Source organism: Neopsephotus bourkii, unplaced genomic scaffold (genome assembly GCF_033783945.1).
Source record: "Neopsephotus bourkii isolate Nb327-2 ecotype Australia unplaced genomic scaffold, CSIRO-AGI_Nbou_v1 NB_330, whole genome shotgun sequence".
NCBI lineage: Eukaryota > Metazoa > Chordata > Aves > Psittaciformes > Psittacidae > Neopsephotus > Neopsephotus bourkii.
In genome coordinates this window covers 1,756,835-1,878,730 of record NW_026900838.1, presented here as the reverse complement: position 1 = coordinate 1,878,730, position 121,896 = coordinate 1,756,835, and the positions used below count along the sequence as shown (strand labels likewise).

The following is a 121,896-nucleotide window of genomic DNA, read 5'->3' as shown; positions in this document are numbered from 1 at the left end:
AGCCCGCCGCGGGAACCGCCATGCTGGCTGTGGACACTCCTCCCGCATGGTGCTGCCGCGAGCCAATTGCAGCTCAGGAGGCGTGGTCGGGCGGGCCCGGAGGGCGGAAGTGGGCGGGGCCTGCCGTGCGCGGGAAGTCGCGGCGCTAGGACTGTGCGCTGCTGCAGGTGGGGGTTCTGCGTTACCGCGGCGTGGGGGGTGGTTGCCGTGGGGACGCGGGGGTCTGTCACTGCGGGCGGGGGCCAGAGGCAGAACCCCGGGGCACGCGGTGGCGGGCGGGCTTTGGGCGAACCCGGGGCCGGTGGCGGCTGCCTTCCGTTCTGTACGCGCTTCCGCCCGGTGCTGCCTTCGGTTGAGCGCCCGTGTCGCCCCCAGGCCCGCCGGCGGGTCAGATGGAGTTCTCCAGCAGTCGAGCGAGGCTGAGGCAGGCGCGGCTGGCCGGGGACCGGCGGGAGCTGTACCCTCACAGCCTGCAGTTCTACCTGGAGCCCCCCACGGAAAGCATCTCTCTGGTGGAGTTTGAGAGCTTTGCCATCGACCGCCTGAAGCGTGAGTAGCATGCTGGGCCCTCCTCCATCCCCACGTCCCTCCCTCGGAGTTCTGATTCTTCCTGTCGTGGCTGTATGCATTTTTAGCGGGTTTAGATGCTCTCGTTGCCTGTTATTAATGTGAACTGTCTGCCTGCTCATGCTGAAATGAACTGCCTTTAGAGGTAAATGTGCAGCTTTAGGTGTTTCAGAGAGCTATGATTGATTTCATGAGTGTTTGGCATATAGCAGTCAGGACTGTATGGTTGTGGTTTACAGTGGTGGGTTTTATAAGCATGTTTCCCTTTCTAGGTGTTGTGACATATTGATGTCTCAGCACAATGATTCATGCTGTAGCTTGGGGCAAGGGTTACCCTGACCTCCTGGAAACCACTGAATCCAAGGTTTCCATCATTACGGTGGAAAGCAACATTCTGAGACTGATCTGTCAGAGTAGGCTGTCTCCCTTTCCTTGTTGGCTGTCTTCCTTTCCTTGGTGACTGTATGGATCCCAGAATTGGGTGAGCTGTTCAGCACTTGTGGGTGACACGTTATCTTCTGTATTTCTTACCCCTTTACTCCCCATACCTCTAAAAGCAATTCCTGTGGCCTTACTCCAGTTATTGCATTTCTCAGGGGATGATGCAGTTAGATTCCTTTTCAATATGTTGTCTCTAATATGAACCGTTTTTCCCAGTGCTCAAAGTAGTTGAAAACCTTGGTGTGAGCTACGTAAGAGGTAATGAAGTATACAAAACTAAGCTGCAGGCTGAGCTCCGGAAACTAAAGTTTCCCTACAAAGTAAGTAAAAATCAAAATAGGGAACTCACATTGCACTTTATTTTCTCTACACTGTTCAAGAATTCTGAATAAAAGTAGAAGTGATGAAATATGATCCCTAAAACTTAAATTCTGCGATTTTGTCAGAAGTGTAGTTTTTCTTTGAGAGTATGTATTTCTTCAGGATAGCCCCTTTTGTTAACAGTCTTGCATTTATTGTCTTAAAGATGAGTATTAAGCAGTTTTATTGAATATCAGTGATAAATTGTGTATTTGATCTGGAAGAGATTAACTGAAATAATAATAGCAATATGTGCTTTAGGCTTTGGCTGAGGATGATTATGAAGCAAGAAGAAAAGACCATATATCTCATTTCATACTGCGCCTTGCTTACTGTCAGTCGTAAGTACTTTCTGGATTATGTCGTACTTTTACTATTAAAGTCTACACAGATACTACATTTCTTTGTTACAGACATTATGGTTATTTTAGAGTTGCCTACTAAATAGAAAGGTAGGTTCAAAGAGAGCAGGTTTTTCTTCCTAGGAACCTGATTACAGCTGTGCCAAAAGGGATACGTGAGATCAAAATTAATACCCAGATTTTGTAATACTTAAAAATAAAAGCATAGTTTTGTGTCTTGTGCATAGAACATTGATTTGGGTTTCTTCCTTTTGACATCTGTTGTAAGACTAAAGCACACCAGTATTAAGTTTTTGTTAGGCTTTCACAGTGATTGAGAATTTAATTTAGATTTAACTGCTGCATATACTTAAACTGTTGATTACTGACCAAAGAGCTGGTTCGATTGATACGCTGGAGGGAAGGAATGCCATCCAGAGGGACCTTGACACGCTTGTGAGGTGGGATGATGCCAACCTCATGAAGTTCAACCATGCCAAGTGCAAGGTCCTACAGCTGGGTCGGAGCAATCCCAGGCACAGCTACAGGCTGGGCAGAGAAGAGATTCAGAGCAGCCCTGTGGAGAAGGACTTGGGGGTGCTGGTTGATGAGAAAATGAACATGAGCCGGCTTCAGTGTGTGCTTGCAGCCCAGAAAGCCAACTGTATCCTGGGCTGCATCAAAAGGAGAGTGACCAGCAGGTCGAAGGAGGTGATCCTGCCCCTCTGCTCTTGGGAGACCTCACTTGGAGTATTGTGTGCAGTTCTGGTGTCCTCAACATAAAAAGGGCATGGATCTGTTGGAACAAGTCCAGAGGAGGGCCACGAGAATGATCAGGGGACTGGAGCACCTCCTGTGTGAAGATCGGCTGAGAAAGTTGGGGCTGTTCAGCCTGGAGAAGAGGAGGCTGCGTGGAGACCTCATAGCAGCCTTCCAGTATCTGAAAGGGGCCTATAGGGATGCTGGGGATGCACTCTTCATTAGAGACTGTAGTGATAGGAGAAGGGGTAATGGGTTAAAAGTTAAACAGGGGAAGTTTAGATTGGATATAAGGAGTAAATTCTTTCCTGTTAGGGTGGTGAGGCACTGGAATAGGTTGCTCAGGGAGGTTGTGAATGCTCCATCCCTGGCAGTGTTCAAGGCCAGGTTGGATGAGGCCTTGGGTAATACGGTGTAGTGTGAGGTGTCCCTGCCCATGGCAGGGGGGTTGGAGCTTGATGATCTTGAGGTCCTTTCCAACCCTAACTATTCTATGATTCTATGATTCTATGTAAATAGGCTTTATATTATTGTCTCAAGAGAGAGCCTTGCTTCTGGCAAGCTGAAAATACCATCTGAGTTGGAGGCTTCCTCTACTGATTTTTGCAGATTCATTGCTGTGGATGGTTGCACTGCAGTTTTTTGTCATGTGAAGTCTCAAGGACAAAGTTGGTCCTGTCGAGTGCATTTCTTTTGCTTCAGCTGTAGGTTTTGGATGAAATTATACAGGTTGTCAGTGTCTTATGTCTGTTAGCGTCTTTGTTTTGCATTAATGTGAAGTCCTGACTCCTTGCCCTTGCAGTCCTTCTTTGGAATTAAGACTGGCAAATTCGAAGTTTACACTGTTTTGAACTGTTAATTCAACTGCATTTCAATTTATAATATAGTTTAAATTAGGTGAGTGTGGTAGATTACATGTTATGATACTGTGGTAGCTGACAGTGCTGCTATGGATAGAAAAAAATTTATAAGCAAAAACACACAGGGAAGGTGAGGAGGGACTGTGCTATAAGCCAAGATATGGAGCTGAAATGGATGGGGCTTTTACTTGAAATAGGTGATGAGACAGTTGAATGTTTTGGGGCAAGTGTTAGAGAAGAGACCAAGGTGGCTAACAATATGGTAGGTGTAAGCTACAGACCATCTGATCAGAACAGGAGGTAGCAGAGGCCTCAAAAGCCTCCAGATGGAGGAAACCTCACCATGGCAGGCCCTGGGTGACGTTAAACACCCTGACATTTCCTGGATTATGCACATCCCATTGTATTGCCCTTTCAGAAAACATCTGGGCTTTGCCCATCTATCCCCACCATGTGTTGTATCACTATATTGCTGTGGAATCTCCTGATTCCAGATAACAAATGCAGATAATTGGACTATTTTCTTTTTCTCTGCAAGCTATATTTTTATAAAAGGATCCTTATTATTTGTATAAGCACTTACTTGATTTACTGAGTGCTTGATTAGGAAATAAATGGGAGACTTGGTTCAAACCCTGTGTTTCAGGGAAGTATCGTAATAATTAGGCAGGTCAGAGGTGGGCAGCTCATTGAAGGTGAACCACTTTGCAGAAATAAATAAAAGCTATTTTTGGCCACAGAATCAGAAGAGCCTGGCTTTATTGTCTAGAAGGAAAGGAAAGACCCCTTCTTAGGGAGGAGGGGCCTTGGTTGGAGCTCCAGGGCACTCTGAAAACTACTTGCAAATGTATTTTTGTGTTCCTGTTTCTATACAGATAGTTTGATGCAGTGTTTTCAACAAAGCAGCTTGATAGTCAGTTTCTACTTAAACTAGCTTTTTTTTTTTTTTTTTTTCTTTTCTTTCTTTGAGATGGTGGACTTACTGCTTACTCATAAAATGGAAAATAGTAACGTAAGCACTGTGAGGTGATCCTGTGCCTACCATTCTTCATTCTTTCTTGAGAAGCAGTTATTTCAGGGATATTTCTGTGCTCTAAAACTGGCATGTTCCCCAAAAGATAAAATTGGGAGGCAAAGAGAATGTACTGTTCTCTAAGCTTTTATCGTATTGGGTCAGAAAAATAAGCTTCACAAAATCATTAGGTTAATTGATGAGAGCAATTAAGGTAGGTATAAATAGAGCTGCAAACAGGGTTGAATTGAGTTCCCTGTGGCAGTTGTATTTACAGGCTTGTTTTCCTGCGGCACGGCCTTTTTTAAGTTTCCAGTTGGCCAACAGTGCCACCCAGGGGCATGAGTTTACATCAGCTGTTTTTCTAGTGTATATTGTATTGTTTTGGTTTTTTACATGGTCTGAAGCGTCCAGCTGCACCGTTCTTGTCAGTTAAATTTGTAATGTAATCTTGTCTGTCCTTCTGCCTTCTGATATCCAAGAATTTAAAGCTTATTCCCATGTAATCTTGCTAAGATACAGTATGTAGTCTTGAGTGAATACTCTCATCCATACTGTTCTTTCACATCTCTTTTCACATCTTGCAATGTCATTTGCATCTGTCAAGACCAGGAGATAGAATAATCTTGTTTCACTCACTTTCATGGCAAACACAGCTCTACCTTTGTTAGTGCAAAACATCTGCAGTCATGCTTCTTAGTGTGCGGGTTCTTCAGAAGCCTTTTTGGATCAAATGCTCCTTCCTGAAGGTTTCCTGCCTTTTCTTCCAAGCTCCTCCATTTGTGGGTCCCATGCCAAAGCCAGCATTATATTAAATGTTGTGTTCACTATGTTTGACATCTAGTTTATAGAGAAAAAGAGAATGCATAACCAGAAAATGTTATTTTTATTTTTTTATTATTTCCTTGCAGTGAGGATCTCAGGCGTTGGTTTCTTCAACAAGAAATGGATCTCTTGCGGTACCGCTTCAATGAACTAACTGACAGTTTAAGACAGAAATTCCTGGAACACGTTAACTTATCATTTGAAGCTGTAAGTATGTTACTTCCTGCATTTGTGTCATGTTGAGTGTGCCTGTTGTGTTTTAAAATTCTCATTAAGATAGTTCTAGTACTTCCGTTTGGAAAATAAAATTTGAGGTTATGGCTTTAAAAATCCAACCACACATAACTTCTGAACCTGGAGAATCATGTGCATGCCACAGAAATGAGGATTAAGTGATGTAATTATGTGCTGCAACAAGAGAAGATGAGTCTGCTTACAAAGGTAAGTTAACAGTGTTTGCAAAAGCTGATAGGTATTTTTGAATCAGGATTCTGAAAAGGTTAGAGCTAGTCTGTGTTCTTCAGATGTGGCATTTGTATGTCCATCAGGGCAAATGACACTCAGGTCACAATTACTCTGCCTTCTTTTAGGTGTAAATGATGAATTATTTGGTAATTCGCCTTTTAAGGGTTTCTGTAATAAGAAAGCAATAGCTGTGTTTGATTCCAACCTAAAGTATATGTACAGTCCACTCTCATCAGTTTACTGACTTAGTTGGAAATTAGTTTTGGTCAACGTATGTCTTTATTCATAAACTTCACTCTAGAAGCTTTGCAATCTACTAACTGCTTTTAAGATGCTGGCTTCTTGCTAAAGTAACCAAGGCAGTGGGTCCCCACAGTGAGCTGGGGACTGGGCACATTGTACCATTCCATAAAACTGACATATGGAAAACTATGTGAAGATTAAAATTCATCTTAGCTGTTGAGGGCATAATTAGAATATAATAAGATATGAAAATCATGTATGGCTTGCACAAGAACATAACTTACTGTGTAGTTGTCACTGTGGGTTAAAACCAGTAGGTTGCTACTTTGCAAGTATGTTTTTGACACATGGTTGTATGTTTGTGCACGCTAAAAATAATTTCAATTCTGCTTTTTTGTGCATCTTATGTGAGTTATTGCAGCTATAGATGTGTAACCAAGAAAGTGATTTAGCTTAAAAAAACCCTAAACCAAGCTGGTATTAGATATGGTAGTTAAAAATTGCCTACTGTGTTGAAGGATTTATGGATAATTTAAAAATAAATAATATACAATTAAATAACAGGTTTATTGGTACATGTGTGTGTATGAAGTCTACGTAAGTTTTGTTATTTTCATTCACTAGACTATTTGATTTTGGCCCATTAAATACGTGCTAAAGAGAATGCAGAATAAAAGTTGGGTCCAAAATTCTGTAAATGCCCTTACTCCACAGGTGTTGCTTTCTCATTAGAACTTAGATTCAAAGCTTTTTCCCCTTGTAACTTAAACTCATTCTAGTTCTTTACCAGCTTATGAAAACCCTTGAAAATACCAAAGCTGTGTAGTCAAACTACTGTGGGTTTTGAGATGCTTTAGGGACATTACAAATGAGTTCCTGCTGTTATATACTGCTTCTTTTGTCTTGAGTGGATTAATTGAAAATGTCTATTGCAGTTTCTGTGTTAATGACTTCAATAAAATTTTGCACTATAGCTATGAACTCTTTTTTTTTAGAAAGCTCCAGCTTTGCCTGTAGCTCTCAAAGCAAACTTAATAAAAACTAATGTACCATCATCACTACTGAAAAAAAACTTTCTCTTAAAATACTGTTTAATTAGAAGAACTGAAGTATTCTAAAATACGTGACTGACATGCATGATATGTTCCTGAATTAAAATATCTGACACCGGCGCGTGTTGATGGCTAAAGGTAATTGTGCAGTGTTGAAAATGAATTTGTCTAGCTACACAGTAACACACAGGCTTTCCTGGGTCTTCGACAGACTATTAGAAATGTCATTCTTTGGTTCAACAGACCTGTCAGCCAGCGGTGTGTTTGTGGAGCTAGATTTCCGTTGCTTATTCCCCAGTCTCATATTGTCCTGTCACAGTTCCAGCATTCAGCCTTGTGAGAATAAATTAATGTTTGCAGGTTGCTGGCAATAGCTAGGAGTATGGATTGGTTCTGTGCTGTTGAATGTGCCTCCAATATGTCAAAATGATTAAGAAGATATTGCTTTCCTACGCCTGTTGAGGCGACAAAGCATCATTTCATTGAAAATACACTTCCCTGCTTCTACTTCCCTCCCCGCCTTCCAATTCCAGCGGGAATTTAAGCAAAAGTAATCCCTCCTTGCAAGATCATGTATAAAACATTTGAATATTACTAAGGATTCAGTACATGTCTGAAACAGATGTAAACTCTATGGTGCTGTAAAGGGGCCACTAAAACTAAGGCCACTGTAAAAGCAGTATTCTTTTTCTCAATGTTGTTTTTGTAAAAGGCTTTATAAAGGAAGTGAAGACCAACTATACTCTTCATACTTCTCTGTTAGAAGTTACAAGTTTTTATGCCTTATTGTGGATGCATGAAAATCAGACTTTGTGCAACACCTGTCAGAAAGGGGAATGGTCTTCAGGAAAATGAATTAGTTCTGATATTACAGTTCAGTTTCTATATTGGTAAACAGGTAGAAATTCTACTGTGGGATTTTAATTGCTGAAGATATCCTAAGAAAGTCAGTGAAATTTCCTTAAAGAGAAGACAGGTGCCTTACATTTTCTAGATAACAGTTCTGCGTTTCAGAATTGTAATCTGAGATAGGCTGGAGCTGCTGAAGTTTAGACTACAGTGTAGACTGGCATAGCTGTGTCCAGTTAACAATCCTGTGAAACAGTGTAAGAAGCAATTCTCCCCATTTAATAAAAGAACTGTGTTTTTTTTTTGTGGGGAGGAGGTGTAAGTAGATCACTTTGTACAGTTCTGTCACAGTTATCTTCATTTACAGCACCAGCAAAGTAACCCAAACAGTGACATATCTGTCACTTCTCTCCCTTTCATGTTTGCTTACATGCGTGAGAAAGTGAGATGTATTTATATAATTTTTGCAGGGGTTTTGCAGAGTAGTTCTTGAGATTTTATGAATCATGGCTTGAAAGTTATTGCTTTATAGAATCAAGAAGTCTTCAATCCCACTTGGGGATAATATTTAAGCAGCTGTTAATATATTTATTTCTTTGAAGACTTTAGCACTCAAGGTCTTACTTAGAAACTTTTTGTGAAGATTGAAGTTGTTAGCAAGTAGAAGAAAAAAATACTGGACTTTCTGAATTTTTTATATGACAGCCAGCTGAGGAGAGCTTGAAGTGATAGTAGGTCTGATCTCATGATTAAAGAGAATTTTAATCAAAGAGCAAGAGCTTTCTGAAACTAAAAATAGAAATTAAATTCAATGAAAATGAGTTTTAATTTTTACAATAGGATTTCTTCTGTCCTGTGACTAACATGTATATTGCTGATGGAGCGAAATACATGGCAAAGTTTTATTAAAATAACTAAATACTTGCTTTTGCTGATAGGATGTATTCAGCAACTCTGACAGTAGCTTGCTTCAGCTTTTGCATTTTGGCCAGTGTTTGGGGCAGTACTGCAACTATTTTCTTTTGGTTAAAGTATTCTGTGTAGTGTAATGGGTGCCAGACTCTTTATCAGAACACCAAACCTCACTTTTCTGGGGGGGCGGGAGGGAAGGGGCACATATTGCTTTAATGAAATGCTGTTTTGCCTGCAAATAATACAGAAAATAATACTAACTGGTGTACTTTGTTGTATCTGAAGCTAATTGTCTTAACTAATTAATTTCTGTAATTTCTTATTTATTTTCTAAACAGCTTTAAAGCTTTTAGTATTTCGTTAGAAAACGAATATTTAAGATTTGTGCTGCTCAGACACTCTTAAACATTTTTAGATATCTTAAAAAATTAAAACATTCAGTTTTGACGATTATTTCTATCCTAACAGTTATTTGTACACCTTGCATTGCTTTCCCCTCAAAATTATTGTATTGAAAATTTAAACAATTCAGTATTTAGCCTGTGTTTTTTTCTGAAAGAAGTTGTGTTTGAACCATGGTGTCAAAAGTGATGTTTACAATATAGCCTCCTTTCCAGCAGCATGAAAAGCACCGAAGAAATGTAACTTTTGAACTTTCACAGGAGTTACAAGTTTTGAGGGCAAACAAATTATTTTACATACATACTCACTCATTCATTCTGTGATACATTATTTCATACAATTCCCTTCCATGTATTTTCCTGGGAGTGGTTAGGCTTGATTTGGGAGGTTTTAGGCTTGGCCTGGGAGCAGCATTTGTTACATGACATTTTTACGATACTCTTAGGAAATAATATTTTGATAGCTATTTACTAGCTTATTTAAAACACAGTTTTCTTAGAGCAGTGTCGCCTAATTGGTAGCCAGTTGTGGGGTATTTCTCTTGATGCTAGCTGTTGCCTGAGAAAACAGGTATTTGAATGGTGCTTGCTTCATGTTAGTTAAAATCCTGCTGTCTTGTAAAAAGCATCTAGTTCAGCTTAGAGCAGTGGACTTACAGGAAGTTTAGAAAGCATTATCTTCAGTAATTCTGCAGTTGCCTTGTTCAGTAAAGCTTATTTAACACTTAAATTTGTGGACCTCAGTCCATAATACTGTCTTCAGTAATACTTCAGAGGTGGCTTGCTGTCAGGTGTCCACCAAATTTTGGGGAACTGCTTAAGGGAGAAGAGACCAGATAACAGTCTTGCCTTAAAACTAAGCTGTGATGTGAGAGTTCCATGCTTTTGATGTGTCTTTGTCCTGAAAGAAGTGCTACATTGCCTTTCTTGACACTTTAGTATAGAACATTCAATATAAGATGATTCTGATGTATAATTGTTTCCATTTTTTTTTCTTTTAAATAAGCAAGAAACACTTAGTAATCTGTTCCCCATTTCTAAAGTTTGCTAATTTTTTATCTATACTTTGAGAGTATTTCCTTTGGTATGTTCAGTGGCTTTCTATCATAGTAACAGAAGAATTGTGGAATGGTTCTGAAGGTCTTTCAGAATATTTACAGTCTATATTTGGGGGGGAAAAAAGAAGAGTTTTAAGGGATGGTGCTATCATAATCCAGATAAATAGTGAAGCTTTTTATGTATGGCATGTAGTTTTCAGCTCTCAGGGCACATTAAATAGTCTGTGTGCAGTCAGCACATAGGGAGCACAGGAAATCCTTAAGCAGCACTTAAGTGAATGCTGACATTTAAGGTGACAGAGCCCATCAAAGAGAATATGCAAACACAGGTGTGCCACTGAGATTTACATCAATTTAGGAAATTAAAGCATTAAAATCTTACTATAAATGAGTAATTACAGCAATGATGCCTGACAGTTTCTGGCAGTAAAAGCCACTAATACAGATTTTTAAGATATTTAAAGGGAAATCTAATTAATATTTTAAATACTATAGTTATTAGTTATTAGAGAAAGTATTTTAATCTCTTCAGTAAGTTTAGTATATGAAAGAATTGTGCGAAGTAAATGGCTTTACAGATAGGTGACACTTGGCTTTAACTAGAAAGTTGTTTTCTTTCTTGCCATGAGCTGTGGGCATCTGATATTTTCCTTTAAGTTAGGAGTGCCTGATTTTTTTCTACCAGATTGTGTTACAAGACCTGATTGTAGTCAGCTAACATTATGCCCAAGCCCTATTTTTTCAGGTAATTTTGTCAGTGAGATTGTCTGTCTATGTGGTTTTCCACATGCCCTGCTATGTATGTGCCACCTGTTTATCCCCCTGTTCCTACCCAACCTTTTCACTTCTCTTTTTCCCTTTTTTCTTCTAGTTGGTTATGCATGCCCATATCAGAAGCCCTTGAGTGATTACACATTATTTGTTAAAATAGTGCTGTTAGACCTTCAAGGTATGAGATAAATCTTGGTTTATTGATATGATGTTCTGATAGCATTTTGATGTAATGAGAATATTTATGGCAACTGCCACAAGTTATTATTAAAAAGCTTTCAATGTGTCTAGGTTTGAATAAAACTGCAAGATACCTGGATCACTGATGTTCCTAGGAATTCCTGAATTAAGGTGTTGAGCTTCCTATTGTTCACATATTTGGGCTTATACCTGACACTGTGGAAATAATCACGATGCTATAAAAATAGAGTAAATCTGTTCTTTCCTTCACTCTGTATGCAGCTTATCTTTTTCTTGCCCTTCAAGGCTGTGTCTGTCATATTGCATAGTAACTCCTAGATCTTAATCTGGGTATTTCCATTCTTCTGAAATATAAATAGGCATCTAATATATTCTGCTTCTTTCAGTAATTGCTTTAAGATATTTAGGAAAATTGGTGACAGTGTTCTCTTTAGAGTTTTATTTACACTTTCTTTTTCTTCTAATACATGTCAGCTTGTGCTTTGTAGCATTAAAGGAGAAATTTGGGTCAAAAGTTGCCTAGTCATACTGGTATCTTGCTCAATAGTTAGGAGTCCCCTGAATTGGCAACTAACTTGCCAGTTACTATAAATTATCTGGAATAATGTTTCCTTAAAAGGAAACTCTTTATTAGCACAAGTCTAAATTATCTTTCTTTTCATTCCTTGTGACTTTAACTTACATGTTAATTTCTGTAATTATTAACACTTCTTTCATTCAGTGAACTTGGCTTTTTCCTCAGCTGTTGCTCAATCCTTCTGTTCCCTAAAATGACAATGAACAAAACTTCTTTATTCATTGCCTTTTTGTAGAACTTTTCTTATAGGAACTGTCACTTATCTAATTCATTTTTAGATAACTGCCACGTATTCTAGGACCTTTAACTTCTAACTCCTGGAATAGGTCTGGCATGCTCATTTTGCTGTTCTCTCCTGTTTCTCAAATCAGACTAGGCTGCCTTTTCCTATCACAAGGTAACCTCTAATTTACACATCTCAGCATCTTGCATTCCTATTTCCTGTGTACCGATCTCAGCAGAACCAGACCCTAGTTTTGCCCTTAAATTCTGGGAATTTCTGCCATGCTGTAGTCTGCTTCATTGAAACTGATGATGCACTTAGGCTGTTCATAATCTTTCTTTTGAAAACATTTGAGTTTTGAAGAAAATTTAACAATTCACTGTTTTCTTCCAACTTACCCTTATCTGTGTTCTGTTTCTGTGGTGAGGGCAGTAGGATTCAGTTCTTCAAACTGTCTTCTTTTTCATGGATGTTTGGTATGGCCTTAACCCTTACCTGATAGCTAAAAACTTTTGCTACTAGCTCTGTTTTCTGTTTTGTCTTTCCCATTTTCCTTTTTGGATGTTCTCCTAGCTTATGTTTAGTATTGCAAACATATACGTTTCCTTAGAACACCATTTACTTTTTGGTACTGTCAGAAATATCTAATCTGAAGCCCCCAACCTTGAGATTCAGCCTTTTGTCTGTTTCGATTTGCGTAATTTTAACTGTTCAAGACATACCACTTGTTCTTAGACATCAAATTAAAGATCTGTCCTTTCAGTAGCTGCAGCTGAAGGTTTCTGTATGTCAGTGATACATCTGATGTCGATTTGGAAGGTCCAGTGAATTACTGGTTCCTTTCTACTTGGTTCTTGTGAAAACCTGCTGTTGAATTTCTTCATCTTAACCAGTCAGACTCTGTCTCTCTCTGGGGAGTGTTCAAGGGTCTCCTTTTCACGTGGACCAAAATGTTCCGTTGTTGCTTTCAAAATTCTATGTATTTCTTCTTGTTCCATCCACTAAAGGGTGTTTTTTGTGGTTGTGTTTTTGGTGGGTTTTTTTTTATTGTTTGTTTGGTTTTTTGTTTCTTTTGTCTTTTTTCTTCCTCTTTACATTTGCCTTCTACTTACAAGGCAGACATCATGCTTTCTTGATTCTTCTTTTTAGCCTTTATTTGTGTGTGGTGATTTGTCATTTCTCTGGGTGTCCTTTGTCATCTTTTAGTGGGGCAGCATCTTTTTTTTTTTTTTTTTTTTTACTTATTTTTTAAGTGCAGTGTCAGCTACCCAGAATATTACCAATTCTAAGATAACACTCAGATTAAATGAATGTATTCTTTGCATCTTCTCTCCCTCTTCTTTCCCCCTCCCTCAGTATCATATAGTGACTTCCAAGCCAGAGATGGGCAGGTCGCACAACTGCTTTTTTAGCATTCCTGGTTAGTCAGCTTTTGCTTTGTACAGAACTGGCTCAGATTTAAAACCTTGAAGTGTCTCTGCTGAAATGCAGTCTTCACTTTTAGACCAGATTCTCTTATCTGATCCCATTCTCTAGAGCCTTTCCAGTGTCCCCAGCCTCATAGCATTTAAATATGGAGACCTCATAGCAGCCTTCCAATATCTGAAGGGGGCCTATAGGGATGCTGGGGAGGGACTCTTCAGTAGTGGTAGGGCAAGGGGTAATGGGTTAAAACTTAAACAGGGGAAGTTTAGATTGGATATAAGGAGGAAATTCTTTCCTGTTAGGGTGGTGAGGCACTGGAATAGGTTGTCCAAGGAGGTTGTGAATGCTCCACCCCTGGCAATGTTCAAGGCCAGGTTGGATGAGGCCTTGGGTGATATGGTTTAGAGTGAGGTGTCCCTGCCCATGGCAGGGGGGGTTGGAACTTGATGATCTTAAGGTCCTTTCCAACCCTAACTATTCTATGATTCTATAAATATGTAACCAGCACCTATTTTAATATGCAGGTTAGGAACTAAAATATTAAATATTAATTTAAAATTAAATAATTGGACCTTGGCTTAGTATGTCCTTCTATTTTTGAATTAAATACTTCCATTCATGGCTTTTCCAATTGGTTTTGCATCCAGGTTGCAGGATATTCAGTGGAACTATTTGGTTGTTTGCCTGTGAAAGTGTCTTATGAGAGTGGCTTTAAGGGCTTCTGATACAATATGACACCTAATTTTTCCTTATCCCTGAGGTCTGTTGCACTATCATAAAGGCAGTGAGAGTGACTGAACACAATTTGTTTTTTGACAGATCTGTGTGGGCTGTTAGTTGTCTCCTGTGTTTTTCTTAAGTGCTATCAGATGCATTGATTTCTTGCTGTACCTCTCCAGGAATTTAACCCGATACTCTGGAATGTGGAGTGGAATAGAATGTAAAGTTTTATCCTAATCTGTTTTTCAGTGATGTTCTGGTCATCATCTTGACTGTGCAGATATCCTGTGAGCTCTGTTTCATCTTCAGACTGTTCATTCCTTAAACACATTTCCTCTTTGCTGCTTCCACACAAAATTAAAATTAGTACTTATTATCATGTCTTAATCTGTGGTATAAAGATGATGTAAAATTAAATTTAGATTCCCTGCAATGCTTCTGTTCTTTTATCTTCCTGCAGTGTGCACAAGAAATAAACTTCAAAGTGCAGTATATTTCCTGAATACATCTTTCTGTGTTGCTGTTTTCTCTCCACAGAGCATAAAAAAAATCCTGTTTAAATTAGCTTAGAACTTCTTCACCTCTGAAAACTCTCTTGAGATCTAAAAAAATGAGTTCTTTATACCTTCTAGGTTAGATCTTGTTTTAGGGTAGCTGCCAGTTGTTGCAAAATTAACTATCTTAATTTTTTTAATGCTGTTATAAAGCACATTGTCTTAATAATATGCTTTGGACCGTAGTAATGGGGAAAAAACAGCAGATGAGAATAGTCAGCTGGGGGAGCTAATGCTCTGTAGTGCATCTATCAGCATCTGAGATGAAAGACCAAGAGCAAAATGCATTAGTGATATTTTTTTTTCCACAGAAGCTCTTTGATGTTGCAGTTGAAGTGCTTTTCTAGCAGCTTTAAGCAGTAGAAATTAAACTTCTTTAATTTCCATTTTTATGATCAGAGCACTCCTATGAGAGACTTTCTGATATCACTGTTACGCTTTCTTCGAAAGCATTTATCTCAGTAGTGGGGCAGTTGTATAAATATTTGTAGGTTAGCTTCTTGGGGAACAGAAATGTTTTATGGCTGCCTTTATTAGGTGTGGGAGATTCTAAAATCAGATTTGGATTAATGAGAATGGGACTAGTTTGTGTTTTTAGTAAGGACAGATATGGGTGAAAAAAACCCTCTTAATAATGTGTCTGGCCACTAAAAGGCTGTGACTTTAATTATACATTTTGGTGCCAGGGGTATAAACCAAAATGTCGTTCTCATTGGGTTTATGGGATTTCGTTTTGTAAGCATGAAATACTATTTTTTTTCCCCTTCCCAAACAGGATGGGGAAAAATGCTTGAAAGTGGAAACAGTCTGCAGCCTAATTTTATTGTGTTTAAAATTAAACCAAGCCAAAGCAGTAACTATACCCAAATAGGCTGCTGTTTACATTTGTTAAGGCTGCTCATAGCAGCATTCCAGTATCTGAAGGGGGCCTATAGGAATGCTGGAGAGGGACTCTTCATTAGGGACTGTAGTGATAGGAGAAGTGGTAATGGGTTAAAACTTAAACAGGGGAAGTTTAGATTGGATGTAAGGAGGAAACTCTTTTCTGTTAGGGTGGTGAGGCACTGGAATAGGTTGCCCAGGGAGGTTGTGAATGCTTCATCCCTGGCAGTGTTCAAGGCCAGGTTGGACGAGGCCTTGGGTGATATGGTTTAGAGCGAGGTGTCCCTGCCCATGGCAGGGCGGTTGGAACTTGATGATTTTAAGGTCCTTTCCAACCCTAACTATTCTATGATTCTATGAAATGGTTCTGAATTTTATCTTTGTTTCTGGCTGCTTGAATCTTCTGTTTGTCCCTTTCCTTGAAAACCAGTGATGCGTGTCTTAAAGGTGACAGCAAAAGCCAGAAGTGATGCATAGCTAAGTGGGAAATGGTGCCTAACTGCCAAAGTAGAAATACATATTCTACCACATAGCTCTGTGCTTGAAGTCATAATAGAAACAATATTGTATGTGGAATGACTTAGAAGCAGTTTATTTTTTTTCCTTGTTTGTGGTTGTGTTTAGTTTTTGTTTTTGTTTTGGTTTTTTTTTTCATGCTAGATTTTGTTCAGTAAGACAGCAAAACGTGTACCATTACTGCTTTTACAAATGTAACAGGTTACTCTTGTCCTAGAGAGCTTGAAGGAAGTAATACATTTCTCACTTAAGTTTCAGGAAATGCATTTAAGTGAAACCAAGCAGGGGCTTTGTCACAGAATTGACTGTTCCTTTTTTATAATTGGTTTTTGTTCCATATAAATTAAAAAAACCCTTAACTGATACCTAGGTTTGTGGCTACCTCTTGTAGCTGACTGTAGTTATGTATTAGGGGAAGAAAATCTAGGGAGACCTCTTTCATCAGAACTATTAGCAGTGTGGGAATTCAGTTCAACCAGTATGTCAAACTCTTCAGGTCATTGTACTGCAGTCTCGGGATTTGGTAGGCCAGCTGGCAGGTCTGTTTGCAAAGTAATGTCTTCTGCAAAGCAGTGTTGCTAACTGGCTGCAGTCCAGAATAATTGTTGATTTCAAAGCAACCTGAGTATTCTAGTGAGTGAACATTGTGAGCAATGGGTAGATACGGAGTGAGGTTTGATTAAAGCATCTAAGCTTAAAATGAATTGTAATATCTTCTTACAGACGTTCAAAATAAAGCTCAATTCACAGGACAGTATAAACACATCTTGTAAATCTAAGAGGGAGAAGTTTGCTGGAAGGAGTGGAAAACATACGCTTGCCATTTTTTTTGGTGCACTGTTAGGGTGGAATGAGAAAATGGCTCTATTTATCCTTCTCTAATGGATCTTTGAACTGTAAACATGGCATTGTTATTAGTAATGGAGAAAACTAACATTTTGCTGCAGTAATTCTAGTTGCATGTATTTATTTGCACATATGGTGTTGGTGATGTTCTATAAAATTGTGAAATTAAGCAATAGATGTGATTGAAGAATATATAGCTACTGGGGATGTTCCTTTTCACCTTCATAAACATAATGAACAAGTTTGTAAATGATGCAAAATACTAATTAAAAGTTTTAATATGGTAATCATCTCATTTTGATTCTCTGTAGAAATCTGAATGGACCTCTAGAAGATAGCTCTTACTGCTTAAAGTTGACTTGTGAATCTAAACTAAAACACAAACTGTACAGTTAATTATGCCCCCTGTAGCACACTAGAGCACTATGATTCTTGCTAAGTATCTTTGTGTGGTTCAGCATTTGAGTTACAGTGGACTCTAAAGGTCCTGTTTAAGGTTGAATCTTTCTGTGCTGGGGCTATACGCAGTCTTTGTGGTTTAAAGTATATCCTCTTCCTGCTTTGGAAAAGTGAATGTGCTTTGAAATAAAAATTGCAAAAAAGACTGCAATAAAAATGAGATGATGAATAAAACCATGTCGAAAACAGCCAGACAATATTTGGAATACAGACTGAATCCTGACGTAAATGTTCTGCTGTAACCCTGGATTTCTAAAGTAATATGAAGTGGCAGCCTGTACCAGAAATGCGGTGGATAATGGGTATCTTCAACACCACGTTCTTCAGCTTATGACAGAAGAGGTGGGATGGGCACCCACACTCCTTGTGTGATGATGTGCTCTAGCACTTAGTAGTTGACCAGGTCACATGTGCTACTTTTTTGTCTAGTGGCTTGGAAATGATAAAAGAAGAGCAACTCCTAACATGGTCCTTGTAGATCCTTAATTCGTAGCAATCAGTAATTTTGGATTCCTGCAAGAAACATCGTAAAGACAAGGAGAATGGCGTCATCAAGTGTTTTCTTTTTCTATAAATATTTCAGATGTTCTTTTTGGGCATAAAGAAAGAGAAGGCTGGGAAATCAATAGTGCTTTTTGTAAAATGATGTCCATTTGTTGTTCAAGAAGAAAATAAATTCTTGGACAATGAACACATTATTTTGTAGTGGTTAAGGTTAAAATTGTTTCTAATACGAATTTATACCTCACATAGCAGTGAGTGCAGACAGTAACTTCAGAAATGTTTGCATTGTTCCTTAGTAAAGCAGCATAAAAGCTTGTAGGATAGTTTGTAGAAGATATAAATACACTGCAAGTAGAATTTGCTAGGTGCTGTTTTGGATGTGAGTTTTATAAAATGGTGTGCAAACACTGAAATACTCTTCCCTGCTAATTCTGTGATTGAACCTAGAGAAACATCTGTTAATAAGTCTCTGCAAAATTGAGTCTGATGTTAGCATCCTTATTTGTGAACAGAAGAAAGCTTGTTGGCATATTTCTCATAAGCTCCTCAGTAGTGTCTGACTTTAATATGTATGTAATGTAACATTTATTACTACATACATACATACATACATACATACATGTTTTGCTTAGCTTCCCTTTTCATGGATGTAGGGCAATGTTTTTCAGGAATGTAGGAAACTGGACCTGTGTCTCTGAGTTTTCTCTGTGATTATAGTAAGCATGAATTAGCTGCATTCTTGAGGAAGATTCATAAAATGTCCTTTCCATGCCCACTCCTGACTTTAAAAAAAAACCCAAACATTGTTTCAGTCGCTGGATAAGAATACATAATATTCCAAGTACAGCCCTTTATGTTTTAAGGGATGCCAGCAACCCGAACAAGAACTAAAATAGTAAGTTGTAGTACAATCAGAAATAGAATTTTCTTTTTAATTCATTGTGCCTGGCTAAAATGGAATTGATATCCCTTAAGAAGAGTCGTCAGATTTTTGAACTTCTGAAATGTTTTAAAGTCCATGCCTGCTTTAACTGGTAGCATGGCTGGGAATGATGTTCTTTCCTCATCAAGCTAGTATACGTTAAGTGGTTGAATACACTTTAAAGTTATATTCTTAAATTTAATGATATCTAAGTTAATATTTTTGTATTGTAGTTCTAGTCTAATTTGTACTGTGATGTGTGGCAATGGAGAAGATTGACTAGGAAATGATTGTTCTGTCTTTTTCATACTTAAAATTGAAATACAGTGTAGTATTGAGATCCTGATGCCATCCCTTTTTGAGAAGGCTGTTGTGTCACTTGAGTACCAGCTGCTCAAGCAAGTTGTAAGAAGTTCACTCTGTAAGGACACCAGCAATGTGTGCCTGTAAACCCCTGAAGCTGAGCCTTGGAAAAGCAAAGGACTTGTGCATTGAGTTCTTGTTCCTTACTGGGAGACCTAGAAACAGCCAAAGTAAGCAGTTGTGCATATATAGTAGTACAATGTGTGCATGCATCTTCAACTCTTCATTAAAATGGAGCAGGGTTATAAAATGTATTCTGAGGTTTTTGGACGGGCTCACTGCCAGTGTTTGTTTAACTAAGGCTTACATATTAAATTATTCATATTTTAATCTAAATTTATGTGTCTTTGTGTTTCCAGGACAATTCTGTGATTAAAAGTCCATGAATAATCTGCATGTATAAAGCAAGAAAACTAGAAATAATGCAAGTTGTCCCAAATCGGCTTCCTTCCTTTCCTCTCATGCCTTCCCTTTTCATGTTGTGATTTTTTCCTAATTTTTTTAAGTCTTAAAAACTTAAGATGAAGTATTAAAACTGTTTCAAGCTACAATGACCCACTGTCACTGAAAAGGGAATATCCTTTTCCTGCTGTTACTTTTTGCTTGTGCAAAGTAAAGAATGACTTGGTGATAAGCAGTTTTCGTTAACTAAACTGGCAACAAATGAGGCAAAACTAGGGAGTTACTGGCTGTGGAGTGAGTTGAATCAGTTCAGTGAGAAGGGTCAGACGAGCACCAGGTGACATCCTCAGAAGAATTCTGTTTATTTATTTTTAGAATCTCCTGTATTTTATCTTGAAAGCATCATTGAGCTCTGTCAGAAGTTACGCAGTCTGTTTATCTTTCTGATCCTGATTAGAATCTTAAAAGCTGTATTTAATTGTGTCTAATTTTTTAATGATTACCGGAAAGTGTTCTTGCAGGTGCCATTTTAGAAATGAGGTTATTAAATGTACAAACTTTAGTGTTCTTACTAAAATTAAAAAAAAAAATAAAAGGAAGGGAAAAAATCCCTTTCCAGCTTCCATGAACTAAGTAAAAATGGGGTGCATGTTTCATGATGTTCTGTATGAAGAGGTACAGGCATGACCCAGCTGAAAGCTTCAGTCTGACTCTGGATTATAAGGAGCTTATTTTCATTGCACTGTGTCTTCAGTCAGTTTTATGCAGTTTTTCATGAAAATAGTGAAATCATTAATGCCAATACCAATTATTTTTAATTTTCTAGTCTTTAGAAAAGCAAGTTTTATAGTTAAACACATTCTGGCGTCATATCCCAGCTTTACTTAGGGGCTAGGAATATCCTTGTTTCTTCTTCTTTTCTCTCCATTAGATAAAAACATAAAGGCAGTGTGAATTTGGTGAAAAGGCAAGGAGCAAAATGTTGGTAGGGTTTGCCTGAAGTTTTGGCTGTGCATGAGGCTGTAAGATGTAAATTATTTAGCAGCTTTATAATAATATTTATTTATATGATAAATACGGCTTTGCAAGAACATCTGTTTGCTTAGAAAATACACTCAACACAGGTCATAATCTTATCTGTAGTTGTGGTCCATTAACCTGTTTTACTGGAGGTTTCACCAGGATCACTTTTACCCCAACAGTATTTTTTTGCTAGTGAGATGCAAGAAAATCTCAAATCAGTGTGACTTTACATCTGTACAAGATTGGTATGGTCAAATGACTAATAAGATTCTAGGCAGCTTGTGAAGTTTGGAGCCAGTATTATTATTTTACATGTATATTAAGAAGTAAAGACACCTTGAAATTAAATGTAATACTGAATTAAATGATTTTGTGGATGAAAATGAGCTAATTGGTTTTAGAAAAACAAAGGAATCCTTGCTTTTCCTCCTTTTCATTCTCCCCCAGTATTGCAAGCTTTATCTGTAAAGTAGTGACTGGATTGTTTTAATGCCTGTCTGTAAAAAAAACCAAAAAGAATCCTTGGCTTGGATTCATGTTTTATTCAGTGAGATATCCTAGAAGAAATAATGCAATTGTAACTACTATAGCTATACAATATGTTTCACTGTTTTCATTTGAAGACAGTTTCATTGATGGTAGGCTGGGCTCTTGTAGGCAATTTCTACTGAGAAAGTATAAACCTGTTCTATTTGAAAAATGGAAGTTGCTATTCTGGAATGAAAATGAAAACTTTGGTCTCTACTAGGTGAAAGGCAAGCTTGCAGGCTCACATGGTGACTTAGATTTATAGTTATTTAAACAAGAAATACATCATCTGGAAGGAGTAGCAGGGTTTTGGTAGTAGCACTGTTAAATTTGTATATAGTTTCTGCGTGTCATGTTTGAAAAGCGGGAATCTTTTGAAGACTAACATGAATGAGATCATTAGTGGGAGTATTTTATAGATAGTGTTTCCTCAAATTACTTGCACAAACACATTTAACTGTTCTGATACAGCTACTTTGCTAAAGAAAAATGTTCTCCACACAGCCTGTTTTTCTCTGAGCGTTAGATTGTCACATCTGGAAATATAATGCTACTGTGTACTTCCTCTGTCTTTAAAGTTACATTCCTGTGCCTTCCTGGCAGCTTTATTATTATTCTTTAAAACTGATTTTCCTGAGAGTACTACAGTTGCATCTAGATCAACATTAAGATGCAGACAGGGTAACCATAAACCTTCTAGACATCCCTGCTTTGGCCGTTTCATATGCATCCATCAAATCACTTTCATAGAGTGCATTTGCTGAACTACTCCTCTAGGTCTGAAGTGAAAGAGTCCTTCCTATGACTTCCAAGAAAAGTGGGGTTTTGTTTTGTTTCATTTTCTCAGTCTTTCAACTGAGAAGAAGGGGAAAAATAAATTAAATGTGTATTTAATTGCATAGAAGTGTTGGTCAACAAATTAGGTATTCTGTCCCATTCAGAAAATGAACTGTTCATGCACGTCCCCTTCCATGCAGATGAATGTTACTGAGTGTCTGTTTTATCTTGTGTTTGGAGTCTGGGTGGGTATCTAGTGCATACGATTGCCTTGCCTTCCTGACGAGTCTCTAAAAGCTTGTCTTGGCTGCAGCCTTGTATCACCTCTCCATAGTTATTGGAGCACTGTCACACAGTGTGTTATACTTCAGTGATGTCTGTGTCCATCTGTGTTTTGGGAAGGTATTCTGTGTTTCCTACCATTCAATCCCTTTCAGTCAGGGACTACTTCCATTGTACTTTATCAAGAACATATGTTGTGCAAATATTTAAGACTTAGTTGCGTGCAGTTAAGTTACTAGGTATCACTGCTGGATTACCAGCCTGTATGATCTGTTTTATCAGAGTAGATTACTTAGATTTATTTTTTTTTTATTATTTCTTACTTTTTTCAGGTTTTGAGGACTGAGCTTAATCATTATTTAAGGCAGAACAAATTGATTCTAAATGTTGTTGTTTTTGTTGTTGCTATTTTCCTTCGTATAAAACCCTGAAATGATTTATTGACTAGTAAAATCATTATAATGTCCTAGTCTTGTGTGGCTTTTCTGCATTTGGTGCACTATTAAGTAGCAAAAAAAGCATAACACATATAGTTATGTATATGCATTATTTTAAGTTTTTATATTAGATGAAGTGTAGCATCATCCATGGTTTTTCAAGCTATAAATCTTGGCTTAAATAGTTCAAGTTGTTAAATTACAGCATTGCTGCTTAGTTTGCCTGTTTTAAGACCTCAAGAAAAGCACTCACATTTATAGAAGAAGAAGTATACGATAGATGACATGTTGTGGGGTTTGGGTTTTTTTTTTGGTTTTGTTTTGTTTTGTTTTAAGTCTGGATTTAAAAATGAATCTGAAACTCGTATTTTTGTCAAAAATCTGACAAAGTTGTTTAAGTCGTTACTAACCGCGATTGACTCACCAGGCTTTATTTTAATGCATATAGTAAACCTTGATGTGAGCAGGGTTTATCACAAGTTTTAATTTGTTGGCTTTTAAAAGGTTGACTTTTACAAAATGTGGCTTTGTGTTAATGCTTAAAATTATTGTATTTTAAAATCTGCACTGCGGCTTCAGAAGGAAGATTATTTAACACTATTGACCACTAGTGTTTTGCTGGTTTCTGCTTAATTATTAGTGATTGCTTGCTGAATCACTGAAAGGAATGATATATTCACAGATTAAGTAATCTTTTAGCTTTTGTTAATTAACAGAAAACCAAACCAAACAAACCTTATTCTGAAATATTTCAGCTGTATTAAAACAAGCTCTTAATTTTAGATCAGTGAAGACACGAAAAATGAATTAGCAAATGAGCTGCTTACATCAACCCCTGGCTTCAGTGTGGCTAAAGTAAAAGAACAAATATTCTATAAGGTAAGTAGAAACTGCCAAGTTCCACAGATTTGCACTCATTCTCCTTCACTTAAACTTGGAGTTATTATGTTCACATAACACTATTGCTAACAGTTAATCAAAGTGTCTCAACTGAGACCAATAACAATTTCTCTTCTTTGTGTCAGTATAAGGTACAAGGGAGGGACTGCAAGTGAAGTGAGCTTTTAACTACTATTACTGTCTTCTGTCCTTTTCTGCCATCCTTTGTCTTTCACCACAAAAATGGTCTTAAGTTTTAACATTTCCCAGACAATTGACTTAACTTGCCTGACTGACAGACCGCTCAGTTTGGAGGCATTCTTGAGCACCTGTTGCTGAAGCTGAGGTTGGTCTGAATGTATTAGTCTGAAACTCTTTTTGCTAGAGAGCAAAGGGAGAAGAAATGTGTCTGATGGAAACCCCTGACTTTTTTGGAGTGAAGTTGGTTGGGTTCCAGATCTACTTCCAAGATACGCAGCTTTTCATGAATAAAATATTTCAAGTTGCCTGAAACAGAAGGCTACCAGAAGGCCATTTTCAAATATCAAATCAGTAAGTGATGCCAAGCTACATAATTGGGCTAATAATCATAGATACAAGCTTTAAAATAGCTTATTTTGCCTAGCTGCATGACCTTTTGCAAGTAAACAATTTCTCCACCAAAATAATGATCAGCTACTCCAAAATCAACACTTAATTTCAAACCATTTGCATTTTGCCTGGATAGAGTGCTAAGACAGAGAACGACTTAAAGCTGTACTGATCTTAAGGTTGTAAACATTGTTACTGTGTCATTTTGCTATTCTACAGTGTGGGGTTTTCTTCTTTCTCAGGTTGGACTTGCAGATGCTGTGGATCTGTTTAGAACCAGAAGAGTGTTTATTAAAGATGGCTTTGCATATGTGCCACTTAAGGATATCGATGCAATTGTTTTGAGTAACTATAGAACAAAGTTATCTAAAGCACTGGCGGTAAGTCCGATATTGATTTTGACAACTTTTGTTGCATCGTTTAGTGACACTCTTGGACAAAGACCTTTTTGATTTTTAACTGTGCTTTCATACCAGAAACCCTGTGAAAAATGCTGACAGTACTAAAAATTTTGTTACGAACTGGAGTTTCATTACTTTAAAATGGTATTTAGCATGTGATGTAGATGATAAATAAATGTCTCCTAGAGGATTTTGAAATTGTTTCCTACATAGAGAGTAACATGACTTTTTTCATTCATAATGTGAGCCCCATGCACATGACTGTGGTTTTTTCTCTTTGTATCGGTATTTTCTCACTGAACATTTTGCAACATTTGTTTTGTTGAAACAAGCAAAATACTGATTTGTGGTTTGTTGGTGTTCTTGGTGTTGTTTTTTTTTGTTGTTGTTTTTTGTTTTTTTTTAAACAGAACTAAAATAAGGACAAGTCATAACATGTCAGGGAAAAATGAAGTCTTCATTGTAGGAATGCTTCAGGTACCAGATCTCGTTAGGACGCATAGTAAATACTGTATGTGAATGTTCTCCTGTTAGTAATCTGGTGATGAATTTAGGAAATGCTGATTTTACAATATGAGACTCTTCACAGGGTTTAAAAGTTGGTGATCATGTAGAATGCACAGAGCTTTAGTCCTAAAAAAAATACAGCATTGGGTAACATGAAGGCAGTTCAGATTGCCTTTAAAAAATGTTTTCAAAGCCTTACATTGTCAAGCCGCATTAATATCAAGGTTGACCACAAGCATTTAGTAAAGAAACACTCTGAAGTAAAAAGGCATTCCTTTAAGAAGTTGTGAGTATGCTGATTTTATAGTTTGTCAATTTTGAATATAACTAGAGTCTATAAAATTATTTAACGTTAAGTCAAAAATTGTGATACTCTTATGTGAACATATACATTACTACTCTTTAATACAACTGTAACTAGAGACATTTCAGCTGATGCATAATGTTGTTGCTGAAAGCTGATAATACTTGGATAGGATTTAAAAGCAATGAATATATTCTATAGAAATATGGTGAAGATGTGTAGATGTGACACTTGAGAACACGGTTTAGTGGTGGACTTGGCAGTTCTAGGTGAATGGTTGGACTTGATGATCTTAAAGGCCTTTTCCAACCTAAAAGATTCTATGATTTTTACACAAGGTTATCAGCATCTATTTAAAATACTTTAGGGAAGCTTCTGGAATTTGCCTGTTGTGTGTTTGTTGTGGAGTTCAAGCTGAAAAGTCTGAAAACCAGAAGGAGCTGTAATGAGTTGGCTGGCTGACTCTCAGTTCGAGAAAAAGTGTGCAGCTTTTTTTACAAAGTCATGCTATTTGATAATTTTGTTTAACCCAGATTACTTTGTTAAAGCCAACAGCTGCTTTACAGTGAAGGAGTGCTCTATACTGCCCTCTGTAGTCAGGGGTTAGAAACTGTTAACACTCTTGCAAGTGTGGAAAACTATCTTTTATAGAACTGTTGTGTTTTAAGTTATTGCAGTATTTCTGGTTTGCATTAATTTTTTAGTTTTAATATGTATATTTTGCTAATGAAAGTTTGCCATATTTTCAGAGTAAGTAATAAGAGAAGATTAGTGGTTTCTGTCCTATTCCAAAGCTCCTACTTGAACTTGTGGAGTCTTGATTTACTGATTTACAAATTTAGTTTGAGAAATGACATTTAATAAGCTTTTTCACGTAATTTTAGCCAGCACAGTGAACTGATGAAAGATGCTGGGAATATTATTGAGTCTTTTGAAACAAAGGCTAAAAATCAGAGGTCAATCTAACGTTCTTCTGTTACACCAAATGGGCATAACTGGACCTGAAGGCCTAACATGGTAGCTGGGTAATTGGTGTAGTTTTCAATGAAACTAAACTGGAATCATCAATTGCTATCAACTGAAAATTCTGTGAAACTGTAAGAAAACAGGTTGTTTTTTTTAAAGAAAGGATTGTACATAAGGATTTTTTTTTAAATCTGAAGATGGTAACCGTTGCTGTTCCACAGTATAGAAATCAGGAGGCTGATCTTTAATCTTTTCCTCAGGCTTATCTGAAGGGGCATATTTTTAATGGAAGTTGTAACACAGTGGCACATTTCCAGTATTGTTTGTAAAAAGTAGTTGTTGAAATATTATTTGATCTAGGCCTAAGTTCTGCAAGTACAGCTGGTTTAGGAATGCTTGGTAATGCTTTTGCAGCACGTGGATGTTTGTATGTGTCTGCTGCAAAGGGAAAATCAAGCAAGAGAAATGTGCTGAATTTCAGGCGCTATGGTAGTAATAGAGGTCTTTATGACTTTGCACAGAAGTTGTGCATCATGGCCAGATTTAATTAAGAAGTAATAGACCCTTCTTATTTAATTTGTCTTTTAATTAATGTGTTTGACAACATTACCACTTTGGTAAGCATTATTTATGTGTGCTTTTGGGAACATGTTTTACTATTTTTGCAGCATCTGGCTATTTACAGTTTGTTCTCAGCACTTTCTAATGGCCAATCCTTGTTTTATTAGAATTTGAGAATTAAAGATCTTAAGGGTGTGATAAACCAAATTAGGCTTGAATGGTTTTTCTAAAGAAGGGGTTTGTATTTTCACAGGGACATAAAGTTAGGCTAAATACTTGTATCTTCTGTGGGGTAGTTTGACTTTGGCCAGTACTTCTGGCTTTGGCAGTCTCTTAAAAGCTTCTAAGGGACAAAATACTTTGAATATAGATAGTGGAAAGATGATCTTTCAGGCACGTAGTTCTGGGGCAACTTTTTTTTACAGCTCTCATAGTACAGTAGTACTATGTAGTAGTAGTACAGGTCTCATGAACAGTAGTACAGTAGTGAACTGCTCATGCTCTGCTCTCATGAACAGTAGTTCAATTCTTCAATGTTAAAGCAGTATATTTTTCCATTGTCGGTTATTTATGTGGTGTTATTTGTACTGTGATGCATGTTTTGCCTCTCGGACATTGTTTGGTGCTATTCTAAGCAATCACACACACAGGTTTTTAGAAGGAGTTATCCCTACTCAGGAATGATTTTATGATTAAGGCCTTACATGTATTTTTCAAGGTCTTCTGAAGCTTGATGGGAGCGTGCTAAAGCTACTCTTGTTCTCCAAAGCACAGAAAAATTCAGGTGGTTGCTTCCCCTTATTACATTACTCACTACATTGCAGGCTCACGTTGCCATCATCCTGCATGTTAGAAGGTGATTCTAACCGGATTATAAAGGAGGAATATAATGAGAGTGAATTGATGTGTTGATACTGAGTGTTCAGAGAACAGTAAATAATTCATAGTGCTGACTTCTGCTTAAAAAAAAAGTTTTGTGTTGACAGTGACACAAATTCAGTTTAGTCAGAGTTAAGCTTTAATTGCTTACTAGTCAATGAAGCAGTCATATGTTTTGTTTCATCCCTTAAAAATGGGTTTGACATCTCTACTGGCAATTCCTTGAGGCTCAATAAGAGGGGGAGTTAATACTAGTCAAACCTTCTTGACAATTGCACATGCAACTGAAGAAGTTCATTTTATGTGCAAAATCAATACTACAAGGACCTTCTTGCTGTATTCTCTGATCCATTTGGTAGTAAATAATTTCCTTTGTGCCGTTAATGATGATTAAACTGTAAAAAGCTTAAACATTTTCTGTATTTCATGTAAGTTATAATATTAGCTCTACAATTGTTTTATAACTTAAAGCAAACTTTACTAATTCAAATTGCCATATAATTTTTTTCATGAGGGTTTCGCTGTGTTTACGCTAATACACAAACATTTCTGCAGAAATGCTGTGCTGCATTTTGGTAATTTCAGTTGTAGTCATGTAGTGGATTTAGATTGTGAAATTGTTGGCAGGCCTGGATCACCTTTTTTCTGAGGATAACTTTTAATTTTTCATTTCTTGAAATCAGAAGATTTGGCTTAGTATTGTGATTGAGATGCACAGGCCTGTATCAGAGCTGAGTTATACTCAGTACTGCACAAAGGACTGCTCTGGAGAAATCTCAAGTGGAATAGAAGGGGGAGAACACAGAAGAGGCTGCTGAATTATCGCCTGGGACTGGCCTTTATCAGCAGTGTCCTCAAAATAACTGCGAAAATGACTATTACGTTGGTAGTTGTCTGACTTGTCTGAAGAGGAGTTCTGCCCTGTGTGGGTAGCTGCTAAATACTGAAAAACCTGATGCTGGGCCACCTCCTTTAGTGTTTGAATCAACTAAATTGAATCATTGCATCAGTTTTAACAAAAGTTACAGTTCAGAAAGTGTTTTGTCCTTAAGTTTTAGTGCTTGTTGGACATTACATTTTAAAGCTATAAGCAAATGACACTTGGAGTATTGTGTGCCTCTGGACTTGCTCCAACAGCTCCATGTCTGTCTTATGTTGAGGACACCAGAACTGCACACAGTGCTCCAAGTGGGGTCTCACGAGATGACAGTATATGGCAGAATATTATAGCAGAACATCATACAGGATTTTAACAGTCTGCAAATTAAAATATTAACTGAACAGAACACAGACTGATTGTCCTGGGTTCAGCAGTAGCAGTCATTTTTCTCCTTCTCAGTAGCTGGTGCAGTGCTGTGTTTTTGACTTTTGGTCTGGGAACAGTGCTGATAACACCAATGTTTTTAGTTGTTGCTAAGTAATGTTTACTCTGACCGAGGACTTTGTGCATCTCATGCTCTGCAAGGGAGGAGGGGAAGCCAGGAGGAAGCAGAGCCAGGACATCTGAGCCAAACTAGCCAAAGAGGTGTTCCATACCACAGCATGTCATGCCCACTATATAAACTGGGGGCAGTTACCCAGAAGGGAGAGATCACTGCTCAGTCCGGCTGGGTATTGGTCAGCGGGTGGTGAGCGGTTGTATTCTCTTCCTTTGTTTTTTCTTTTATCATTATTATTATTGGTGGTAGCAGTAGTGATTTATGTTATACCTTAGTTAATAAAATGTTCTTATCTCAACCCGTGGGAGTTACATTCTTTTGATGCCACTCCCCATCCCTTTGGGAGCTGGGGGGGAAGAAACAGGGTGGGGGGGAGTGAGCGAGGGCTGCATGGCCGAATTGCTGACTGGGCTTAAACCACAACACTGATATACCATAAGAAATCAAGATTCCCATGTTAATATGTACAGTTTGGATAGCATGTATTTCTTCTGAATTGAATGTCTACACTTTCTTACTTTGCAGTATGATCTTGTGTAATCTGATAAAATGCCTACAAATCAAATTGTTGGGTTTTGAGGACTTAGTAGAAAAAGAAGACTTCACTGCTATTTTCTAATTTTTGTGGTTTTTTTTGTTTTGTTTTTTGTTTATTCCTTTCCCTATTTGAGATGTAATCTTCATAACTGTTAGACATGTACATCAAGTTGCTTCTAGCTTTACTGATCTTTGTGATGATTTGTCTTTTAAAATTAAATATTAGACAGACTGTGCTATTTCAGTTGATTTATGCTGTATTTTCAAAGAACATGCTAATTTGGGAAAAGTATCAGTATACATAGCACTATCTGCAAAACATTTTCTTCCTAGAACACCTACGTTTTCAAGCAGTGAAGCAGAAAGCTTTATGTAGTGGCATTAATGTTGAGAAAGTATGATTGATTATGGTCTTGTCACTTGAAATTAGTTTCAGGTGTTGTGTTCCCAGTGTTAAAGTAATTCACTGTAACATAAATGGATGATTTTTATAATATGCACATACAAGGTTAGTGAGGTAATAACTTTGGCAGTGCAGGGTAAAGTGATTACAGTGACTGTCCTCTGAGTCTCTCATGAAAGTTTGTTGTGAGAACATTGCCAGAGAAGCAGATGGTGTTCATTTCTGAGTAGTGTTGCATGGTAAGGTCATTGTCTAAGGCACAGGTCTGCTGAAGAAAATGGTGATATTTTGAGTGGGAGAAGTAAAATCAAGGGAAGTGATTTTGCTCCTGTTTGTGCCAAAGGGAATTCAGACCTGTACACAGAATTGTTACCTGTGAGACAGGGAAACTTGATGGACCTTCTTTTTGCCATGGCCTCTGAGTTTTCCTGTTGTTGGCCGTTTTCTGAAATCAGTTCTTCTAGTGTTTTATTCTCTGCTAATTGAAGTTTATGTGTTTCTTTTAGAGACTGCTTAGATTGCTAGCATGAAGCAATTATAAATAATATTAGGAGGTTAAATGAAATTTGACTATATTCAGTATTTTTCTACTTCTTTCTGCTTCTTGCATGTGCTATAAAGTCCAAGATTTTAAGTGCTAAATTTGCAGCTGTCGTGGTTTAACCCCAACCAGACAGTTTTCACTCACTCACCCCCCCTTTCTTGCCCTTCCCCTACTCCTGGAGGGATGGAGAGGAGAATCAGAAAGAATGCAACTCCCATGGGTTGAGATAAGAACAGGTATAACACAAATCACTGCTGCTACCACCAATAATAGTAATGATAAAGGAAATAACAAGGGAAGAGAATACAATACCCCATCACCAGGCGACCAATAACTTGCCCCCCAGCCCGACCAAGCACCAACCGATACCTCCTCCAACCCTGAAGTCCCCCTAGCCCTTCCGGGTAACTCCCAATTACCTCCTGGGCATGAAGTGCTGTGGTATGGAATACCTCTTTGGTCAGTTTGGGTCAGGTGTCCTGTCTCTGCTTCCTCCCGGCCTCCCCTCCTCTCTGGCAGAGCATGAGGCTCACAAAGTCCTTGGCCAAACCAAAACATCATTGTTATCAGCTCTGTTCCCAGCCCGAAAGTCAAAACACAGCACTGCACCAGCTACTATGGAGAAAAATGACTGCTACTGCTGAACCCAGGACAGCAGCATAAACAATTGCTGTGGTCGCTGCATGTTCCTGTTTGGTTTCATTTGCATGGAAATACTTTCACCTTCAAATCAATGTGGGTGCTTCATGATAATAAAACTAATGAAGCAAAATGTGCAGGATTTGAAGCATGTGGAAAGCTTACTTGACTGTTGAGATGTTCCCCAAACTTCAGAAAAACTGTTAGAAATTAAGAGTTTTCTCCTGATTATATTCTTAGAAACTAGTGTTTTCTCCTGATTATACATTCTCATGGCCTTCGGTGACCCATAGGCAGTTGCTGTGTGATAGCTGTAGATATCTGGAGTTGGTTTACACCTGAGTTAATGACAGATTATTTCATCAGCTGTGTTCTGGCTTTTCCTTGGAGAAAGCTAGGTAAGTTTTCTGGAAGCTAGCTGTAGCAATCTAGCTGATGTGTACTTTGGCCACCAGTGGAGCAGGACTGGAGTGACACATGGAGCTATCCAAACTGCCTGTGAAGCTGTATCTAGGGTGTTTCTCAGGCTTCCACTGCTTCAGTGTGAAATGAAACTGATTTGTGTCTCCATTTGTTTCTTGGGGAAAATTGATTCATGTATCTCAATCATGCTAGCTGAATCTGTTTGGTGGTAGTGGGGACTTGGATTTCTCACCCATCTGTATATTAACAGAGGCTCATTACTGAGATCCAAGTTACAACCACTTACTGTTTTTTATTGGTGGTTCAAGAGGCACAATTTATCTACCACTGTGTACAGTAAATCAAAAACTTACCTTGAAATTAATATATTGAATCTTGCCTACAATGTTGTAAGATTCTGTAAAGGAGCATAAATCTTACTGTGCTTTGTCTAAACCACTTCTTTCAAGGGATGTAGTTGCTTTTAGAACACAACAGTTATTTAGTGGGCTTAATAAATGGGTTCTTAAATTCATGATTGAAAAGCAATACTGCTGCCTCACTGACACTTTTGAACAAACGGTCTAATCCTGACAATTACATTTTATAACATTTTAAAGGTGTGTGCCACTTTTGTCCTAACTTTCAAATTGTTTATGGCCTAAACTTTGCATGTATCTATGCTAAATTTTCAATTCCTGTAGAATATAAGTAATATATTCATTCTTGCTCGCCTCATTGTCCAAATTGCTCTGGTAATTCATTTCATCACTGCTGTTAGCCAAATTAAAATTTCTCCTATTTGAAAGCTTTGTGACACAGATGCCCCTGTCCAGTGCTTAAAATGGGACATTTTCTTGCTCCAGCTCATCCTTTCTGCTAATCTCAAGTGTTGTGTGTTGAAAGAAATGTGGGTTCCCCCAGATTTCTTCACTACACTTTATAGAGTGCCAACCGTGTATGTGCTTTGCTTCCTTGCTAAAAGCTGTTTTGGAAGTAAAGGGGAGAGGAACTTTTTGAAAACTTAGCCATGTAATCCTAAGAAGTTGGGTATGATGGAAAAATCACAAACAGTGCAAGAGTAAATGCACCTGCATTTAGCGCAGTGATTTTTCATTATTTCCATTGTCTATAAAACTTGCTTCTCGTGATCTTTGTTTAGATGTTAAATTTTGGCTAACATATTGCACACTTTTATCAGCCTACTGTACAGGTTCCCAGAAAGTTGAACCTTGTTTAGAAATAATATTTTATAGCATACCAAATGCAGATGCTTGTAGGACTTCTTGTTGTGAGTAGTCACAACGGAATCAATAGGTCTTGAAGATGTTGAAAGCAATGTGTACAGCAGCATAAGATTAAGCATTCAAGAATAAAATGGAGTCATGCAAGTTATTTTGAGACCTAAATTAAGCTGTAGTGTCTTAAGTTACAATTACAGTTTGAATTAAGAATTTGGATTAACAACAGAAATGTTTAATGCAAATTTATGTAGCAGGCAAAAATAAATAGTTTGAATCACTAAAAATTGTGATGACCACCTTTCCACTTACATCATATTTTTTTTTCCATTTCTCTGTGAAATCTGGAGAATTGCTGTTTTTCTGAGTCAAGTTTTATGGTATCGCATATGTGATGTTAACATGGTTTTCCCATTCCTGCTAATGATAAAGATCTGTTGGGGAAGGCCTAAGTCTTAAACATTTTTTTTCAGTCAGAAAGAGAAATGGGAAATGACTGTCAGTAGCTCAAAGTCAGATGTGAAATAAACTGGACAACTGATAGTGGTATCAGATGACACCTGGTTAATTAATGTATAGAATCTTTATAGAGGTTGGAACACTTCTTTAAGCAGTATGTATAAGAATAAAGTATGTTCAAGTCTCATCTCGGAAATGCCTTTGCGAAGATATGTTTAAAAGAAATTCTGCTGTAAGATTAGTTAAAAAAAGAACACCCCACATTAATTTTACTGGTTACACAACTAGTTTGAACTCTTTTAAGAAAAACTGTAGCAGTAGGTTGTGGGTTTTTTTCTCCTACTGGATAGTTATTTTTTTAAACTGTTTTAAATATAGATGAATTGAGTATTTTTAGAAATGCTGGTCACTGTTGCTGTTGCAGCAGCTGTTTTCTGGGTGGTCTCATTGTATAGTATTCCATTTTACTGCAATTTCCTAAAGGGAATCTCATCTGTTAATGTATTTCTTCTGCAATTAATTGCTAATCTGCATTTTTATGCTAGAGAGGAAGTGGTAATTTTTTGTGGTTCTTATAAACAAAGATTATTTGTCAGAACATTTTTTCCTGGTAATAGGAGAGCAAGGTATGTGTCAGAGGCAGTAGAGTTGAGCAGAATCTTTATAATAAAACATACTCTGGCATCTTATGAGCAGTCTGCGCAGGCTGTCACTGAAATTGCTAGGGTTCTGTGTTCCTGAAATCTTGAAACGTGATATAATTAGCCTGCAAATACACAGCTAGGATAGTTAAACTTGGCTCTAATAATGTTGGGCCTGTTGGTGTACAACCTGGCCCACTCACTTCCCAGCTGTGGCTTCATTTCATACCTCTGACTTGTGAAGAAGCAGATCCTTACTTGAACAATGACTTGCCTCCAGGAGATCACCAGGTGCCTCTGAAGTGCCTGTATGTTGCTGCCAGGTTCCTACTGGATCTTTACTTCCTTTTCTCCTAGAGGCTAGCAACTTACCTGCCTGAGGAGGGTACTGGTTTGTCCCTGAATATCTTTACTGCAAGGATGCATTTAAAAATTGGATAACTGCTGGGTGTCTTATGCTCAACTGACAGCCCCTTCAGCTCTTTACTTGTTAAGTTTCTCTTGGGTACCGGACATAGACTGTGAAAGATGTGAGTTTTTTGGAGGTGGTTGGTTGGTTGAGGCTCCTTTTGGTTATACTTCTGCTGGATTATATCCTGTTATTTTGTAGTGCACTCCCAAACATTTTTTGCCAAATTCCTGAATTCCTGACCTACAGAGAAATACTGAGCTACCAGTGCAAGCTACCTGTCACTAGGGAGCATATTTTCTGGTTAATTTTCTAATCCTTATTGAGGAGTGTAGCTTTGCATTTCCGCAAGAGGTGTACTGTATTTTATAACTGTATATCCAGTTTTCTCATGACATCTGTTAAGCTTGAAGAAAGGTATGAACTGAAAGTTGGATGCACAAATATTACTGAGTGAGCTTTTCTTAAGAGAGGCCTCGTGCTGCTGTGTTCCACCTTTACATGTTTCCCTTAATCTGTCAGCGTTTCAAGCCTACCTATACTTAGAAGTGGGGGAGTCCCAAAAGATCATAGTAACTTCATGTGGAGCACTTTGACTGGAGGAAAGCAAATGTCACTCCTGTCTTCAAAAGGGCAAGAAGGAGGACCCGGGTAACTATAGACCGGTTAGCCTCACCTCCGTTCCTGGGAAAGTGATGGAACACCTTATCCTTGGTGCCATCTTAAGGCATATCAAGGATAAGAGGGTTATGAGGGGCAGTCAACATGGCTTCACCAAGGGGAAGTCGTGCTTGACCAATCTTGTAGCCTTTTATGAGGAAATAACGCGGTGGATGGATGATGGAGAGCGGTGGATGTGGTCTACCTCGACTTCAGCAAAGCGTTTGACACGGTCTCCCACAGCATCCTTGCGGCTAAATTGAGGAAGTGTGGTCTGGATGATCGGGTAGTGAGGTGGACTGTGAACTGGCTGAAGGAGAGAAGCCAGAGAGTTGTAGTCTATGGGGCGGAGTCTAGTTGGAGGCCTGTATCTAGTGGAGTGCCTCAAGGGTCGGTACTGGGACCAGTATTATTTAATATATTCATTAACGATTTAGATGAGGGAATTGAGTGTACTATCAGCAAGTTTGCTGATGACACTAAGCTGGGAGGGGTGGCCGACACGCCAGAAGGCTGTGCTGCCATCCAGAGGGACCTGGACAGGCTGGAGAGCTGGGCGGGGAATAACTTGATGAAATATAACAAGGGAAAGTGTAGAGTCCTGCATCTGGGCAGGAACAACCCCAGGTTCCAGTATAGGCTGGGGAACGACCTGTTAGAGAGCAGTGTAGGGGAGAGGGACCTGGGGGTCCTGGTGGACGACAGGGTGACCATGAGCCGACACTGTGCCCTTGTGGCCAAGAAGGCCAATGGCATCCTGGGGTGTATTAGAAGGGGGGTGGTTAGTAGGTCGAGAGAGGTCCTCCTTCCCCTCTACTCTGCCCTGGTGAGACCTCATCTGGAATATTGTGTCCAGTTCTGGGGCCCTCAGTTTAAAAAGGACAGGGACCTGCTGGAGAGAGTCCAGCGCAGGGCAACTAAGATGATTAAGGGAGTGGAGCATCTCCCTTATGAGGAAAGACTGAGGGAGCTGGGTCTCTACAGTTTGGAGAGGGAGCTGGGTCTCTACAGTTTGGAGAAGAGGAGATTGAGGGGTGACCTTATTAGTGTATATAAATATATAAAGGGGGAGTGTCACGAGGATGGAGCCAGGCTCTTCTCAGTGGCAAACAATGAAAGGACAAGGGGTAATGGATACAAATTGGAGCACAAGAGGTTCCACTTAAACCTGAGAAGAAACTTCTTCTCAGTGAGGGTGACGGAACACTGGAACGGGCTGCCCAGGGGGGTTGTGGAATCTCCTTCTTTGGAGACATTCAAGACCCGCCTGGACACGTTCCTGTGTAACCTTATCTAGGTGTTCCTGCTCCGGCAGGGGGATTGGACTAGATGATCTTTTGAGGTCCCTTCCAATCTCTAACCTACTGTGATACTGTGACATTGCTGTGACCTGAAATGTCTTTGTCTGAAGTGCTTTCTTTCCTCTTGAGATCTGTAAGGAGGAGGTGGTTTCGTAGCAATAATCTTTACATTAGTAGGTGTGTCTGTGTGACTTCAGCTGGGCTGGATTTTGTTACTCTTTTTGGTTCTTCTATTACTCTGAAATAGAAGACCAGGAGAGGTTTTCCATAGCTTCTGCACAAGTTAGGTATGTTTGGTAATTTGTCAAGGTTAAGTATATATGTAAATGTTTTGTATTGGCTCATCTGCCTGATGATGCCTCATTTGCCTGAGGGAGTGGGCATGAAAGTGTACTGCAGTACAGATGTTTTGTGGTGAAAATGGATTTTGAAAGACAACAGTTTTTCAGCACCCAGAGTCACATGAGAGTCTCCACATATAAGTGAAGTTTTGTAAAAGCTTTTATGTGCTCTGTAGAGGTTGAAAGGATACTGAATTAGCTGTTCAGTGAGTGGTAGAAAGGCAGAAAATGAGATGAAGTATCAGGGAAGACCAGACTGGTGAAGATATATATCTTCAATTTACATGTTGCTTGTGAAAGAGCTTTTTAGCTATATTTTTTTTTCTGTATTTTTGTAAACAAATTCATGTAAATACTAGGATCTTTCTGTTTGTAAGAACTGATGTTTAATTAAAATAATCTGTAGTCTTGAACAAATATCAGAAAGGAAAGGGTTGGATTTTTATCTGTTGTGAGTTAAGCAAAATGACATGGTTTATTAATGAATACAGCCTTTGTTTATATAAGTACATAGGAAAGAAATGGATAAAATTTGGATGTAGTGCTTAGAACTTTTTAAGTAATAGAAAACCCCATGAGTTTACCCTGTTGTTTTCCTACTTACGCTGCCAAAATGAGGTGAAGGTTGCTCTGTTACCAGCTTTGTTAATCCCAAAGGATTTGGGGGTTTGTTGTGTGGTTTGGTTTTTTTTCCCCTCCATCCCTTTGATTTGTAGACAATAAAAATAAAAAATTTGCAAATCCCAACACTCCCCCACCCTTGCTTTAAACTGGAACTGTGAACCAGTAGAATCCTTTTCGGAGTACATGACAAGGTTGAATTACTTATTTAAAAAGTGAAAAAAAAAACACCAGTTATCAAAGTGAATGAATAAAACTATGAATTGATTCTTATTCCAAATGACAAGCTTTTAAGGTAGTTTTTGGGAGAGTTGAGTCTCCAGGCACTATTTTAGAATACCAGCCATAGAATCATAGCACCCTTGTAGGCACTGTTTACATACTGGAAGGCTGCTATGAGGTCTCCACGCAGCCTTCTCTTCTCTAGGCTGAACAGCCCCAACTTTCTCAGCCTGTCTCCATACGGGGGGTGCTCCAGTCCCCTGATCATCCTCGTGGCCCTCCTCTGGACTTGTTCCATGTCCTTTTTATGTTGAGGACACCAGAACTGCACACAATACTCCAAGTGAGGTCTCACGAGAGCAGAGTAGAGGGGCAGGATCACCTCCTTTGACCTGCTGGTCACGCTCCTTTTGCTGCAGCCCAGGATATGGTTGGCTTTCTGGGCTGCGAGCACACACTGAAGCCAGCTCATGTTCATTTTCTCATCAGTCAACACCCCCAAGTCCTTCTCCACAGGGCTGCTCTGAATCTCTTCTCTGCCCAACCTGTAGCTGTGCCTGGGATTCCCCTGATCCGCCAAGCCTTTTTAAGGTCCTCCCCTTTATCCTGGAGGACTGATGAAAAAACTGAGCCCCAGAGCCCCTAACTACCTCTCCCAGGGCTCTGTAGTCCTTCTTAATGTTCTCCAGGCTACTGCTGTCTGTATTGCTAGCATCCAGATGGACCACTAGAAGTGGGTAATAGTGGGACTTACTAGAGCAGGCAGCCTCTCGGCTCCCTTGATGACTCTCGCCGGTCAGAACTGAGGCTCCTGGACGCGGGGTTTCCCCTCTCTCCGGGGTTGCAGGTGTCCTGTTTGGAGCTGCTCACCTCAGGAAATCGCATTCCACCTTCAGTGACAGTGAGCAAATACCAGCTTCTCAGTGAGAGTTGGTGATCTCTCACATTGCATGAACATATAAAGAAATGTAACAAAGGATGTAGGCTAAAGAGTAAGAGCTCATTATGCAGACAGTGATCTGTGACCTTGGGGAATTTATTACAGTTCAGATATAATGGGTAATTCTTGTGAAGTGCAGAGCCTAGTCTACTTGTCTCTTTATAGAGCTGGATTGTTTCATGTGCAGGTGTGGGGATATGTCAATTCTGTTGATGCAAAGAACAATGCATCAGGCAATGCCCGAGTATAAATCTGTGCTTTACTACTGAGGCATTAAAAAGGAGCTGTGGCGTAGTGAATGAAAGTTCCTGACCTGCCCTGTGCAGGGTGCTCTGCCAGCAGTGCTAGCACCTCTGTGCAGAAGCTATGCGGGTGTCATTGTGAGCACTTTTTTCACGTGGAAGGCTTTCCATGCCTCAGGCATGAATGCTATTATGAATAATAGAAGGCTATAAGATATTTGGAAAAAGAAATCCATTTTCTTTTAATATCTTTTTTGCATAACCTTTCTGCCTTTGTGACAGTGTACAGAAGCCACAGAGAAACATCCCAGGAAAAGAAGACACTTTTGCTTGTGTCTGTGTGTTGTGTGTGGTGGTGTGTATGTTTGTTTATTTTTTTAAAAGATCCGGTTCAACATAGAAATTTGCTACTTTATATAGCAGAAGATAGCATGCTCTCCTCTAACAGGTGATTGCTCCAGGGCCAGGATTAGTTCTTCAAGTTTTTTCCTTAGTTTTTTGTTGTTTTGTTTTTTTTTCTGTGAATATTGGGTAGCACCGTTGAAATCTACATCCCAGTCACCAAGAACTTCCCTGGCTGCTTATGTATGTTCCTTTAGCTGCCTAGTGGCATAGAAAAAGCAGCCACAATGGGGTTGTGTATCTGAGTTTAATGATACAACTTGTATTTATGTGATCCTGTTTCTTAACTTTCAGTATAAGCATTACAGTTTGGAGTAAGTGTAGTTCACATCTAAGCAAACGATAGCCTCAGCATGAGCCAGCAGAATGCTCTGGCATCAGAGGTTGACAGTATCTTGGACTGTATCAACATAAGTACAGTATGTAGGTAGAGGGAAGAGACCCCCTTTACTTGGCACTCATTAGACTACATCTAGAAAACTCAGGGGGCTCCTAGTACAACAGAGATGCTGAAAAACTTTGTTAAGTGTAGTAGAATTCTGCCCTCTACATTTACTGCCTGTCTTTCTTGACAAAGTTGAGCCTACTGTTTACCAGATCTTCGGGTCTTCTCCAGAAGAGCTTTTTTTCCAGCCAATTAGCCACCATACAGTGGTGGTGCAAGGTTTTATCATAGGTACAGGACTTCTCAGTTGTGATTGGTGAATTTCATGAGGTTCTGGTTAGCTCAGTCCTCCACCCTGTTTAGATCCCCCTGAATGGCAATTTTCCCTAAACTGTTTTTTATGTGTTTATGAACCTGATCAGGACACATTTTGTCTCCTCTAGGTAATTGGTAAAGATATGAAACAGCATAGCTCTTAGGATAGGCACTTGAGGAACTCCACATATAGCTGGCCTTCAGGTAGTGTATAAAACATCAGTGCTACCCATGGAGCATGATGACTCGTTTTCATCAGCAGCTGCTGGTTTGGTTTTTGTCTCAGTAAGACAGGCCATCAGACTCAGTAAAATGTTGCTTAAAATGCTGGAGATAGTATATGAGAGAGAGGATAGTACTGAAGGCCAAGTTACACATGCAGTATAGCATAGCCCAGGTTTGACCCTACTCAGGTGCACTGTTCAGGGAATCTCTAACTCCATGCTGTGTAATGATCTTTTGATTAGGATCACTACAGTGATCCAACAACTTTTCACCTAGTAGTCAACTTACCTGGACTATAAAGTTGCAGCTTAAATACAGTGATACTGTAGACTGCTGTATCAAAAGCCTTGCTAAAGCCAATGTGGATGGCATCCACTGCTCTTTAGTGACAGAGCTACTCATTTTGTCTCAGAAGGTAGCCAGGTTAGTTAAAAATAAGTTAACAGTAATACAAATTATTTACCTTTGGTAAATCCCTGTGTCTGTTCCTGATGACCTTGTCCATTGTGTGCTCAGAAGTGCATTCCAAGAAGACTTGCTCTGGCATTCCCAGGGTCTGAAGTAAGGCTGACTGGCCTGCTGTTCCCCAGTCATTCCTATTGCTCTGTCAGGAGATGCATGCAAGAGTTGCCTTAACGTCCTCAGGAGCCTGTCTTGATTGCAGTGGCTTTTCAGCTGTGATGGAGAGCAGGCTTATAATGTCAGTTCTCTCAGCACCCTGAGGTATGTCCCATCAGGTTCCATGGACTTGCATGAGAGGAGATTTCTTGGTAGGTCACTTAGTAATGCTGTTTAGTAGTTCTTCACTTCTTTGAATAATCATCATAATGCATAAATGTCTGGAAACCTTTTCAGTAAAGACGAGCAGAAAATGTAGAGGGTAGAATTGCTCTCTAACTTGGATTTGTCTAATTTGTAGCGGTAGTCTTTGAAACTAAAACACTTAAGATCTAATTTATTTCTATTTACTTTTGGAAATTTGGAACGGCAGTATGTAATATCCTTTTTTTTGTTTACTCTGTCCTGTCACAGTAAACATAATTAAACTCTGCACTTCTAGTATCACTTGGAAACGGTGCAGCAATTATACTTCATTGACTGCATAATTGGGCTGCAACAGAAGTTTTCTATATTTGTAGGATTCAAAATGCAGAGAGTGGAAATTGCAGAATATTTGTGGGTAATTCCATCAATTTTTAAGTTAAATTTAAAATTCTTTTTTGTCTGAAGTGTTTATTCAGCTTTTTAAAGTAAGCTCTGTGAAAACAACGATTTGCGTGATGGCCTTGAATTCAAGGAGCCTTTCATTTTGATAAAAGCAACCCCAGACAAAATACTAAAAGATAAATGTTTATGTGTGAGCTTTCTGTCCAGGTCACTGCAGCTCCATATCTTATGTCATGCAGTCTAATTGGACATTTTGCCTGCAGAGTTTTGGAGTTGAGCAACTTGATGAACTTTGTGTTTCATAAGCTGACTCTCTGTAAGCTGTGGTGAGAGTTCTGGTCAGCAGAGAGTTAATGGGGTGAGGTTTGGGAGCAAATTCAGGCTTGCTGTTGCATCTGTTCTCAGGATCAAACTGTCAATGCATTTTTCTTGTGGTTCTGGTCTGACACATGATGGTTACAGTGTTTGTGTCCAGTATCTGAAGGGGGCCTATAAGGATGCTGGGGAGGGGCTCTTCATTAGGGACTGTACTGGTAGGACAAGGGGTAACAGGTTCAAACTTAAACAGGGGAAGTTTAGGTTAGATATAAGGAAGAAGTTCTTTACTATAAGGGTGGTGAGTCACAGGAATGGGTTGCCCAGGGAAGCTGTGAATACTCCATTCCTGGCAGTGTTCAAGGCCAGGTTGGACAGAGCCTTTGGGTGACATGGTTTAGTGTGAGGTGTCCCTCCCCATGGCAGGGGCTTGGAACTTGATGATCTTAAGGTCCTTTCCAACCCTAACTATTCTATAATTCTATGATTTTATGCTTAACCGGGCCGTGAGATTATAGTTGCACTTTCTGGCCTTGGCCGTCAGAGGGTACTGCAAGAGTGTTGACCAGGTAACGCAGGAGACCTGTGCCTGAAATGCAGCTGTTCTGTACAGCAGTGGTATTCCTTTAAGGAGGAGATGAAGACATGGGATTGAGTTCTTAATTCTAAAGAAAAATGCATTGTATTTGGTCTAATGCGGAATGTATGTAAATGAAGTGGATTTTATTCTGTTGGTGTACACCAAATGCAAATAAGCCTTTTGCTAAATGTCATTAATTTTTAGTTCTGTGATTAATTTCCTGTACCTGTCAGGATGAACTGATAAGCAAAAGTTAAGAAATTATCAACATCTAAAAATTCTGATGATGTCTTAGTAGCCTCATGAGTCTGCTTGCATATGTCATTCATAGTTACTAGGCTTTTATGTATTGGTGATGTGTAGATCATTTTGTTTTTTAATCTCATGTAGTGGATATCACCTGGTGCATTGAAAGTTCTCAGTGTCTAGGCTAGTATTATGTTTTGGCCATGATGCTATGGGTATATAGGTTAATCTTGGAGTCATTAGGCTTAATTCCATGAAAGTCAGCATCAACTGAACAGATTATTTGACCATAAATAGCAGTTATGTTTTTCTCTTAATTATTGTTGAGACTGCTTAGCAGTGATTTTTATGGGCAGTTCCTGGTCTTGTTTTCTCTCCTTAGATCTTAGTTAATCTTGTTCCTGATGTCAGTTGTATTCTTCTTAAATGGGCACTTCTTATTCCTTTTTGTAAAATAATCTAAGTTAAAAGCTTTTTATCATCTTCAGAAGATCAGTGGTTCTTTCTCTCAGAATACTTTTTTTTTTTTTTTACCAACTAATGCTGATCCTGGAAAATAATGCTTTTTGGACTTATCCATAAACCAGAAAACTGTTATTAATCAACTAGCTACTCACTCATTTTGAAAACTCTGCTTCTGTTCTCATGTCTTTTCAGCTTTAAGATTATTACTTGGGCATTTTCTTTCAGCATCCTTTCAGGTTCTCTCAAGTCTTCTGTAACCTGGAATACTGCAGATGGATCATTAGTGACTGTAAGAGTCAACCCTGTGTTAAGAGCTTTGTTCTTGGTCTTAACATGGTTGTATTCATCACACCTTATCTTAATCAGAGTATTCTAGACCATCTTCAAATGGTTTAAGATCTCTGTGTATGTGTGAATTTTTTTTTTTTTTTAATGCAAATACTGCTTATTGGGTCTCTGCAGATACCATTTTACTACTTGGATATTTAGAGGGATGCCCTGCATTTGATACTGGATGAAGAGCACAGCCCTTCCTGGTGCTCTGGAGTCACTGTGGTACTGTTTCGTATCTCAGATTTTTTTTATTCTTGTCAGCACAGCTATATGCTGCATGTCAGTTTTCTTATAGAAAAAGGCATATTTCAGGTAATAACAGAATGTTTTCAAGGAGAGCATATAACATTCATACTCACAGACCCCTATCTTCAACCTATCATAGAATCATCAGGAAAGGAAGAAAGGATCGTACATGTAGAGTTTGTAAAAGGTCTTACATTTTAACTGTGTTGTACTAGGTCATGCTGACAACTGGTGGGTTAGCCTCAAGCCCTGCATTTTCATTGAAGGAAGAAAGAAATTTACAAATCTTGCCCCTTATCTAGATCTCTCAAGAGATTCTTTGTTCTTTGGAGATGCTTTACTTGTCACACTGATTTTGTTTTGGTGTTTTGTTGGAGCAGGAGTCCTCATTATCAAGCGCAAATCCATCCATGTCTTTCAGAAACAGCAACTGAGAGGTGTTCATGTATCCTCATCCCTATCAGCTACCTGTTTCCTGACAGATGAGTGTGGGGTGGGGGGGTGTCTTGTACACTCTCATCTTTTAATGTAGAAAAGAGAAAACTTGCCAAGAAGGTCCACAATCATGGAGTCATCTCACCATGTTTCCACAATGGCAACCATATGGTGGCTTTCCTGCTGTGCAGTGACTTCCAGCTCCTTCTGTTTGCTGCCTGTGCTGTGTGCGTTGGTGTAGATGCACTTCAGTTGGGCCCCCACCTTTTTTTTGGGAGGAAGCCCTAATTCATACATGACCAAGATCAGGTGCTTCCATGGTTTCTAACACATCAATAACCCTTGTGTCTTTGCTGCTCCATGTTTCTCCATCCCCTACCTCCACTGAGACAGTGGACTGAATGACTTTACTAGCACACTGTTCCTCAAACACTAGCATGCTGCCTCCAGGCTTATCTCTAGTGAGCCTGGTTTTAGCCCTTGGCCCTTCAAATCTAGTTTAAAGATCTTTCAGTGAGCCCTGCAAACTCCTGTGCAAAGGTAGTTCAATATTCAATGTGGATGTAGTTACTTGTATGCAACTGTAGGTTTCAGCATTCAAAATAATTGCATAATGATAAGGTTGTCATTCCTTGCTCTATATCTGGACACATATGCAAGAATATGATGTAACTATGTGTAGCACTTGATCAATGTTAGAAGTTTTATTTGAATTTGCTTAATTTTAATGTAATTGGCTTTTCCGTTAACTTCCCTTTTCAATCACAATATGTAGCTCCTATGTCTTCTTAGCAGCAGGCATAAATGTAAAGCCAACAAGGCAGATTACTTGTTACAGTGGCCTTCCCCAACCTCAGGTTTTCCAAGTCATTGCTGCAGTCAGTTTGATGAAACTGCATCTAAATGATGAAACTACTGTTCTAAATACTCTTAATCACTTTTTCTAGATCTGTTAGAAAAACAGCAGGTTATTTTCTTTCATTAGGCCTATAGTAAGATTTGGAATCAGCTTACCCAAGGCACTTTACTAATCAAGTGTTAATATTACAAACATATTTCTCAGAGACTTGTATTTTATTTGAATTCTGTTGTCTGATCTATCTTACCTTGCATTGTGTCTTTCCTGCTTGGCAGGAAATCCAGTTCTGCAGCAAACTCAAAAGAAATCCCAAGAGCAACTCTATTATGGAGGTCTACATTAAAAATGAACAAATGAACCACACTGCTTACTCTTGGTGGAGCCACAGCCTTGGAAAAAAAAAAGGTTATGATTAGGTGTTAACTGTGCATCTTATTGCAGAGATAACAGAATTAGCTGCATTTGGCGCTGTTACCTTCAGCTCCGTATCTGTGTTATGTCATGCTGTGACTGATAGCTGAGAAGTGGATGAAAGTAGTAACAGATGTAGTTCTATGCTAATGTAATGATTTTGTCTCTCGGATTTGTATTGGTATCTCTAGTGACGGCTGTGCAGGCCTAGCACACGTGGAGGCTAGTACGTTTGGAACATGATTCTACATTGTATGGCCTTACTGCATGTGAATTTGAATATACTGCAAATGTAGTTCAGATTTGCTTCTAATTCAGCTCAGGTCTACCTTAGTTAAGTGGCATATAATCAGTTTTGCACATCAGGAATGGACTGAAACTGTGTTGCTGTTGGTGTTCCAGCTGGTAAACCAATGAAATAGAGACTTGAGTAACAAAATATATCAGATTGGAAATGTGTTCATCGGTTTCTGCAGGTGTCTGCTCTTGTGGCATGTAAAATACCAGCCTTGAAAAATATTTGACGTGTTTTCTGACATAATTTGTCTGTAAGCAGCACTTGTATAGCTCAGTTTTGCTCTTTTCCTCCTGAAACAAAGTTTCCTTCTGCAGTTTTGCAATAGTCTTTCTCAAAGTAATAAAAAAAATAAGTACTTCCTCAGTAGTACATATCTGACTTTATAAATGCTAACCATAAGATGTTGGTGATACCTCAGTGATAAACGTTGTATTTGTCTTGCAGTTAGCTACTTGTGTATAAACCTTGTTCATGAAGTTTGAGTCAGAATAGCGGTGTGCTGTATATACTTGTGTACTGCATTGAATTGAAAATACAGTTTAATCAACTCTGCTTATGATCAGTTACGCAGCTTTAAATTAGAAGGCCCCACATGAGGCTGCTCTTTAGAAGCAGGCATCAGTTTCTAAAAACAAGGTATCTGAAGATACTTTGAGCACCTGAAAGGCTGTTTTCGTGCCTTTTGCTGGCCCATAAAGCTGCAAGTCTTTATTGTAGAAGGGCAGTGTCAGATATGCTTGCTTAATTATTTGTTATTAGAAAGTTAAATTTATCTGCAAGATGGAGTGAAAGGTCTCTGGCATAGAGAGTGATTCTGAACCAACCCTAGAACTTGCATTTTATGAGTTAAAGCAAAGATATTCTGCGTTTTGCAAGCTAGTCCTAGTAATTCCCCCCCCCCCCCCGCGGAAAAAAAGTTAATTGCTATTTATCGATGTACCTTACGTGCATTTAAATGCTTGTAATCACTAACTAAAAGAGTACTATAAATTATATATATTTAAATGTGTATGTTCAGGCATTTTTTATTATCTGAAACTTGAATCAAAAGAACATTTTAGGAAAATAAAACTGTCAGTGTTTCACTGAATTTACTATTTAATTAAAGTTGAGGATACTCATTGCTGCTGTCATCAGACAGTTGTGGAGAAGGCAGATTCATTTAGTGTTTGAATAATGAAGTTCTGAATGTGTCATTCCTAAAACAAAATGTGCCTCACTAATGAACAAGATGAGTGGTAGAATTGTTTAAATTTCTGTTTGCTTGCCTGTTAGTCCTGAGTACTTTTCTCAAAAGGGAAGTACATACCCAGTCTTCCTTATATCAACTAAGTAATTTAAAATTCTGCGAGGCACATAAGGAACATTAAAACCACAAACTGTATATATGAAACAAATATCATAGGATTTTGATAGAGATTCCAGTTTCTTTTTTTGGGGGGTGGGGTGTTTCTTAGGTGTACTTGGTTAGCCATTAGGGATATGTAAAAAACGGTTGCATTGTTACTGAAAAATAATGTGAGAATTAGCAGATTCTTGTTTCTGAGTATTTGGTAATATGCAAAAGTTAGACATGCTATTTATATTATAAGACATGTTTATGTCTTACCTGAATCTTAAATATGACTAGGTTTTAAAATGCAGTATTTGAGTTAAACAAAGTTTTATGAAGAGTATAAATATAAATGTTGCTGTCTCTAGGGTTTACTAATTAGTTTGTATTACTTGTTTTCTATCACCTCTCTGTTTATACCCAGAAGCCCTGAGGGAGGACCTTGCATGTTCTGTTTCATGGCAGCATACCATTAATATGCCTTTTGAGCACATGTTAAAAACATGGCAATTTCTTAAATACAACACTGCACACTGATTCTGACTTACTCTCTTCATTTTCCATCCACTGTGCACTACTTGGCAGGGCTGGATAAAGAAACTGGGAATACAGGGGTGAAGTTGAGCCTTGGAGAAAGGGGGGTGGGGCATGGAAAGGTGGTGTTTTGAGCTGTCTTTTGTTTCTTACCATTGAGATCAATTTTAATTGTCAATATATTAAATCACATGTCCCCGGATTGAGTCTGTTTTGCCAGTAACAGTAATTGATAAGTGATCCATGAGGTTTTTGATCAATTTTCTGCCACCCTCCTATTGAGGGAGTATGTAAATGACTGGGTGGGAGTTCGCGCTAGCCAGGGTCCACCCACCAAACTGTTTTAGGGTTTCTATTTTATGACCCACTCTCACACTCTGCGAAGAATACAGAATCACATCAAACAAGTCATCTCCTCTTGCCAAGCTGTGACTGGTGCTGTGTGCTCTGAGCAGCATACTCCAGCTGGTCAAGGGGTTCAGGACTTGGCTGGTGGCCTGGCTTCCATGCATACTGCTTCTCCTTTGGGCTCAGCCTTATGCAATGTTGGATGATCCTGGATGTGTCACCCAGGGCTATTAGTTTTCACTTATTTATTGTTTCTGAGTTTTGGCAGATGGTATAAACTGTCAGTGGCCTCACTGGTGATGTTATCTCTTTGACCTTTGTCATATCTAAAATCCACTTGTTATTGTTACCTGAGGTGCTGTTGTTATTTGGCTTTCTGGCCCAAGTGTGTTGTAAGAATGTAAAGATGTTACAAGTTCATCCATGCTTCCTTGTTTTTGTCCTGCGCATAGTGTATACTGTATGCGCTTATAGTGTATACTGGAATCATCTGAAAAGTTAGTGTTGGACAAATGTAGTCAAAGTCTTATTTTCCAGGTGATACTTTCAAACAGACTTGGACAATATACAGTTGTTTTCATCTCTCACTTATTAAAGTCATTTGGCCCATAAAGTTTGAAGTAAATAATCATAAAAAAGAAGTTAGCATTTTGTTGCATGTGCCCTTGTGTTTTGACTTACTGAGTTGAAATTAAAAAGCAGAGATAATATTTTAGACAAATAATTCCACATTAAAACTTGCTTTCTAAAACAGTGTTGTATATGGGCTATGGGATGATTGTGATTTTGCTGGAGCTGTTTTCCATTGTCTCCTAATCTCTTCCATTGTCTCTTGTATATACTGGAAAACAATTTTATTTTCTCAGCCTCAGTAGCCTGATTTTCCTTGTCCCAGATAATTTCTCTTCTGCTTGAATAGTCTGTATAGACTTAGTCTTGATGAGGTCACACGTTAGTGTGGAAAGAAGCTAGTGTTCTTACATAAAATGGAGAGTGGCATTACACGTGATTTTCAGTAACCATTAGAGAAAATGTTGTAAAAAGTGAAATTAAAGTGTCAGAACTGTGACAATTTGGAGTTTGGATTTTATAGTCATAGAGATGATGGAATATGTTGAGTGCTGCCGGAGGTATGCTTAGTAGGATTTCTCATCATCATGTTTCAGAAACTGAGAAAGTATTCAATGGGTATCAGTAAGTTGACTGTCAGTGACAAGTGATTATTTATGATTATTTGCTATTGTTTTGTTGCTGAACTACCCAGAACACGAGTGATCTATATTTGGGTCTAGTCACTTCTAACTTTTAACTGTGAATACACCTGATTTTTTTTTTAATTTATTTTGTTTTTACTATATTTAACAGTGGCTTTGCTGAACTATGTAGAAAGTAGCTTTTTATGTACTTTCTGTAGTCTGCCTCTGCATGGGTTATTTTCTATCATGAGAGTATGCTACAAGTAGTTGTGAGCAGCTTAGGCCCTTCAGGGCTCTAAGTTACTCAGCTGCCATGGCAAAACAGATTTGATGCTAGCAGCAGGAGTTCCTTGGCTAATATAAGTACTTGAGCTAGTAATTAGAGCCTCTGATCCTCTGCCAATAGTAATTACATCCTCTATTCCTCTGCCTCAAGGGTGGTGAACAGCTGTAATTTAGGCAGAACCAAACTTCTGCTGTCTATTGCCATCAGATGCTTGGCCAATACCCATTGGATATTTTCATGGCTCCCAGTGGATCATGGGCTGTAGTTTGAAGAATGCTAGAGTAATACAATGAATATTTACTCACAGGTTTTGCCTAACAATATGTTTCTTGTTCTTGCTTTGGAAAATGGGTACTGTATCTATTCAAACACTAAGGTTTGGGAAATATGTTCTTAAAAGCTTGTTTTTAATGCTCACTTTGAGGGCATCGCTATAAACTAACTTGTCCCCTGAAATGCAGTGGTAATTCCTGGTTTGGCACTTCTTTGGTTTGGGTATTCTTTTTCATGTTAAGCTGGCTTCAAACAGCCACTTACATCTTTCAGTCTTGTACACTTTTTGTTGCTGGACTCCATAGTCTTTTTCCACCCTCGTGCTGCTGTCATAATGTGCATTTATTTGTTCAGTGTCTTAATTATTTTCACTAGTCATTTCACAGTATGTCAGATTACATTAGTTAATGCAGCTTTCAGACTTTCTTCTGAATGACCAGTAGTCATAAAAAAATACAGGCTGGTGGGAATCATAGTCCTAATAGTGTCCTCTGTTGTTTTGCTGGTGTCCTGTTCTGTTCTTGAAATCTGTCCTTGAAAAGTAGTAGATGCACCTCAGTTACTAGTTAATTGTTCTCTATTTGTCTCCTAATCTTTTCAATTACATCGTTATCTGAGCAGGGGGGCTCGTTTCCTGTGATTATTTTGTTGTTTGGATAATTTAGAATTTAACAAACTGAAAACTCTGAAAATTCCCCTGTAATTGACATGCAGTACGTTTTCCTTGTACAGCCTCTGCTGTTGTGCATGGTTTGTGTTTTTTGTTTGTGTTTTGCTTTCTGAGAGATAATAGTGTCTCTCACCTAATATTTTCCCATAAAACTTGTTAGGACTGAGTGTCTTTCAGATTCTTTTCACTATCAAACATGGTGAGATTGGGTAAACCAGGTAAAAGTTATTAGTTCTAACACTTAAAGAGGAGTGTAGATAGCAGGATCACTCTAGCTTCATTTTCTCTGTGGAAAATGTGCAAAATAGTTGTCATGATATCTACTTACCTCTTGATTTTCTAGATCTTTGTTGGTTAAACATGAGTTTATATTTGTCAGTGAAGCTATATTAGTTACTGTGCAGAGGGGGCATAGAGATGGAAAGATTCAGTATCTTGATGTTATTAGAAGTAATGCTTTTTGTAGTATTAATCCTTAGGAAAGGATTGAATTGACTTTACTCTCTAGCTAGGAATGGGTTTGCTAACCTAAGGGAGTTTATTCTGTGTACTTCTTTGTGCAATTCCCCTTTTTCTTGAAAAGTCACTGGCTTTCAAATCTAAGATGTTTTCTGTTAAAATATGTAAATCCAGTAGGAGGCTTATAAAGAAGAGTGTATATAGGATGAGGGTATCGTAATGCACAACTAAAATAGCTGATGTTCATCTTTGTACTTTACTAAAGCTTTGTCTGGGCAAAATTGAATATTAGCAGTGTGTCCTTATGGCAAAGACTAGACTGGGAGGAGTGTTGCTAGCATGGTAAGGAAGTGATCCCTCCCCTCTACTCAGTATTGGTGAGGCCGTACCTGTAGTACAATGCCCAGTTCTAGGCTCTCCAGTCCGAGAGATAGATCAACATACTGGAGAAGGTCTAGCAAAGGACTGCTAAAATGATGAAGAGGTTGGAGCACTTCTCCTGTGGGGAAATGTCTACAAGAAAGACATTGAGGTGCTGGAGCAGGTCCAGAAAAGGGCAACAAAGCTGGTGAAGGGTCCGGGGAATAAGTCTTACAAGGAACGGCTGAAGGAAATGAGGTAGTTTAGTCTGGAGAAGAGAAGGCTCAGGGGTACCTTATCGCTCTGTACAACCACCTGAAAGGAGCTTGTGGTGAGGTTGGGGTCAGTCTCTTCTCCCAAGTAGCAAGTGATAAGAGGTAGTGGCTTCAGGCTGCGCCAGGGGAGGTTTAGATTGGGTATTAGCAAAAATTTCTTCACAGAGGGGGTGCTCAGGCATTGGAACAGGCTGCCCAGGGAAGTGGTGGAATGGCCATCCCTATAAGTGTTCAAAAAACGTACAGATGAGGCCTTTGGTGACATGGTTTAGTGGTGGTCTTGGCAGTCCTGGGGTAACAGTTGGACTTGATGATCTTAAAGGTCTTTTCCAACTTAGCTGATTCTATGATTCTATTCTATTCTATGAAAGGCTGAGTGAGCTGGGTCTGTTCAGCCTGGAGAAGGCGCCGCTCAGAGGGATCTTATCAATGTCTATAAATAACATGAGTCCCTGTTGAACCTTATAAGGTTCTTGTTAGCCCAAGATGTGTCCTAATACTTCAAGAGCTGTAACTGAGGTTTTTTTATCAGTCTGGGCTGAGCTGTGCTCTGGTTTCTTTCTATTGTGTTCTCTGCTTTACCTCATCTGTAAGTGGCTATCTTACTAATTCTGTGAAATATATTGCTGTTGTTGTTGTTAATGTTTAGCATCAAGGGGTAAAACACATCTAACTGTTGAACATGGGAAGTAGTCTTACAATCCACATACCCCTATGCAAGCGTATCTGGTTAATGGCTATTCATCATGAAAAACTGGGACAAAAATCAGGACAAATAATAAGCTAAACACTGACTTTGAAGACTTTGAAGAATGGGAAATAATTAAGAAGATACCAAAGACCTAAACTATCAGACTATTGGTTGATGGACCACTGAAGGAGCCCCTCAAAGCCTTGAGGAAAACAAGATTATCATGTGTCTCATGGAGAAGAGCAGATCTATTATGGGACATTTGAGGGGGCTTGTGGGATTGTGTAAAAGTTGTTACGGATCATCTAGTGGAAGAGCCAAAGGCAGGAAAAGGGAGCGCAAGAAATGTACTGAAAAATCGATTGTGTCCAGTGCCCTATCATTGCAGTAATAACTTAATAAGGAAATCTATCTTACTAAATGCTATTCAGTTATTTTGCCAATTGAGAATTCTTTCTGTTCTCTGTGTTTGGTGCTAGTGAACTTCAATAGCTGCTGGGTAGCTTCAGAGGACTGAGAGGCAGAGCCCATATGTCTTGGTGAAGGATGCTGGAGAGAGCAGAGGGTTTGGGAGTCAGTGGTTGGAGGGGCTGATGTCCATGCCAGCTTCCAAAGGGAGAGTCAGGGCTTTTGAGAGACAGCCTCTTGGACAAGACCACAGTTTGTGGCCGGTTATGAGAGGCTCACATGCATGAGGTAAGTCAGCATGTATGAACAGATTAAACAATTTCTGTAGTTGGTTTGTGCATATGTTGTTTTCGTGTGGTGACTGTTCTTCTGTTTGCGGTGGTGTTCTGGTGACCAGCAGTGTTTGCAGTAGAGTGTTTGTGCATGAGTCAGCCTTGCTCCTGGCTGGGGCAAGGGTCAGGAGCTGGAAGCAGCATGGCTGTGATGGGCCGAGAAGGAAAACATCCCTGGGCCTTGAAGCCCACCAACTTCAGCTTCACTGTAGCAGCTTGTTGTGTGCACTTCTGATCTACTTAAAAGCACCAAACCACAGGACTTAATGGGGGTCAAATGGAGGTCCTGCTTCCATAGTTAAGTTCTAAGGCAACAATACTGTGTTTTATAATGAAGTAGGTTTTTTTTTGAAGGCTTGGATTTTTGTTTCATGAACTTGAGTCCTGGGGGAAGTGTTATAATCTCAGAGTATACTTTATTCAGAAGTAAAATATTTGTAATAATTGCAAATGTAAATAATCAACATTTAAAAAAAGGAAATAAAATAATGCATCTTGTTGGAGTTGCTAGTAGTTTTCATTAATGCACATGCCCTTTTCTGTTTTGAAAAGAAAGTATTTAGACATTTGGGAAAGGTCATTGCTGTTGCTGGCAATTGAGAGTTGAGATTAAGTAAAATACTTGAAAATGATGATAAGTAGGCTCATATTAATGCTGGTATTTAGCAGCACGAAATTTGAGAATCTTAACATGTTTTTAGCTCTATTCAGTAAAGATAAGAATGTAATCACTGGTACTTGAACATGCGGGAAGCTGGGGCTTAAAACTCTTCAAAGGTTGGTAAGATTTCATTTTGCTTTTTAAAAAAAAACCCACCAAACCACCCAAAAATCAATGTTGTGAAATATGTAAAACTGAGCCAAAGTATTGCAAATACCTTTTTACTTTTAGTAGATATTTTCCCAGTCTTAGCAACAAAACAAATATTTCCAAGCACTACAACATGTTGAGAGAATAAACTAGAGATGATCTGTTGTAAATTGGATACTGGGGATATACCTATAGATCCATATGAAGTCAGATGTACATGACCCATGTGGCAGAAATTTACATGAAATGCACCATCGTCATATGCCAGCTCACTGGCAAAAGTGAGCTGAAGGGATGCAGTGGTACCTATAGTGGATGAAGTGAGTTGTCAGCTCTGGGAGTTTGAAGACAGCCTCACCCCTACCATCATTTCAGCTGTGGAAAAACTCCTATCCAAAGAGTTTGAGCAATTGAGAGACGATCTATCCAGCCCCCTACTTGCTAAGACCTGCGTCTCAGCTATTAACAGAAGGTGCTCAAGAGGGAAGATACAGGAGGTACATGCCACAGGCCACTCTATGATTTTACTTTCAGGATCATGTAGAAGACATGAGAAAGTGGAATGGAAAATCTGTCTCAGTTCTGAAGGGACAGGTTCATGAATTGAAAAGGAAAACAGCAGTCACAATGATGATCCTCCCAAGAAAGTTGCTGCTCCAGGTGAGCAGCTTCCCACGTGGAATGGACGAGCTGACTTTATTCCGACTCCTATGAAAATGAATTCTAATCCCTTTGTAGAGCAAGTGGAGAATCTTGTAGTGGCTATTAGAGAGGCCCTGTCTCCAGCCAGGTGGAGGAGAGGGACAATCAGGTTTACTGGACTGTGTGGATCGGATGGCCTGTCACATCAGTCCCACAGGAGTATAAGGCTCTAGTAGATGCTGGTGCACAGTGTACCATGGTGCCATCAAGCTGTCAAGGGGTAGAATCTATTTTGATTTCTGGATTGACAGAAGGATCCCAAGAACTGACTCTACTGGAGGCTGAAATCAGCCTAACTGGGAAGGAGTGGCAAAAGCACCCTTTTTGGACTGGTCCAGAGGCTTCATGCATCCTTGGCATAGACTGTCTCATGAGAGGGTATTTCAAAGACCCAAGAAGATACTGATGGGCATTTGGTATTGCTGCCTTGGAGAGACAGAAGAAATTAAGCAACTGTCCACCTTGCCTGGTCTCTCAGAGGATCCTTCTGCTTTGGAGTTGCTGAAGGTCGAAGAACAAGAAGTGCCAGTTGCGGCCACAACAGTGCACTGATGGCAACATGTCAGCAACTGAAACTCCCTGATTCCCATCCATGAGCTGATCCGTAGACTGGAGAGCCAAGGAGTGATCAGCAGGACCTGCTCACCCTTTTAATAGCCACATATGGCCAGTGCGAAAGTCTGACGGAGAATGGAGACTAACAGTAGACTATCATGGCCTGAATGAAGTCACACCGTCACTGAGTTCTGCCGTACATGCTAGAACTAGCATGTGCTAGAACTAGCCATGCATGCTATAACTTCAGTATGGACTGCAGTCAAAGGCAGCCAAGTGGTATGTCACAATTGATACTGCCAATGCATTTTTCTCAATTCCTTTGGCAGCAGAGTGCAGGCCACAGTTTGCTTTTACTTGGAGTGGCGTACAGTACACTTGGAACTGACTGCCCCAGGGGTGGAAACATAGCCCGGCCATCTGCCATGGACTGATCCAGTCTGCACTGGAACAGGAGCAAGCTCCAGAACACCTGCAATACATTGACGACATTATTGTGTGGGGTGATAGAGCGGAAGGAGTTTTTGAGAAAGGGAGGAAAATAATCCAAATCCTGCTGAAAGCCGGTTTTGTCATAAAAGAGAGTAAGGTCAAGGGACCTGCATAGGAGATTCAATTTTGGGGAATAAAATGGCAAGATGGATGTCACCAGATCCCCACAGATGTGATCAACAAGGTAACAGCAATGTCTCCACCAACTAATACGAAAGAAACACAATTTTCTCGAGTGTTGTGGGGTTAAACCACAACGCCACTGAACTTCAGATGCCACTGTCTGAGGTTTGAAAGTAAGAGGTTGGCATCACACAGACTGTTGTGATAATATTTGTTGCTAATGAGGATCAAGTATAGCATTCTCAAGGATTACTTAAATTTATTTGAAGTTGGATAGTAACTTTCTCAAGGAAAAGGAGTGAGTACATGAAGATTTGAGAAGCTCATTAAACAGAGAAAATGCGTTGCAGTAGGATTCTTTTTCCTTAGATGTTAATGGCTTCACCCTAGTATTTAAAGACTGAATAGGAACACAGCCTTTGGCAGTGTTTATTTTGGTAAATAATTATGGTCCTTAAAAAGAAGTATTATTGAGATTTTTGTGAATTATTTTCTCTGAAAGCAATCTAAGGGTAAAATGATTTCGTTTCTAGAATATCACTTAATTTCGTTCTTATAACTCCTGAAAACGAGTTTAGCAATCCTGTTAGAATTGTTCAAATGCTAATCACTAGTAACTTTGAAAATTGTGGACTTTTGAGGAAGCTTAGGGAATAGAAGTTCTTGTATGGAAAATAAGAATGTTAGTAGTTGTTTAGAATTACTTGGTACTAGAGGTCTGTATTACATATTGTTTTATTTGGTTTTAAACAACCATAATTCTTTTTACCATCTTTAATATTTGGACAGTTGAGAAGACTGGCAGAAGTTGTGTGATCTCCTGTGGTTTTTCACAGAATCACAGAATGACTGAGGTTGGAAGAGACTTGTGCAGATCATCTGGTCCAACCCCACAGATCAAGCAGGGTCATCTGGAGCTGGTTGCTGCAGAGTACTGTCCAGGCAGGTTTTGAATATCTATCCTTGGGAGACTAATACAGCCTCTCTGGGCAACCTGTGCCAGTGCTCAGTCACCCTCACAGAGAAAAGGTGTTTCCTGATGTTCAAATGGAATGTCCAGTGTTTCAGTTTGTGCCCATAGCCTCTGGTCCTTTCTCTGGTGATCTGTGAAGGGAGCCTATCTCTCTCCTCCCTTCAGGTATTTATATGCATTAGTAAGATCCCTGATGAGTCTTCTCCAGGCTGTACAGTGCCAGTTGCCTCAGCCTTTTTTCACAGGAGAGATGCTCCAGTCCCTTAATTGCCTTTGTGGCCCTATGCTGGTCTCTCACCACCACTTCCATCTGTCTCTTCTACTGGGTAGCCTAGAACTGGACTGAATAATTGATTCCTAATAGTAAAGTCCTGTTAAGAAAATTAAATCTCCTCTGAAGTTCTGCAATAGACCTGATTTCTATACCATGACAGACTGTAGCGCCTTCTGGATGGTATAGGGCTTTAGTAATAAGGCTTGCCAAGATTAATAACTACATAATGGCTTTTTAACTCAAGATTTTCATAATGGTCTACATTGTAAAACAATAGATGAAGCCCTGTAGTAGTAATAATGACTATGGAAAATGAGATTTTAATCAAGGTTTTTGAGTGGATATATAGACACTTGTTTCTTTTCTTTTTGACTGCGTATTTTTGTCACTGCAGAAATTTTGCTAGTGTGTTTATGGTCATTATTAAAACAATTTTGGAAGACAGCATTAATAGTAGACTGAAGAAGTTTGTCATGGAGAAAAAACCCACCAAGGTTTCTGAAAGCAGCTTTGAGGGTTCTTAATCAAGAAGTAACGAATTTCATGCTTTCTAGCTGATTGCTTCTTGTGTGGTATTGGCTGGGAACTTCTAACAAATTATGCAAAGATGTTGGTTTTCTCAATTTCCTACTCATGAATGAAGGGAAGAGGGGCAGAATGCTTCAAAATCGTAACATTAAAATGTGTGTAGTTAGTTGAATGGAAGAGCAGATTCCAGGTTACGTTGGAGTAGTGGAATCAAGTCTTAGAAGGCAGATGCAGGGACTGTGAGAATGAAGACCTTGGGCCCACTGTAGGAGACCTGGTTTGAGACCATCTTAAAAACCTGAACGTGCACAAGTCCATGGTCCTGAAGGAGCTGGTGAATGAAGTTGCTAAGCCACTGGCCATCCTATTTGAAAAATCATAGCAATCAGGTGAAGTTCCTGACAACTGGAAAAAAGGAAATATAACGACCATTTTCAAGAAGGGCAAAAAGGATGATCCGGGGAACTACAGACCAGTCAGTCTCACTTCTGTGCCTGGCAAAATCTTTGAGCAGATTCTCCTGGAAGGCATGCTAAGGCACATGAAAATCAACAAGGTGCTTGGTGACACCCAGCATGGCTTCACTAAGGGGAAATCCTGCCTGACCAATTTGGTGGCCTTCTATGATGGGGCTACAGAATTGATGGACAGGGGTAAAGCAGTTGATGTCATCTACCTGGACTTGTGCAAAGTGTTCAACACTGTCCCACACGACATCCTTGTCTCTAAATTGGAGAGAAGAGATTCAGAGCAGCCCTGCGGAGAAGGACTTGGGGTGTTGGTTGATGAGAAAATGAACATGAGCCTGCTTCAGTGTGCACTTGCAGCCCAGAAAGCCAACCGTATCCTGGGCTACATCAAAAGGAGCGTGGCCAGCAGGTCGAAGGAGGTGATCCTGCCTCTCTGCTGTTGTGAGACCTCACTTGCAGTATTGTGTGCAGTTCTGGTGTCCTCAATGTAAAAAGGACATGGAACTGTTGGAACAAGTCCAGAGGAGGGCCACAAGGATAATCAGGGGACTGGAGCACCTCCCATATGAAGATGGGCTGAGAATGTTGGGTTTGTTCATCCTGGAGAAGAGAAGGCTGCGTGGAGACATAGCAGCCTTCCAGTGTCTGAAAGGGGCCTATAGGGATGCTGGGGATGGACTCTTCATTAGGGACTATAGTGACAGGACAAGGGTAATAGGTTTAAACTTAAACAGGGGAAGTTTAGATTGGATATAAGGAGGAAATTCTTTCCTGTTAGGGTGGTGAGGCACTGGAATAGGTTGCCCAGGGAGACTGTGAATGCTCCATCCCTGTTTGTGTTCAAGGCCAGGTTGGAGAAAGCCTTGGGCGAAATGGCCTAGGGTGAGGTGTCCCTGCCCATGGCAGGGGGGTTGGAGCTAGATGATCTTAAGGTCCTTTCCAACTCTAACTGTTGTATGATTCTATGAATCAATATTTAGTCTGTGAACCTGGGAGTAAGACAGCAAAACACAGAATAATGCCTGGAAAAGAAACAAAAGACCTACATGCAGCTAAAAGACAGCAGCATTGCAAAAATTAAGAAATGTTCACATGTATCAGAAGTTGGTAGTGAAATAAAGTAAATTATTTTCCAGGCTTGCTGTGTTCCAGTGCACAATTTACGTAGTTTTAAAATTATTAGGTATCTGGAATTAGATACAAAAAAGACAGAGGACTAAATCAAAAGTTACGAAATCCACTGGTAAAGGGCAAGTTGATATGAAATGGTTGATAAAATCACTGAAGAACTTTCACAGTTATGGGGAGCAGTATTGTTTGATTTGGACTTTGCTGACAAGGTAGCTTTCTAAGTGGCTACTTCAGTCTACGTGCAATTAAAACCTGAAAGATGCTGTACCCTATTGTAAGAAAAATGAAATTAATACTCTGTTTTGGGGGAAAAGTATCTAATGAGCGTTTTGGTAACTGGCAACTTCAGCTTTATGTTAGAGTGCAAGAGATGAGTTCATTTACATACCTACACCCTAACATGCAAGTGAAGTGAGTATATGGACAAGCAGTAATGATACAAACTCCAGCAACATTTCATGTATAAATTAAACAAGGTTTAATTATGAAAAATCTTGCTTGAAGTGCTAAACATTAATCTTCAACCCAGATGTTATTTATACCTCAGTGTGAATATGAAAGCTAGAGATTTCCAAATAGAAAAAGAAGCTTTCAGAAACAAATGCATCAGGAAAACAAATTATTATTCTGCATGTATTTGATGAATGCTGAACTGAACTGAGTGGAGTTCAGTGTCTTCAAAGTTCTTTAAGTACTAGGTAAATAAAGTTCTTCGCAACTGTTAATTTGTTTTTTCTGTCATGGAAGATTTGTCCTTTAGCAGCTTGAATTAACTGACTGTCCTGGGTTCAGCTGTAACATTTTTCTCCTTTCTAGTAGCTGGATAGATCGTCTTTCAGTTGTTTGACCTCCTGGAGCAGTGGCCATAAACTAAATCACAAGAAGTTTCACCTGAACGTGAGGAAGAACTTCTTTACCGAGGGTGGCAGAGCACTGAAAAGGCTGCCCAGGGAGGCTGGGGAGTCTCCCTCTCTGGAGACATTCAAAACCTGCCTGGACACATTTCTGTATGACCTGCTCTGCTTTGACAGTGGGCATGGGCTAGATGATCTCCAGAGGTCCCTTCAAACTCCAGCAACTCTGTGATTATGTTATATTGGCCCATTGAAAAAAAATAATAAATTGATAATGCCCAAAATATTTTTGCTTATTTTGTTAGTTTTGAAATATGTCATCTCCTGTCATATAGATTGTCTGCAAACAATTCATGTGGAATAAGTGTAATATTAATTGTTTGCTTCAGTTTTTATTGAGCATATTTCAGTGTAAGTGCTGCTGAAATAACTTTTAATAGTTGAAAAAGCCTTGGCGAAAATGACTTACTAATTTTGTGCAACACTTGAGATTTGTAATGTGCTGTGAAAGGTTAAAGCCCAACTTTTTTCAAAAGAAGATTGATCAGCACTAAAATGTCAACTGTCTAGGTACAGCAGCACACGGGCATGCAAACACCGTGCTCTTATTACAGGTTCCCCAGCCACATAGCATTTGCATTGTGACATTTTGTTACAACATTAGCAAGATAGCTGATGTTTCAAAATTAATCAGGTTTTGTTGGTATGAGACAGCCGGAAACTTAGTTGGGTGTTGGAAGTTTCTGTGAAATATAATTAAACTGAATTCCTGGGTTCTGATAATAGCTACATCTCATGACTTCGTAGTGGTGGCTGCAAAAGGCCTTATTAGGTTATAATTCTGAGGTATCTTTAAAAAGAAAAAAAAGGCAAAAGGAAGCAATATTAAGACTTTTTCAGAAGTACAAAACTTTCTAGACATTGTGTTTTAAATTTAATTTGAGGCAAGTATTTTGGTGCCTGTGTTTTACCTGGGATATTTATGTTTGAAATAGGATGTCAGTGTGTGGTAGAGGCTCCCTTTTAAAATAAAAGCATGATCTTGATTATGTGCACTGAGAGACACTTTAGTTGGGCTCAGTATAAGTGGAACTGAGACTTAGAGGCCTGTTCTTCAATGTAATGCTGGGTATATGCAGGGTTCATGTTGATCCTAAGTACTATCAATATGTAAAGAGTACTTTGATGTGCATAGTGTATCAGTAACAATACAGAGAATGTTATGACACAGTCCTTAAGTAAGTAGAACTAAGATGTTTCTACGGCATTATTTTTAGCATGTTTTGTATCTTAAAATTGGGGTGAGGGGAAAAAAGCAGATGCTTTTGTAGCATCTCCTGGAGGTTGTTCTTGCTTTTGATCAAGCAGAGACTTCAGAAGGATAGCTGATCTAGATAGACTAGGGATAGGAGAAAAATCCTGAAGTAGGGTGGTAAACTTCCACATCTTGGTGTCATTTCTTATTTCTCAGATACCCTGGTGAGGGGAAGGCTGGGATCTGTATTTCTTAACTCTCAGATATGTTGTGGCTACTGTGCTGTCAGTAAAAGAAGTGTATATCTGGTTTTGGTTAGGTAAAGGCTGATACGTTTTCTTGATCTGGAAGACAAAACGTTACTGGCCAGGCAGATCTTTGGATAAAGCTTGTCTAGTATTAAGGAGTTAGTTGAAACAAGTGTAGTGTCTGGTAATGTTAAATAGGTATCTCTAAATGTAGTCTCTGGAAAAAAAAAAAAAATCAGGAGAAAGATGTAAGTAGTAGCGTTGGATTACTGGACTAAAACATCATTTCATTCCACAACAGGTAATTTCTAGTTGCATATCATTACTTTGGATGTGTTACTGCTGCAGGTGCTACTACAATGTTGTATTTTACTCATATCTTTGTTTCCATTTATCTTTTACCTTATCTCTTTCTTATACTTATGACTGTGCAAGCTCATTCTCAAATAGGCCCCAGTCAGACATGTAAGAAGGAGGATTTTCTAACAGATGTACGGCTTAATGACATTTAATCATTACCTAAGAATTGAATTGAGGAGCAATGCAATTAGTATCATCTCTGTTTCTCTGTTAAAGTTTGTTTGCTAGATAGATTTTAAGTTCCTGAAAACAGGGTTGTTATGTAGTCTTTGATAAATTGTTCATGTCGGGACCTTTGTAATAGCAGGCTTGAAGAATTTCAGGAAAAGCTGGGTTTTGCTTGTGTACCACAAGCAAAAGGAGTTTCCTCTTCCTCTGCCTTACTGGTCACCACGCCAGATCCTGCTTTACCTCTAAGTTAAGTTTGTTTCTGACTGATCACAGAAACATTATTGTAAAAAGTAACTCTTTTATTAAAATTTCCAAAAGCATGTAGTGTTAGGACCTTTTGCTATTAAAATTAGAGTAATCTTGACTTTATAGGAACATGGTGGCATAAGGTCACATTGAGAAGGCTTCTGTAAAGTCTACATCCATAGAACCATGTTTCTCTTATTTTTGTCTAGCTCATGTATTAATTTTCTACTTGTTAACACTGATTAAGCTATGGTATAATTGCTGTTGCCTACAGAAATAAAGTTCTCAAGTTTATGTTAGCGTCAAGGTTTCCACATTATTTTGTTTTGCAGATCTCTCAGGGAAAATCCAGTAGATGTGTAAAGTCACTGGTTTGTTTAAGCCACTGGATAATATTATGTCTTTTTCCCTGTCTGCTTCAATCTTGGTTGAAAATCTTTCATGGGTAACGTAAGCAATAAATCTGTAATACGGGCAATTCAAACTAACCAAAACCAGTTCTAGTAAACAACATAAACTTGCATGTATTTGCTTTCCTTTTAGACAACACACTAGGCCACTGTAACCCTTCAGGTTAAAAACTAATGCTTTTCTGAACCATCAGATATGTATTGGGTCCTTTTCAGAGCAGACAGGAAAGAATCATCTAACTAAATGCTCCAGGGCGATACAGAGGGGAATAGAAAACTTGTAAGTTACAGCTTATTCCTTAGGCAGCAATGAGAGACTTAAATAAATTCACTCTTTAAAATAGTAAAGTCCTAACTGTAGTAATTTAATGTCTGACCTGAGTGGTTTTTTTAGGTTGTTTTTTTTTTCGGTTTTGTGTGGTTTTATTTTTTAAATCCATACAGCATTATTAGGGAAGCATTTTAGTGATATATTCACTCTGAATATGTTGAATTGTTGACATTGCACAGACAATGTTTCTTTCCTCTGTTCATAAAGGTATTTGTTAAATTTTATTAAAACAATTAAGAACTATCTAAGGCTTCCACTTGGAAGGCTGAAATTGAAGTTCTGGTGTCCAGATTAATATTGGTTTTCATTAGGCTGTCTTCTCTTTTTGTAACAACTGGGAAACAGAAATTCAGGAAGGGGGTGCCTGTAACTGTGAAGGCATTGAAGTGTCATGAGAAAAATAGTTGTTTTTGGGAGAATGGACTAAAGTGTCCAGAATACACTAATCCATGGTTAGTTTCTTTGCTTTCTAAGTAGAAATTTCCTCTCTTTACTTAATCTTTTAGCTACCTAATCATATATTTATCTGTTCATCAATGCATATAATGGGAAGAGGCAAGGGCCTTCACAGGGTAAATTTAATTCCCATAAAAATGTTGTCTGTAATCTGTAGTGTAAGATTCAAACCACACAGGATTTTGTGTCCCTTCTGATACTCTCATTTGTAATTTCTGTGTTCTTACTACTTTCTATAATTTGCTTGTTAGTTATCTAATTTAAGTTTAACAAAGGCCTAACAACTTTAATTATTCTGTGCTTCCTCAAAATCACTGTTGTACATCAAAATGACTAGAATCTCTACTGAGCGTAAAAGGTTAAAACAAGGTGTTATAGATGCACCTTCAATAGATTTTGTACAGACCAATGGCAGCTCTTCTTAGATTCTGTAAGACAAAAGGAAGGAAAAACCCGTAAGTGGTGCTCATCACCAGCAGACCAATGTCCTGCCAGGCCCTGAGCAATTTCTACTTTGGAAAAACTGCCCTGCACCTTTATTGCTGAGCATAATGTTACATGGTCACAGGTGACGGTAGACTTCTGCAGGTGACAAAGGTAACATTTTTCTGTTTGTTGGTTTTGAGTGTTTTTGTTAAAGCCTTTATTTTTTATGGCTGCCTTGATCAATCCCTACTTTAACCTTAATTTATCTTTTAATTTGGATTAGAGCTGTTCCTTCACATCCTTGTTTCGGAAATTTTGTGGTTCTTGTTGTAAAGGTAGTATGAAGTTGGATTGACACTGTCATCTCAGATTTCGGTTTATTCATTCTTTGTTCTTGTACTGTTAGTGGTGTAACTATTGTAGCAGAAATAAATAGAATAACATTCTAGGAAAATCTGTTCATCTGTGCCACAAAAGGCTCAAAAAACTATGCCTTGTCTTAAGCCAGACCTTGTTATGCTGAGAAGTGGAGCACATATGAAGGGGAAGCTTGTTCTGGAACTGCTCCATGGAGATAGAGGTTAAATAATTTAGGTAAAACTGTAGAAAGCCTGCTGGGAACTGTGGGCTTATCTTTAAAAGTATTTAGTGCTTGATAGTGCATTTAGTGCTTGGTAGAGCAGTCCTCTGTTGGGGAGAAGAAGTAACATAGCTTCCCAGGGATTAAGCGTTCTTTGAGATACCCTGTCAGTAGACATACCCACAGTGCAGTCACCTTCCCCTTTAAATATGAGTCCCATATGATGTAATCCTGCTTGTCTGGGTTCTAAAATAACTCAGGAGGCAAAAGCACTCTAATCCTCCTTGTACAGTGTTTTTTAAAATACGAGAGAAATAGCGTGAGTGACAGCACAGGTAGTTCTAGGATATGGAAAAAAAGCACAACAGCTGGGCTTGACAGACTGTAGAGGTAATTCACAGGCTGTGGATGTGCATGTAGACCCCATGCCTCCAGACACTCCTTGTTCTCTAGGAGTACTTAGTGCTGGATAAGGAAATAGTCCTGGTAATAATTTATATTTCAGCTTCTCTAATGTCCCTCCTAAAGGAACTTTGTGGTTTTTTTTACCCTGCCTGGTAAATTGCAGGAAGAGCCTGAGTAATTCAATAGCCTGCCTCAGCTAAAAGTAACCTTTGCCACAAACCGCTTCTTTCTGTGCTTTCCTCCTAAGCCTTCCATATTATTTTTCTCAATGTAATTTAACAAAAAACAGTGTCTTTGTCAAATGATTATATGGATGATAATCAGAAATAAATGGTCTGACAGCATATTGAAATTTTCTTATGCAATGCAGCTAATTAGGACATCTCACTTAGAAAGTAAACTGTGAAAATGATAGCTCTTTTTTTGCTCAAAAAAACCCACAACAACACATAGGGAGCAGGTAGCTCTCACATGATAAGCTCAAAAACAAGAAACTCACCTGCTACCTAAAAAATGGAGACATGTTAATTGAGTCATGGTAATCTTGTTCTTAATTGCTGTGTGTAAAAATGTCATTGCCTTCCTGATAGCATGTGAAGCTACTACTTCAGGCTTTGTGTCAAGTTAACTTTAACTTAAAAAAAACCTTAATTCTTAAAACAAAAAGCTTAAAAAAAAAAAAAAAGACTAGCAAAGATAGTAAATCCTTGATAATTTGGAATTTCATGTCCTAGTCTCATGTTTGGATGAGGGAGGAAAACCAGATCAGTTCTTGGACATCAAGCTATTAGTTGTCATCCTTTTGCCTTCATTATTACTTGAATTACCACTGTAATTGGGATTATCTTTTTCTTTTCAAAAAATACTGTTGAAAAAGGACATAAAATTCTTAGATGTTTGGAAACTCTAGCGTTAATTTACCACCACCTTTGTAAAATCCAGTTTTATTTACAGTGTGTCTTAGAGAAAAATACAGTTGTGAGGAAAGACTTTATACATCAAAATTTTACCTTTTATTTTCATAATCTGGGTAAATTAAAGGAAAATATGCTCTTTCGATTAAAATTTTTCAGATATTTTGATGAGTTCTCCTCAACTGTGTTTAAGAAAAACTGTCTTGAACAGTGTCATGAGGATCCCACATCCTCAAAATAAATGTTTGAACTAACATAACAAATTATTTGTGGTGGGAGTTGAAAGGTGTGTGTGTGTAGGGACTGTATGCTTGTCTCATGTAAAAATATAGATGTCAGTGTTCACACAAATATTATGTATCATTTAGATTCTTAATAGAAAGAGAAGTAAATGGTATTTCAGGTAACCCAGGATCTATTCTGATTTTAGCCAAGTGGAATAACTTGTCTGGTATTTAGAGGCCCTCCAACTTCTCTTCAGAAAGAGCTTCTGGTTTTGTGATTATATTTAAACCAAAATTAGAGGGTTACTTTATGGAGGACAGGAATATAGAACAGTACATGTATTGGCCCTTAATACTCAGTGGTAAGAAAATTATTATTTTTTTTTTAATCAAAACATGTTTTTTTTTTTTAATAAAAAAACTTGCTATTAACTACAGAGCTTACTCAAGTTTTAGTATACCATATGCATCTTGGTCTAGCTCCATAAAATAAGGGAATGTGGGTAATGCTTTAATTGCCAAGATATCAGCCTTTTTTAAAAGAAAGGTGAATGGATTGCTGAGACTGCTTGACTTCCCTTTATGCAGCAGTCAGATCAGATGAGTACACTTGAAAACCCAGGACTGAAAAGTGCTGTGCTTTGAAGCAGTGATTGCTGCAGGCCAGACCTGGCTTAACAGCTGAAATGGCCTGTTCCTCCTTCCCTGCTGTCCTCGTGTTCAGTAGTTTCAACTTCCACTTGACAAACCAGCTGCTTTGAACCTCTTATTCATTTAGCTGGTGGTTACTACTGCTAGCTCAAGGCGTGAGTTTAAAATTTGGTCACAGTCTGACATCTGCCTAGCAGCAAAGGTTATGAAATGGATGTGATAAATGGATGAGCTCTCAGCAAAATATTAAACTCCTTCATATTCACAGTCTACCTATGAACTGATGGAGTTTGGCTCAGATTTTCATACAAATAAACCTGTGCACCACAAGCACAACACGTGCAGCTTTTTTCTGGGGTATATTTATTTGTAGATTATAAATAGAAATTGCAGCCTGCTAGTTAGTCCATATTAGTATAATAGAAGGGTTAGGGTTGGAAAGGACTCCAAGATCACCTAGTTCCAGCCCCCCTGCTATGGGCAGGGACACCTCACCCTAGGCCATTTCGCCCAAGGCTCCGGCCAACCTGGCCTTGAACACAAACAGGGATGAAGCATTCACAAATTCCTTGGGCAACCCATTCCAGTGCCTCACCACCCTCACAGTAAAGAACTTCCTCCTTATATCTAACCTAAACTTCCCCTGTTTAAGTTTAAACCTGTTACCCCTTGTCCTAGTACTACAGTCCCTAATGAAGAGTCCATCTGCACCATCCTTGTAGGCCCCTTTCAGACACTGGAAGGCTGCTATGAGGTCTCCATGCAGCCCTCTCTTCTCCAGGCTGAACAGTCCCAACTTTCTCAGCCTGTCTTCATATGGGAGGTGCTCCAATCCCCTGATCATCCTCGTGGCCCTCCTCTGGACTTGTTCCAACAGTTCCATGTCCTTTTTACGTTGAGGACACCAGAACTGCACACAATACTCCAAGTGAGGTCTCACGAGAGCAGAGATGCAGGATCGCCTCCTTCGACCTTATGGCCACGCTCCTTTTGCTGCAGCCCAGGATATGGTTGGCTTTCTGGGCTGTGAGCGCACACTGAAGCTGTCTCATGTTAATTTTCTCATCGACCAACACCCCCAAGTCCTTCTCCGCAGGGCTGCTCTGAATCTCTTCTCTGCCCAACCTGTAGCTGTGCCTGGGATTGCTCCAACCCAGGTGTAGGACCTTGCACTTGGCATGGTTAAACTTCATCAGGTTGGCATCAGCCCACCTCACAAGCGTGTCAAGGTCCCTCTGGATGGCATTCCTTCCCTCCAACGTATCAACCGAACCACACAGCTTGGTGTCATCGGCAAACTTGCTGAGGGCACACTCAGTCCCACTGTCCATGTCACTGACAAAGATGTTGAACAAGATTGGTCCCAACACTGATCCCTGAGGGACACCACTCGTTACTGGTCTCCAGCTGGACATTGGGCCATTGACCGCAACTCTTTGCGTGCGGCCATCCAGCCAGTTCTTTATCCACCAAGTGGTCCACCTATCAAATTGATGTCTCCAATTTAGAGACAAGGATGTCGTGTGGGACAGTGTCGAACGCTTTCACAAATCCAGGTAGATGACATCAACTGCTCTACCGCTGTCCATCAGTTCTGTAGCCCCATCATAGAAGGCCACAAAATTGGTCAGGCAGGATTTCCCTTTAGTGAAGCCATGCTGGCTGCCACCAAGCACCTTGCTGTTTTTCATGTGCCTTAGCATGCCTTGCAGGAGAATCTGCTCCAAGATTTTGCCAGGCACAGAGGTGAGACTGAGTGGTCTGTAATTCCATTTTCCCCTTCTTGAAAATGGGGGTTATATTTCCCTTTTTCCAGATGCTGGGAACTTCATCTGACTACCATAATTTTTCATATATGTGTACTTGCTGGAGCCAGCAAGGTGAAGCTACGCTGATGGTGCTATAAGTATGGTGTTTTGTTTTGTTTTTTTTTTTAAATAAGATTCTTAAAGAGTGTATGTATGACTATGCATGCTGTTTTAAGTTACCTGTACATACTTAAGAAGTTGGTGGTGATTGATACAATGTAAAACATGTTGAAATTTTAAATTTGTATGAAGGTAGTTTTCAATATACAGCTGAACTTGGCAGCAGTAGAATCATGAAATGCGTGTTATAGAATTATTAGATATATGTCAGCAATATAGATATTAGATAATATAGATATTAGATAGATATTAGATAAATGTTAGATATATGTCAGCAATATCCAAAGTGCAATGCTTGTACCTTTTACAGGCGTAGGTAGATACCTGTACACTGATAGTAAGAAAATTTAATAATTGTTTTTTTTCTAATTATTTTAGTTAATGCACCACTTAACTATTGTTCTGCAATAGTGTGACATACTTGATTTTTTCTTTTAGATTACTAGGTTTATTCTTTCAGAAAAGTTTAATGTTTTAACTTGGCATAGGAAAGAGTTACAAGAAAAATACACTTAAAACAGTCAAATTACAAAATACATTTATGCCTATTGAAAAAAAACTAGTGTACACAGGTGTGTCTGTATAGAAGCCATATAGCTGGAAGAATTATGTAAATGTTTGTGTACAAATGCAAATATTTCTGTACAAATGTAAATATATTTAATATAGCTTAATGGACTGTACACATAGTGTGATTTCTAGAAGGCTGTTTAGGTACACTATGACTTCTAGTTCAAATGTTTGGAAACAAGTATATCTTTCAGTGGTGTCTTGCTATTTTTTCAAATAACATTGTAATTTTTGAGAAATTATTTTTCACTGTTTGGCTTCGTTAACTTGTAAATATTTTGCTAACTTACAATTCAGGATGTTTGTGCTTAGTAATTTTTAATAGAAGAAAGTATGTCTCGTCTGATGTTGTGTAAAGTCTTATCAGCACAGGGTGATTTCTTCCATCATTCCTGCTGTGTGCTGTCAAGTGTTTTTAGCCAATATTTTACAAATTGGACTTCTGCTTTCTTTTAGCTGACAGCACGATCGCTGCCATCCATACAGTCTGATGAGCGACTACAACCTCTGCTTAATCGTCTCAGGTAACATAAACTGGAAGCACTAATATATTCTTTCATGCAGATGAAAGTGATGCTGTTAGTAGACTGTTTTACTTACAGAGTTGTTTGGGTTGTTGTTTTTTTTTTTTTTTCACACACCTTGTATGTGCCAAAACACCCTGACAGTATCCCTTCACCCTAGCAAAAGCTTTATAAATCACATGAACCATAATTTACAGAGCTAGTGTTGCTTCTAAGTAACAGGAAAACATTTGTAGCTTTTATAAAAGTGTTTTAAATAGTAGATGCAAAGTTGTTAAGCTTTACAAACAAAACAGATTCCAAATTACACTGCTCAGAGTATGGGCCTTCCATCTTGCATGTATTTTATGCTCTATGGTCTTTCTGAAAGATTTCACTTTCACTGAAAAATTGAGTCCTATTTTGTTCTTTTGATGGACATAAGGAAAGATGAACATGTGAACTGTCAAGGCACCCTAGAACACAGCTGAAATAGTTTGCCTCTCTCTTAGTAGTTATACAGTATATAGAAGCTTTCTGCTTTCTTTGAATGTGGTGCTGAAGAGTAATAAAACATACTTTTCTGATCTTCTTTGGGTTAAGCATAGATCTGGTCTCTTTCTTATGTATGTGATTAATTTTTACCACTTTATTTGTTTGGGAGAGTTTTCTTGCTGAGGTAGTATGCAGGAGGACAAAGTCCATACGATTACCAGGAGATGCATTGCCTTAGAATCACTGAATAATTTACCTTAGAGTGAACCTTTGGAGGTCATTTAATCTAGCTGCTACTCAATGCAGATTCAGTTATATCAGATTGCTCAGGTATTTATTAAGTTGAAATTTTAATATCTCTAAGGGCATAAATTTGCTTAAATATTGCATGTCAATAATGAAAACTCTATTTAAACATATACAGCTTTCCGTTAAGATTGCTGAAATGATGTTGGATGAATTAGAAATTGAAACAGTGAGGCTCCATCACGACAGGACTGCCCTGGAATTAGAATGCAGATCTAGTTAGCATTCTCTCTATTTCCTATGCTGCTCTACTGCTCTGTACCCAAACCCGGATATTTTATTTTGGTTAAAAAAACAATAAATATTACATAGGAACAGCTTTGTGTTTTATTGCTTTTAGTGTATAAGAGAATAGCAAAAATAGCTTTGATTCTATCTCTGCTTAATATGATTGAAATTTGTTCAAGAGCAATGAAAGAACAAAAATATTGTAGTGTGTTACATAGCTGGTTGGGTGATACTTCTGGATGCCTATAACCTTCCATCTTACCACGCATTCTACTGGGATTTTAAAAAATATACCTCAGTGGCATACCTTTCTCCGTTTAAAGCTAAAGAGCAATTAGGTTGGCTTGTTATAAATCGTTCTTCCTAGGAGTAATTACTGAGAAACTTGAGATTTCTTTTGATGCATGCTGTGCCTCTGTGTGAGCAGGACAGCAGTCAGGCAATCGCAGTTCTCTTTGTGCTCTTTTTTTTAATATGGGAAAAGGGAAGGTTGTAACAAAAGCTGGTTTAATAGCAGCTACTTTAACAGGGATACTGCATTCATGTAAAAGGTATTTTTGGCACATCCTTAGGTGAACTTGGGTATGTCACCAACTGAAAAAAACCTATACAAATGTTTCCAAATTGCCTTTTTTGGAAGTTCCTTTAAAATAGGCAAAATATATCAAACCTTACAACTTGAAAAACAAGCTCTGGCAGTGAAGAGACAGATGACCAGATAGGTCTGCTCTGGTGTTTATTTCTGAGGATCTGTGATTTGCTTTTGCTTCATTTTGCTCATAAGAAAAGAAAATATTAGTTTTTCACATATATATATATATATATATACGTTGTGTGAATTCTTGCAGCAGTATTTATTTTTTGCATAGTCAATAGAGCTTTATCAGGGGAGCAAAAACTTTTGATCGAAATGTATGAAAAAAGCATGCAGTTGAAGGTTACAGAGTAGTTTGGTTGCTAATACCCCACACATTTTTTAGAAGTTATTCATGTCTGCTTGTGATTTATAAAATAGCTAGTCCTCAGGAAAGGTCATTTTACTGTGGGTTTTGTCCATGTGGATTCTTTAATCCAGCTTTTTTTTTTTTTTTCAAATGGATGTAACATATTTTGTAATTGGACTCTTTGGGACTAAGTGCATGTTTTTTCTGTGACTTACGTCCTCTTTTTGTTCTATTCTGTTTCATTGGTACTTTCTAATATTAATTGTACTAGACAAAAAAAAAAAAAAGAGAACATTTTTATCTAAAAGTGGTAAAATATTTGATACAAGATTATCCTTATGGATTTCATTTGCTGGTTCCTTGAGCTCCCTGGGACAGGAATCCAACAGCTTAGCTGCTAAGGCCTCGTGACCAGTGCTGGCCTCCTTATGCCCCACTCCAGCCTACCACATATTCTGAAGGGATAAAACATACTCTTTTTTCAGAGCATCACCTTCAAAGGCAGTTTGTAGGGTTCAGCTCTTTGGTGGGTGGTGTCAGGTATAAAGAAACCTTGACCTTGTAAAGGTCATATACTACTATTCAATATAAAAGTAAGGAAACTTTCATGAAAAACTTTTCCTGTTTGCTTACCATGCTGAGTATATTTGACCTTTTCAAAGTCTGAAAAGTAGAAGAATTTCTTCTTCTCCCCCAACTTGACATTTAATTTTCTGTCCTTGCAGTAAAGTTTTCTACCAACTCCAGATATAATGGTCAGCAAGACTCAGAGAGTATGTCCTCTTATTAACAGTAATTTCTGAAGTCTTAATTTGTTCACTTATGGTGTAGGAAAACTTTTGTGTCTTCTCTTTGGACCTCTTCTTCATGGGCCAATTCTTTCTGCAGATGCCAGAATGAAGTAGTCTTCTTTAGCATAGCAATATTTTTTCAGTATTGGTATGATTATCATAATAGTGTAGGATACAAGCAGATGATCTACAGTGATTATGGTAGAGCAGCTTGTATCACATCCTGGGGTGTGATAACTGACTGGTCATTTTCATAATTGGTTGTTTAAAAATACTTTGCCTAAGCAACAGCTGTTTTCTGTTCTGTACTTTGATTGTAATATTGAGGGACTGTGATTTTTGTCTGTAGTTTGCCTGAGTGATGCAGGTCTGGTTCTACAAGGGAATTTAGTAATAGACATTGCGCAAATACTTTTAATTATTTATCCATTGTTGTGTAATGAAAAAAAATATCTATTAGAGTATAGTAAGCTTGCTTAGTGCTCCAGTGTGTGCCAGAAATAAGGCTAGACGGCAAATGAATGCATATATAATTAAACTGTTTGTACTGTAGTAAAATCATCTCTTAGCTCTATGCTTTTTGCACTATACAGCATTGAAATGTTACAAAATAATCTGTAGTACCAAGTATCATCATTTAGCTAAATTCCTTTTTCCTGGAGTTAACCTCTATAAACCTTCAGAAGATGTAAGAAATGATCTTTGTAAGCTAGTTGCAAAATCCCTCTTGCAAGAAGAAATTTGTTTTTACCCAGTCTTTGCTGATTTTTAGACCAGTATGCTGGTCTAAAATATTTGCAGCCCGTAACTGGTTAAATAATTTTTTTCCAAATTTGTAAACTTAAAAAAACCAAACAAACCAAAACAGTTTCACATGATGCTGTATTGCTTGTTTTATTTTTCAGCCATTCTTATGTGGGCCCAGATTACAGTGTGCAGAAGAACACAGGGAAAATTTCTCTAGACCAGGTTGATGCTGTAAGTCCTCTGTGCTTATTGAGTTATATTGTATGTTCATATGTAACTTTTAAAATTTGAGTATTCTTTGTACAGACAGCATATAAAGCTTTGATCTTTATTAGTTCATATTTGCTTTGTAACTCTTGAGTACTACTTGCATGAAATTGTGATAAAGTTTAAAATGGAGCAGAATTCACTGAAAATGCATCTAATCAGGCTTTATGCTGGAGCTATAATGAATTGCCTAATTTGCTGCATAATTTTGTGTGCTTTCACAAATACATAACAATTATAAGCAGAGTTTAACAAAATTTTCTTATTTAATAGTTTTGCAACCCATGATGATTATTTTATGATTATTGCATTGCAGTATTAGCCTTTTCAGTGCTCTTTTTTGGACTTCTGATTTGAAGGGTTTTTCAAAACAAAGTAAATGAAATGGATTGTAAAATCACATCATTGGTGCAGAGACAATTAAAACCACATTACAACTCCTTTATCTGAACTTTGATAATTTGTGTTTTCAGTGTCCATCTTAACAGTGTTCCTTTGGTAATGAATTCCATGGCATGACTCGGATGCTAAAAGTAAAAATGCAAAGCCCGAGTAAACTTGAATGTTACATTTTTCTGTATCTGAGATCTTGCTTTACGAGAAATGGTGTTCTCCTAGGGAAAAAACTGCAGGTCATTTGCAGTGGATTTTACTTATGCCTGTAGTTTTTTCAAGATGTTTAAAAAAAACCCCATGCCCTCACATGATCCCCCTACTACTCTTAAGAAAAGTCACCTCTAAGAAAGATCATCTTGCCATTCCAGAAAGTAAAATAAAGAAGAAAGAAACATTGTAATGGAACTGTGGGTGTATTTTTCCTTACAGCAATTAAACAAACCCATCTTACTTTTTAGTGTGTTACTACCATGTGTATTACTCTGTCCTTTGGAGTTTGTTCTGCAGGTGGTTATTGGCTGTGAAGGCTTGCAGACACACTTAGTTACCATTAGTCCCAAGGCACTCTGCAGATGTGTATCTTTTCTTCCAGCCACTGGCTTGTTCAAGTGATGCCAGTTAATAATCACAATAAGCATATATCTGTCCTACAAACAAAACGATTAGTATGCCTTAAATACAAGTTTCTCTCTTGACAGCTTTCTGTGAAATCATTCCCACTGTGCATGCGCCAGTTGCACAAAGCTCTACGTGATAACCATCATCTCCGTCACGGGGGCCGTATGCAATACGGCCTGTTCTTAAAAGGCATCGGCTTGACTCTGGAACAGGCACTGGAATTCTGGAAGAAAGAATTTATCAGAGGAAAAGTGGATGCAGACAAGGTAGTTAAATGAAAAATATCTAAATATGTGACTGTGAGGATGTAATTAACATGCATATTGTGCTACATATTAGAATAGATACTTCTTAAAAGTAGATAATTGGGCACAAGGCATAGTAATGTCTATGATTTTATTCATTTTGTTGGTCATCCTCCTGAAGCCTGGGGATACAAAGCAAGCCACAAAGAGCCTTTTTATAGGTGAGGACTAGAAAAGTCTTATTTTACTACTAAATCACTAGGAAACCAATGGCCTTTATGAAATACATATGAATGTGACTAAATGAATTCACCAAGCAGTGACCACAAACAGTACTATCTGAAAAGCAAGGTTAGCCTTTTTTGTTAGTTAATAAAAAAAATAATTGGACAGCTGTGTATGCAGTGTGCTTGTCTGAGCAAATTTACAGTCTAGTAATAAAAGTAGAAACTGAAGGTGAGCAAAGACAGAATATTTTCTAGACAATAGTGAGAAAATGCTGTTCAGTGCAATAGAAGGTATTATTAGGTGTATTAGTCAATGACCTAACCCTTTCTAATATTGCTGAGAGTACTGTGAGTGAGGAAAGTGTAACATACATGTGCTGTGTTTTTGAGAGCATGAAAAATGTATGCTGATTTTTGGAGTTTTGTGACCCGTTCTTTACCTTGAACAAGCTAGGTAGAATCAAGCAGGCTTTTTCTCTCATCTATCTGCCTGGCCTGTGTATGTGTTAGAGCAAAAATTCCCAGATCTTATGACAGTTTTGTTTGGATTGCGATACTTTGTGTTTGATGTTGTGAGATCTTAGCTTTCCAGAGTGCTGTGAAGTATTTTGTAGTGTTTGGTAGACAGTATTTTGTCAGCTTAGGTTCTGTGGGACATGGCTATTTATACAAGACATGGGGCAACAAGTACTGCTGGTGCAGTGAATTATGGTATGTATGTCTTCTTCAAGTCCCCTAAGCATTTTTGGCACACAACTTCCTTCCTGTTAAGGACTTCAGTCTCTGCTGAGATAGTTCCAGGGTTTGATTTTCCTGGCTGTTCCATTTCTTTTCCAGATGATCTTAGGAGGTCCTTGAATCTGGATTCAGGTGGGAGGCTTTACCTTGACTGCAAACAGCTGGTGGGGAATGTTTCTAACAGGGCCAACCACAAATTCCATGAGGGGAGGCTTGGACTAGAGACCTCCTGAGGTCCTTTCCAGGTTGAATTATTTTGTGATTCTGCGTAAAGGTATAAATACATTTTTGGGAGGACCAGCCACTAGAGGGAGACAAGATCATAAAAAATAAGCAAATTTGATGTACAGATGTAAAGCGGAAGTGCTTATGCTATACTGCTTTGTAGGTCTATACAATTATAACACACTCTCCTCACCCCTGTGTGTTTAAATAAAAATGGAAATAGGCACTTGGTAATCTGCAGGACAGTGCTTTTAAACACACACAACTGTCCCCAGGGCAATTTATAACGCGTGGATGATGTGGTGGTTCCTTAAAGCAACCTCTACCTCCTTAAATCCCCAGGAATATTTTCTTTATCAGTCACTTAGCTACATTTGATTTTGGTATTTTACATTCTCATTTGTTTGAGTTTTGGGGGTCGATTTGCAGCTAGATTCCTTTTTTACTTGCCCCCTTTATATTGGGTAATGTTGCCTGCTATTTGGGGAACATATTTTGATTCATAAATCAGAAAAGCATCTTTATTCTGTCATATTTTTATTATAATTCTCTAATTAAATGTAATTTGCTGTGTTTATTCTTGAATTATTTTAAACTTTCCAAATCTGCAGCTTAGAGAGACATGTTGAACAGCAAGCCACAATATTTAACAACTAAGAGATAAAGATATAAATATAATTGAAATTCCTCTATACAGATTAAAATCTGGTCTTTAATGGTACATCACTAGTACTGTAATGCAAATAGATGGCCAGATTGAATTCTCAATGCATAAAGGCTACTACAGAACTTTAAGAAAATGTTTGCTGTCTTCTAGAATGTATGTTAAAAAAACAGTAATGGAAGAGCAGCATATATTACCTGTAAGCACTTATGCCCCTGAATTCTGTGGAAGTGTTTGTCATGGTAATAACGCATTAATATAGTTAAACATGTTGCCCTTGCTTTCACTGATTATCATGGGACTAGATAGTCAAGTTCTTGATTAAATTGTATTTTTGTTAAACTTCTAATGAAATGAAATAAGATTTTTTCCTTCCACCAGCAACTGTGAAAATTAGCTTCAGTAGAACCATTTACTGTCTGTATTTCTCTTTCATTATTTGGAAATTATCGTTTCATACTGTAGTTGTGGTGAGATAGAACAGGTGAATTTTAAAGATTTTCCATGAAACGTTTTTATTCTGTACTGGCAAAATGATGCTATTCGTAACATTATTGTACGTTGAATGGCAATACTTACAAGGTATAACTGAGCATAAAGAAAGTATTTTTTATGGTACGTTTCCAAATGTTTTTTGTATTCTACAAAGTTAGCTCTTGAAATGGATTTAATAGGAGTCATTTTAAAAGTGATATAATTGTCAGAAGAAACATAAAAATCCATTTTCATGTACAAGCTCATCTTGCTGCCTAAACTTACAATTCAATTTGTATTTAAAGAAAAGGTTTAATGTAAGCTTGAAGAAAAAACAGTAATGTGCAATTTTTATGAGGGCTTCAAGACAGTAAGTAGTCTAAGTGCATCCTAGGCACGGAGGCTTGAAGTGATCTTTAATTTGAATTTCAACCCAAAAGGCTTAAGAAAAGGACTCTCAGAGATCACTATTCCCTATTTCTTTTGTGTGGTTTGGTTTGCATTTTGTTGAGTGGTTTTAGTTTTTTTAGTATAGTCCTTTATGGCATTTCTCTGAACAGCCAGGTCTATGAAATCCAAGTATTTGTGCAAAAGTGTGAAATGACTCAACCAAGATGCCACAGCTCCACTATGGCAAAGAAGCTGAACAGCCTTTGCAACAGTGATACACTGAACACCAAGTTAAAAATGCCCATAGTCTGAGGTCAAGTTAGTTTCCAGAAATCAGCTTTATAACAGTGCATCAATCATCAGGAGTTCTACTCCTTTGATACAGCTTCATTAATGTTCTATTTTTTTGTTATTTTTGCATATAAAATGAAGCCTGGAGTTTACCGTGTACATTGTTCAAATGGGACATATTCATTGTTGAAGGTGATATTCATGTGAAGAGAGATGGCTGCTGAGATTGATCAGTTGGTGTGATCTTGCCTGAAAAGTTACTTTATATTTTAATAAACAATATGCAGAAGAGGTGTTTTGAGTGAGTGTTTTATAGTGAAAATTCAAACGACTAGGCATTAGAATTAAAAGCATGACTTGAAGCCATAAATGCATGGGTTGCTGTTGTTGCTTGCATCTGAGTGAAGCTGAATTAATACTGCTTTCTTGTTGGTTGTAGCTGGAAAAAGATTTTGTTTTCCTTTGGCCATGGTAATTTGCTAATAAGAAGCAGTGAGGAGTTGGACTCAAATCCTGAGGACTTACATTTTAGATAGCCATTATTCTTCCCCATTTGATTCCATATGAATGGTTGAAGCTGAGGCTGAAAACTGGGAACTTTTTGCAAAACCTCTGTCTGGCCATGGAGTTCAGCTGAATGAAAATAAGCTTCCTTTGCCATTAAAATTGAGTTATTTTTGACATTAAATGTATCACAGTATATGTATTAAGTCTATGCAAAACTCTTGCAATCATGTGTTATTTTTATTAAAAGTTCTGCATTATAGATGGGAATTCGTCCTTTGTGTCCTATGCTTGCTACCATTCTTCTCTTTTGTGGAGTACTTGAGAATTTGGAAAGATTTGGATGAATACTGCTGGCATATTATTGACTGCATGGTTTGATTTCTTCAATTTGCTTGTATACCTATTGAGCAAAGCATTGGGAAGGAAATGGGTAATGGATTGTGGAAGTGAGAGGACTGAGAAAGAATGCTCGCAGGGGTTGCATTTGGTTGTATTCCAAGCAGTATGGTGCTTAGGGACATGGTTTAGTGGTGGACTTGGCAAGTGTTAGGTTTACAGTTGGACTCAGTGATCTTAAACGTCTTTCCCAAGCTAAATGATTCTATGATTCTGGGTAGTGATTACTGGAAAGATACTGTTAACTTTTAATTTTATATAAACATATATATAATAAATTTATATGTTTTGTGTGTGTATGTGCATATATAACATGCACATGATTTAATTGTATTCAGAAGTTAAAAAAATTGGACTAAGAACAGTAATATAGGGCAGGTGGTGCATAATGTACTATTGAATTCAACTAGTTAACTTGGGTGGTATTTAAATTTAAAGGTAGAATATTCACTGGTAAAGAGATGCTCTCCCACCCCCAAAATTAATGATGCTTTCTAGTGTCAATTAACGGAGTTTGTATTTCCAAAATTAGCCATGTTCACACCCTTCCCACATATACCCACCCTCCCCCAGTGGTAGATGCTTCATCAATTCCCTGTACTTTTTGGCAGGGGAGTAATCTTCAGCATCACTTGGTACTGTTTTCTTTCAGTGTCAATTAGAATTTTGTTTTGCCTGCCACACCTGGAGGCCTGAGCACTATAAGGAATAAACCCAAACCAAACCCTTACTTTTTTACCCTTTTACTTTTAAGCATATATTTTACTTTAAGACAATGTTTGTCTGACCTTTTAAACCCAAGGTTCTTACTGGCTTATCAGTAAAGTTAAGGATACTAAAGAGAAAGTGTCTTTGGGGTGTAATTATGTAGATTTAAGAGAATGGTGTAGTTTTAATTATACCCTGTAGCTAATGTAGATGCATATTAAACTCAGTCATACTTCCGTGTATTTCCCTCTGACACTTTGTTTTCTCAGGCTGCAAATTACTAATCAGCATCTCAGTGTACCTTAGTTATCTAAGTTTACTGAATAGTGACAAGAATCCGTTTCGCTATTTGTCATTTTCTATTTTAACTTTTTTTTTTTTTAATATGACAGCATTTTTGTTGCTGAAACAGTGGAGGTTTTTTAAAAATGATATTTTTTGTCTAATAAATTTTAAATTTTAAAGCAATATTTCTCATATGAAATGGAATTGGTATAAAACCATTGTTTTTCATCATATTTTTGTTTTGTGGGTGTTATTAAAATAGATACCAACTGATGATGATGTACTAGAAAACATAAAATAATTTAGGCTGTGGTATAATTGGAGGTTATTGTGTAGGCACATAAATACTCTAGGAATCACAGTAATCGCAATGGTATAAGTGTGTGTTCTTTCACTCCAAACATAATTGCTTTTTCAGTTGCTACCAGATTTCTCAATTATGTTCTACAAAAACTGGAATTCTCCAATCTTTGTTGTGAAGCCAAACCTGTGGAGACGTTTTCCTATGATTATTCACTTTGAAGTACTTCAGTTTATTCAGCCTTTTTTTTAACCTCTGTCTGCTCTTCCTTTTGATTCTCAGTTTTCATCATCTGATTTATAGGGAAAATTTTGGATGGTCTTTCAGCACGTGGCATGTCTTAGGGACATAATCTCTTTTCCAGGATATTAATTGCACTGCTGGCATAATTATGGTGAAGTTTTTTTTACTATACTAGCTACAAGAAGAGAAAGAAACAGAATCAGTTTCCATGGTTGTTACGTATTAAGCCCTGAAATGTGTACTATGTAATCTGGTTTATGAGCATGTTACTAGTAAGGTTCTTCCACTGACAAGAATGAAGGCAATAAATATCTTTCCTGTATTAAAACTAATTTAGGTCAGAATTGGCTCTCTTATGACTTGTTTTATTCCCAGCAACACACTTTTGCTTTCCATACTGTGGTATCTTTTTAAAATTGTATGTATAAAAAAGGATGGTAAAGCTACACCTTAAATTTTCTAAGATTTCTTTCGTAGTCTTGAACCACTTCTCAGACTTGCACTTTAATATTGCTGTAGAAAGACTGTGTACTTGTCAGCAGTTTCCTGTTTTATTAGCCATCACAGCAACAGCAAGTAATTCCATGGCATTTTAAGAAAAGTAGTAGATGGTTATACTTATCCAGTTGCCAAATTTCTAAGTTCAGCAAATGTGAAGTATCTGAGTGTCACCAAGTACGGTCTTTAGTGGGCTTTGTCTAATACCTTCTTAACTATACAGCTGTCTGTATCCATCTGCTGAAACATACCTGCTGTATGTTGCCACACACCCCACCAGTAATGTATTTCTCTTTAGCTGTTTACCCCAGGTTCTAAGTCAGGGGTTAACTGGTTCTGAAATTAATCTGTGTCTTTCTGTTACTTTCCAAGGTGAACTGAATGACATAGCAGGTCTCTTCCAGATGCTTTCCTGTGCTTTTTGAACAGAAAGGTTTTGATGGAATAGTTCATTTATCTTGATATAATAATTTGAAGGAATATTTTAAAATTATTAAATGTTAGATTTCTTGTAATCGTATGAACTGCCTTCCCAAACAAAGCCCAGAATCCTGTATATTTTACCTTCTCTGATAACATCCATGTAATTGTTGTAACATCATATAGATGTCATATTCCATCTGTGTTCAGCCAGTAAATCGTGTCTGTATTTTATATTCAGTCATCCAGAAAAGCAGCATGTTTTATCAGATGTGCACTCTGCTGATATACTGCATAGGCACGATGTAAATAAAAATATATTTTTACTTTCAGAATAGATTTAGCATTCTGCTTCTGTCTTTGAAATCTATTGAATCTCGTGAATAAATACAGGACAGCACTTTCATACGTTATTTGGACTATGCACAATTTATGTTTCAGAAATTTAATATATTGATGTAGGTTAGGTTGTGATTTTATATTGAAATGTACAATGCTATTTAGTTGTGAAACTTAATTCTGCATATGTGGTATGCTCTGAGCTTTTCCTGTTCCCTGTGCCCCTTCTTAAGTCCACTTACACAAGTTGAAAAATGAAATGTCCCTCAAACAACTAGCAAAAGCCAGGGGGCCTTATGGCAAGATCTGTTGTTTAAATTCCTTTTTTATTTTTCTAATTTATCTGCTTAATGGAGTTGGGTTTGGGGCATGAGAACTGCAGCAACACTAGTGAAACTCAGGAAATGTTTGTTGTGGTGTTTTTTTTTTAAACAAGAAAGATTTAGCTTTATTTAAGATTAATAACAGTAGTTGGGTTCTTCCATGTATTTTCTTACCAGAATTATTTCCCTGTTTTTAGAACCTTACAGCAGGCACTAAAAAATGAGGTGTATGTTCCTTCTGAGACAGTTCAGAGCAGTCTGGCACTAGAGCTTCTTTATTTTTCTGTTTGCATTTCCCCTGCAGTGAAGTCGTCTTTTAATCCATGATGAAATAACAAAAGTTAAAAAAAGGGTGTGTGGGGGGAGTTTTGTGTATTTTAAAACAAGCTTTCTTCTGTTGTTGAATTCAGAGAGACTCTTGTCATGGTTGCATTCTAGAGGTCAAATATGTCTTTATTACAGTGCACTCTGGATAAGATAGGGTATTAAAGGGTCCTTATATGTAAGCAGTTCTCCTTATTATGACAGCAAGGGCCAATATGTGTTTTTCTGTTCTTCTGTTTCCTTTGATCATTGTCTTAAAATGTGATTTTGTCTTTTATCAAACTGTGCTGTTTGGAGAACTCTAATATCTAGTTTACTGTGTGTTCAAAAGGGTTGACAAACATCAAATATCTGTATACAGTTTTGTGTTTTAATGCCTTGGGTTTTGTCATTCTTTTATAACTGCATCAAAAATATTACGTGTACATGTTTCAAGAGTAGACGTAAGGAGTACTTATCAGTCTAAGAAAACATATTAATTACTCAGCCTCCTTGTAGTTTCATTTTAAGAATTACTTTATTTCTTCCAATGATCAATTTAGCCAGAAAATTGATTTATTTTTTATCTGCACTTACACTGGAGATTTGCTTGGTATCTTGAGACATTATGTGATTGGAGACTTAATATCCTTGTATTCTGACATCAGTCCTTGCCTAAGAGATTTAACCACATCTCGATAAAAGGCAATTTTTTGCCACAATTGTATCACATTTTGATAACTGTCCCTTGGATTGGTTAAAGGGATATTCTCCAACCGAAGTCACTGTATGTCTTTGAGTGATATTGATGATTCTGCAAATCTGAAGCTTAGAGTAAAATTGAATCTCTTGGACTTTACTATATTTCATTACTCATTTAAATGACTAGGTTGAGTCAGTCGTGGCGTTCTAATCAATGAGGATTGCTGTGCTGGTGGGCTGTTATAACATGAGGGTTACAGCAATTTGCCACTCAATCTCAACGATTAGCGAAGAAGTCCTGCCTTTAGCACACCTTGCTTCTTACATGCCTTTTGTCATCTAGTGCTGAACTTGGTTTTAGATGTTATTCTGATCAGTGTGTAGATTGAGGAATAACAGTCTGTAAAGGGTTCCTAATAACACTGCTACACTGCAAGGGTGCCTGCAGGGCAATGCAGTGATAAATTAATGGAGTAATTCAATAATACCTCCTAATCAGTCAAGATGGGGAGCTTGCTGAGGGAATCTCCTTGTGCAGGCTACATGGTTTTAAAAGGGAAAAACACTTCTGTGGTTTAAGTAGTCCAAAAAGGTGTGCAAAACATTGCAGTCCCTGCTTCAAAGTTTGCATGTTTAGAGAATGCTGCACAACCAGCAATTTGGTGAGCTGCAAGGATGACCCAGGGGCTGGAGCACCTCCCGTATGAAGATAGGCTGAGAAAGTTGGGTCTGTTCAGCCTGGAGAAGAGAATGCTGCATGGAGACCTCATAACTGATTCGGAGAAAACTCCAGGAACAAACTTGCCAACAAAGTTTTCAAGTTGACAAGCAGGTATTCTTTATTGCGGCGCCGGGAGACACGGGGGATAAACCCTCCTAACGTGTGTCCCCGTATTGCTATACAAGCCACCCTTATATAGTCTCTGGGCATACATACATATTCATGAGGCTACATATGGATTACATCATTTTCCAGAGGGTTCCCCGCATGCGTACAGAATTGTCGTGGTGGTCTCTGAGGGTCGGTTACTTCTTCCAACAATCTTCATCACTTCTGGCAGCCTTTGAAGCACGCGCAGTGGATGCTCATACCAGTTTAATTGGTTCGTTAGCACCAGAGACATAATAATCCTCCTATCCTCCTACTTATCAGTTAGTTTAACTGTAGCCCATCCTGGACACCTGCAGTTCCCAGATACTCCTTATCCCTGTGTCCTGTTCTTCTAGACTGTTTTTCTTAAAACTAGGCCAACTATAACGATTTATCTTGTGAGAATTCTCAGTATGTTCTCTAGTTGTACTCTATTTTTTTTTCTGTATGTATCATGCACCTCAGTAATTTTCCATTGCTACTGTTACAAAGCCATCAAACTTAACATTACTTAAAATTACTTACAAAAGTTTCTATATCCCATTTTGTGATTTTGTGCCCCTTTGTCTCATAACAGACTTCCAGTATCTGAAAAGGGCCTACAAGGATGCTGGGGAGGGACTCTTCATTAGGGACTGTAGTGATAGGACAAGGGGTAATGGGTTAAAACTTAAACAGGGGAAGTTCATGTTAGATATAAGGAGCAACTTCTTTACTGTGAGGGTGGTGAGGCACTGGAACAGGTTGCCCAAAGAAGTTGTGAATGCTCCGTCCCTGACGGTGTTCAAGGCCAGGTTGGACAGAACCTTGGGTGATATGGTTTAGTGTGAGGTGTCCCGCCCATAGCAGGGGCGTTGGAACTTGATGATCTTAAGGTCCTTTCCAACCCTAACCATTATATGATTCTAAGATTCTGTGATGTCTTCGGCTTTATCAGGAGATGGTTGCTCTTTGGAAACAATGCATAGATAGAGAACTTCCAACTGTTGTGGTAAACTTGCTCAGATCTTTTGATTCTGGCAGATGTCCTAAGTAGAACTGGAATATTGGATAATGAGCCAGACTTCCTTGGATTAATTCCAGTGTCCTGTCTTTGAAATTGGAAACACCGTAGCAGGTAAATTTCAACCCATGCCAGCAGCAGCCCTTTTCAAGAGCAGATCAATATGCACTGTTCCTTTGGACTCATTTCTGATGCTGTGGTTGAACATGTGTCTGTTGTTTTAATGCCAAGAGTCACGTTCAAAATGAGGCAATTCCTGCTAGTTTTGATTGCCTGGAATGTCTGAGACATTTTTTCCTCAGACCTCCTCTCATTTGTGAGTTTCTCTTCTGCTATTCCAGTGACCTGGAAGTCAAACCCTTCTAAATTTCCAGTGTGTAGTATGGCTGCTTGAATAGCTTTGTTCTCTGGTATGCTCTTTCTCCTTCCTTATCAGGAAAATTGTTATTACTAGAATGCAGAAGCCTGTTATGCTAGACCGTTAAGTGACAACAATTTGACATGATAACATATTGCACTATTTTCCGTGAAGTCGATAATATCTGGGGTGTGAGCTGGAGCAGGGAGTAGTGGCTCTCCTAAATCTCTTCCAATGCCCAGTTGGCTGCCACGTTGGCATATTGCAGTCTGATCTTCTGAATGCCTATGTTCATCCACAGCTTTAAGATGTTGTGACTGGCTAGCGAGACTAAACCCTTTCTCAGTGTGCAGTCTAAACTTTCATGTCCCAGTCCTGTGTTTCATTGCTGGTTGGTCTTATAACCAGAGTCCAGTTGGATACATTTCAGGATTCTTCACATAGTGGCAACATGTCTGACATCAGTTTTCTTTCCCATTTCTTCCCCGTATATTTATGTTTTTATTGTACATGCTACTCTAGGTTGTGGTATATGCTACAGTATTACAGAACATGAACTGTATGAGACTCTAAACATGTTCAAATAAAACTATAGAACATCATTTGAGTGCACTCATCTTCAAAGTATTGATAGAGCTTGGAAAAGCAGTAGGGATTTAGTTTTTTGACTTAAGTTTTGAGTCCATAGCCAGTCTTCATTCATCTTCTCTGGAAACCTGTAATATGTGCCACAGTAGTAAATGTATAAGTATGGATTTTGCCCAGTTCTGATACAGACTGAGGTTCTTTTCTCCTTGGTATACATGTTCTTTACATTGGGATCTTAAGCTGCCATTATGATCAATAGACATCTAGCCTATACAGTCAATAGTGTCTGGAGAATGATATATTTAATTAGCCTCTGGGTGCCTATGTTAGGGTAAACTGAATTGTTCCCCAGGCTTCTTGGATTGCATTGACCTGCATTGACAATAATGGGAGATGTCTGAATTTAGATGTCTGGAGTTGAATCTTATTTCTATAGATGCACACAGTTTGTTACTGTTCTGTTTAACTTACAGTCGTATTATTGTACCATATGCGAAATTTCTGTCTACTTTGCAATCTGTTTACACTCTTACATCTTTTTCAGTGATAATGCTTTCTGTGTTCTCCTTTGCCGTTGAATTTTTTTGAGTCTCCTATTTTCTCTCTGCAACTTCTGATGAAATGAATAGACCCATTAATTTACTGCTTACCTGAAAATGTACACTTTCAAGTTGCATCAGTTGACTTCTCTGGATATTGAAACGCGAGAAACAACAATTGAAAAACGTCAGCATAAAAATCTGAAAGGCATTGGTGTACTTGTAATTGATGGAGTACCAGAAATGCAGTGTGGGTTTTGTTCCTAACTGAATGAGATTCCTTGGTTGAAAAATTGATTATTGGAATTTTTTCTTAATATCAGACTTTCTAAATGAGTACGTTACTGAGTAAATATTAGTAAAGGATTCAGGATTGTTCTCTGATACTAGAAAGACTTTTTCTTAAGAGCTCCTTTGAACTGTAGAGAATGGTCTGCATAAATCTGTTGAAAATACCAGTAAAGTGGTTTATTGTGTGTTCATTTGTTATTTGAAGGAAAGTACCAATGTATTTTTGTAGATACTTAAGAAAAGAATGGTATCTTTGATGGTGCTGTCAAATATTGCCATTTTAATGCACCTGTTTTAATTCTCTAAAATAAGATTTGCTATTTTCTTCTATTATAAACAAAGCAACAGAACTTCTCATCACCTCTTCAGGGTTAATTACCATCTAAAATACTAATTTTCTTGTTATAATTTCCAGGTTCCTTACAATTCTTAATTATAATTCATAAACATGACTGTTTGTGTAGTTGTTTTATTTGGAATTACAGATATTTGCATCTCTCTGTTCAGCAACTCTCTGAACTGCCAGCATGAAACTTTCAATATTTTCAAAGAGATTGTGTATTAACTTGTTAGTGGAATTCTGATATGGGTGAAATCAGTCACCCACAAACTGATTTTTATCTTAAAACCACTGTTCTTTCACTCTGTCGTTTTTTTTTTCCTTTTGGGGTGTTACTCAAAGAAAATTTTGAAGTAGGTTAAGCAAATATTTAGGAAAAATAATGATTCTTGGGAGTGCCAAAACAGTGATATTCCTAGATACAGATCATGTTCATTGTTTGCTACATTTGTGATTTTTTTTGAAATAGTAAAGATACCAGAGAAAATTACTAGTATAATTAGTGGAGGACTATGTGAAATGAATTAAGCATTGTAATCCCATGAAGAAGTAGAAGATTGGTGCAGTGTAATATGGAGAGGATTTATTTTTTTCAGATGTATCTTTTTATCAAAGAAATATGCTGTATATATGATATTATTCCAAGAATGTAGGATATTATGCTAAGGAAATCAGATCTGTAAAAATAATCTTTAAACAAAGGCTGCTGCATAATACTGTAATCACAAAGGCATTTCAGTTTTCTGGAAGTAGAAAAGAATCACATATTACAGTAAAAATCACTTAGGTTTTTTTTTCTCCTTCTACTCTTACTGGCGAGCATTATAATCAAGTCAGAATTTTATGTGCTCTTAGTTTTTCTTTAAACTAGTTTTTGTAGTAGCTTTAACCTTTATGACCCCCTATCAAACATGAATTGAGACGTGTCTGACCATGTTTCAAAATGCATCTACTTCTTTTTCAGTAAAATGTACATGAAACATCAACAGAATAAAAAAAAAAAAAAAGGTATTGATAACTTATACAGAAAGAAATACTGCAGTGTCTTGAAGTAGCTAATAAAATTGTCCATAGATCACCAAGTGTGTGCCTAAAAAAACCTTGTTTTTATAAGAGATGCTTTAAGATCATAGAGTTACAGAATGATTTGGGTTGGAAGGAACCTGAAAGATTATCTAGCTCCAACCCTCCTGCCACAGGCAGGTACGCCTTCCACTAGACCAGGTTGCTCGATGTGTTGTGCTATTAATTTGATGCGCTGTCTTAAGGCAGAAGACACCCTGCTGTAGTTTATTTTATGCTTCTGCTTCAAAGTCTTAGTCCATGCAAATACATGGAGAAATAGTGTACATGAATTGTATCTTGGGCTGAGATATGTTAAGGCAATTTAGGCTACTTTAGATAACAGGATACATTGTTGTATTTTTGCATGCCTGGTCTGGTGTAGCCCAAAAACTAGCTCCTTAGCTGCGCAGCTTACACTCATGTGGATAGTATGCAAGGCGTCTGATGAAAACTTTTCTGATTTCCTCATGCTAGATGGAGTCATCTTCAGGGCAAAGCAGTTCTTGCCTCATGTGGCTTGGAAAACCTGAAATTGGAGGAGAAGAAGCTTTTTGTACTTAGTGTGAGTTGGTCTGTAATCACCGCCACACAATGTATTGGAATTCTTCAACTCAGTTTTAGCTGATGTCTCTGATATGTGCCTTTAAGGTGGAAATCGTGCTACAGGTTGAGAATTTAGGATAAATTGAAACTTCTTGTTGACAGATAGAGAAGCATTTGTGCTCCTAAATGACAGCTGTGCTTGGGAAAAGATAATCTTAAATTGAGGTGATTTTAATAGTGAGCTTAAAAAAGAAAGCTGCTTGGAAAAAGACATGCCAGCTAAGCAATGTCAACAGTATTGGTCGGAGCAACTGCCTAGGAAATGGATGAAAAAGTGAACAAATTACTTCAGAAGGTACACAAGTGTGTGCGATAAATTTATGAATGGGAAGCTGTTATCCATACAGGCTCAACAATTTTAGACAGGAAATTACCCATGACTGTTTAAAAAGAAGATGTTAAACCATTACTTCTTTGAATTTTGCAGAGTTGGAACTAATCTGGTGGTCAGCCAAGAAGCTAGACAAAATTACTGCCATCATTTTGCTTAGTTGTTAGACTTTAAATAAATAAATCTCCCAGTACTGTAAGGAATAGATGCATAATAATTTGCACAAGTATATAACAGTACTTAAACATGAAAAGTTTTGCGGAACTGTGAACCTGAGCATGCAAAGATCTGTCAGCAAATTATTTTCCACTCTAACATGCATGCTGAATGTCAGAATTGATGACAAAATTTATGGAGGACCTAGTTCTGTTTCCAGATACTAATCTGCAAATATGACAATAAAGTGATATAAGGAAAGTAACTCAGTGACAGCATACTTACTCTGCAGTGACTGGAATGCCTTGGGAATGTTGTTTGTTATTGTTCTCTTTTGAAAGTGTATTCAATTGTGTCAAATTGATAATTATAAGGTATGCATGACCCATGCTTCCCTGCTTCATCTGATAAAAGCTTTTCTTCAGAGGAGAGCGTATACCTGCCAAATGGTCCATTTGATGCAAATCCTCATTCCATATCCAAAGATATTCTGTGCATTTATATGATCAGAATTTATTGAAAAAAGCATTTACTTAAATTCCTCTCTGGAATGTAGAAATCTGGCATCAAGCTATGCTAGTTGCAAATTTATAGTTAATACATTTTTTTAATGCACTTCTATTTACACCTTACACATTAATTTATAACTTGAATGTCTTCTAGTGAAAGTTGTCTAACACAGTATGTTAAACAGATACAAGGCAAAATGACTGGCATTAGTCTGGTACTCATATGAATATACTACATAAAAACAAAATGTAAGTTCCTTGCTACAGCACACTCATCTCTACCCTGTGAACTGGCCCCCAGCCTCCTTGATTCTGGCTTTGCACTACTGGTTTAGTCCCACTAAAGAGTGCTAAAAGATTAGTTTCTTGTAGGGAGCAGTCTTAGAAAGCTTTGGTGTCACCTGTTCCAGGATACCCAGGATTGTCATTAGTACATTAAGTACCATACATTGGACCCCTCGATTCATTACAGCAAACACTGATGCACAGCAGCTCAAAACTATTCACTTGTCATCAGCAGTGCATTTCAGACTGGGCATCACATGCATTCTACAGTCATGCCTGAAGGAAAGAGAAGTCCTCAAAATACTTCGTATCTTCAGGGATCAAGCTAAAGCACAGACAGCTGACTTGCAGTCTTTTAAAACAAAATTTCACACTGCTGCTAATCCCAGGATTTGCACATTCCAACATCAATGGCAGATGTTGATAGAGATGTTGTTAAAGGGCTCTCTTTGCCTCAGCTTCTTGGCTTCGGTGTGAACCAGTTCATTGCTTTAACAAGACATATTTCTTGATCCTTTTCTCCCTCACCAAAGCCGTGGCCTGAAGCACTCAAGATTTGCTTTTCCTTTGCAGAAAAATAATTTAACTGTTTGCTCAAATATCCTTTGTTAATCAAATGAAATACGCTTTCATTCATTTTTAGTAAACAATGAGGAAAGGTTCCAGAGCTTCTGGATGGAAAAATAGCTGGCTGTGGGATGATAGACTCCATCTTTAGTTAGCAATTAAAATACGCGTGTCTTTGTATGTGATGTTTTCTGTTTTTCAGGAGTAAATACACCATTTGCAGCTCCTACAGGACATGCTGCTTGCCCTGCTAAGGGGAGAATACCTGTTCCCCTGTAATTTCCCAAGTACTTGCACACACCTACAGAGCATGATGCAGTCTTACTCTTCTTTCTGATGAAGAGTTTGTAAGCCCGACTCTGTTGCTAGCAAAAAAATGGCGTTGATTTACTATTCCTCCAAACAGGTTTTTTTTCTCCTAAGCCAAAATGTTGACTAGATAGGAATATTCCTACATGCTGGATCCTGCCTGTGGCTATGCTGGAAAATACAATGCTATGTATATATTCTTTCCAGTGTTTGTTCATAGCTTTGGATGTCTCAAAGCTTATTTGGAATGAGTATTGAATGCTACTTTTGATACATTGACTTTGATTATGACTAGCATCTTGAGAGAGAAATTACTTTTTTACCTCTTGAACCAGGTGCAGTTTAGGATTTTATTCTCAAAGGTTGTGTATATTTTTATACATGTACGTTATGTATTTGCATGTTAAGTTATAGATTTTCAATTACTTACATTTTTCAGAAACATTAAAGTGTTTTATAGGAAGAAAAATACACTAATTTTTCTATTTTATTTTAGGCGTGTTCTAGCAGGTCAAAGTATTTCATAGGTACATGAATACACTGAATTACTATTTGGGAGGCCACAGGCCAAACAGGGAACCACTTTTATATGTGAAAATGAGAGAATCCTTGAAGTAGTAGTGCTACCAGTTGTATGCCTGAATGACTTTTCCTAGCATATTATATTGTCTTATAAAATAACCAGAGTACAGAATTATTTTAAAGCAGTTTTGGAGAAGAAAACAAATTCTTCTGGGAGTTGTTTATATTCAGACACAGAACTTTGCATAAGTTTAATCCTAAAATTTTGAATTGAGGAAGAGCACAGGTTTTCTTTCATGTACTGTCGTAGCTTTTTTGAGGAGAAGAGAGGATGTGTAATTCTAAATATGATGTTTCATTATCTTATCCCATTTGGGGTTTTGTTTTGTTTTTAGGACTAGCAATATAGTATTTGAACAAATGTTTCTTGATGTCTTAAAGTAACTAATGCAACTTAATGGAATCAATATGTTAGATTACCTGATTCTACTACAGAATTTCTGTCACCTATTGCCACTTACAAAAGAACATGAACTTGTATCATTGCACGTTCTCCACAGGACTTACCTAAATAATGCATTGATAGCACTGTACTCAGCTGCCAAGATAAATATCTGTTTACATCTCTATTACTTTAGAGGATTTCATTTTATTGGAGAAGCTGATAATCTATCAGTAGACAAAAAAGGTTTGCTGAAGTATTTCTCTTTTGTACAAGTGAAGTATACTCCATTTTAGAATATAAGGAATTGAACTTCAGTGTTGAAACAAAGTACAGATGAATGTTGTGGTTTAAAACCAGTCAGGCAGCTCGTTCACTCACTCCCCCCCTTCTTTCCCTCCCCCTACTCCCGGAGGGACGGAGAGGAAAACCGAAAGAATGCAACTCCCTTGGATTGAGATAAGAACAGTTTAGTAACTAAGGTATAACACAAATCACTACTGCTACCACCAATAATAATAATGATAAAGGAAATAACAAGGGAAGAGAATACAATACCTCAGCACCAGCTGCCTGATAACTTGCCCCCCAGCCGATGAAGCACCAACTGATACCTTGTCCAACCCTGCAGTCCCTAGCCCTTCCGGGTAACTCCCAGTTACATCCTGGGCATGACGTGCTGTGGTATGGAATACCTCTTTGGTCAGTTTGGGTCAGGTGTCCTGCCTCTGCTTCCTCCCGGCTTCCGTCCTCCCTGGCAGAGCATGAGGCTCACAAAGTCCTTGGTCAGACTAAAACATCATTGTTACCAGCTCTGTTCCCAGACCGAAAGTCAAAACACAGCACTGCACCAGCTACTATGGAGAAAAATGACTGCTACTGCTAAACCGAGGACAATGAAGCATTATGCTTTGGGAGAATAAGAATATGAACCTGAGTAAAGAAATCTATATTTCTGGTGTTTGCCCTGATAAAGCAATCAATTTATGAAAGATTTTAAATTGGTGTGTTTTCTCCACTTACTAACATCATGGGGTTCAAAACTGTGATCTTGAAATTATCTTATCTTTGAAGTGATTACTGCATCAGCTGAAAAGACTTTAGATCACTTCTCATGATCACTTCTCACAATGTATGTGTAAAACACATGTATGTGCATACCATGTAGTGCAAAAATCAAAGCTAGCAGCAACTAACTAGGTTTTGATTTTTCTCAATTTGAATGTGATTGTAAGATTTATTTTGTTATCCAGTATTTCTGTTTGCAGAGCAGATAGAATCACTGGCACAACATGCAAGAATTCTTTTGCTTTTATTTAGTTTGACAAAGGATACGCTTATAGCATTCGCCACAACTATGGAAAAGAAGGGAAGAGAACTGATTATACCCCATATAGCTGCATGAAGATTATCATGTCCAATCCACCAAGTCAAGGGGATTATCATGGTGAGTTCGTTGGGGAGAGAGGGGGAGCTTAAAACCAGCATAAAGCCTTGGTTAGAGAGTTACTTGTTTCTGTATTCTCTTAAATTACATGTTTAACTTCAGGACCGTAGCAGTCTTGCACTGTTCGCTTTAGATCACACTGGATAGCTTTTTCTGTTTTTCTAGACATTGAGTCATGCAGTGCAAGGGACTTCAAGTGTACAGATGCTTTAAAAAGTGACCAGTTAGAGGTGTCTTGAGATTAATTAAATTGTGCAGAAATTCTGAAGTTTGCTAGGGTACTTTAAAACATTATTCCTCTGTGTGACTAAACATGGAAGACCCACAATGGTTTCACTGTTGTTTCTAGTACTAAGTTATTCATTTAGTTGTATCTCAAAACTAGTTCTGGGACAAAACTCCCCTCACTCTTAAATGGTGGTGGAACTTTCTAAGGTGTTTTTGAAGGAATATTTTTACAAAGGACTATGCTTTAAAGACCAGTTGACTCTTATTGCTTGTCTTTTCCTGGATTTTTTTTTCCCAGCTATTATATGTACCAGTGCTATCATTGTCAGTACAAAGCTAACTAAAATTCTTTTCCTGTCAGTGAATGAGAATTGTGGCATGTTATGTTGGGATATTTTATGTAACTCTTGAGCCTGTGGTGCCTTGATAACCGTGCAGTGGAGTAATTATTAGAAGAAGTAAGCAATTGTACACATGGGCAATTAACTTTCTTTATTAATAAGCTGTTAGACAATTAGGAACAGCTTAGCTGGTCTCTTGAGTGCCTTACTGCACTAACTCCTGGGTAAACAGCCTTGTTTATGAGATTACATGTTTTTTACTGTCAGGGTGCCCATTCCGCCACAGTGATCCTGAGCTATTGAAGCAGAAGCTGCAGTCGTACAAGATTGCTCCCAGTGGAATAACTCAGGTAAGGCACATTTTGGTTGGCACTAATATTAGTAATGCATTGCCTTTCAGTTCTTACTTTCCGTTTGGTTAGGAGTGCTATCTGCAGTTTGTCAGTGTGTATTGTGAAGTATCTCTTCTTATAAAAGGTTTAAACCAGAATCGTGGCTTTCTGGCTCTAGTGCTCCCACTGATGTGTTGATTATTGTCATAATCTTTTATTGTTTAATATTATGAGTTGGTTTATTACTGTAGTGGATACAGTTCAGAATTTTGTTTCACTTTGTTTTACTGCACTATGATAAAAAAAAGTTTAAAGGAATCTGTCAATATTTTAGAGAATTTATTTTTATTCTTGCAGTGACTTGTGCAAGGCTCTACTCTGTATTCAGTACACATAAGCAATTGTTTTCTGTCATAAACTAAAAAAGCATACATTCTTAATCATCCACTGCGCTAACTTCCCTTAACCACCAAAAGCATAGTGAAATTAAGCGGAGATTTTAGTAGTTTTTTAAAAGCATGAAATTGAAACCCAAATCTTATACAGCAAGGACAGTGCGGGAATTGGAACTTTTCAGCATGTATACTGAAGGACTGTGATTCCATTGCTACCTTTAGCAAGAGGTTAAGTCTATAAAAGGATGCCATCGTCTTAACTGGAGGAAGACACATGGGTTCAAGTTAAGCTGAGACAGTTAAGCAAAAAGTTGTGTATATTAAATGGTCCATAGGTAAAACCTGCTTCAAGTTTTAATCTTTAGTTTGTGTGGAGTGTCACCATTGCTTATCAGGCATCCATGAAGTGTTAAGCTAGAACTAGATAGAGAAGAGTGTGGAAGTTCCACTTAGTCTCTCTTGGAAGGAATAATTAAGATACAAATTAAAAGAGAATAGTTTTAAAGAGTTCCACTCATAGTCATTCTTGACAAATTTGGGAGTACACAGACTTTTTCCTAGGAATGGTTTTTCTTTTGGTTTTATCTTCTCCTTCTTCATATAAATAAGCATTTGACAGTCTTCCATGTATCTGACAGGCACTAGAGATACTTTGGCTTTTCTCAGTTTTATATGCATCAAAAATTGATGCTGCTGTAAGATTTTTATCCTGCTAATCATTGGAAAGATTGGTGAGGATTTACTGGTTTAGCTGACTTGCTGTGTGTGGATAGGATTTAGTAAAGGTTATTTCTTCAGTGAATTTGTGCAGGAGGGCAGTATCTTTATGTTTAACACAGTTCCTTACTTGATATAAATTGGGTTTCAGTTTGTGTGTGTGTATGTGCTTGGGCTTTTTTCCCTTGTAAGGTTGAATTGGGATTCACTAGGAGTCTTACATTTTCTTACCAAAAGTGACTAACAAAACCTGTCTCCATCAGTGTCACCTTTGCCCTGAAATGGACTCTGTCCTGTGTATAAACTTTGTGGTGTCAGTTTTAGTGCAGTTGGGGTACAGGGCTCTGCAATGGCCACACCTGGTGTTAAACCAAAGGTAACCCAAAACAAAATACCCTCCACCTAAACCTTTATAGTAAAAAAATTTGGCTGTGGCTGGGTTTTCAGAAATTGATCTTTACCCTGGTTTTGGCTGAGTTAGAGTTAATTTTCTTCCCAGTGACTGGTGCAGTGCTGTGTTTTGTCTTTAGTCGGAGAACAATGCTAGTAACACACTGATGTTTTTTTTATAGCTGCTCAGCAGCGCTTACCCTGATCAAGGCCTTTTCAGTCTCATGCTCTGCCAGTGAGGAGGGACACAAGAACGCAGAAAAGAGCAGAGACAGGACACCTGAACCAAAGTAGCCAAAGGGGTATTCCATACCACAGCATGTCATGCCCAGTATATAAACTGGGGGGAGTTACCCAGAGGGGACTGCTCAGGTCAGGCTGGGCATTGGTCACTGGGTGTTGAGCAACTGTATTGTGCACTGCTTTTGGGTTCTTTGTTTTTATATACACCCATCACCTGCAAACCCTGGAGATTTTGTTATGTGGACAAGTCAAATGCTCACATTAAGGGAAGATGTGGGTTGATGTGCGTCATTATTTTCTTGTTCCTTGTTTGATACATGGCCAATTTTGGGCTGATGTTAACCTGTTACTGAAAGAGTTTTGTTCAGATGAACAGGATAGGATAATTGGAAAGAATGTGGTATTAACCTACAGGCAGGGGGAAGCTGGACTGTCTGGCCTTAGGCTGATCCTGGTTGGGATTGTAATTATCAAACAGAGCTAATTGCCAGTGCTTGGAGATCTGATAAACATGGTTAGACCTTGCCATAAGAGTAGATTGAAATAATGCAGACAAAGGCCAGAGGGATACCACAGCGACTCCTAGGGAAGATTGCAGCTGATGTTGTTGACTGTTGTGAATTAAATGTAGGCAGCTTCCTTTAACTGAGTTCTTTTAACTGAGTAGTTTTGCTTAGCATGAGTAGTGCTTAGCACTGACAGCTGAAGTTGCTGGAGCCTTATGCTTTACTCCTGCCTAGAGATAGAGAAAAAAACAGATGGACAAGAAGACAAAAATTCACCATTGACCCAAGAGGTGCATGCAAGGTACATGAACAGCAACAGCATGTGATGGTCAGGTGCATAGAACGTAAGGGTGTAAAATCCCAGGAATTTCATTGTTCTGGGTCTCTCCCTGAAGGCATCCGACTCCAGCTGTTCCTATTCCTGTGCCACTCAGTTATTGTTTTTCTAAGAATCAGAGGGCTGAGGCTCTGCTGTGGGAAACCTAGGGTGGAGAATTTTCTTTAATGTTAGACTTCAATTCCAGGAGCAGTTAATGGGCTCTGCTGGTGTGGAAGGCAGTCCTACTCCATTCATCCCTGCCTGTTGAGTTTCCATTCCTTTCTTTGTGCTGGCCATATAACTACATGGTAAAACAGAGTAAAAAAATTATCCAACTACAGGTTTACCTGGGGAAGGTGAGGAGGAATGAGGCTCATTTTGAGTTTGCAGGAATGGGTGGATAGAATTAGGGGCTGTGTCTTCACAGTTCAGCAGCTTCAATTTATGGTGTATTATACTACTCATGAATTTTTTATTTAGAAGAGAAAGAAGTCAAAAAGCAGCACACAAAAAAAATTCAAAGGGATTAACATGCAGTTCAGGATGACAAAACAGGACAACAGAGAACACATATGTGAAATGAAAAACTGTCAGCTCACTGCTCTCCCAAACTGTTACGCTGCATACTTACAATGTGCATGAAGCAATATTTTTTTATTTTTATTTTGTAGCTGGTTTTTAGTTTTAAATTATTTCAGATGTTTGCTTTCATCCTTGATAACAGTCTGGACTTTGACTTAACGTTGCAGCAGAGGAATGCAGGTTATTTATCATATCTAAACCCAGGCATGATTGTCTTAAAATAAGTGGATTTGTCAGTTAAATAAAAATGTGTCACTGAAAAACAGCCCAAAATTTTCTAATCATAGACTGTAGAGCATTTTTTTAGAACTATGTGAAAACAGAGAAGTGGAATACTTGGGTGCATTAACCCTTCTTGATTTGATTCTCACAACATTGACTTTTAGCAGATGACTATAAAACTTTGCAAAATAGCCCACAAGCAGGCAAACCAACCAACTAGCATTAGAGCTGTCTCCTTTTAAAGTGATTTACTCAGTTTACGTTAAGGTCTGTCTTCATTTAATAAGCTGCCCACAGGTTATCTCTGCAAACATGGGAACATATCAACATATTCAGACATTCACTTATCTTTTGTTAAGTATCTAATGAGATCCTTACTGACATACATGAAATAAGAGGTACAGGCTAGAAAACCTATACTTTAAAAGTGGAGGGAAAAATACAGGTATTTTTAAGAGATACTAATGAATACCTTCTTCTGGATCATGACTGCCTCTTTCTTTTATTTCTGTAAAGTGTGCTAGAATACAGTTCAGTTTTTGACAGTTGTGATGCAAATTGCAGGGGAGAAATTGATCTGATGTAGTGCCCTAAGCACTACCATGTGCAGTGCTGAACACTGTGCGATCAAGTGCTCTTCACTACAAATGACAAGTCAAAGAGTGTAAAGGAAAAAGGAGTTCTGGCAAAGCAGTAACAGTGATTATCCAGCCTGGAAGTCAGTCCCTTAAGGAAAACAGCTTAAATCTGAGGAAATTGTACTATACATGTGTACCTTAGAAACACAAAATCTTCAAAATCAGTTTAAAATGTAAAGGTAGCATCTGAAAGCAGCAGAAAGGACAGATGGCTATACTGACCAGGAAGCAAAGGGCACTGGGGAGTCCTGGGGTAGGATTAGTGCTGAGATGGTCACAGTGGCCTGAAATAAAAGCAACTGGAATGTGTTCATGTGTTCTGTCAATTGCACCCAATTGTATCTTCAATCACCTTTGAAATAAAAAAAAAGCAATAAATAAGTCACACTTAACTGAATCTATAGTAGAAAGATTTAAATTTGGAAAATATAAGTTAATTCTGCAGTTTTCAAATGAAAGAGACTAACTTGGAGTAAAACTAGATGATCTTAAGGTCCTTTCCAACCCGAACTATTCTAGGATTCTAAAATAACAGTGGATAATTACAGAGCCAAACTCCTGCTATGCAATATCTCAGCTTTGAATACTGAGGATCTCTAAAGCAGGTGGCTGCATACAGCTGCCAAACATCATCTTAACCTCATCAGTAGTCAGTAAAGCAGCATCAGGAAAACAAGTTGCAGATGGCAGCAAAAGATAAAGGCACATAGGAACTAACAAAAACAGTCCTTTGGTATGTAACTTTACTTGCAAAATAAAGCAATGCAATGTAAATGTCTTAATATATGTAGAGGGAAAGGATTGCTGCAGTGAATTAAGGTAGTTCTTAGTGGAGGTTTCTTCATATCACTAGTAAAAAACAGCTGCAAGCTTGCTTTCATTATGTGCAGAAATGTAGTAGGAAATACAAGATTTATTATGAAGGATGATTCCATTTCATTTAAATAGAGGATTGTTAGTGTCTCTCACACAGGACTCCTTTCTAGCTGGTCTCCAATCTATTGCAATTTTTTAACCTTTGTTTCTTTTCTTAGAAACTTGTTCCCTGTTAAAACCAGTTAATCTACTGAACCTGTTCTTCTTTGGATATGTTTAATGTGCCCCTTACTCCTCAACCCTATCATAAATGCAGAAGGTGAACCTGATCCCTGTGATGTCGCTGGTTAAACCTACGTATGTGCTAAATACCAGGCTTACCATTTAGCTGCCTTCTGCCTGCCTCTCAGAATGAGTAGGAGCTGAATTATAACTGCTTTTTTTTCTGAATGAGCCAGAAATGTTGGTCTGGCTTTTCTAGCCAAGCACCACTTTTAATCAACATGTAGGAATTGTATAGCTTTGTCATCTGTACTTGCAAAATTTGGCTGAAATTGGCCATCAGGCAGTGGGGGAGGTCATGTGGTGGAGAGGGTAATGGGGCAGGTGTAAAGTGATGACTACCAGTGCAATCATGTATGTTAATAAATTTAACATACTGGATGCAAGTCCGTGGTCTGTCCTGGTGGGCATCTGTTCTATGGAGCACTCTATCAACATTGGGAAAAGAAGTGACATGAAGACCTATTTACTGAACTTCACTGGAGAATGCTGGTAGAGGTTCCTCCAAGATACATATCTTCACAGTAGTAGAGTAGAAAAATCTGTGTGGTGACCTAATAGCAGCCTCTGAGAGGTCTGAAGAGGAGTCTCAGGGATGTGGGAAGTAGTTTCTTGGTGGAAGGGCAGTGTAGCTGTGCAACAAAGACTGAGCTGCTACAAAACAACATGGTTGCTTTTTCAGAATTTTAAGTCCCTCAATGCCAACTCTGATACTGTGACCATTATAGCTTTTGTATGTCAGCAGCATTGATTCAGTGAAGTCCCTTTCTCCACCTTAAAGGTGGGTCAAATACTATTTAGCAGAGTACATACAGGTGGGTCAAATACTTTTAAAAAAAGTACGTACATGTGAAGTTGTTAGCATTTACTTAAAAACAAAGATAGCTGTTTTGCATGACATAGATTTTATTGTAAAGAACAAGTAGGGAAGCACAACGCAACATGTAATTGAAATGTTTAGAATATCTGAGTTTTCTTCAGTCCTTACCTACTTAATGTGACACTAATTTTTTCAGTCAATGTCAAGTGAGGAAGGAAGTAAAATAAAGAAAAAGTATGTACAGAGAGAGATCCAGATTTCAGACTTCATTGCCTAGTTGCCCTGGGGCTTCTTCTTTTACAGAAGATTTAACAGGAGGTGGCAAGAGGGATAAAAATGTAATCAGTTGGGCTATTACGGAGAAACAATGTGGCTAAATACTTTCTTGGCAGTATGATGTTGGTTTTAACCATTCAGCAAATGTAATTTATTTATACATCTGCCAATAAATACAAGGCGGCATCCAGTAATGAGTACAGCAGGGATTTAAGCTGAAGTGTATTGCTGTGTTTGACACAAAGGTCAACCTTGGGATAGGGGCTTGAAATTAACATTTCTTAAAATCTATTTTTCCTTCCACTGAGGCTCTCTTAATTCCAGCAATTTTCTCTGTTTGATAAGCAGAGAGAGCACACATTTTGATTATGTAAAGGAGGGAGAAGGTGATGAAACTTAAAAAAAATTCAACTGGCATTGCATTCTGGTGATAAGAATGGGACTTTATGCGGCACAGAGAAGATTACCTGAAGTAGAATTGGGAAGCAAATTGTATTTACAAAAGATTGCATGATTTTCCTAATAGGTGTTCAAAACAGGCCATTTGCTCACGTATTCTGCTGAGCTTGACTAGAAATAATTTCAAAAAGGACAAATCTGATTGAAAGTAAAAGCATTCCCCTCTCACAGATACTTATCTAAAGGATTTGCATTAAATTGTCTTGATGAAAGCACTGTAGTATTTTATTCTGCATCTGCACGAACTGCTAATGTGGAAAATAAAAATACAAACTGTGTCCGTCATTGCTTCATGCTTCAACCACTTGAATTACTGGATTTATGTCTGCAATTATGGAAGAGATGCTGCAATATGATAGTTTGACAATAACTGTCACAATTATATTACCAAAATATCGATTCAAGTTATTATTGAAGTTAAGAGCATTGAAATTGCTTTTTAAGGACTAGGCGTGTCTTCCTGCTGTTTTATCTTGTTTTTAATGTAGCCAGGGTATTTTTAAAGAACAACAGTGTGTCTAAATGTTGTTAGTTTTTAGAGGATACACAGATGTCGAAGATGCTATGTGCTGCAAATTTGTGTGAACTATTACACAAGGCTGTGGTGAAATACCTTGTCCTGGTGGGTATCAACGAGTTTTATAATCTGACTCGGTTACCTTTTTCTCCCTCTGTATAGATCCTGGAACTGGTGAAGGGCATGCATTATCAGCTGGCCTGTCAGAAGTACTTTGAGTTGACACATTATGTAAGTACCTCTGAATTTTTGTTAAACTCTAATCACTGCCTTTATCTTGAGGAAGGCCTTGGAAATCATGTGTGAAGCCAAGAGACTATTTGCAGTTTTCACATCCATCATTAGCTGTCTTGCCTTATTAGTTTTCATTTCAGTAACATAAAATATTTTTTTGTTATTTTCAGCATTTATATATTGATGTTATTAGTACCCTCAACATTACAAGATGTAGTGAGTTATGCTTTCTTTCTGGAAATGTCAGTATTGTTGGATTTTACCTATTTTAAGTCATTCTATTTTTTCAAAAATGCTGTTTTTAATCAAATCTGTGGTTTTTAAGCTGTTAGGCAAGTTTGATATTTTGAGATATAACGTGCAAATAAACAAAAAGGATCTAAAAAGTGTTATTAAAATTCTAATCTCCCAGCACATACATAGCTAATGTTGTTAATTTTCACTTGGTATTTTTCCACATCCTTAGCCATGTGTGATTAGTTGTTAAGTTGAACATTCTCAGATCTTTCCCATTTGCTTAATCACAGGCACAGTTAAAGTAAGATCCTCCACGAAATTGTAAGATAGTAAATGGCTACAGTCTGTCTGCTATGTGATTTCTTGATTCAAAGAACTAGCTTTTGCATTGGTTCAGGATTCCTTGTCATCAGGAAAAAACAATGAAGCAGAAACAATGAAGCTTCTTAAATGTTTTTTCTACCAACAACTAAAAAAATGGAAACATCCCTTTCAAACAGCAGACTGTAAAACAACCTTGCTAAAAATGTGGATGGGGATTAAATGACATTTACCATTGACTTTTCTGTTCTTACTGGTTTTCACATTTGAGTTAAATGGAACTGTTTGTCCCCCCAAATTTCCAGCAGTCGTATGTGTGAATATATAGTAAAGGTATACTCTGAACCTGTATCCAGCCTAATGGTTACTTGAGAAGACAAACACCATCACTCCAAACATAACATCCTGAAAATGTAAGCAGTGTAACCATAACCCAAAGTAAATAGTCACAGTAATCATAGAATTATAGAATCATAAAATGGTTTGGGTTGGGAGGGACCTTAAAGATCATTTAGTTCCAATCACCCCTGCCACAGGCAGGGACACCTTCTTCTAGACCAAGCCGCTCAAAGCCCCATCCACCATGGCATTGAACACTTCCAGGGGTGGGATATGTTGTCCAGTCATAGTAGTCATAATAGTGGCAAGATTTTATTTTACTTTAGTTGATAGAATTGGATGACATCTCAAACCAGAGAAAAATATTTCCAGTCAAAACAGTCCGGAGATCTTGGCTATGTATATGTAGACCAGAAAAAGAGATTGATGCTAGCAGCTATGAGCTACTAGGAGGTTAAACAAATGTTCGTTTTTTTTTGTGATAGTGTGCTGCCTGCAGAAATACTTAGTGCTTTAAAATCTGATTGTGTATAAATCTACTGTTTTACGAGCCTGAGCATTGTGAACAAATGAGAATGTCTAAGTGGCTAATGCCTGTGTCACTGAGTTATATTACAAAGGAACCAATGATGTTAATGTCGGTTACATGAGTATTGCTGTATATTACTTACTTGTTACAGTTACAGCTGTAACGGCTGATTGTCTATATGTAATATTTATCTCTAAATATTTTATTTTTGAATACTGATATTTATAATCCTTGTGGGTTTTTTTAAGAAGTAAATGACATCTAACACATAGGAAACTTCTTGGTACAGAAGAAACACCTTGTTTATTTAAAACCATATGCAAAAACTGTTTTCATTAGTCCTTTGTGATCAAATTGCAAGAACACCTTTTTAGGGATGTGGTTAATTAATATAACTTATTGTAGCACCATGATTCCTTCACATGTGTTTTCTGTAGTATTAGCTATAGCATTATCAGCTGACATTTTAAAAGTTCTTGGTTAAAACTCAAAGATATTGTAGCTTCAAAATGATTGTTTCAGGTTTTTCAAAACAAGATTTGCTATAGCCGAAAAACAAAATTAGTGTTTGTGTGAAAGCCAGTACGTGCAAAATCTGTTGAATCTAAAAACAGTCTTATGTTAGTATCACCGCTCAGATGGAATGAACTATTCTGGCCAAAGTGACAGGCCTTTTCCCTTGGGTCAATACATGTTATAAGCTTAAATTTTTGATTGCACAGAAAATACGTTTTTCTTTGGGCATGGTGGACTCCAGGTAGATTTAAGGTGTGAATGGATAAAGCTGCTGAAGAAATCTAGTTCTAGCTAATTTAGTGATGAAGCTTTTAAAATTTATGTTCTTTGATCTGTTGTACTTAAAAATATTGTAAATTTACATAAAGTAACATGAGCAGCCTAGCATGAAAAGCCAGGAAATTTTTTGTATGCTTCACCTCCATTTTTGTGGTCAAATTTCTTGTGTATTTCTAGCCAGAGAAGAGTATTTTTACGCAGAGAAATGCTCACTGAACCTTGTTGAAAATTAGCCAGGATGGAATTGTTTATATATCACTATATAACAGATTAATATGATGGTTATGAGCCCTCTCCCTCCTTAGGCTTTCAGAAAAGGGGATAGTATGAATGGGCAGAAATCTTTTAATTGAAATAGAATCATCTAAGCTTCATCCAGTAGAGCTTTATTTTAGTAGTACTCAGGTTTGCAAAAGGGAAATGGTACATGGAGTCATACTACAATTTTAGCTAACAACTTGTAAATGGATTTTAGCCAAATACCTTCTATCACCTCTGAAAATTTGTTTGTAGATTTCATTCATCCAATGAGCTGCTTCTACAGCTTATTCCAATTTGCTGGGGAGAGATAAGTTCGGGACAAAATTAAGAGTTACAAAGTGACTCTTAAATTGATCTGAGGAAAACTGAGCTTTTAAGGTTAAAAAATCTAGAGCTAATTAAGAACTTCTTCTAGGAAAGCCAAGTTTTCACTATATCTATTTCTTTTTAAGTCTTTTTACTGTAAAGAATAAAGTAATTTAGTTCCGACATAATGGAAATTGGAGCTGGCTGGCAGAAACTCATCCAGATAAGGCTAAAATGAAATTCAGTGGTGGATTTGGGTTTCTTTTATTTTTTTGCTTTTGTGCTTTTGAGTACCAAATTAGTGTGCTGGCCCTGTCACTTATTTGTAAGAGTTTTCAAGCAAGGTCACTTACTGCAGTTGCTAATGTCTTCTTCATGTCTGAATTAGATTTTGTTACACCTGTCACCATTTTCTGATGGAGCTAAGCTAGGCAGTGGTAATGCATTTAATCAGGGTGCCATTTAGAGTGCACTTTGATCCTCTGCTTTATGATTTTTCACAGGTGGCTGAAATTTAAACTGATGGATTTTGGCATATTAAATCAGCCACAGTATGTGTCCTCATGAGATGCTCTGTGTGTGCAAAGTTGCTTGTTATGCTTGAATTAGCTCCACCCTTCTGGGAAAAAGGGAAAATAGTGGGAGCAGAAAATGAACAGTATATATTTCTTAGTTTTCTTTGGTTTCTTGTATCCCAGGTTTGGAAGGTTTGCCAGAGTTTTTCCAGAGTAGTGTTTCTCTTAGAATGTTCTTAGTATTCACATGAATCGACAGGAAAAAAAAGGTGCAGATTGCCTGAGTAGGAGGTCGAAGCATCTTTTAAAGCAAGCATTTCCAACTTCTGAGCCCCTCAAAAAGAAATACAAAGGTTATAGCTGAGATTTGTGGTGAATATTATCAGCATAGCTTACTTTGAAAACTGAAAGCTTTGTTGATTTGAAATATTTGATTATCATTAATTGAATGTTCATTTATCAAATAATAATGAACCTGAAAGAATGTGCTTATTAGTGGAGAAGAGCAATAAAAACATTCTTCCTTTATGCTAGTTTTCTTTGTTCTTTTCCACTGAAGACTAATGTTCTTTGGCAGTGGTTGTTTATCTAGTTTGGGGATGCTGGTGTTGGCAGTGATGGAGAAGAGATAAGCTAGATCTGTTGGGCTTCTGTCTTAGCCTTCTGGCTTGCAGATATTTCATTTTTGGCTATCCCTTTCCATTCGCAGTTTCACACTGATACCTATGATCTATATTTACGCTGTGCAGTTGTTACAACTTATAGTGGTATTCCCTACTCTCATTTGCACTGTGAGCCCCTCTTTTAGGTAGGGAAATGCTATTTTAAGGTGTAGGTTTGTTTGTCCTACATGTGTAAATATATACCATTTACTTATATTGTTTTATATGTTTTGGGGTGTTGTTTTTCTGTACTGTAGCAAGGACAATATGAAATATCATTTGAATATGCAAAGCAGTGGTTTTCCTTCTTCTAACATGAAGGAAGACATTTTGTGATGAACGTAAATCCGTGTCATGCTAATATTTACTGGGGTAGTATTTACAAAGAGATGCCACCTTCTTCAACAAGATCAGAACTTACAGAATTGCTAATTAACTTGTCCTTGAATGTGAAAAAGATGACTTTTTGAAATAAATACAATAACTCAGTGTTTCTTTTCTTTTATGTGCAGGTTGATGACATTGGGTTTTCTTTGAATCATCCTAATCAGTATTTTACAGAGAGTCAAAGGCTGTTAAACGGTGGTAGAGAACTAAAGAAGGAAATAAGTAATTCAGGAAACTCTCAACAAAAAAATAATAGTCAGGAAGGCATGAATTCAGATTCTACTCCCACCTCTTCGAAAGCAACAGCTGATGCAGAACTGGAGGGCCTGGATGAATACTTCACTGAAGATTAGGCAGCTGTGTTACTTGTTCCTTTTGTTTTGTTTATCTTGGTTTGTTTTTTGTTTGTTTTCTTTCTTGCCCTTCTATAGCTGGATTTTTCGCTATGCTAAGGAATATGCATTCCATTTCTGGAAGAAACAGGCGTTTTGTGCTTTAAATAGACTGAAGAAAAGAAAGATAGGTACTGAAGCGGCAATTTAATCCAGTACTTACTCTTGCTGCTTTAGGATACTGTTTTATATGGCATGTAGAAGGATAGGGAATGAAAGATCCTTCACAATTAGGTGATTTTTGTTTGACTTACCTTTTTTGTATTTCCTCAAAATGTTTAAGTATTTTTATCCCATTTTGTGGTCACTTTTATATATTTCTTCTTAATAAATAAATTGTTTGTGGGGGTTCTTTTGTTTTGTTTTGGGGTCTTTTAGCCATATGTGGGTGGTAATTAAGTAGGAGTTCTTATGATCAAAATGACCCTCTGGAGGATTCTGTCTTTTTTCTGCATGAGGACCTGAGGGAAATCAGCTTCCTAATTTGAAGCAAAATTTAGAGAACTTGTTTTGGTGGTTGAACATAAGCAGTTATTTTAGATGCCTAAGAAGGTAATCCAAAAAGCTGATACTCTACCATCTGACTTATTTGAAGAAGTTAAAAACTTACTAGCAGATGTTCCTTTTTCAGTTTCCTCAATGCCTGAGTGTGGCTGCAGCCTCCAGTATCCTGTTAAGCTAAACAGCTGTGTTTACCTTAGCAGCTTTAAGTCACCTAAATTCCATCCATTCCTGAAATCCTAAATTGCCTAACACATGGACAGCGTTCAGTCGAGCAGCGGTCACCATGCGGTAGGTGGAAGCTCTAAGTATAGCTGATATATGAGTAAACCGCTGTAATGTGGAACTGCCAGACCAGTGAAGAAAGAACAAGGAGTAGAATGGTTTTGGAAATGTGTAATTTTCCAGGTGGGCTATGGAGTGAAGAAAGAACACTCCCCACCACCGGCATCCTATTTATTACTTGTGATGAACAGTGTGGGACCCTTACTACTGTTGATCCCAGGACACCAGTGGGCAGTGGAAAGGTGTGTGCATACTACAGAAAAGGATAGATTCAAGAGAGTGTCTGAATAGGTAACATTTGGCAGTTGTATTATGTCAGACGTTTTCTCTGCAATCATTGACTATTAATATTATGGCTGGTCTGAAGACTGTTTGATTATGCATAAGAATTTGGACTATCTGTAGATCTTTGACTCATATGAAGAATGTTCCCCTATAGGCACATAACTCACACAGGGCCAGGGCAAAATCAGGCTTAAAAAATAAAACAAGTCTTTTGTTGTTGGAAGAGGATCTCCCAGGATTCATTGCTCTTTTTCTCTTCCTTGAATTATTCCTCAACTGATTTAGGGGCTGCTTTGTTTAAAGTACCAAGCCTCTTACTCCTTTGGATATTGTATATTCAAAAGAGTTGTAGAAGTCCACCCTGAGCAAAGGCTCAGCACCTGGATCCTGCAGGGTGCTGTTGGTTCTGGGCCCAAGAAACAAGGAGTTACAAACAGCTGTGGGCTTGGTTTCTCTTGCTGATTAAGCTCCTGGCAGCACCCTACCTGATGTGTGGAAGTCCACTGGTTGTAGTAGATGGTTATGAAACTTGACCTTAGGGTTTTGAAGTGTTCTTGCAAGCAGTAACTGTTGTCTAATTTTGTGTTACTGAATGCCTGAGTTGGAAGTGGACATTATGGATCCTTCTACTAGAAGGGAAACAGTTTTCAGTTCTACAATGAGATTTATGTTCCTAAGTGAAACAGCTGGGAGGTGGTGGAGGAACTGAATGCAAGTGGTGTTTCTCAACCAAGGGAAATTGTAATTTCTGATTCAGTAGAAACATCCTGTTGTACCCTAACCCTGCTCATGTAGACATTGTCACTGGCTGTGTGAATAAAATTCCTAGCTCTTAATTTCTGAGTTTTATGTGTACTTCAAGATCTGTTATGTTGGGAATGGGCTGCTTCATGTGTTCTACAATCATAGAGTGGTTTGGGTTGGAAGGGACCTTAAAGATCCTGTAGTTCTAGCCCTGCTGCCATAGGCAGGGATGCCTTCTACTAGACCAGATTGCTCAAGTCCCCCAACCTGGCCTTGAACACTTCCAGGGAGGGGCGTCCACAACTACTGTGGGCAGCCTGTTCCAGTACCTCACAACAGATTGCTACACTGGCAGCATAAAGTTATTTTTAGGAATTAAAATATAAAATTAAAAAAATAAGTCTCTGTTACAAGGGAGAGAATATAACGGCACAAATCCTCTGAATGAAAAATCTTAATGTGAAATGCAACAAACATAACAGTTTGTGACAAAGCCTTTGTCCTTCACTGGTTTGCTTCATTACTGTGAGTTTACCTCTCTTGAGTAACAGTACTACAAATTGCTTTACACTGTATTTTATCCCCTTTTATTACCTGCCAGGATGACTATAAAAAAAATACATAACATAAAAGTGTACAAATTATACAGTTACAAGTAAGTAGCGAAAGATTTAAATTAATGCTTTTGTTGCTATTTGAAGAAAAAGGTAATTTTCATATTTTACATATTTTTTGATAATTTGATTTTTCTTTGAAAGCAGAATATTTTGGAATTGATAATGTAGAAAAACTCAAAATGAGAATCCTCCTTTTGAGCATTTGGACACGAAGGAGCTTTAAACTCTTAATGTGTTGTAAATTCTCTAAGAATCACTTCTTCCTTGATTATAGAGCTGTTTGAAATTAGAAAGGCAAAGTCCTTAAGAATATGTAAATCAGTCATTTGAAACACTTCCTGCATTGTAGTAGTGCTATTAAAACTTATATTTAGTCTCAAAGATTCTGAAAACCAAATGACCCCAATATGATTATGCAGTAGTCAAAAATAATAACGAACTGTATAACCAAATAAACTAATAATCAAATCAATAACCAAACAAACCCCCAGAAAATCCCAAACCCTGTTCTTTTACAAGTTGAAAATAAAATGTTTTTCAGCAGTAAAGGATTGCAGGTGAATCTCCTTGCAAGCATCAGCTCTCCTAAGTGGATCTTTAAAGTAAGTTTTGTTATGTTTTGTTACTTGGGAAAAAAAACAAGAGATGCACAAACATCTGAAGTTTGAAATTGTTCTGGACAAAACACCTATATACTCCAGGTCAGTAAAGGAGATGCTGAGATAGTATTTGGTTGCATTTCTGAGGGGAAGCACTGTGACAAAGGTAGCTTTGTGCAGCCATGGTGCTCATGTGGGAAGTGCTCTTCTTCCCAACATCTGATCTTAAATGTACCACAGTTCAATTTAGAGGTGGATGTTTGAAAAGGAATGATGGTCCATAGCCTGTGATCTTTTTGAATTGCTAGCATCAAAACCCACAAAACAGTCTTTGACTTCAAAGCCTTTCAAGACCTAATGAAAAAGTGAACTTTACTAATGGGCATTCAGCAGAAGGATGTGAGGAGCTCTCAAGCTGAGTGTCGCTTATAAAGTGCCCTGCTGAGATGTGAAGGTCTGCCCCAGCAAGGGGAACAGTGAGAGCAACCAGTACCATTGTGGCATCATAAAAGTGGATCCCACCATAAAACAGCTGATGCTGAATACATGGTGTTGAAGGCATGCATGTTTTGGGAATTTTGCTTTGGACTAGTTTCGGTCTCACAGTATGGCTGTAGTGATCATTAGCAGACAGAGGAGCATTGCAGAGTGTGCCTTTTGGATGACTCTTCCAGAAGGAATCAAGTTTGCAGACACTCATAGTGATAAGCAGTGTGAGCCAAAGCATAATAGATGGAGAGGACTGAGAGATTCCCTAGAAGGTGATGAACATTTCAGTCTCAAGCCTTTGTAATTTGTTCTGGTTTAGGCAGGGATAAAGTTAATTTTCTTCCTAGAAGCTGGTACAGCGCTGTGTTTTGTATTAAGGATGAGAATAAATTTGATAACGCACAAATGTTTTAGCTATTGCTGAGCAGGACTTAACTAAGTCAAGGACTTTTCAGCTTCTTTTTACTACACTGTAGGTTTACTAAATAAGTCTTTATTAAATAAATCTTTTAACTAACCTCTGCTGTTCAGTCTCCTTACATCACCATCCTTTGTATTCTTCCTTATCTGCTGTCTAGTAGATGTTACTGGTGGTGGTTTTTAGAACTTATATGAAGTCCACTTCTTGGTTCACATTAGCAGAGTAACCTGTCCTTGCTGCCATGCTCTCCAGTCACTGCCTTTTGTGTTTTATTATCCCTTCTACTGTACAAATGTTACTGTGCTATCTGAATCAGAAGCCTAGTTTACAACAGTGGGTCACTGATTCTAACAGACCATTTTGAGACTATTAACCTTTCTTTCCATATGGATCTGCACTCTTGAAGTATACTACTGGTAACAGTGTTATCTCTATGAAAACTTTTATCTTTGGTGTCTAGTTAACAAAAAGTAAAATACAGATTTTCACCCTTTAGCACCATTATGCGCTAAGATTTGTTTAAATCCTTCAAATGCTGAAGGATCTAATGTATTTGAATCAGACAAAGGATATGATCAGTGGGTGTAATTTAGTACCCCGAGGAACCTGAAGCATTTACATAGGTAAATCACTTGGAAAACAGATACAAAAATGTCTGGAATAATGTCAAGGGTGAATTGTAGCTGGGAATTAGGTAGGCATAGATACCTAAATACTAACTTGTTAACAGAGGAATCACTGGAAGACTTTAGAAGTGGGTTAGGGTAGGTGAAAATTAGATTAATAGCTGCAGACAGGATGGTGATATCAACACAGATCTGTTGAGGGAGAACAGGAATTGGTGATTAGTCTGCAAAAAGCAGCAAGATGTATGAATTGTAAATATCTCTTAAAAAAACGAAATGTAACCACAATGAAAGCATCACAAGATGTTATCTTTCTAGCTGAAATAAAAGTTCTCAGCCAAGTTGGAAGATGTTTTGTCATATAAACCTTAATATTCTTCATGAACATGGGATAATGAGAAGGACAGGATATCAGAAGTAGATACGGCATAATCTTAATATTTACTTTTTAGAGGAGCGTTATGTTCTACTCAGGGTCATAGTTGTAAGAGGTATAATGCAAACAGAAATTCTGCCATGCTTCATGGAAGTGCTTACAAAGTGAACAGTAAAAATGAAGTTAGATCAGAAGAAATGTCTTTGCTGAAACTGAACTAGTCAAACTGATGCGTGAACTACTCAACGAAGTGTAACGGTCTGTGTTGGACTGTTCATAGATGATCTGACTTGGCCATTAGAGTCTATGACACTTGGATTTATTTTTGAGTTTAATAAGAATTTAATCTTGCAAGCTGCAAAGTGTCCTTGGTTCAGACACATGCTCTAGTGCTTTTGGATAGAATATAGAGGCAATCTAAGTAGAGAGACCTAAGAAACGTGTGCTTCAGCTGCTCAGTGTTCAGGTCTTTGGAGTGTCAGTGGCTTGGTCAACTACAAGTTTCAGAGAAGTGGCTGGCTGCAGAAAAACACCAAGAAACCTACTGAATTACGCATAGGGAAACCTGCTGCCTCTCTGGGGCCCAGGTGAAGGAAATTGTTCCTGTATACCATATAGTTTTATAACTGGTTCTGGTAATGTACTTTTGATAAATGGTTTTTATGTCTGAAAAAATAATAGCTGTAGTGGTAACACTTATTTTTGCAAGCAATGTTCTTATTACGTGATAGGTTCAATATTTATTATATTGTCTGTTGTGCAGAATTTAAAACACACTAAGTCCAGTGCTCTGGGAATGCTGCTCAAATCTCTGCAGTAATCCCAGCCACCAGCACTCTTGGTTCTCAGTTCAGATCCAGTTTCTCAAAAAGCTAGTTAGTAACTGAGCTTGGTTTTGAACATGTAGCAAACCCTAGAATTGCTGGTTTTCCTCATTAGAGTTTAGTGCTGTTTCAAAAATTTTACTTCCAGTCTTCAGCTGTAGTGATCCAGTGTTTCTGGGAAATGTTTTAAAAAAATAATAATAAAAACTTAAAAAGCTTTTAATCATATTTAATCTGTTTGTAAAAATGATGCATTTCTTAATTATGGTCTCTTACTACAGTTTCTTAAAGTCAGCTGGAGCTTATTGCCAGTGCTGGAGTTTGTTCCCTATGTTATTTTTTTCCCTCCATGTTAGTAGACCTAAACCTATACGAGCCTTATTGACAATGGGTGCAAGAACCATTTTCTCTAACAAAAATTATCTCAGGATTTTTTTTTTTCTGTACCCTGTAAGAACAATATATTAAAACAGAAAAGAAAGTAGTTCTCCTATATGTAGTGCTACTTCTTCAGTTGTCACCACCTTAGTCATTATAACTGTAGGGATCATTTAAGTACAAAGACCTGATGTTGTCCATAAACCTGGGAGAAATGTCTAAATGGGCACATCCCAAGCTTTAGTAAAGACCATTTTTTAACAGACATTGTTAAACTGACATTATAAAGAAGTGAGTAGACCCTTTTTACTATACTGAGCATGATTTATACTGCAGTTGGTATCAACTGGTGTCTTAATAGAGCTACGATTCATAGTATCAGACTAAGCTGTTTGTTCTCCATTACTCTTTTCAGCTGAGGATTATGTACTCAGGTCTGCCAGGCAGGCAGAGATCTTACATGAAATTGAATACTCAGTGTACTAGCTACACAAGGAGATGTTAATTTGGGCTGATGTTTTTAACTGTGTGAACTAAAATGTAGGGATATAGTAGAAGTATCCTATCTTCTCTCTCTACCAATAAGTTAAGGTTGTTGGTCCTCCCTTCAATTCCAGATGTCTAAATACTTTAATTAAAACTAAACAAACATCACCACTGCATGCTATCCCTGGCTACTTTTGAAGAGTTAAGTGTTCAGCTGTCACTGAATGATTGTTTTGGGAATGAAAAGTTGGCTTCTGTCTGTGCTCTAAATAAATAAATGCATTTGGTGTATCTTTTCAATGTATCATGGTGTTAATGTCTTGATGGTTCACTGTGGTGAACGTCTTGCATACAAATCCTTGAATGATGCTTAACCTAAATGTACTCTCTGGAAGTGGTTTTTTTCTTGTGTGGATGATTCAGTGCTTCATGAAGCAGAATCTACAGCGTGAATTAGATCTATGACTGAATTGTGCCTATGGAGGGAAAATGTTTAAAGCCATGGGTTACTCTGCATCTGTTTGTTCTGCTGGGTGGGAGACTGAAGTCTAATAAATACATACTTACAAACTAGTCACTGTGGAATGTTTGTAAGTGCCTGGTAAGATCTTAACTTCCCAGGGATGAAGAAAGGCCCATAACTCAGAGCAGTTTTTAGCACTGAAAGGAGTCCAGCTGGTCCTTGGGGTCCTTTGGGGTGAGCTTTGTTGTCCTGAAAACAGGGTCTGTTACCCATTGTGCAGTAGCCAATTCACACGCAGTACTGAGGTACTTGTTTATTCCAAGTTTGCACAAAAAGGGATGTTAGATGGTTTCCAACAAAGCTGGAAGATTCACATATTTATACAATTCTCTTGCGGTTAATAACCTTCATGGTTATTAGAAGACAAATACCTAAAAAAAGAATTAAAATAATCTTATATAGATTTTAATTTCTGTGAATGCACAGAAACAATATTAAAAGACATGTCATGTTAAACCCGGTTGTTCAGCATAAAACCCCCAAACTATTAAGAACACCCTTGGCCACAAGCAAAATAGTATGCAATGATCATTTCAGGGCATAGTATTCATGGTTACAGGCTGCTGTTATTCACAGCTACTAATGGATGGGTGATTCAACCCCAAGAGCTTTTTTCCTTTGGCAGGAAGCAGGCATTTCCATTTGTGTGTGCTCTCTCTTAGGAAGGTTTCAATGGAAAACACCCAGTTTTTGATGTCAGGTTTGCTCTTCAAAACAGGTTTGGCCTAATGTAAATATTCAGATGAACACCTTATCTAGGTGTTCCTGCTCCGGCAGGGGGATTGGACTAGATGATCTTTTGAGGTCCCTTCCAATCTCTAACATACTGTGATACTGTGATACTGTGACTTCATGTCATTGTCTTGTTTTATGTGTTCTATGTTTAGGGAATTGGGAAGAGGGAAAATATGCACCAGGAATGTGTGAAGACACTCTACTTCCTTGTGGGAAGCTGAAGGCTGCTTAAATGATAACTACTCACCAGAGCTGCAGCACTTTGGTCACTAGGTGTTGTATGAAAGATCTTTTTTTCCTAAAGAAGAACACAATTTTCATTTCTAATCTCAAGTGCAATGCTGAGATGCCGTGTACTGCAGATTGCTATCCTCTGACTTCAGAGCAGCAACAGACTGGAGCATGACAAAACTGGGCGCCTTTCCCTGAAGGACAAAAATTGTCTGGATTCATTTAATCTGCTGCTGCTGTGGCACACTTTTCTCTGTGGAAGATGCGTGCTGTAAGGAGCGCAAAGTGCAAAGAGGTGCAGCACTTGGCATCTTATTCATGTTTGAATGCAAATCAGACAGCAGCTTTCACTGCTTTGCCTAAAAAATATACTTTGAAATGCTAAGGAAATGGTTGGAAGGTTATAATAACATTATTGCATGTATTAGTTTCCGGAGGAGCTATTGTGGCAGGATCTCATTGTTCATGGTCTCATTGCACAAGGACATGTAAGACAGAAATTTTTTGTCCTCAGCAGCTTGCAATATAAAATATGAGATGTTGTGATGGGTGAATGTAACCAATATGAGGGGCAGATGATACAAAAAGATGGAAAGGACCATGACCAGAAGATGTTTATACACTGATGGGTTGTATAGATTGATGGTTTGAGGTGGGTTGTTAAAATAGACACGTTAATTACGTTCATAGTCTCAGCTGGCCACTTGCCTATCTAATATGACCTGGCAATTTACCATAGCTATTCTGGCAGAAGTGGGTACTGAGCAAGGATTTGAAATCAATAAATACAAAGCAGGAAAACATATGAAATCAAATTACATGCTGAATAGCCCTGAGCTGAAGCCTGTGCCTCCTTTACTGTCTGAATTCTCTGGCTGCCCACAAACTTTTCAGGATCTTTGACAATGCAGAAGCTCTTGTCTAAGTAAGGGCCTTCAGTTTCTGGCTCTTTTGATTTGCATCAATAACAAAAAGCACAGGAATGTGCCTGTTTTACGTGTGTGTCTCCGAGAAGGATGCTTTGGTATCTGGCAAGACCTCCACTCATGATGTTGCTCGTCAGAGTCCAGAAAGCTCTACCTGTACCCCTGCCTGTGACTTTTGGAGAAAGAACAGCCCAGGTCTTTCTGTTTTATTGCTGCCTAAGTCTCCTTCGTTCAGCTTTGTAACATTTTTTTGTCAGCTTATAAAAAACATTTTTCCAAAGAAGCCCTTTTGTCATGTGAGCGTTCTGACACACTGCAGCCCTGCTCCTATGTCCAGCATTAATGGATATGGTTTATGGATTGCTCCAACAGAAATGCTTCAAAGTCAAGGTTGTCTTAGCAGACCTTTCAGCTGTACCTTGTTCAAGTTAAAAAAAAAAAACCACCAGAGTAGCTGGCAATTCTAATTTGGTATGAGTAAAAATACATTGGCTTTGAGTGACACTGGGCTAACACACACCGTGAGATGACAGTTCTCATTTGTCATTTCAGCTGTGTTAGCTCTTAGGTGTTAGTTCATAATTATTTATAAAGATTATTTTAATTCGTTGGGTTTTGATGCACTAAATTGCATTTATGAGTGATCGCAAGGGCATCTAGAACCTGGATTTCTTCGCTTGCTTCAATCCAACTAACTAAGTAAATATTATGCACATGAGACCGTCTGTTAGAAAGAAGCACTGTAATTCAGGTGAGAAATACTGGAGCTGCTTGCAATCTCTCAATCCCAGCTCTAATTCTCATAACATAGAATGGCAATAACAAGCTTGATATATACTTACTGCCTACTTGGTGTATTGTTTATTCTGATGGGCACATCTTAAATTTTCATTGTTATTGCTGCTGCTTTGAACTCCCTGAGCATTTTAAATTGAGATGAGTGCTTTCTGCCTAATGAAGTTAAGTGAGTGAGTCCGATAGCTTCCTGGTCCGTATCTCATTCCTGGCAGCTGTAACTGGCTGGATGCTTAGGAAAAGAATGAGGAGAAGTGGGCAGTGATCCTTCCCTGGGCAGTCCATGAATTTTTAAAACATTTTTTGAAGTAATTTTTATACCTTTGCATGCTTGTATAACAATAGTTCCCATGATGTGGTCATGTGTTATGTGAAAAAACACTTTGTTTTCATTATTTTAAGCTTGGTGCCTGCTTGTATCATTACGTTGTAATGATGAGAAACAGCAACTAACTGTTCTTTTCACCGTTTCAATGTAAGAGGTCCTAGCTGTTCTTTCCTAAACTGAGAAGTCCACCTGTGTTTAATACTTCTTCACATGGGTGGTCTTCTATGCCTCTGATATTTCTTTTTCCTGTCCTTTTTGTCTGTGGTTTATCTCTACCCCAGACTTCAAGCCGTATTTGCAGTCCCTGTGCTCCAGAGACTTCCTCAGTTGCTGTTACAGTGCAGCTAATGAGCTTCACTGCACACCCAGAGGCACGAGTTCACATCTCACATGGAACCTGCATGAAGGCTGCTGCCAGCTAACTCGGCTCTAATTGGGTACCTGGTAATTTTTGGCTAGGGGTAACCAAAGGTGGCTGGACATGATGAGGGAGAAAATGGATCTCTTGTGTTTTCTTGGCTCCAGAATCTGATAAGCCTCAAACATGTCTGCTTGATACGGATCTGTGCTTGAGACTGACCTGCGTGAATATTTATTAGGGTATATGGATCAACAAATTATCTAGGCAGTGTAGTGGAAGCAAGTAATTCTGTAACTAAGAGTTCACAACAACACATATTTTTTCTAATTTAGTCTCTCATATGGCTCTAATATTTACCAATAAAAAACACAAATATGTCTTGCAACTAGAATATATATATGTAGGAGGCGGCAGTAAATTAAACAGACGTAACAGGAAGGATTTTTCTTAATACTGTTTTTCATAACAAACCTAAGACATTTTACACTTTGTCATACTTTGTGATGAATGTTAAGATTAATATAATAACTTCATTTATATGAAGTATAATCTAGGCCACATGGAGCACTGAGTGCTCTGTTTCAAACACTTCAGACGTCTTAAGCCTCAGGCAAAAGCTTCAGCTGTAGTAACAAATTTACCACAATAAGAGGGTTTATGAAAAAATACTTATTAAAAAAAAGGAGAGGTGGATTGGGTCTTCACTTCCATCCTCTCAGAGGATAAATATAGGGCATCTAAGGATCTCTGAATTGTTACATCTTTTGTTTTGAGAAGATTGGTTGTAGGTGTGACAAACATGATTTGTTGTCCCTTGGGACTGCATACAGATACTTGATTGATTTCAGTGTTGTGAAAGCCAAAGCCAGTCTGTGTTTTATCATCATACTCCTCTATGTGAGGTCTTGAAGATGAGATGAAATGCCCCAAATAGAAAATACTTTTATAATTGCTGATCAACCAAAGAACAGGATTGTGTGCACTTTGTAGTTGCTGTCTCTTCTGAGCATTACAGACCTCATAGCCTTTAAGCACAGGTATTTAATGCTCATAAATTCTTTGTATTTGAATGCCATTTTGTATTCTGGTCTTGATGCTACAGCTGGAGCAAAACTCTGGCTTCAGCAAGTTTCATACACTAGCTTATGTGCTGCAGCAAATGATTTTGGATTTATGCCATAAAACTGGTCTGTTTATTTTTGTATATTTTATAATGATATAAATTAAATGTAAATTATATATTCATAATTATAAATATATAATTTCATATATAAAATTATATATAAAATCATATATACACATAATTATAGCTATTAACAATTTGTAATATGAAAATTAATACACAGTTAAGAAAAAAAGCAACAAAAAATATCTTTTGGTTGGCAGATTTGGTTGACTAAAGAATAATAGAGCTCCTGTTCCTGTTATCCTCTCTGTTTAAATGCAACCTAATAATTTAAACAATTTTTGGATGGTTGGATATCCATAATAGATGCTTGGATACTTTACTCATCCCACTGTAGATATGTTCCCCTAATGTGCTAAGGTTAGAGAGACATGTCTGGAGCTAAGCAAGAAGCATATTCTGTCTTATTCTGTCTTCTGTTCAGCTATTCCTATCCGTAGAGGGTTTTATTTTCAGAGCTGTCGGTTGAGTATGTTTAAGATATTTCATGAGCACTGGGGACACGTTCAGAACAGTGCTCTGCCCTCATAATTAATTTCTGTCTGCCATTCCAGAACTGCTTTAAAGGAGACCCCCCCCTTCCATTTATTTATTTCTTTTTTTTTACAGTACATTCAGGAGCAGAAACTTGAACTTGTAAGAGAATTGGAGTTGCATAAGGAAATCTGTGAGCCTTGATCAGGCTTCCAGTTTTTTGGCTTTTACCTTGTGTTTCTGATTAGAATGGGGTTTTGCAAAGTCTTGCTTTGTGTTTCTCCACAGGTGGTTCAGGAAGCATACGCTTTTGTTCCTGACAAAAAGTGGAGAAGAGTACAAACTCATTTTTCTCTAGTTGCTTTTTGAGCATTCCGTTTCAAGGACACAGCATCAAATAGCCTGAAGATACCCAACAGGAAGGTGAAAAACCCCAAATATTTTTTTGACCTTACTCCCTTAAATAATGCCTGAAGTCTACACTGGTGGCAGGGTGTTTCCATCATCCAAAACCTCAGCCTTTGTGGGGAGGGGGTGTTTCTGATGCCTGCTGAACAGTTGGGAGCCTTTAACTGGGAATGCTCCTGTATGCAGGATCAGTCACTTGCTTTTCCTGTTCAGCACTGGCAGATATAATCTCTCCTGATTTGGAAGAATTCAATTTTCTATTTGCTGAACATGTTTTATTTGCTTTCCACTGCTGCTTAATATATAAAATATACTGTTCTCTGCCAGATTTCTTTCTTTTGCTTCATTCCTTGAATTTTAATTGCAGGGAGAGGTGCGCATTTGGGAGCTATTTCATAGTCATTCTTTTTCCTTAAATGTTAGGGTAAGGAGCTGTACTAACAAGGATTACTCAGGAGGTCACACCACCAGTGGTAGCTGTCAGGTTGCCCAGTGACCACAGATGGTGGCTGAATACAGTCAGAAATAAATGCTTTGTCACAATGGACTGCAGGCAAAACCTGAAACGTCTGTGTTCTGACATATATTTCTTATTAGTGCACCACAAAATGGCATATCTTAGGCATAAGTATAGGTTAAAGCAGTCATTTAACGTGATTTTTTGTTTTACTGGATATTTAAAGAAATTAAAATACTCCTGGACCTGGAGGGGGAAAACAATTTCATCTACCTGCAGTACAAAAGGATACAGAACAGTTTGCAAAGAGAATAATGAAAATGCAGAGTCACAGCTTCAGGCTGTATAAACAGGTACAGTATTCAGCTTGCACGATGAAGTATGGTAAATGGGGGCTAGAGGGGTAATCCTGCCAAGATATCTTATCAGAGGTAGGGTTTGCCTTGGTGAACTGGGAAATGATGGCAAGACCATTAAGATATGATGAGAAAAATGTTGTCTTTCCTGCTTACCAGGAGCTGACAGGTCTTAATGCCAGAGGTGAGCCCAAGGTCAAATATTTCCAGAATATTCCAGAATATTTCCAGAATATTCCCGTCTGCAAAATCTTTTTACTTTGAAAATTTGGTGGGGCTGAACCTGCATCTCTCTGGTCATACCTCTAAAATAGCATGCTCTGCCTGGGGAGCTGTGAGGAAGGGCACAAATACACAATTTGCTGTCTAAAGCTCTCAAGTGGTGCAGCTGCAGCAACAGATTTTGCTGTTGGCCCTGGCTTTTCCTGCCCCATTAATCTCTTCATCTCTTCATGATGCTTTGAGTAAATGCACAGCTCTCCCCTCAATGAGCTTGACCATGGGCTGTGCAACTGCTCATGTCATGCTGGTGGTGGGCAGGGGACAGCTCCTGACACAAGCAGTCAAGTTTCACTTTCATTTCCTCTCAATCTGGAATTACATGGCATTTGTATGAAAGAGGCTTTGGTTGGGTATGGAAAGGTGCTTTTACATATGCCTGTTTTTCAAGTGACAAATTTAAGGAAGGGCATCACGTTATTACGTATAAAGGAGAGTTGCTTGGAGGGCTGTTTAAAAGGAGAGGAAAACACCTTCCTACAAGCTGAGGGAGTGGGGACTGACCAGCAGAGCTGCAAGCTCCTCTGTGCCAGCAGTGGCCAGAGAAGCCCTTACGTGAGGGTGTGCTGGAAATGTTGGGACAAGAATGAGTGAAATGCATTCATTTTTCCTTCTTAATGTACCAGGTATGTTGGCTGAGCAGGCACAACCACATCACTGCTGTTAGCACTGACCCACTAATCATCATCTTTTTTACCACTCAAAGGCCATGCTGCAGTTCAGTTTGCAATGTGACCATGGATTTCCCTAATGATCCATGGCAAGCTGCCTTACCTGCCTCACCTGCAAGGTGGAGGAAACATTCCTCTTTACCCCATTTCTGGGCCATCTGCTTCAGGCTATACCATGTGTATCGTGTCTGCTACTTTGTGTAGCATAGTGAGAGCACTGTCTCGGCTGATTCTCCAAGCTTGCCTGCAGTGACAATGAGCCATGATAGAAGTTCTCCTTCCAGGCACTTGATGTGTAAAGCTGTATTTTACTTGAGCAATAACTTTGGATTATAATAGAAACAAATATTCCAGGTGGCCTCCTCTAGCACCCTGATGCTAAAATTTCTGGGTGTTTGGGTCATTCCTGGTTGCTAATTCTGTAATTGTTGGATTTCACATTGGTGCAGGATGCTAGATTTCTGTCTGCCATTTGATATTACCTTCAAGGTCCAGTGATTGCAGCTCACCTGGAACTGTTCCCACTCCCCTCTCACAACATATTCTCCGCTGTAGTCCTAAGGGCCACGTACTGTTTGTGTGTCGGGGCTGCAGCATGGTGTGTGTAAGGTAGGAAACGGAAATATCCTCTGGCTACATGGATGGTGCGGGCTGCTTTTGCCTTGAGTTCACTTGTCTGCTCTCTTGTTCTCTTCCATAGTCAGTTTGGGTGCAGACATGAAAAGTCTGTCATGAGCAGCTCCATCCCACTCTTTCAGAGTGTGAAAACTGCTACTTAAGTCATTTGGAGTGTTGTAGATATTTAATTATTGTGAATGTTCTGTTTATCTGTGCTCCTGTTCCCTCCCAGCGCAGCCGGCATGGTTGTGTCTGAAGCCTAGGGAAGAGGGTCCTAGCTGGATGCTTTTGACCAGCTCAGCTGTTCTGTTCCTTTCTATTTCCAACACAAAAACTCTGCAAGTTGGTTAAATACTTCATGAATTTCTCTTACTGTGGCGTGATGATGCAGAGACAGGAAGGTCAAAATAAGAGCTAGGCTTGGTGTGGGGATGCCAGCTTCTCGTAAGACATTGCTTTATACATGTGCAGTATATAATTACTTCAGCTCGGTTTAGCTTAACCATCTAAACTAACCTTCCCGATAGGTTTGAGGGGATTTTCAAGGCAGAAAGGAAGCCTGGTGTTGTATGGACTTGGACTAGCAAAAATTAAAGTGAAGAAGGGCCCCAGAAGTGAAAGTGCAATAAGCAAACCAGGACATGACTGCCTCCAAGGAGAAAAGGAAAAATAATAGATCTTAACAGATTTGACTGACATGGAATGTAAGAGAGGGAAGGGGAAACTGCAGATAGCCCTTGAGAGATTGGGCTGAAAATAGTGTTGTGAACGTGACATCTCTAACAAAGAACTGGGGGAGAAGAAGACTGAGGATAAATGAAGGTTTTAATTTTATTTGCAGTAAGCTTGGGATGTCAGGGAACCTTTCAGAGGAAGCTGCCAGCGAGACAGCACAACCTGCAAATGTGAAAGGAATTCAGGTTTTTAATGGCTGGAAAATTTCTGAGTCTTAATGAGATGGCAGCAAGGTTGTTATTTATGATGCCTCTGGTGCACAGTTCAGAAGAAACTGGAACAAAACTATGAATTCATACAGAGAAAGAGGGATAAAAAATCTCACTTCCCCACCCCAAACCCAGCCATGTATCTTCCTAAAATGATGCCCTGGGGCCTTTTGGCAGTGCTTATAACTTTTAATCTTGCATTTTGCCTATTTTGTTAGGACGCACTGAGACTGGTTGTCATCTGCAGGCTGCATGATGTACCCAAACTCAGCTTTGTTCAGCCTCGCTTTCCCTGCCCAACAAGCACTCAGTACATTTTACAGGTTTTTAATTGGGTCTGCATTTCTCTTTGGTGGCTCCTGAGCCCTGAAGATATGGCATTAATTTGTTCCTTTTCTCCAGTCCTGCTCGGCATCTGTTCTGCTCAGTGGGACAACAGGAGGATTAAAATGGATTAAAGTTGGGTAAAGTGCCAAAGTGCCAATAATAAA

General features: G+C 38.3%; 1 protein-coding gene across 5 annotated transcripts; it reads left to right on the top strand.

Annotated features, from left to right (window-relative positions):
* The first annotated feature begins 297 nt into the window (after positions 1-297).
* PRIM2 (DNA primase subunit 2) lies at positions 298-105,828 on the top strand. 5 transcript variants are annotated; one of them, XM_061347851.1, is made up of 13 exons: positions 298-549; positions 1,225-1,328; positions 1,630-1,709; positions 5,252-5,372; positions 23,341-23,436; positions 24,270-24,407; positions 69,078-69,145; positions 72,794-72,866; positions 73,997-74,182; positions 92,295-92,421; positions 93,258-93,340; positions 100,667-100,735; positions 105,216-105,828. In XM_061347851.1, exons 1-13 carry the CDS (start codon positions 393-395, stop codon positions 105,441-105,443), a joined length of 1,530 nt encoding a protein of 509 aa, XP_061203835.1. In that variant the 5' UTR covers positions 298-392; the 3' UTR covers positions 105,444-105,828. The 5 variants fall into 5 exon arrangements, with proteins under 5 accessions (XP_061203835.1, XP_061203836.1, XP_061203837.1 ...); XM_061347852.1 differs by lacking the exons at positions 23,341-23,436; positions 24,270-24,407; XM_061347853.1 differs by lacking the exons at positions 69,078-69,145; positions 72,794-72,866; positions 73,997-74,182.
* Positions 105,829-121,896: the final 16,068 nt, after the last annotated feature.

Coding starts and splice junctions, on each gene's coding strand:
- PRIM2 (XM_061347851.1), top strand. CDS start 393: ATGGAGTTCTCCAGCAGTCGAGCGAGGCTGAGGCAGGCGCGGCTGGCC. Junction 23,437..24,269: donor AAGAACAAATATTCTATAAG/GTAAGTAGAAAC, acceptor CTTCTTTCTCAG/GTTGGACTTGCAGATGCTGT. Junction 93,341..100,666: donor CTCCCAGTGGAATAACTCAG/GTAAGGCACATT, acceptor CCCTCTGTATAG/ATCCTGGAACTGGTGAAGGG.